Source organism: Zalophus californianus, chromosome 9 (genome assembly GCF_009762305.2).
Source record: "Zalophus californianus isolate mZalCal1 chromosome 9, mZalCal1.pri.v2, whole genome shotgun sequence".
Classification (NCBI taxonomy): domain Eukaryota; kingdom Metazoa; phylum Chordata; class Mammalia; order Carnivora; family Otariidae; genus Zalophus; species Zalophus californianus.
In genome coordinates this window covers 117,328,953-117,473,131 of record NC_045603.1, presented here as the reverse complement: position 1 = coordinate 117,473,131, position 144,179 = coordinate 117,328,953, and the positions used below count along the sequence as shown (strand labels likewise).

The window sequence follows — 144,179 nt, the reverse complement described above, 5'->3', positions numbered from 1 at the left end:
TCTTTTTTCTTACTGTGAAAAAATATATATGCATATATATTTTATACACGTACTTTAAATATGTTTAATATGTACTACATACATATTTTAAACATATGTATATATAGTTTATCATGTATATATATTTAATATATTTACATATGTATATATATTTTATCATTTTAACCATTTTTAAGTGTACAGTTCAGTAGCACCGAGTACACACCATTGTGCAATCATCACCACCATCCATCTCCAGAGCTCTGTTTATCTTGCGAAACTGACGTTCTGTACCCATTAAACACTAACTCCCCATTCTCCCCTCCCTCCAACCCCTGGCAAGCAGCATTCTCCTTTCCATTTCAATGAATTTGACTAGATATCTCATATAAATGGAACCATACGACATTTGTCTTTCTGCTGCTGGCTTATTTCATGTAGCAGAATGCCTGCAAGGTTCCCTCCTCCTGTAGCCTGGGTCAGAATTTCCTAGCTTCTTAAGGCTGAAAAATATTCCACCGTGTGTATATAGCACACTTGGTTTATCCCCTCATGCATCAATAGACACATGCGTTGCTTCTACCTTTTGGCTATTGTGACAAATGTTGCTGTGAACACGGGAACGCATATATCTATTCGAATTCCTGCCTTCAATATTTTTGAGCATTTACCCAAGCGCGGGATCCCTGGAACGTTTGGTTCTTAAAGCCAGGCCTCTCAAACCCAGAGGGAACGATAAGAACAAACAGGGGCACACACCAAGCCCCGGGACCGGGACGGACTGGGGAGAGACAACTTGGCAAACAGGGTCCAAGTCCAGTCAAAGAACCTGGGCAGTAGGACTCTGTCCTACTGAGATATTGCTCATTAGGAAGGATTCCTGCTTTTAGAGGGTGCATCTCTATTGGATCCGTAGCTCTGCATCTGTACCATTCTACCATCTGGCGTCCCTTTCCCGCTGCTACGCTGTTATTTACGCATGTACTTTAAGTTCCCTACTAAACTGTAAACTTCCTGAAGGCGTCTATGCTTTGCTCATCTTAGGAGCCCCACTTGTACCTAGTACGGTCTCTGGAGCATAGCTGTGGTTAATAAATATTTACTAGATAGATGAACCTAATACTCAGCATTACAGAAACAGACCGACTTACTCATTTCCTGGAATTCTTCAAGGAAAGCACCACACTCATGTCAGCTTAGATGTTATTAATAGCAGTTGAGTAACCAGAGGAAGTAATAATACCACTGTGGGAAAATTAGGCCACATCTGAAACACCATGTGCAAGTTCAAGCGTGCCTTAAAGAGTCTCCCAGGTATTGGGGATAATCTAGAAAGAGCTCAGGGGAAGGGTCAGCAGAAGCAAAGACTCTAGAAGCTGTCAGGTGGAAGGGAGTTGAATAATTGACTGTTTAGCTTGGAGACTAGAAGAGATGTAATAAGTATTTGTAAATATTGGAAAGGTATTCTTGCAGAAGAAAAAGCTAAATTTTGCTTCAGGGAAAGATCCAGAACCAACGGATTTGAGAGCAAGATCAGATTCAATATAAGAGAGAACTGTTGGAACTTTTAAATTTGAGCACTCCAACAATGGAATGGACTGATTGATAAGATGGCGAGTTCCCTGTTAACACAGAGATATTCAGAAATGCAGTAGAAAGGGACATACAGACTAGATCCTGTAGATTTTTCTTTTGACCCTCATAGTTTTTATTTCCAAGCCTCAAATAGTTTCCTTTTTTTAAAAAAAAAATTCCTGTTCAGCTTCAGAAATGCAATATCCTCTCTTATCTCTCTGAGAATATTACCCCTGTGTCCTCGGCGGGGGGGGGAAAGCTTCCATTTACTGAGTTTGGTACAACTCTTTGGGATATTAGTTTTTCTCAAACGATCGACCATTTTTAGCTGTGAGCTCATGGTTGTAGGTGGAATCTCTTTGTAGTCTGTCTGCGAATGTTTTCTCTGCTTCCTAGCATTCTCATGCACAAGTGCCAGCAAGGTGAGCCGGTGGTTAGTCTTCTGGGTATACGGATTCCCCTTTATTTCTGAATGTTTCCAAAGCAATTCTTCCAAAATTCATATTCATTGCCTCTGCCTGAAGGCAGAACCTCTATTTGGCAAGAAGGAGTCAGACCTTGTCCCATCTGACTGCTTCTACCAGTCATCCCTAGATTTGCCTCTGGGCTCCCCTCTTGCTTCTCATCACTGCTACTTCCAAGCCTGGGATTGGTGTCTTGGAGAATTCCAGAACGTTTTCTTCCCTCTAAAACAGGCTTTTATTTTTTTGAAAAACATCTTCCTCTATAATCCCAATCCTCTTTGCCTTCTCTTATTTAGGAATTCCTTCTTATTTCTGGTCCACCAAGAATATCTCTTCTTGTTTTCCAGTTATATTGTGGGTTTATTATTTTAAACACGTAACCACTTTCTGTCATTTTTAGGCATCTGTGCTCAGTTAACCATCTTAATTCAATCTCCTGTCCCTTCCAATTCTAAATGTTATAATTTTATAAATTCAAAAGGAAAAGTAAACAGAAAACAGTAATTATAAAAAGAACTCATTTTAAAATTTCTTTTCTAATTATAATAGTAACAGCAGAGATGAAATCCAAGATCACTCACAATACCAAATTCAACTATCATAATACAAATCTCTGCTAATATTTTGAAATATATGTAGAATATACATATATATGACTTACAATAAATATGTATATAATATGCTACTTTTATTACATGGATATATAAAATGAGAATAAACTCTCCAAATTACCCTGTCTCTTGAATTCCCTCATAAACTGTTATGTGATTATTTCCATAATTAAGCCACATATAAATTTCTGGTTACCTTTTCTCTTTAAACTCTTTTTGTTTTTTTCTTTTTTGTGCCTTTCCTCTTATAATTAAGTGTTACTCTTTCACTGGCTAACCACAAGAGCTTTGTTTTTTAGACATTTTTGTTTCCTTCTCTATGAATAGCAACGTCTGCAAGGTTTAGCAAGTACCAAAACATGGCATCTGCCATGCTAGATGTCTGGAATGGTGCATCCACACTGCCTTTTAAGGTTAATTAATTTTAATTTCAATTTTAATTACCATAACTCATGAACATAATTTTAGAAATCTAATCGTAATTCTCATTCTTCCAATTTATATCATAATTTTTAAAGATTTATTTAATTGTTTATTTGCGAGACTGAGGGAGAGAGGAAGAGAGCAGAGGGAGGAGCAGAGGGAGGGGCAGAGGGAGGGAGACAATCCACAAGCATGTTCCCCCACTGAGCCCGGAGACCCACATGGGGCTTGATCCCAGGACCCTGAGATCAGGACCTGAGCCAAAACCAAGAGTCAGTCATTTAACAGACTGAACCACCCAGGCACCTCTATATCATAATTTTTTAGTGAATCGATATTCAGAGTTTGCATTATTATGACTATGTAATTTTTTTTTTTGGTTGAGATAAGGGGAATATCAGGATTACATTCCTTTTCTTATTCAAATTTAAACAATGTTTTTGGAGTTATAGTTATACTGAGTCCTGGCTTGGGAAGCAGGCTGGACCGATGAACAGACAGACAGAGGTGCCCATCCCTGCCCTTCCAACGTGGTCTAGACCCCATACCAAAGTACTGGCTGGTCAGCCTCCTAGCTGCCCCTGCTCTGCCCCCCCTCCGCAGCCCACAGACTCCAGCTGCTTTGATGGTCTCCTGTTGCTGCTTCTGCCCATGCTGGGGCGAAGGGAGGCTCCAGTCCAGACTGTCCCTCCAGGGTCCCCCACCTATCCTAACCCCATTTGAGGCCATGGCTTTTCCAAGGGAGTCGGGTGCCTCTATCCCCCTGGGCCTTTGCAGTTGCCCTGGCTCTCCTCCCTTTTCCCCCTCGGGGTGGGGGTGGGGTGGGATGCACCACGAAAGGCCCCATGGGGGCGGGCCACCCTCCAGCTTTCACCTGGACCGGGTCAGTTCAGTAACTGTGTAACCCTGGTGCCTGTATATGCGGAACGTGTGCTGTGCGGCCGTCGCTGACCTCTCAGCGGCGCGAGTCTGCAGGAGCTTGTGGTCTCCCGGTCCCTGCCCGCTCCGCAACCCTCCGCAACCCTCCGCAATCCCCGGGCGCCCCCCCGGGGTGTGTGGGATGTGCTGCTGCCGCTCGCCTGCCTGCCAAGGCCTGGCCAGCCCCCCCCAACCCCCAACCAGGGCTGTGCGTCTGGCTCCAGAGACTGGGGGAAAACCCAACTGCCAACATGCAAGTGGCCTCCACTCCCATCGGGGCGGCCGGGTGTCCTCACGCCTCTGCGGGCAGTCCCAGCCGGGCCCTCCTCCCGAGCCCAGGGCCCCAGCAGACACCGCCCAAGGCGGAGCCTTACCTGTCCCACCCGGGCCTGCAGGCCTGGAGGCCAGTGCCCGGCCTGCTGGTATTGCTTGCGTCCTCTGGGCCCGCTGGTCTGCCATCTCTGCCCCAGGCTCGTTGTCACCATCCCTGGCAGGCCCTCCCCGGACCCCAGCCAGGGCAGCCGGGAAGAAGCGCATGCCTTGGAGGGGGGTGCCCAGTGTGCGTCCCCACCGGACAGGAGCCGGGAAATAAACTCCCTTGAAGGGGAAAATACGATTATTAAAATTAAAATATTATTGACTATTTTTTTCTTAATTTGTATAATCATTAATTCTAAATATTCCAGGAGCTTGGTAATATGCCTCTTGATTCTATTTTCCTCTCAATCCAGTACATTAGTTTCGTTTTTTTTTTTTTTTTTTTTTTTTTTTTAATCCAGAAGATGCTCTGGAGCCGGCCCTTCTCAAATTCCAACCTGGACTGGTTGGTTTCTAGGCCTCCTGGACAGATGTCATCCTGTGTTAGGTCTTCTGGTTCCTATAATTTCTGTTTCATGGTTTTCTCCCATATTTTTCTGAAGAACATCATTTCAGTATTTTTCTGACAAGGAGCATATGAAAGGTAAAAACATCTGAGGATTTAAATATCTAAAAGGATCTTTTAGTCCATCTTTATATGTGGTTAATAATTTGGCTGGCTATAGAACTCTTATGCCAGAAAAAAAAAACCTTCCGATTTTTTGAAGGTAATGATCCATTGACCTATAGCTTCTGCTATCCTGATGCTTTTTATGTGAACAGCTTTATTTGTCCTCTCTAGACATTTTTAGGATCTCCTCTTTGTTTTTGATGTTCTAAAATTTCCCAGCGATATTTATGGTTTAGGTCCTTTGTGGTAGATGTTCATCAATGCCCTTTTAAATCTAGAGAATCAGATTGAAAATAATTTTTTGTTTCCCACGCATGTGTCCACATGTGTGTGTGCATGCATATGTGTGTGTGCAGGCATGTGTGTGCATGCATGTGTGTATGCATGTGTGTGTGCATGCATGTGTGTGTGCATGCATGTGCGTGGGGGGGGAGGTAGGCAGTTTGGCTGGCTGTAGGAGGAAAGGACAGAAGCTGAACCGTGTCTGCATTCTTTTATCTGCGTTTTCTTTGTAAGTCTCACACAACCTTCCGTGCTACTTGGTGACTCCAAGACCTCAGTCTTTCTAGGTCCCTGGGGGTCAAACTGACTCCCTTCTCTTTGTTGTCCCCCCGGAAGCCATTTTGGGTGGCTGGGTTCTCCTTTCTGCATAAAAATCTCATCTATCAAATTTTTGTCTTCTAAAGAGATATGAAGATATTCGTTTGGTCTCTTGGACCTTTTACTTTTTTGTTCCTGACATTCTGTTATTGACATTTTATTAGATTTATTAGGCTGTGTTAAACCCAGTGTATTTTACTAGAAGTCTAAAGAGCTTTTAGAGTGAGTCTTTGAAGGCAAAAATGGCCATCCTTTTCTTTCTTTCTTTTTTTTTTTTAGATTTTATTTATTTATTTGACAGAGAGAGACACAGCAAGAGAGGGAACACAAGCAGGGGGAGCTGGAGAGGGAGAAGCAGGCTTCCCGCCGGGCTCCGATGCGCGGGGGGGGGGGGGGGGGGGGGGGGGGGGGGGGGCGGCGGCGGAGGGATCATGACCTGAGCCGAAAGCAGACGCTTAACGACTGAGCCACCCAGGCACTCCTTTTCTATCAAAGGAGTTACTAGGGAAATGTTTCCTGGCAAGGCAAGGAACAGGGATATAGTGTTTCTCTTTTCTTTAGTAAACTTAATCTCTTGCGTCCCGGCAGCAAATGGTATAAATGACAGATGTCAATCAATTCTAGCCTTCCCCTCTTGCCTGAAGTCTTACCCACCGCTGACTTCCCCAACTCTTCTCTGGTTGCTAACAACTGAGGGATTTATTGTTTTACACTTGGGCTGACCAGTGAATATGGGCAAGGAGTCATGTAGAGGGCTCTTCTGCAAACCTGACCTAAACTAAGTACAGAAGTTGTTGTAGTTAGTCTTAGGGACCAGATGTTACTGTATCTGAAGGGTACTAGACTCTGAATCCCCCCACACTACTCCCTCTTTTTTTTTTTTTTTTTTTTACAAAAGCAAAGGCAAGAAGAAAGTAAGATGCTGAGTTGTGATGTCCATCACGGCTGTTTTGGTATCTGATATATTTATGATGATGCATTTGATATATTTTCTATAATAAATATCCTTGTAATTCAGCATAGTATCTCTCTCCTAGAGTTGTTACAAGCCCGCACTAGAGCCAAATTGCATAGGTTTGATTTCTGGCACCATCACCGCATAGCCCTTGACCTTGGGCAAGAGACAAGTCTCTCATAGCTCAGTTCCCTCATCTGTGAAATGCAGGTGCAAAAAGAAGAGCCTCATCAGGTCACTGTGAGTGTACAAGTAAAATAAAGTCTCAGGCATTTTAAGGATTATGTGTTTGCTATGATCATTGCTGTTGTTATTTCAAATGACAGGATGTTGAGGTTGTTACTTAAAGAAACCCATTAGAGAAGGAACACAGCTGAATGGTCTGGAGCAGCTGCTGTTGATCAAATACAAGATATGGAACCAATTCCTTAGCAACCAAGCCTCAAATGACATCCCGGAGACTCCTTTTTGAAGACCCATCATATTCCTTTTCTGTATTAGTTGTTTTCCAAGGTGAGAAAGTTCGAGTTTGCCTAATAAAGCAAGTACTCCGGATGTGAATAGAGTGGGTCACGGGGACGCCTCATGTGCTCACGTGACATCCCTGGGTTTCCTCTTTCCTTCTCTTCAGGAAATCCCCTTTCTTATCTGATTCTTTCTCTATAAATAGATGCAATAGGTTTGGAAGGCCATGACTAGCCTGGGATTCAGATAGGAAGGTCTGTGAGGAGGGAGATACTTTGCTCTGGCTTTTCTGCAGCAGGGAGCCCTTGCTCAGTGCTGAGGGAGGCGAGGGTCTGGGGGAGGGAGGGACTGGCACATAGGGGCCAGAAGACCCAAGGAGGGTTCTCTCGCTAAGGAGGACTTGTGGTGCACTGGAAAATGCTCAGGGCCCAGAGTCAATCAGATCCAACTTCCAGTTTTATCCCCAATTCAATTTCTCAAAGCTTTATGAATGACAATGTCCTCATCTGTAAAAGGAATACTTCTCAGTGTTGTAATGTGGAGTAAATGAGTGAGTTTACATCTATAAAATGGCTTGGCACATCATAGAACTCTCTCTGTTCGCATTCTTCTCTCCTTTCCCTATTTCACATGTTTATCACTCTCAAATGCATCTCCCAGATTTCCACGGCAAGACAGGATCTGGCCAGGCAACACCAGGATGCACAGTGCCCTGGTGATTATCCTCTAGGACATTCACTTAAAGGATCTGCAGAGGTCAGATTTTCAAGGCTATCCTAAATTATCTCTGATAATGGCTTGTTTCCCCTCAGCAATTGAATCATGTGTATCCAATCAATTTAACAGTATATTTATTAAGCCCTGTCCTGTGCTCTAGGTACTACGGAGGATATAAAGGAAGAAGAAAGGAGCTTGCAATTTCGTGGACAAAGCCAAACAACTAGATAAGTAATATAGAACTAACCCAAGTAATGGACTGTGGAAAAAGTCTGTGACTCACTGATGTTCAGAGTGGGGCACACTTGGCTTTGACGCCTTATTCACTGCTCCTATACAATAGAGTCAAGTTTTGGGTAGGGACGTCCTCACCTCATCCAAGCTGAGGGGGGTTTAGGGAGTTACAATATGGGTTGGGGTCTGGGGGGGGGCGGTTCTGGGAACATGTGCATCTGCTGATTTGTCTTCAGGTGCCAAAATGTTTTCCCAGGCCAGAGTTGTTTCCATTCAGGATTGTTTTCTCAGCTTCTTGGGGAAAAAAAACCAAAGGGAGAGTGCTGATGGACACAGACAATTCTTTTCAGGACATGTTCTAGCCAGACTTGGCTGCCTACCAATTTTTCATTTTTGGTGATTTGCTAGAAGTAAGGCCTCTGTTTCATAGCATGGAGTCTTTTTCTAGAGGACAACTCTCTTCCTGCCTGTCCCCCTCCATTTTGCTCACAGATGATGGAGAGACTCTTGTCTTCCGCATCAGTAAAACACTTGGCACATCTGTGTTACTTCTCATTCATAGAACCTCAAACTCTCTGAAAACACAACTAAAAGCAGCTACTCGGTGCGCAGGTCATGGTTATTGGTGGTCAGCATTTTCTAGGCAGGCACTAGGATTAATGATCAGCAAGAGCCCCTTTTTTCCCTCATCTTATATAAGAATTGGAAGGTAGGCCTCCCCATGCTAACTTCTGCTTTTCTTCACTGTCTGTACCCTTTGCCCTGGTTTGACCGAAGGTAATACTGTTTCCCCTTAATTTGATTGGGTGGTCTCCCACATCAGAGAATTCCCAGTTTATGCCTTGTAGAGTAAGTAAAGGTAGACCAACTTCAGGTTAAATTCAGACACCATCCCGGCACGTTCAGCCCCGGAGTCTTCTGTCTTCCAGCTATTGTTTCTCCTCCAGTGACAGACTGGCCCTTTGGAAGTTCCAGGGAGATTCTGTTCCGACCTCAACTTTGCCCAGGTCACAGGGGTCTGAGGCGAAAACGGGATTGTGTTGAGTCAAAAGCAATACGTTCTTGCTTCTGGCTTCCCTTTGCTAATGCAGTGCCTCTGGGAATCTTGAAAGTTCACCCCAGTTTTTCTGAGGCGTGACCAGTTGGTATTTCACATGCGTTTGCAAATAAGTCTTTCCCGTGTTGGCCAACTGTTGGCTCTCCCGCTTTGGCTCCTTCAGGGGACATTGCCCTGGAAGTCCCAGCAAAGCCCCTCATCTGAGCAGAAGTGCTGACACCTGGTCAAGGTCGCCCTCAGCTGCTGGTGAAGTCATCACAACCGCTGAAGGCACTGCCGCTCCCGGGATGCTCTGCCGAAGCTGGGCTGGGTCTGCCCCGCCATGATGAGGCAGCTGGTGCTGGCCTGGGGGTACAAATGCTGATTCTGTGGGCTGCTTTCCGGGGTGGCAGGTGCCTTCTATACAGAAGAGGGCTAAAGCTTTCCTCCCACTTTCAGGGCATGCTCTCACACCTCCCACCCAAGTAGTGCTGCTTTGTGCCATTAGAGTCTTATAGAGAGTTTTGCATGATAACCCACTTTCAATTTTTACGTGCTTCCCCCCTCTCATCCATGAAGACCGTGCTGCGTGCGTGTTCACTGGAGATGAAGCCATGGAAACATCCAGGTCCCAGGCACGGGCTATTTGCTCCGCCCACACTGAGCATTATGTTGAATCAGGCTGCGGAGTGCTTTCCAAGGGGTCCTTCAGGCCCTGAGACCATAAATCTGTCTCCAACCCTCCTTCCGCATTCCAGCCAGAAGCTCGGTCTGCAAATCTATCTTCTTGCAGAGAAGCATGAGGGCATGATTAATAAAAGACTCTCAAGGATAAAAATCAGTATCATTAAGCTACAAATAAGTGGAGAAGGGGAAGGGATATAAGTTCAAGGAGGAAAAATAAAGGCTATATCATTCCCAAATATTAAATAAGAATCTTCCCGTATTTGTGAGTGGATGAAAATGAGTCATTAAATTGTCCAGATACTTTGATTCCATCAGGCACATTTAAGAGTCATGTGTGCTTTTAGTCTAAAATATCAATGTTTACAATCTGCTGGAAATTATCTCCTTGGCAATTATTTAAACTTCCATTGAAAAAGTTTGGATGTTATCTTTAAAACAGCACAGAGCACTTCAAAATTATTTTTTGGAGGGGGTGCTGGGAGCAAACATGTTGGAGAGCCTCCTACGTAAAGTGCTTTGCAAACATGCTCCAACCAACTGACTGATTTCTATGAATTTTATGTCACAAATTACTTTTTAATTTGCAATATTTTATATTTGTTTAGATTTGTTTTTCACTGGAAACCTTGAAGACCAATAATGATGTTAGACGGTTACTTAATTTGGCTCACCCTCCATCTTCACATGCTTGTTTCCTGGTCTGCTGCCATCCAGACACTCTACCAAAGCAAGAGACCTCCGATTACTGATCACCAGACGACGAACACACCTTGCAGGGAACCACGTTAACACTCCCATGTTAAAGCCTTATCTGTTCTCATTCTCTACTGTCTCCTTCTGCTTTTTAAGGTTCAAAAAAAAAAAAAGTGGCAAAACTCAAGATGGCTTGGCAAGGAAAATGAGTGGGAAGGGAACATAATTAGTGAGTAATCCTTAGTTTTCCATGTGAAGTTACTTTTATTTCCACTCCAAGCCTCAAATATCAGCAGGGTGGAAAGAGTGGAGAATAAATCAGTAACTTGATTATCAAGAGAACTCTTTCCTGATTGGAAAAAGAATAACTATCCTAGGAAAAATTGGCTCACAGGGAAGGACCTTCCATGAATGTATTTCTACTCTGCTCTGTTGCTTACAAGAGAGACAGCATTCAGGGGCTGGGAGTAGGGAGAAACCTCTGGCAGCTGTGCTTCTTGTGGGCAGAGAGACAGGGATTTCCTTTAGCAAAGGAACTGCAGGGCATCGGGGTCCTTGGGATTGGCAGTCAAAGACGACATTCTTTGGCCAGGACAGTGAGAGTCAGCGGGAGGTCAACTGATGCGAGCAGGGAGAAGTGTAAGGGTTGTCATGCCAAAGCTGTTGCACAGAAGCTGAGCATAAGCCCCAGAAGGTTCCAGACTCAGAGGAGTCTAGAGCAAGTTCAGTTCCTCCTTTGCCCTGGGAATGAACATCAGAGTCACGTTTAGTGGCAGAAACTGGAAATTTAGCCAGTGAAGAACTTCAAGGACATCTATGTATTTGTATGTATTTAAGTCATGTTCTAAATTGCATCCACTTTGAAATTCGTAGGCAAATTTTGCTAAATGGTGTTTGTTAGGGATTTATACTGATAAGTGTATGCACACAGTTTTAATTTATATGTACACAGACATATCCATACACATATATGTCTTATGGGAAATGTTTAACTTATGGCTCCTCTTTCTAGATGTTCAGATCAGCACTGTGATCCTAGGAAAAGCCCAGATGATTGGTTTGCTTTACACAACCAAGCCTTCAAACATCAGGGTTTCTCAACTGAAATTGCAGAAATCATGCCTAAGAGGAAATGAACAGTTTCTAGGGCTGCCCTTGCCAACCCAAGCCTCAAGGTAAGGGCAAATAGGCCATCAAATCCAAACCCGCAGGAGTGACAGAGCCCGGCAGGAAATGTCTGTCTGGGAGCTCCCTGTGTTAGTCTTCCTTGACGCCCATTTCTAGCCCTGGAGCCAATGTTTCATGTTCTGATGATTTATTTGGGGGTGGGGGGGGAGGGGCAGAAGGAGAGGGAGAGGGAATCTTAAGCAGACTCCACACCTGGCGTGGAGCCAGACACGAGGCTCGATCTCACAATCCTGAGGTAATGACCCGAGCCAAAATCAAGAGCTGAGCGCTTAACTGACTGAGCCTCCCAGGGATCCCTCATGTTCTGATGATTTAAATATGTGTTCTCTGGTGGGTGGGCCAGAAGAAACCTGAGACTGTTCACAGAGTCATATCTCAAGTTGTTCTCACGGCTATCGTGGTGTTAATGACCAGGCTGGACATCCCTCCTCTTTGTGGACGGGGGATGCAATGCTTGGTCGTCATTAGACTTTGTTGCCTTTGGGGAAAGCCATGGCCTGCACCTGGGCACCACCTTTCCCTGCTCTGGGTCAGAAAGCTGTGAATGGAGACTCCACGTGAAGATTGGAAATGCTGATCCGAAAAGCTCCCCCTCTGAATAGCAGCGGTACATACATCAAAGCAGGCCTCTCTTTGCTTGATTTCCTTGGCTCGAGTGGGACAGGGAAGCGGAGAGTCCAGGACGTTCCCACAGAGAAGGAAGGCCCTGACTAGGGATGTTGTTCACAATGCCTTTCGGAGTGAATTCGGCTGCTGCTAAACTGGCTTGGGCACAAATGTTCACAGCTGCATGAAGGATGTTGCAGGGGACATAATGGGTGCTGTGTGTGCTGGAGGACAAACAGTCCCACGCAGGCCTGGGCCTGAGAAACAATGGGGCAACAAACAGCCTTCAGGACAATGCATTCATTTCCTGTAATGACACTGGGCACAACGAGGCCCAGTAGGCTGTTCCATCTGACCGAGACACACTGCACTTGATGCCATAATTTTCAAGGCCTGCTGTTCATTAAGAATGAAGAACACATAAAAAGAAGGAGCGATGACAAACCTTTGTGGTTTTTTCCCCTGCAGAGCCAGATATAATTACAACTATTTTTTTTTTTTAATGCCCAGATAAAACAGTGCAGTAAAAATACTGGAGAGGTGTTAGAAGCTATTTCAATTTTAAGTCTTTTTGACATTAAATGAGTGTGACTCACTATCACCGCTAAAAATACTGGTGTGTGGCACCCGGGGCTTCTCTGCTTCCCCGCAAGCCCGCCGGCTCTGCCATGAGCTCACCTCTTGCCTGAGCTTCCATCCTCATGCAGATAAAAGTCCTGTTGGGAGCTGGTTTAAGATAGATCCTTAATAATGGTAATGATAGTCATGATGACTGACACCTACTGAGTACTTGCTTTGTAGCAGGCCCAGTTTTAAATGCTTAAATCCTCATGAGAATGCTGTGAGGTAGGTACCCTTATTAGCCCCATTTTACAGATGAAGACGCTGGGGCATAGAAAGGGTGAAAAACTTGCCCAAGGTCATAGTCTGTCTTTTCAAATATATACCCAGGGCCTCCCGTGGACCCACTTTGCTGGGCGACACTCCACCTTGGCAGGCACTTGGCTCACCCCACGTTTGCGATGAAATAGCGTCCACAAGGCTCACACGAGGTAGGCATGTCTAGAGGGGACAAGGAGAGGGCTTCCGGGGTCAGAAGTGTTTTGAGGAGATACAGGGGAGAGATGGGAAAGAAGCAACCTCCACAAGGCTGCTTCCTTCCTCAACTGATAATTAATCAAACACCAGGAGCTTCTCCATGGATCTGCTCAGAAAGCCATGACTGGCATGCAGAGCGCTCCTGATTTTCAGGCTCGCCAGGCTGTCACTGAGCATCATATGTGCCCCCAGACTGTTTAAGATGTCGAGAGAGTCTCGGAGGGGTCAAATGGTGGTGGTGGGAAAGGATGGGGTGAGCTGGAGGAAACAGCGCCAAGATAGAAATAAATACATAGAACTTTGGAACGGAAGGACGCTATAGAGATCATGCAGTTACTTTCTCATCTTATCATTGAGGAGCCCTGAGGGCAGCAGGTGAAGAGCCCCCACGAATACCACTCATGTGGCTCAAGACAGAGCCAGGAGTACAAGCGAGGTCTGCTTTCTCCACCCGAATAAAAGAGCAAACCCAGTTACAACCACTTGCCAAGTGTGTCCTGAGCACTGAAGGATGTACTACTAATGAAGGGTCTTGGCAGGGATGTGACAGGAAAGAAATGGGAGATAGGATTCCTCCCCTCCTGAGGCGTACAGCCTCTTTGGGGATTCACACGATACCTAAGTGGAAACACCAATGGACGCATCTCGCCATTTCCCAAGGGAATTTGGCTCATATATAAGAACAGAGGACTAAGGACTTCAAGGGATCAACAGAGTGGTAGTAATGCAGGAAGCGTTTCTAGAAATGCACCTTGTCCTATATGGAGGTCGCTAAGAGGGGTGTGAATTGGTAGAGAGAAAGCAGGGAGTGAGAGCCGCAAGCATAGGCAGCCAACAGGTCTCTCTGGCTGGCCCAGAGAGTCTGTATCTACAAGGAATGAGAAATGATGTCACAAAGAGAAACCAACTTTAACAACATTCCTGTCATACTTCGAGGCAGCAAGCTGTCTGACATTTGAGACGCTGAAGAATCTGCCCTGGTTTGATAGCTAAGGAACAAAACTAGTTGTAGGGAAAACAATGAAATGACACGCACTGTTTCCCTAGAGCACCACATTAACAACCAGTCCGTGATCATAATGCCCTTAAGGAGCTCCATCAACAAACCAAGAGCAGTGATGGGGCTCCTCACTGTATTCTAGGTATGATGCTGGGCTCCAGGGATACAAGGAGCAAAATTGGCTCAGTCTTGCTCTGGGTGTTCTTTATAAATGGTTTTTGTTAGAACAGTTCTAGCAGAAAATCAGCTCTTTTTATGTCTTCCAAAACTAAGGAAGCCCAGCAATTCTCAGAGGCACTGAATAATCAATACGTTTCATGGATGTCTAAATGAGTGAATGAAGTCACTGGGTTTTTTCTGCCCGGCCACCTACTCAGGAAGAGAAATCAGGCGTCCACTTACACTCTTCCTGCTCTTCTGGCCACGAGCCAGTACAGAATTACCCCTTCTCTAGGCATGCTCTCTCCCTGGAGAGATGCAAGGCTGTTCTCTGATCACTGGGCTGTTCTCACAGTGGAGGCCGCTGGGTAGCACTTTGTAAGACCACATGGTGAGCGAACTCCCACTGGAACTCACCTGGAGAAGCCCCGGCCAAGGGCTCCTGAAGCAGAAGGACCTACTTATTCTCCTTCATTTGTCCACTCTCCGTCAGGGACCAAGCTCTACACTAGAACCAACAGGAAGGAGCTGAGATAGCTGAAAGAGGGGGCAGGTTGAACAAGGAGAGGATTTGCATTTTCATAAGGAAGCCATCTTGTCTCTGCTGAGAGATGGCACAGACAGGATTCCCTCCTGTTGAGAGACGGGAGGGGAGGAAGGGGTGTGTCTAGATTAAAATAGGCCGGACTGTCAAATCAGTTGATTCCAAGTAAACCAACTCAATTAAATAAACATTTCTAGGGTACTTGGTACGTGTCTGAACCATTTATAGTGAGTCTGGAGCACCTTAATATTCTCCTCTAAAAATGCATTTCTCACCACCAGACACTTGCAGTTTAGATATATTTAGAAACAGGTATCTGTATTTAATTCTTTTTCTTTCTTTATTGTCATCCTTTAGGTTTTCATTAACCCTGTTTTCTCCCAATGTCAGCTGGGCTATACCATGGAAAGCAAAGGGGTTTAGGTGGGGAGGTGGGTGGGCAGGCTCTGTGGCCTGCTGTGGGGCCACCAGCAAGAATACAACTCAGGGAACCTTCAGGATATTGTCAAACTGAGGCTGTTGAAGGCGGTGGAGCAACTGAGCCTTCCCATCTGCCTCTTTCCTCCTCTCTGCTCATTCTGTCATGGTTTGTAGGTTCACAGCTTGGGGTTTGTGTTCATCTGGGAGCTCACAGTTCTGAAAAACCATTGCTTTCTAGGACCTGGGTGGAAAATTCCCTACGGAGAGCTCTTGGTCCTGAAGAGATTATGGCAAGAGTGGAGGGAAAAGAGAAGGTGGCTTCTCCTCCAAGGGAAGAAAGTGTTGTTAGGACAACTCAATTAGCCCCAGCTTAGAGGGAGTTGATGACAGCAAGGAGGAGAGGGGTCACCCGGACTGAGATGTCCTACCCCCAAATCTCTGTACCAAGAATGGGTCAACTGGGCATCAGGCTAGGAGGGATCTAGTGGCTACATTACACAAGGCTTTCTAAACTGATTTCAGACTAGAATCAGAAGGCTCTGGGCCAGTGGGGAAGGAAGCAGGGGGAGTCAGAGCAAAGACGATGTTAGTCAGCGGATGATGAATCAGTTTGGGCTCTGCCACTGATCAGCTGCATGATGTTGGCAAATTATTTAACTTTTCTGAGTCTCAGTTTACTCATCTGGAAAATACAGAGCAGTCTCTGGAGACAGACGAGTTTAAAGTTTTATCACCTTCTAGCTGTTTGGCCCAGAGAAACTCCTTTCAACTTCTGTGAGCCTCAGCTTCCTCTGGTGTAAAATGATGGAGAATAATTATTACCTACATCAAAAGGTTGTAAGAATTAAATATAATGCATGTTAAGTATTTAGGGCAGTGTCTAGTACATAATGTTCAAAAACCGTTAGTGCTGTAGGATGTTAATGTAGGATGGATGTGAATTAGAGAAACACATGCAAAGCACTTAACATATTACTTGACACATAGTCATTAGACACATAAACATTAGGTATCATGCGACTCTGAGCAACCAATAAATATTTGTTGGACAACTTCCTCGAGGAAGAATGTGTCTTTTCATCTTTGAATCTCTATTATCTAGCAGTGGTGTATAGTAGGTATATTAGTTTCCTATTGCTGCCCTAACAAATTGTCACACATTTAGCAATCTAAAACAATATCAATTAATTACCATATAGTTCTGGAAGCCGAAAGTCCAAAATAGCTTTCCCTGGGCTAAAATCAAAGTGCTGGCAGAGTTGTTCCTTTTAGAGGCTCCAGGGAAGAATCCATTTCCTTGCCTTCTCAGTTTCCAGAGACTTCCTGCATTTCTTGGCTCTTGCCCTCTTTCTCCATCTTCAGAGCCAGAAGGGGAGCACCTCAAATCTCTCTGATCCTGCCCTCCCTACTTCTGGTCATTGCATCTCCTGCTCCTCTCTTATAAGGACCCTTGTTACCATGGGGCCCATCGAGACAATCCAGGATCATCTCCCCATCTCAAGATCCTTAATTTAATCAATCCATGAAGTCCCTTTTGTATGGCAACATATTCACATGCTCTGGAGATTGGGGCAGGGATATCTTTGGAGGTGTCGTCATTCTGTTGACCTCAGTAGGAATGAATGAACAGCGTGTTGCACATTAGCAATTTCTTCTAGAACCTCTGCTTACCGTGTAAACTTGCCCAACCTGTCTTATATTGAAACAACTCTGCCCTGGATTTTATATCAATTCAAGGACATTTGATTTCACAGTAAGCCTTTCCAAATCATGACTCGGGTCATGATCCATGGGTCCTGGGATCTAGCCCCACAAAGGGCTCTCTGCTCAGTGGGGAGTATGCTTCTCCCTCTCCCACTGCCCCTCCCTGGGCTTGTGATCTCTCTCAAATAAATAAATAAAATATTTTTTAAAAAATTGGAACTTTCTTAAAAAGTGTTTAACTATACTCAGTTCAAAGATGGTCGCCAAAATAATTTGTACTTAAACAAACAAACAAAAAAGCCAACAGTTCAAGTTAAAACAGCACCACAATTATTTTAATCATAGTTTTGTTAGGGTAAGTTCAAAAACTAAGAGTTTTGTACCTTTGTAACAAAGTCAAGGTTCAGGCAAACACTACTCAGCTGTGGAAATAGTAATTATTTAAAATATGTTGAGATGAAGCTGAAGGGTATGCTCGGAGGTGAAGAACAAGAAAAATATCAGCATTAAATATTTACATAAGACTATATATTTGTTCGTTGTGTATAGTTGGGTTAATACAAAGTGCTTGGAATTTTAGATATATTATCTTATTTAATCCTCATGACAACCCTAGAAGGTATGTATTGTCTCCCTTTAACTGTATCTTGGAAAAGTTAAGGCATTTGTCCATGGCTCACAGTTAGTAAAGGGGAAATCTGGACTCAAACACAGGCCTATCTCCAATGCCTGGGATTTTACCATCATATTCTAGGATTATGCTCAGAGGTGGAGGATGGGGTTAGTTCAGCTCCTGCATTTTAAGTATAAGTTCTAGAAAAGTAAAACGATGTGTTGCTAACAGAGAGGGTAAGAGGTGGGTCAAACTGCAGGGTGATTTCTAGTAAATTTTTGCTACCATTTGTTTCTAAGGATTAGGAAGGACATTTATTTCTCTTTAGCTTTTACACTTTAGGAAGCAAATGCACAATCTAGTGGAACTTTGAGGTTGCTGAGGCTGGGAAGAGAATGCCTTTGTTTGAATAAAACCAGCTCAAATGAGGTAGCTGGGATATCATCTTGGAGCTGAAAGGAGGACCTGCCCCCTATTAGTCACAACTGTCAAGATTGGGCTTGAGCCCCAGTAGATAACGGAGGCAGGGCACAAAGCCAGGGGCAGGCTGGGAACGCCAAGAGGTGGCGGGGCCTGTGGCCGTGGGGTGAGCTCAGGTCCAGAAGTCATGTGAGAAGACTGAGTCTCTGCAGGCCAAGGAATAGTGGACAGAAAGCAGCTGAGCAGACAGGTTTGACATTAGCCCCTGAGGCCCCAGCACCCAGCAGGCTCGGTCTGGAGGCCCTGCACTTAGCTCCTATCTCAGGCCTGAGCATGGATGGGGGCCCTGCACTAGAGCTGGGTCACGGGTGTCTGTGTTCAAGGCCAGTATAGATTCTTGTGAGCAAGACTGTGTCAGCCCCTCCATATGCATTTCAGAAAACATCACACTTGAAACATAACTGGTTTGTTTATTTCTGGAAATGAAGCAAGATTTGGGTAATATGTTTAAACATGCCTCATAGATATCTAGCATTGTGTTGGTGGTCAAGATTGTTGTTTAAACAGAGTCATTCTCAAGATACTCCACTGATTGTTTTTTTTCCCACTGATTTTTAAAGGGCCCGAATCTAGGATGTTAAAGGGCCATATCAAATAGAACATGCATGGTAAAGAACAAATGCTTACTATATAATAAATAATAAATATTTGTTAAATGAATGAATGAGTCTGCATCGACAACAAAAAGAAGGCGTCTCTTTTTTGGAACACCAAGAGGAGGTCTGCATAAACCCAGAGAAACTAGGAACTAATGTCCAGGTGAAATACTTAGTGTATTTGGAAAGTGGAGAAACCATCCTCCTCCCCACAAAAGTGAAGCTTAGACTTGGGAAAGAGATCTTGGATGAGGGTAGATAATGGAGTGAGAGCAGAGAATCTTCCACGAAGGTCCCATTCAGCCTCCCTGCCTCCTACGTTCTTCCAGACTTCAGTGCAGAAAGGGCTTTAGTCAGCTGCCTGGAGTCTATATGTACGAGCAGCAGGTCCCGCAATGATTTGAATGCCACATTATTAAGTGCTGCACGTGGGAGCATCTGAAACCGAGATTTTAGTCACTTGGACTCCTCCTTGCACGCCCACACAACAGAAATGGACCACAGTGCATCGGCTGAGCACAAGAGGTAAGCAGACACACTAGCAGATACTCTGCTATTTGTATCACATGCACATTCCCGGTGCTCCAGGTCCTGTTCACCTTATCTAAAAACCAATCTCACGTGCCCTTTGGTGTGAATAAAGACTTCTCTAGGGAAGGGAAGGTATGAACTGATTGCAAGTTTTGATGCCTCTTAAAATAACACAGGTCCTTTCAAATTTCAGTTCTAAAAAATCCTCCTGCCTGAAATCTGGGAACTTCTCAAGCCCATCAGATTTTGGCGGGATGAATTATTTAACATCTTTAGAGCAAGGGAAGAAGAAAGAAATGCATCTGGTATTTTTAGGAGACTCTGAGATAGATAACAGCAGGTTTCCTTTCTTCTCTCCCCACAATGGGCAATTTTAAAACGAAATAGATAAGGAGAACAGGACCTTTGGGAATTAAAAAGCTTTCTGAAGAAAGAGTAATATCTTATTCATTCATTCATTCATTCATTCATTCATTATTGTGGTAAAAAACACAGGACATAAAATTTATCATCTTAACCTTTTGCATGTGCGGTTCAGTGGTGTTAAGTACATTCATATTGCTGTGCGATCATCATCACCTTCCATTTCCAGAACATTTTTCATGTTTGAAAACTGAAACTCTATACCCATTAAATAATGACTCCCTATTACCCACTCTCCCCAGCTGCTGGCTTGACTACTGTAGGTAACTCCTATAAATGGAATCACACAGTACGGTTGACCCTGAACAACATGGGGGGGAGGTAGGAGGCACCCACCTCCCACACAGCCAAAACTCTACATCTAACTTTGGGTTCCTCCAAAACTTCACTACTACTAGCCTCCTGTGGGACAGGAAGACTTACGGATTACGTAAACTGTGAATTAACACACGTTCTGTATGTTATATGTATCCTATGCTGTATACTTACAATAAAGGAAGCCAGGGAAAAGACAATGGTCTTGAGAAAATCAGAAGGAAGAGAAAATGCATCTACAGTACTGTCTTGTTTTTATAGAAAAATATCCGCATCTAAGTGGACCCGCAGAGTTCAAACCCATGCTGTTCAAGGGTCAACAGTATTTGTCTTTTTGTGATTGGTTTATTTTACTTAGCACAATGTCCTCAAGATTCATCCATGTAGCATGCAACAGGGTTTCCTTCCTTTTGAAGGCTGAATAATATTCCACTCTTAGTACAGACCACATTTTTATCCACTCATCCACCAATGTACAACTGGGCTGCTTCTACCCCTGGGCTATTGTGCATAGTGCTACTATGAACATGAATGTGCAAGGAAATAGTAATTTCTTGACCTGGCTACTCTGGTATGTTGTTCAGAGAAGAATGAGTGGATTTAAGACCTCATTAAGGATGGAGACAGGGGAGGGGACATACTGGTGACCCTTTGAAACATCAGCAACACTCGAAACTGTGCCAAGACCTCAAGGAATTCTGCTGTAAGTATATTCAAATGTGTGTATTAATTTCTCTTCCAAATTATTTAAAACCAAATTGTTTTCTTCTTGGGCTTGATGACAGTATTTAGTCTCTAATGAAAACAGGAACATAGCTTAAAAAAGAAATGAGAAATATCACATTTATTAAAATCATCCAAACTACCAAATATTCAAGTGAACTATCTAATTATTAGGAAGCTAGACTAGTGCCATGCAAAGATTAGCATAAAATAGCTCTTGTTGAACAATACCTTATCTATAATCAATATTAACCTATATTGGGTGTCAACATTTTTTTTCTAAAATTCATTTTGATACTCTTTAAGTATCTGGAGTCAATAATTACCTCTTCGTCTGCTCAATTTGATTACCGTGTATTTTTTAACTCCTGGGGCATGTTTCCCCTGGCAAAATGGAAGCACAAACAGATGGAGGAGAATAAGTGGCTTGAGCTAACATTTTTCTTTTCGTGAAGAAACAGCAGTAGAAAATTGCAAAAGGATCTTGTTTAAGTGAATGTAATTCCTGTTGTAGACAACAAGCGTAGTTCCCCACTCCCATTTCAAAGATTAATAAAAAGACTAGACCAATGCAGGAACATTTTAAAATCCAGGGACATGTTTCAAGAACATTGAATAGCATGAATATCACGCATAGTTTATCTCAGTCTCAAGGACTGTGAGTCAAAAAGGATGTTAAAAACATCTGGATAGAAAAAAATAATGTGTAGCTAGGGATACATTCTGCAATTTCTGATCCTTATCTTCTCTTTTAGTGGTTATCAAAGAGGCTAAAAGGATTTCTTAATATAAAATCCCTGAAAAGAAATACTGTTCGGCGTGGTCTATGTGTCTAAGACTGGTATTTTTGTTTTCTTCTAATTTGTTCCCAATTATTCCTAGTTTTCTCTTTTCAAGGTTGGGCCAACTCAGAACAAATGAATGGAAGGGATTTAAGAAGCGATCATTACAAGAATTTATTGTGCAATATTAGATCAAACTCCTGCATATTTATTTCATAGAAAGAGAGAGAGAAAGCACGAGCTGGGGGAGGGGCAGAAGAAGAGGGACAAGCAGACTCCATGCTGAGCAAGGAGCCTAAGTGGGGGTGGGGGAGTGGCTCTATCCCAGAACCCCGAGATCATGACCTGATGCTTAACGGACTGAACCACTCAGGCGCCCCATGCGTGTTTTAATCTTTAGGAAAAAATTAAGATGCCAGTGTTAGACTACATGGAGAAAGCAACTCAGAGAAAAATGGAAGTCTGCCAATTGCAGAAACACGTTGTCCAGAAAAATCACTGATTGTAAAGAACATCCTCTCTCCTTATATAAGCTACCAGATGTTGTTGAATTGAATTTTAAAAAGAAAAAAGGAAAAAGATGATGAGTCATAGGGTGCAACCACAGCTAAACAAAGTTTAGCAGCTCTTTTAATTAAAGCATGTTGCCGTATGTGTAATAAACAATGGTACAGAATGAGAAAATATAGGTTCTGTACCCAAAGGAGATTTAAATTTAAATACCTTTTACACTTGGCCATTTAGAAAATCTTAATAGCGTCATCTAGTTGCAAGGACTTTGAGAGGTTCTAGCTATCGCTTCTATGACCTTTCACTTCCCCCTCTGCACCCCCAAAAGCACATTTCAGAGAAATCTTTTTTTTTAATGTCAAAGGTATTATAGTATCCGCTAGAGAGAAAATTGAGAAAAATACCCTCCTTATATCAGAATCCACTCAAATGCCACATTGGGCTGTGTCTTTTCTTTGATCCCAGTGGAGATGGGAATCATGTGCATGTGATTTTCATGAGTGGGGGGCTAGCCCTTCACCTCCAGAACACAGCTCCAAACCACCCTAGCCCGAGATTTTTCTCTAAGCTTTTTTATTCTGTCTTTAGAAACATAATGTTACCTTTCTTTTTGCGATGTTTTGCTCTCTCGTTATCTTCTACATTACCCTTATTCCCAGAACTGGTGCTGGCACTCTAGAAAAAGTCAGATTACTCCTCCAGTCAACAGGACAAAGCTCTACCAGCCCCACTTCATGCAATCAACAGGTATTTATCAACTGCTTATTGTGCACCAGCTGTGTCGGCACTGGTGACAAAGATGAGGTGACTCCGTTCTTGCTCTTCTCATCATTTATGTAGATGTCTGCCGACTTGCATGTTCATATCTCCAGATGGACACGCATGATTCATTGGTGGGCAGGAAATACTAAAACTTCTATTTATTTCTCATTTTGAATCTAAAAATAAGAAGCTAAACCCTACTAGCATTTACCATATGGATTGTCATGGGAGCCCTCATGTGAGCCCATATGTCAGATGTCACATTGCAGGTACAGTGTTTAAAATGGCCTGAGCCTATAATACCAAAGGGTCGACAATACAGTGTCCATGTCATACATAATGTATTTCTGATTGGATTGATTTGAGATTATATTACCTGGTATTATTTTCTCTGTCAGCTTTATTAAAATATAACTGATATGCAATAAATTGCCCATATTTAAAGTATACAATTTGTTCATTGTTAACATGTGTATACATGTGTGAAATCATCACTGCAGTCAAGATAATTCAACACTGATTAAAGTTTCCTGCTATACCTCTGTAATCTTCTCTTCTCACGTCCCTAGACAACTACTGATCTACTTTCGGTCATTATACATTGCTTGGCATTTCCTAGAATTTGATGTAAAAGAATCACATAGTGGGGCGCCTGGGTGGCTCAGTCGTTAAGCGTCTGCCTTTGGCTCAGGTCATGGTCCCAGGGTCCTGGGATGGAGCCCTGCACTGGGCTCCCTGCTCCACGGGAAGCCTGCTTCTCCCTCTCACACTCCCTCTGCTTGTGTGCCCTCTCTCGCTGTGTCTTTCTCTGTCGAATAAATAAATAAAATTTAAAAAAAAGAATCACATAGTATTTTCTTTCCTTCCTTTCCTTCCTTCCATCCTTCCTTCCTTCCTTCCTTCCTTCCTTCCTTCCCTCCTTCCTTCCTTCCTTCCTTCCTTTCTTTTTTTTGGTCTGGCATTTTTCACTTAGCATAATTATTGTGAGATTCATCCATACTTTAGTGTCTCTTAGTAGTTCATTCTCTTTTGTTGCTGAGTTGCATCTTAATTGTACGGATATACCACAGTTCTTTTATTCACCTACTGATGGATATTTGAAACTTTTCCTGTTTGGCCTATTATAAATAAAGCTGCTATCAACATTCGTGTGCCTTTTTCTAGACATACACTTTCATTTCTCTTGGGAAATACCTAGGAGTGGAATAGCTGGATCATATGGCAAGTGTATGTTTAACTTTTTAAGAAACAACCAAACTGGTTTCCAAAGTGGTCATATCATTGTAAATTCCCACCTGCAGTGTATGAGAACAATTTCTCCAAATGCACGACAATACTTGGTATGGTAAGTCTTTTTAATTTTAGCTACACTGATAGATCTGTAGTATTATCTCATTGTGGTTTTAATCTGCATTTCCCTAATGACTAATGATGTTGATATCTTTTCATGTGCTTATTTGCCATGTGTATATCTTCTTTGGTGCAGTAATTATTCAAATGCTTGGCCCATTTTGAAAATTGGGTTGTTTGTTTTCCTATTATTCAGTTTTGAGAGTTTTTATGTATTTTAGATACAAGTCTTTATCTGATAAGTGATTTGTAAATATTTTCTGCCTGTTTGTGACAGCCAAAGCCCTGTCTTTTCATTTCCCTAACAAGGTCTTTCAAAGATTAGAGATTCATAATTTTGATAAAGTGCAATTTGTTAATTTGTTCTTTTATATATCTTACTTTTGGTGTTTTATCAAATACATCTTTGCCTACACCAAGGTAACAAAGGTTTTATCTAGATTTTATAGTTTTGGTTTTTTATATATGGGTCTATAATCAATTTTGAGTTAATTATTTATATGATGTGCAGTACAGATCAAAGTTCATATTGTTTTGCATAAGCAATATCCAATTATTTTAGTACCAAATGCTATACTTCTCCCCCTGAACTACGTTGGCATCTCTGCTGAAACTCAGTTGTCCATGTATAGGTAGGTTTATTTCTAAACTCTTTACTGTGTTCTATTGATCTGTCTATATTTATACCAATACTATACTGTTTTAATTACTGTACATTTATAGTAACTTGATTTCAGATAATGTTAATCTACAACATTATTCTTTCTCAAAGTTGTTTTAGCTATTCTAGGTCCTTGAATTTTGATATGAATTTTAGATTCAGTTTTTTAATTGTTGCAAAAAAAAAAAGTCTTGCTGGGATTTCATTTGAAACTGTGTTCAATTTAGAGAGTAATTCGGGGAGAACTAACATATTAGCAATATTGTATCTTCTGAGCATAGAACACAATAATTTAGAACTTCTCTCCATTAATTTAGAACTTCTTAAATTTCTCTCAGCACTTTTCGTAGTTTTTAGTGTACAAGCCTTTCATATCTTTTCTCAGATTTATCATTAAGTATTTCATATTTACTGATATTGTAAAGGATATATTTTAAATTTCAATTTCTGATCGTTGTCACTAGTATTTATATTTGATTTTTGTATATTGATCTTATAACCTATAACCTTATTAAACTTACTAGTTCTACTAGCTTATTTTATTTCTAGGCATAGGAAGTTGTTAATATCTCCTTATTATCCTTTGGATATCTGTAGAATCTGTAGTAATGTCACTTTCCTCGTTCCTGATATTGGTAATTTATGTTTTCTCTCTTTCTTTCTGGTCAGTGTAGCTAGAGTTTATCAATTTTATTTATCTTCTCAAAGAACCAGTTTTTAATCCATTGATTTTTTTCTATTGTATTTCAATTTCTATATTAAGGATTTCTACTTTGACATTTATAATTTCCTTCCTTCTGTGTAGTTTATAATTAATTTGATCTTCCTTTTCCGGTTCCTAAAGGTGAAAGATGAAATTATTGATTTAAAACTGTTTTCCATTTTTAATATGTGTTTAGTGCTATAAAATTTCCCTAAACATTGCTGTAGCTGCATCCCACAAACATGATATATTGTGCTTTCATTTTCATTCTGTTCAAAATACTTTATTATTTTTCTTTGGTCTATTATTTGACCCAGAGTTTATTTAGACTTCTGTTAGTTTCTAAATATTTTGGGATTTTCAAGAGATAGGTCATTCTGTTATTAAAGATTTCTACTTTTATTCCCTTGTCAGAGAACACATTTTATATAACTTGAATCCTCTAAAAATTGTTGTGACTTACTTTATGTCATAAAATATGGTGTATTTTGGTAAATGGTCTACCTGCCCTTGAAAAGAATGTGTATTCTGTTGTTGGATGGCGTGTTCTATAAATAACAATCAGGTCAAATTCCTATGCAACTATCAACAGTGCTATGCAACTCTACTATATCCTTACTGATTTTAGTCCTAATTTTTCTATCAGCTCTTTAAAGAGGGGTGTTAAAACCACTGTCTATAATTGTGGATTTGTCTACTTTTCCTCACAGTTTTCAGTTTTTGACTTATGTATTTTGAAGTTCTGTTATTATGTGCATTAACATTTAGGTTTGTCATGCCCACTTGATAAATTGCTTTATCATCATAAAATATATTTCTTATCTTTTATGTATTTCTTAATATTATCTCTGATAATATTCTTTGTTCTGAAGTCTACTTTGATATTAATAGTCATTCCATCTTTCTTTTGATTAGTATCAGTGTGTTGTGTCTGTTCATCCTTTACCCTGAACCTACCTCTGTCTTTATATTTGAAGTTTGTTTCTGATAGATAGTTAGGCCTTGGATTTTTATCCAGTTTGGCAATCTGTTCCTTTTAATTTGGGTGTTTAGGCCAAGGGGGGCTGAACTAAATCTGGACTAAATGCTAGTTTTGCAAATGAAGTTTTTTTTTGGAACTCAGCCACAATCATTCATTTACATGTTGTTTATGGTTGCTTTTGCATTCAAAGGCAGAGGTGATTTATTACTCCCAAGTCCATATAGCCGGCAAGAATAAAATATTTACTATCTGGCCCTTGACAGAAAAAAAGTTTATCTACCCTTTTTTCTTTAGGCTCTTTCCATTTAATGTGATTATTGTTGTGGTTAGGTTTAAGGCTATTATGTTGTTTTTGTTGTTTTTTAATCTCACTTTTGCCGCGGGTGTTTCTGTGATCCGACGCCTACCCTGGCCCCTATCCTGGGCTTTCTCTCCTGTTTCTTACATCTTACAAGGCAATAAAAATGAAATCTCAGGTGCAGTAAGTTTGGTGAATACTCTTGTGTTAGCTTGGGTCGTCTGAGAAGCAGATGCCACGATGAGATTAAATGTGCAAGAAATTTACAATGGAACATTCCTGTGAAAGAAAGTGGGGAGGGAGCTGGAAAAAGAGAGGATAGAAGCATCTTAGACTGTTGTACAGTTCTAAGGAAATTTCAGCAAGACCATCAGGGAGTCTTGGAGACAGATACCTGACAAAGGACCCCCATGTTCTCTAGGAACAGACCTGGCTTAGTATACCTGCTGTGCTCAGTCAGCGACCAGGAGCAGCAAGCGTGTGGGAAGAGTGACTGCAGGGCAAATGCAGTGGATGGTTTCAGAGTAGAGCTGAAGCCCCCAGTCTCTGAAGCCCAGGCTCCCTGTTGTTGGAGGTCTGAGGCTCATTCTCATGGCCTTCACAGTCTTAAGATGAAAGCTGGCTTTAGCAAACTTACTTGTCTGGGTTTCTGCTTTTACTCAAGTTTCAACTTCTGAGCAATTTGTACTTTTTTTTTTTGACAGTTCATGAATGCACTTAAAATGACCTTAAAAAAATATTTTAGGGGTGCCTGGGTGGCTCAGTCGTTAAGCAGCTGCCTTTGGCTCAGGTCATGATCCCAGAGTCCTGGAATCGAGCCCCACATCGGGCTCCCAGCTCAGCGGGGAGTCTGCTTCTCCCTCTGACCCTCCTCCCTCTCATGCTCTCTGTCTCATTCTCTCTCAAATAAATAAATAAAATAAAATAAAACATTTTATCCAGCAATTTTTATTGTTTTCTGCAAGGAGGTCAGTCAGGGTATCTACATTTTCACAAGTCTAGACACTGAATTTATCTCATTCATTATTTCATAATGTCTGTTTTTGTATATATTTTATAATGAACATAATGTAACTGTAAATTTATAAGTAAAGTCTTGTTAAGGGGATAAAAGGTGATAAACATAAACAAGCATGGACTGCTGAATCCCACCCCTCAGAAAAACCCTAGAGAGGCTATAGAAGTGAGAAGACCGGGATGGGCTCCATCAGTGAACAACAGCAACCCTCAAGGGGAGGAGCAGGAGGCTGCCCTCAACTGCTGCATCTGGAGGTGGGTAACTGAAGCCCAGAAGTGGAGTGGGGCTGGGGAGTGGCTGGAGGTGGCAGAGAGAGTGGAGTTGGAAGATGCTTTTGTTTTTGCCTCCCTCCCTTAACCCCATTGTCCTGAGCCTTCAGCACAGAACAATAGCAAGAGCCAATTCATTGGCCAAGGAGGGTAAAATTAGGTAGCACGGAAAGCCACAGTACTGGGGAATTGATGAAAACCAGTATAGGTTGAGCTGCCAGCCTCATGCATTCACTCTGGGAAGTGAGGGAAATTTTCCCTGTAAACCCCTAGGACTGGTGGGTTGTAACCGAAGGAGCTTACTTTCTCCCAGCGCTGCCTCTAAGGGTTTAAATGGAAAGCTCCTGCGAAAGCAAGGGCATGTCTGCAGGAATGGCGGCAAATAGCAACAGTGGTTTTGTGGTATCTGGGATCATCTTTTCCCCTTACCTTCAACACACTTGGTTGAGCACAGACTAGGCTTTGACCTTCTGCAGTTCACTTTATCAGCCGAGGTAGCTGATCCATCCAGGGAGGCGTGGACTCACAAGTCAAAATAACTAGATATGCAAAGGATACAGTGATTGTACAGGAAAAACTATGCAGAATATTTACCATCTGAAGGAGAATTACTGAGCTAAACACACCTGAATTTTAAAATAAGCATGAAACATTTACTCTAGGAGGTGGGGGAAGATAATCAATAACAAGAAGCCATTAGTAAAGTCCAAGTAAAAATATTAGATAGGAAAAATATAATAGTTAACAATAAAGAACACAATAAATGAGAAGGACAGCCAGATGGTTATGACTGACACATGCATTAGTGAGTTCCAAGATTCTATTGAGCAACTTTCCCGGAATGTGGCAGGAAGGAACGGGGTTAAGATAGAAAAGTCAAGGAGTGGCTAAGATTGAGGGGAAAGTGCTTATGTCTGAATCATAAAACCTCCGGGAGAGAAAAAAAGAAAAGGAGGAAATAGTGGAAGAAATAAAGGCAAGGAATTTCTCAAAACTAAGAGATGGAGGAAACAGTGGAAGAAATAAAGGCAAGGAATTTCTCACAACTAAGAGATGGAGGAAACAGTGGAAGAAATAAAGGCAAGGAATTTCTCACAACTAAAAGAAGAGAAGAAAGTCTTCAGATTATAATGTTCAGTGCCCAACAGGAGAGAAAGCAACAAATTTCTTAAAACGTGCAGAGAGCGAAAGCAGATTCTCTTCAAAGAAACAATGATCAGATGGATGTCCTGCTCCCAAGAGCAATATAGGATGTAAGAAGATCAACAAATAATGTAAACTAGTCTTGAAAGGAAATAATTTGAAACCTAGAATTTTATATCCAGCCAATTTTTCATTCAAATATGAGAACACAATAAAGAAACATTCACATACATATGAAGGCTTAGAAGGTTTATCATAAACACACATTGAAAACTTGCTTGAAAGTAGTATTTAAATAGGAAGAGAGACAAGGTCAGGATGTATAAGAGACAGAGCCAATAAAGGTGGTCAAACACCTTGGCAAAATTTATGTTGTCTTAAGAAGATAAGATGGCTAGGGGCACCTGGGTGGTTCAGTCGGTTAAGCATCTACCTTCAGCTCAGGTCATGATCCCAGGGTCCTGGGATTGAGTGACATGTCGGGCTCCCTGCTCAATGGGGAGTCTGCTTCTCCCTCTCCCTCTGCCCCTGCTCCTGCTGTCTCTCTCTCTCAAGTAAATAAATAAAATCCTTAAAAAAAAAGATGATAAAATAGCTAGAACTAAAGAATAAAAGAAATGACATACACAGTACCTTAGAACTTAACTTCTAATGGCAGATAGTACTTATCATATTGAGGGAAAATAGATATTAAGATTTTAAAAATCATGGACATGAGCATGGGTCTTAGTAACCTAAGGCCAATTACCATGAGAACAAAAATTGAAGATATAACTTTCAAACCAGCATAAGAAATAAATCTTTCTTGAAAATCAAGAAATCTAAGAAAAAGAGAAAAAAGAAATAAAAAGTACTATAAATGAGAAATATGATCTAAAATGGTGGAAATTAAGTCCTAATATACCGGTATTTACAATAAATATACTGAGAGAAATCTGATTTTAAAGATCTTTATCAGAAAGCAAAAAGTTAAAAACCAAAAAACCCACTAATAATTCAGCTCAAATAGTTGTTCTTTTTTTTTTGAACAATAGAATAATCTAAGACCAGAAATAAATGAAGTAGAAAAATAAAAGAATAGGGAAGTATCTTAAGTCAGTTTTCCTAGAATAGAGGTCTGCAAACTTTTCCTGTGAAAGGCTAGCTAGTAAATATTTTTGGTTTGGCAGGTCACATAGGATGTTTATTGTTTTTTTTTTTTCTTTTTCTTCCTTCCCTTTCCTTCCTTCCTTCCTTTCTCCCTCCCTCTCTCTCTCTCTCTCTTTTTTTTTTTTTTACAATCCCATACAAATGAAAAAACACTTAGCTTAAGTGTTAGCTTGCAGGCCATATCAAAACAGGCTGTGGGCTGAATTTAACCCATGGGCTGCACTTTTGCCCTCCCAGAAGCAGAGCTGGAGAAAACTGTTCAGGCACGCACATTCTTCGGTGTTGTCTTGAGGGAATGCTCTGAGGAGGAAGAGACTGAAGAAAGCAAGAAAGCAGGCAGGGACAGAAGAGGCTAAGCAAGGATGTGCAAAACTTCAGCCTGATCCCCCAGGGAGTTCTAGAGCATGAATCGCACCAGAGAGTCCCACTTGGGCTTTAGTGGTGCTCACATGTCTGCAAGTCATTGGCTGTGATTACCTTGGGGAGGGTGTAGACCTCCAAGAAGCAGGGAAGGGGCGACGGGGGACTGTAGCAGCCGACACTCAATAGAATCTGGAAGATGGGTACACCAGCCTGGAAAAGAAATCCACTAGAAGAACATGAACAAAGTTAAAGTGGTTTCTTTGGGGCGGGGGGAAGAAAAGTATTAGAAGCAAGTAAAGTATGGAATAAAAAGAAGAAATGTCTATATACACATTGAGAATTTTAAAGTCCTAACAATGTCAATATATAGAGAACTCCTATCTTATGCAAGCTGTTTGAGAAAATGGAAGAAAAATAAAAGTTGATGTCACTTTTTGAAGCTAAAATAATCCTGATTCCAAAACCACATAAAAAATAATAGAAGAAAATTACTGGACTCTTTTGTATTTGAATCTAGATGCATAAAAATTGTAGCGAATGAGAGCCAGTTGCATAATTACCCAGAGGTCCATGCGTGGGGCTGGAAGTTCCAACCTTCCAGTCACTGGTCTTTCTGGTGACCAGCCCCATCCTGAGGCTATCTAGAGGGGTCCCCCTCTAAGTCACCTCTTCAGCATAAACTCAGGCATGATAAAAGGGGTTTGTTAAGAGTAACAAAAGATCCTATCCCTACTTTGGAAATTCCAAGGGTTTTAGGAGCTCTGTGCCAGGAACCAGGGACAACGACCAAACATATTTCTTATTATACCACACCATTCTTTCTTCTGATTGTCACCTGCAAGTGTATGGACACATTTTCTACACGGTCTGTGAACTCAGCGCTGTGTACTGAGTACTGACGCAGCAGTCTAATAACACGGGTTCAATTTCTTGTTTTGAACACAGTTCTGTGACCCTGGGTAAGTGATTTAATCTCTTTAGTACTCACTTCCTTATCTCTAAAATGGAGATGGCAGTTCCTACCTCTGGGTTTCATGCTAAATACTAAATTGAGTTATCATCAGGTTTTTGTACAGCGCATGATCCACAGTAGTTGCAGGCAGATCTTTTGTGAAATGTCAACACACTCAGTGTCTGGGTTCCAGTCTTTCACAATGTGTTTTGTTACGCTCTTGTTAGATCTCTTTTAAATACAACTGTAAAGATTCGCGCAGTTACCCAGTAGCTAGGTAGTGTAAGTCATTTTCCCAGGCTATTGATGGATATTCTTCACACGGCACAACAAAAAGCGTTGTTCAAATGAAGATAAGACAAATTACAGTACTTCCTTTTTCCAGTCAACCAGCTCTGTCATTCAATATTAGGAGATTAGATAAATCGGACAGAGCAGTTTTCATCGTAAATCCCTGTTGGTTAGTACTCAGTGATTTGTTGTTTTTAATTGATTTGGTGAGTACTATTTCCAGCATACAGTTATATAAATATATATAGGAAGTCCCATTCTGGATTAGTTTCTTGGCCAAATTATATGGCAATTTCTTCCTATAAAAATGGAACTACTCCTAAAGTTTCAGCATGAATTTACATTTACAGAATACTTGGCAAGCAAAAACTATTTTACTATGGTTTTTATATTTCAAATTTAAGCACCTTAATAATAAAGAAATAAAACTGCTCTTTCAAAGTCTTTTTAATCTGGTCCAAACACTACCAGTGGGAAAACATGTATTTCTACCTTTATAATCAAGATGGGCTACTCTGGTGTTCTTTTTATCATTTCTTAATTCCCCATGTGGCTAGGTAGTAGTAGTCTTTTTTTTTTTTTGAGGTGGGGAAGCAGCAGGGGGTGAGGAAGAGAGAGAATCTTAAGCAGGCTCCACGATGGGGGGGCTTGATCTCACAACCCTGAGATCATGACCTGAGCCAAAATCAAGAGTCAGACGCTTAACTGACTGAACAACCCAGGCGCCCCAGTATTCTGTCATTCTTAAAAACCTAGGCAAGCAGGTGTGCTTTCAATTATGCATTATGACCACTGCATAATCGGCTTCTTCACTAATCTCATTAGTGGAAAATGTGCAGGGGAATAACCTGTCTGTGCCAGATTTCATCTCCAGCTTTCTGACAATGGCCAGAGACATATACATCCTACCCCCTGGATCGTCTTACAGTGTTCTTCCATCAAGCGGTGGCCGTCTATGTTCCCTCCCCTTAGTGTCAGACAAGTCTTTGTAACTGCTTCGACTAACAGAATGTGGGGGAAGTGAGCCTGTCATATAAGAGGCAGTATGGCTTTTGCCTACTTCTGTCTCTGTCTCTGTTCGTACTTGCCTTTGGAACCCAGCTGCCATATTGTGAGGAAGTTCGAACCACATGGAGACACCACACAGAAGAATTCCACCTGACAGCTTCAGCTAAGGTTCTAGCGAGCAGCCAATATATCAACCACCAGGCAAACCTTCAGATCAGAGCTACCCATAGAACTTTCTGTGATTGGGGAAATTTTCTCTGTTTGTGCTAATAACTTACTCCTTTATGAGGCTGTTGAGCAGTGGTAATGTGGCAAATGTGAACGAGGAAGTGGATTTTCAATTTTATTTCATTTTAGTTAATTTAAATTTAAACAAGTACATGTGGCTAATGGCTGCCACACTGGACCATTTATCGTCACTTGGTTATAGCCCTTGGCCTTTGAATCTTCCAGCTGAAGCAAAAGACATCACGAAGCAGAAACGAACCATCCCCACAGTGCCTGCTCCCTATTCCTAATTCTCATAAGCCCTGAGAAATAATAATTATTGTTCATTTAAGCTACTCAGTTTGGGGAGTGGTTTGTTACAGAGCAATCGATAATGAATTTGCTGTTTCTACTGTTTTGTTCACTTGTTTTTTGTTTTCCACAGTAAATAAAAATATACAAGTCTTTCCCCCTCTAGCTATGGTTATGTGTCTCTGGTCTTCACAGCCCGGTTTCTTGAGTGAGTCATCTACACTCACCATCCTCATTCGAAGCTTATTCACTAGTCAACATGCATTAGGCTCTGGATACAAAGTCGTAGTAACATTAGTTCTGGCTTATTTCTCCCACTTAGAAAATGCAGGACTTCAGTATCCCACTCTGTCTTCATGGTCTCTCCTACTTATCTCTGAGCAAAGCCCACCCTGGCAGAAAAAGTCAGAAAAGGGGGTCCTTCGGGCTGAGACACGGCAAAAACGTTTTTGTTTTTTGTGGTTTTTTTTTTTTTTTGGAATGGATTATGCATGACCCTCAGTGAAATGTGAAAGGCTTGTCTGTCCTAGTGTGTGGCCCAAAGGCTACCATGAAAACAGCTCTTTCAGTCAGGGTCTTTGTCACCTTCTCTCCACGGGGTTCAGAACCAATCCTGGGGTATGGTTTGGCCAAGAAACAAAGCAGCCTTCTCCACATACACCTTCTGTCCCTCCTCCACATGCCTCCCACCATCAACGCACAAACTTCCCTTCCACAACCCTTTTGCTCCCCTCCTGAAACTAGCCTGTCTACCAGCCTTCAAGTGTCATCTAGGGATCCCAAAGGAACTTTATGATAGCAAAATAATGACAACTCCCAAACACTATTTTTGCCCAGATTAACCAGACATCTGGGTGGGGAGTGTGATTTAGGGTTTTGATTTCCTAGAACATACTACCTCTATTACAAAAGTGAGGAAATATTTCCATGACACCAGTTCTCTAGGAGTGGGATAGGTCACCTTCTCTCTCCACTGGGAAAACACAAGTTCATCCCATGGGAGGCTGAAAAAAAATACCTGCCTTTGCTCTGAAAGGTGTTTTTTTTTTTTTTAATAGTCTCAGAAGGGCTGAAACATGGTAAACCATGTTATATCCAAAGACATCCAAAGGTTAAACAAGGTGCATCAAGATTTGACTATTTGCAGTTCACACTGGGAGTGCATGGTTCAATACTGGATACATTCCAATCTAGTAAGTAAGAACCAATTTATAATGAAGGGTTCTAATTTGTTTGGAATATCCCAAAGTATTACTGATTATGTTACTGTATTACTGTAGTAAAAGTATTACTAATTATTGTAACTGAATCCAAATAAAACATATCACACACTTGTCTCCCCCTTCCCCTACTGATCAGCTTTGGAACACCAAATTAATAAATGCATTGGTTGCTAATCTGGTTATGAGTTTTCACATTTTTGGTCTGGATTGAAAAAACTCAGTGATATTAAATAGATTCGAGTTTCGCAAGAGAAGAGGAAATGCTATTTTTCCCAAGATGACATTCTTGGATATCACTGTCAAAATATTGTGTGATAGGAAAAAAATTGCAGGAATGATTAAACTTCTTGTGTATTTAATGGATTTTTCTTTTTCAGCATTAGCTAGCACAAGTCCTTCTCAAAATCTTGTGAAGTAGATCAACTCCCTTCCTAATTCAAATAAACATACAGTCCTTAAAAATTACGCTGACGTTGTTAAAATTCAACATTCTAAAGAAAATATTTCAATAAAAATTATGGATAATTTTATATTTATAATCAAATGTATCTGGGTTTTTCTAGGTCTCTGATATAAAGGTGGCACAGTGGAAATTGTATTTAGAACACGAATTCAGTGATTCAAGAAACTGGCCAATTAGAATTATCAATCTCACAAACAATGAATCGTGGAACACTACATCAAAAACTACTGATGTAATGTATGGTGATTAACATAACAATAAAAAAATAAAAAAATTATCAATCTCTAACTTGGATACTGATTCTTCTATGGAACAAAGCTAAAAGGAATTCCCTTGGCTGGTTTCATACTTTCTGGGTGTGGTTTATTTTCTTCTCTGCCTGGAACAAAGATATTCAGGAAAATCTTTTACAACTAAAATTCTTTGTCTTACAAGGAGAGAAAAAAAGAAAAGCAGTAGATCAAGTCTGGCTTAATCGTTTGCTTATAGTAGTGCATATATTGGATTTTTTCCAGGTTAACAAAAATAAAGCCCCAGGAAAGATATATGCAGCAGTGTATTTAAGCTACTGGCTCACACACATTTTAATGGCTGAAAGTATATAAAAAATATGAAGGCAGAAGAAAAACAGTAAGCAGTTATGAAACGTAACAAGGTTTTTTATTCTTTATTAGTTTAAAGGAAGCTAGAACCTGATAATAATATGCCACAAATGGTTCAGAACCAAACAAAAGCTGCTTAGTTATTTATTTTGCATTTTCTCCTTTTAGGAAGTGAGAAAAAAACAGTTCTATTGGCACTCGAGCTTATTTTCAATTAAAATCCCCATAAATTAGAAAACATCTCATAAAACAGTGGAAATGGAAAAAATGTTATTCAGAAAACAACTTTCTTAAGTGTGCTGCTTTTCTGTAGTGCCTAGGGATGTCGGATGTCTTCTAAGACCACTCAAAAAAATAATTCAACCTCTGTGTTCGTGTTGATGATAATATATAATAGTGTCTTGTCCTTTGATGTAAATAAGAGGAAAAACTCATACGTGCTTAGTTTTGAATTGAACCTCCCGCTCCGTGAATTCTGCCATTTGCTCCTGTCCCACACGAATAAAAGGATGCAGCTTAGAAACGAGGGCCTTGCTGCCATTGTATTTTTTCTAATTAAAATTCAGAGTATTAAACACAGTTGAGTACATCCATGCGTACATGACATACCGTTATCACATACCGGAAGCTCAGATCAACAGCACTGAGCAGAGGCTCATTTCATAACATCATTAAGATTCATTATATGCTACAGTTCAAAAAGGCTTTGTCAAAGCAAATAGTAATGGCCTGCCAGAAATGCGCAAACAGAAATTTATATTAAATTGTCCTTTCCCTCCTTTTTGGGTATGGGAATCTAGCTGCATTCCCAGGATTTGAGTTTGGAGCTTAACTGAAAAGGCTTCCAGTTTCTCCAGATTGCAAAATATTACCAAAACAGAATATTAAAAAAAAAAAGTTAAGTGAAAAATATTTGAGTAACTACGTGGGGGTATAGTCATCAAGCATAATAACTGTATCGGAATAAAAGAAGGTGAAGTTCTCGAGTGCAAAGGTAGATAGAACGCATGAGTCACAAGGCAGAGTATTTAATTTGGAACAAGTCAAATAAAAACATTGCCTTATTTTCCTTAAGAACCTTTGGTACTCTTTATGTTATAACCTCAGAAAAGAAAGCTCTCTCATTAAAACATTTTTTTTCTTTTATCTCCTGCTGAGTGAAGATGCCTGGGGAGACAAACTTTACATGCTGGCTTTCCGACTGTAGTCGTAAGTATGATGTTATCTGGAGATTCGATGGTGAGAATTTACTCCTTTAGACTTGGTACTTTTCTTTGCCATGTTCATTGATCACACATATGTGCTGAAACAATAAAGGATTTAAGTGAATCCGTTTCTTAGCCAAATAGGAGTGCAGAAAATGTAATGCAGTAATAACAGAATGTCATCTTATAATTGGTTATTGTTCATTCAAATATATGTGTGCGCATTTATGTGTGTGCATGTATATAAAATCTAAAGACACCCAATCGAATGCTTGAAAAAGTTTCTTCATTGTTCTAGTTTAGAGCCCTATTCCAAATCTGGCTCCCTAGGTCTGGAACAACCATAACGGCTGAAGGAGGGTATGGTCAGCCATGGTGGAGATAGAAGTCTCCACCTGGTAACATTATCACCTCTAGGGAGAATGGAGAAATAGCCATGGTAAACACAACATTGACTCTTAATCGATCTTTTTTGGGTAGCAAGAAATGTGTAGAGTATTTTGATTGCAAGGCACAGAAGTGGAGTCAGGTTAATATAGGCTAATATAGCCTACCAAGGCTAATGAGGTGGCTCACAGAATCCAAAGAGCTACACAATGAAGCAACTGGAAGGCTGGAATGGGGTAGCTCCCGACTTTAGCCCATGGTGCTTGTGGATACTCTCTCTGGGGCCCTGCCATTCAGTGGCTTAAGACCAAAATCTCTTGATTTCTGTGACTTTTGGTTTAAGTTTCTAATTCTTAGGAAGGAGAGAGACACACACACACATGATTGGTCCACTTCGGGTAAGATGTCTACCTCTATATCATTCAACATTGGTCAGGGTCCCACAGCTGGGGGGTCTACACTGGGAGTCCATGTATATATGTTGAAAGTTTCTCCAAAAAGGGAATAGTTATGAACTGCATGCAACTGTAACTGGGATTATGAATGCAAAGTGCCCAGAATATTCCTGACACAGAAGATATTCAGTAAGTGGCAGCCATCATGACTACTATTTCAATAATTTGTTAAATTCATATAGCTGTTAAGTTCTTATGAGAGGAGGCTAGGGATTTGCATGCATGACTTACATTCAGATCTCTGAAGTATTCATTGTAATCTAAGGCATAACCCACCACAAATAAGTCTGGAATCTCAAATCCAACATCTGAGTAGAGAGAGAGAAAAAAAAAGGAATAATGTAGATAACATGAGTAGAAAGCCACCATATGCTATTGTTGGCACTTAAACTGTGAGGACCTTTCATTTAAGCAGAAGCAAGTGGGAAAAATGATAAGCAATGCATAGGATGAACCCAGTAGGACCTGGACCACAGTGATTAGGCAGGGAGACGAGGGAGACAAGCAAACATATAAGGAAGAACAGCTGTACTCCTACCATACAGAGCTGAGAAAGGGCTCAGCCAGCCTGGGGGAGAGCAAGAAATATGCATGAGTTAGTCATGTAGCCCTGCAGTTCCAAAGCAAGCAGTATCCAATGTTATAATGCCAAAGGAAATACTTGGGAAGCATAAAGTGCAGTTCAGACAGAAGTATTCCAATCCTGTACTACATGACTAGGTGCACAGGCTGTCATCACTAGGAACCCATTCTCCCACTGCGCTCAGTGTCCTCAGCTGGATAAAGGGTTGGGAAGCCAAACCTGGGAGACCAGATGATGGGAAGTGGGATTGTTCAGTTTGAGGAACAGAACGCTAAGGGTTATTCTAACACTAGTCTTTGAATCCAGTAGACAGATGGCATTAATTAGCTCTCAATCTCTATTGCAGGAGGAATGGGAGTAAAAGGATTTAAATGCAGTGTGAGGTACTTAGGTTAAACGAAGGAAAAGTTTATTGAAAAGAAGATGATTTTTATGGAAAAGAATCTTTAAGGAACAGACAGTAGCACTCCTTCTTCAGAAGTCTTGAAACAGAATAAATGTGCCTATGGTCCAATGGTTTTTCAAACTCTTTCCACTTTTTTTGAATCTGTTTGTTTATTAGAGCATTGCAGAGGAGAGATGTGCTCACTTACTTTTATGAAACTGTTCTTTGGGATAGCCAATGGACTTATAGCATGGAGAGAAAGTTATCCCTCTGGTGACCACCATTTTGATTCCTATGACCAAAGATGCTTCCACATGGAGTAGGCAACTGGTTCCTTCTTGCAGAAAGTGCCAGAGGAGAGGGACTTACTTTCTAGAGGATTGCATTATATGTCACTGATAGAGACCCCCTTTGGTCCCTCCACACTGTCCCTTGCTTTGAGAAAAATAATCAAAGAGGAGAAGCAAGAGCAGAAGAAAAGATGTCAGGGCATATAAAAGATGTCATGGAGAATATGGGAAAGAATCAGTTATGAGAAAGGAACCAAAAGTATCAAGCCTCAGAAGTCCAGGGAGAAGAAACAGAGATTCTGAACCAGCTAAAAGGATATTAGTAAATCCCAGAGAACCCGGGTTGTCACCACAGTAATGACTTCACAGTAACCAGAGCAATGCCTACAGTAGGCATGGCACCGGAGACTTGGCAAAGCCAGTTCAGAAGGTCAAACCTTCAGGACTGTTAGGGAGTGAAAGAAGGACACTGGATTGGTAGATCAGGGGGACAGTTAGGAATCAGAGTGACCTATGTCTAGCTGGAGAATGGGTGCATTTACTTGCTGATGTTACTTACATCAGATGTTAGTGCAAGAGTAAGGCAGTGATCAGAACCAGATTGCCTGGGTTCAATACTGACTCTACACTTACAACAACGTGACCTTTGAAAACCATTGAACCTTGTTGTGTTCAATTTCCTCATCTGTAAAATGGGCATAACAAGAGCAACTACCTTGGATGAAGGTTGTAAGGATGAAATGTGTTAATCTCTGCGTCACTCTTAGAAAGGAGTGTAGGGCCCATCGTAACCTCTTACGAGTGTTACCTGCCATTATTTTATTCATGTTGTTGCTGTAAGTGACACAAATAATCTGTAATTAGTTGGCTATGTCTGAAGTGAATCTTTCAACTTCAGTTAAAATCTTATCTCTGTGGGATCTTCCATGATTTCCTTAGGAGATTTCTGTTTACTAACTTCGCCTAACCTTACTGCATCCAGATTATATTCCCCATGCCAGTAACTGGACGGGGACATGTTGTTGGGTCTATCTGCCCAGCACTGATGTTGTCTAGATTTAATACATGAAACTTGTTTTTAGAATAGTCACTTGCGAAATGTCATTGGCATATTACCCGTCCATAGTGTGCTTCCCTTGCTCTGATGTTTTTTCAGCTTGCTGATGAGAACTGTAGCCAAATGATCCCAGAGGCTTTAGAGCAAATGTAAGTTATAAAAATCAAGCTGAAGTCTGCCTATGTGAGTGAAAAAAAGTCGCCTCTAGTGTTAGAATAATAAATAATCAAGCTGCTTGTTTACTCTTCCTGGCATTGGAACTATTCATATTATGGGGAGGAGAGTAGCAAAGTGCCCTGGATGAGCCAAATCCTCCAGAACATAGGAAGTCAAGCACAAAGATTGGTCTCTGAAGATATCTGCTCGGCCAGTTCTCTGTGTTACTGAACTTTTCTTCGGTCGGCATTGAGCATTGTCTGGTGACGGTTCCTGGAGACAGTATGAGAATCCCTCTAAGCCTTTACAGTGCCTTCCCGGGTCTGACCGACAGGGGCCGCGGCCAAGGCAGGGATCCTGCATGTCAGCCAGTCTGGTGGGGTCAAGTCTCCCTCCACCCCCTGAAACCCATTAGCTGAGATCTTTGGCTTTAAGGTGCTATGGAAAACCTAAACATAAAAATATCCAATGCACACGATAGAGTTTCCATGAACAACGCAAACTGGGAAATGAAAAACCGTCGTTGTAAAGGGTTCTATCCTTGTTGTAAAGGGTTCCATTGGCAAGGCTGGGGAGACCTCTGTGGGACTAGGAAATCTTTACAGCTTCTGCTTCACACGGAATGCCGGCAAATAGGAAACCAGAGATTCTTCAATGTGAAATGACACCACCAGCCAACCAACCAACCAACCAACCAAAACCAAAACCACTTACAGTCGGGTCTAAAGCCATCACTTCTAGGTGTTCTCTTCACCAACAAACTACCATTAAAAAAAAAAAAAGTGTTTAGTGATCCAGATAAAACTGTGAATTGCAAATAGAACTGAACATCATTAAAATATGTATTCCCCCCACCTCCCTGGCATGTGGGGCACCATCCCGGGCCCCTAATTCACACTCCTGCTACCAAGGCACCACATCAGTGATTCTAGATAAAAGGAAGGGAGAGGGCCACTGGCACCAGGCTCCGCCAGCTGGAAACTACAAATGGAGGCACAGTAACGAGAAGCTCAGACACCCGGCAAAGCATGTACTCTTCCTCTTCCTCTGTCTCAGACTAGCAATCAAATGGGCTATTTGTTCAGTGTGGTCAAGCCATAACACCCCGGGGCACAGGGTCACTGGTTTGGAATAGACTGCTCTCTTTGGGGAAAACATCCTGTGTTAGCATCCCTCCCAGGCTTATTTGCACACACAGAAGCAACAACAGTGACGTGAATGTCCTACTCACCTGGCTACCTTAATCATGTTGGGCTTGTATTTCTCTATGCTACTGAGCAGCGCTCGCATGGTCTTCCCGGTTCCAACAACATCCTTTGCAAAGAGGACAGACACATTCAACTGAGCGCATTTGGGCAGCATAATAGACTTTGCATCCAGACAGATGATTGTATGCCTTATTAATAATGCATCATAATTAGAATTGCCATCAGATGGAGTCAAAATAGGAAGCAGGGTTGGTTACATTTTTTAGACAGGTGCTTCTCTCGGAAACTGGGTTTAGGGGAATATATTGGTGAATATTTCCTCTTGGAATCCTTGAGCTGTGTTGAAAGCTAAGTTCGACCTTTGGAGAGCATGTGCGGATGCTCACTGAGTACATTGGGACTCATGCATGCACATTCAAGGACTAAATTTGGCCCTGAGGTTATGCAACACAATACGGAACGCATGAATTTTCATGGACATGGGATGTACATCTGAATGCACTGAATGGATAAACACCTCCCCCTTGCCCTCCCCACTCAATAGGGGATTCTACGGCTGGGAAGTGAGATGTGTCTGGACGGCAGCTGGTGACAGCCTGTGAATTCTGCGGGTGCAAGGTTGCAGTGAGCCTCGGCTCGTCTCTGCTGATGAGCTGCTGTACAATTAGAGGAGAATGGGCAGCAGAAATGTATTGTCCTTGGGACAGAAATCAGCTGTCAGGAGCTGATTATCAAAACAACAGGTCTGAATTTAGCCAGGGTTGGGCAATTCGTTTGGCTAGAGGGTCTACTTCCTGGGTTATGTCTGAGCCGGGAGGACTGCAGATACACATGGCACATACCGGCAACCGTGTAACAAAAGCTTGAAACAGCTCCCTTGATTTCTTGCCAGCTGATAAGATAGGCGTGCTCTCGAAGGAAAAGTGGCCATGTGCCGTATTAAGTCCACTGCTACCACAGGGCCGGTTCGCTCTCAAATTTTTTTAGCAGAAAAATTAAATTAAATTATAGCTTTCTCTTGGATTGCCATTTGAAAACTGATTGTATTTACGATTTGGTTGCTGAAGGTAGAATTGTTTGAAGTCCTTAGGGGTCATTAGCAAGAACACTGAATCAAGGGTGAAAAGAGTTCAAACCTTGCTTTTACTATTACATATATTTGGTTCTGTGGGGCTGGTTTCCTTTTCTGTAAAAAATGCCTGATTTGCAAATAGGTATAAGAACCAATTTAGACATGCGTGAAATTAGACATAAAAACGGATAAAGTACCACGAAACTATGATTGCAAAGCTTTTATTCTAAATTGTTTCAGGCCACTGATTCTAGTTAGCTCTTAGTAAATTCGGAGAGCCATGCGCACAGTGGAAATTCAATAAATCCTTGACCAATTTGATAATAAGTGCTATTTCAAAACTCACCATTAGATTCTTTCAACTTCCAAACATGGATAAAGAAAAGTCAGCTTACCTCAACAATGAGGACATTCTGAAATTAAAAAAAACAACAACAACAAAACACAACAGTTATTTAGAATACGATGCAAATCCGTTTTACAAGATAGACCCACGTTTTTGCTTACAGTTAGAAATTCCACAATTTGTTTAGCTGGTCCTTCCCCATCCATCTAACTCAAATGCTTGGAAGTAATGTAGGTATTCCAGATTCATGCTAACAGTCTCTCTGCAATTACTGGGTGCTACAATATTGGTATCTACATTCAGGTTAGCAGCAGGGTCACATCAGATCCTAGACCTGTCTGAAGAGCTATCCACAAGGTCAACCCAATGTCCCTAATTCTGGCAAGTACCCCATCCAGCTTACTTTGGCACACAAGTTTACTAAGAGTTTACCAGGAAAACGAGCCACACAAACTATGTTGTTAACGGAGACAGCACTCTGCAGAAGGATCATGTATTCAACTGTGACAGTCCTGTATTCCTGCATAGCCACCAGTCACTGGGGATTCTGTATTTACTCTCGGATTTTCAACCTTGAGGAAGGGGTGGGCTAGAGAGAGCTCTGCGAAGTGCCTGGTTGATATTTTTAGAAGCATGGTTGGGTTCCTTGCTATGTGCTCTCGAGGCCTACCTCTCCTTCTCCCCTCAAAACACTGATTCTGTTTCATTTCAATTCCTGTTTGAGAGTTGTCCTCCTACTAGAATGTAAACTCCATGAGGACAGGGATCATGTTTGTCTTGCTTACTACTGTATTCTCAGTCCCTAGGATATATATACCTGCATATAGGTGCTCAGCAATTATTTACTGAGTGGAGGATTAGTAACTGATGACACTGATTCATGAATTAAAACCAACCAATTAAATGGATTAGTTACATGTCAATATCCGTCCCACCACATTAAAATACGACTGTGTTAATATGACATTGAAATGAACTGAAGGGTGTGGCTATAATGTAATGTTGTCTTTCTTTAGATGACCCTTCATTTCTTCCTATGATTCATATGATACTTTAAGAATTCTATCAAGCCTTACACCTTAGAAAGCTTACTTATGTCTAATGCAAAAGAGATTTAAGTAATGAAAGTGTTAGCCAACCAACCAAATCCATATTTACTTTATGCGTCACATGCTTCTTAGGCAGAAATATCTTTCCGGAAGTATTTTTCTCTCTGGTATAGTCATTAAATAGTCATTTAGTCATTAAGTACATTTAATTTTTTTTAAAGATTTTATTCATTCTTTCTTTGAGAGAGAGAGTGCGAGCGTGAGGAGGGGCAGAGGGAGAGGGCCAAGCAGACCCTCTGCTGAGCACAGAGCCCAATGTGGGGTTTGATCCCAGAACCCTGAGATCATGACCTGAGCTAAAGTCAGATGCTTAACCAATTGAGCCACCCAGGCGCCCCCCCCACCCAGCCCCATTAAATACATTTTAAAAATCTTAGTTTTATTATTGAAATGTAAGCTTATCTTGTCCATTTTAAAGTAGGTCATGCCCACAGTATCCCCTACCCTAAGTATCACAGAGACAGAGGGGTGCCCTTGGTATTCTGAACACATTTGCTATGTTCTTAACCATTATCCCACAACAGTCAGTTAGGATACGCATTTTGAGTCTGACTGAGGCTTACCAACCATGCCTGTTAACCAACCCGAATACTTGGTTAATTTAATTCCCTAGCTCATAATCTTTTTTTGTTTCAATCTTATAATGAAAAACTCTTTAAAACTCTGTTAGTCTGCATTCTTGCCTAATTAAATAAAGTACACTGAATATAATTAAATTTGTTTTTTAAAAGCTTAGAATCTTGCAAAACAAGAGTCATCTTTGAAAAGATTAATTTTAACTATAAGATACAATGGTGGTTGGGAAGCAGGGCTTGAATGTGTACTAATCCAGAGATATATTATCAAAATTACTTAAACACATTTTAAAATCAAGGAATGCATATACAGATTCAAAATCAAATAGAAAAGTCTAAAGATTTTCTAAATGTTGCTGTGTATCTAACTGTAAAGTATTTTAAAATGCGTATGTACTTTATATAAAGTTATCATGGCATTCTGTATTATGCATAGCCAAAATATTATCACAACTAACAAAAATGACAATAATCCATTTTATTTTATGTTTTTCATTTTTTCTAGTTTTATTGAGGTATAATTGACATACACTGTATAAGTTTAAGGTGTACTGCCTAACGGCTTGATTTATATATATTATAAAATGATTACCTCAATAAATTTAGTTAACATCCATCATCTCGTACAGCTACAGAAAAAGAAGAAAGCAAAAAAAGACCATTTTTTCCTTATAATGAGAACTCTTAGGATTTACTCTCTAAACAACCTTCGTATATATCACACAACAGTGGCAGCTATGGTCATTGTACATTTCATCCCCAGTACTTATTTATCGTATAACTGAAAGTTTGAAACTTCTGATCACCTTCCTCTGATTTCCCTGTCCCCCATCTCCTGCTTCAGGTAACCACAAATGTGATCTCTTTTTCTATGAGTCTGGTTTTTGTGTTGTTTTGTTTTATATTCTACACGCAAGTAAGATCATACAGTATTTGTCTTTCTGTCTGACTTACTTCACTTAGTATAATGCTCTCAAGGTCCATCCACGTTGTTGCAAATGGCAGGATTTCCTAGTTTCTTATGGTTGAATAATATTCCATCGTGTGTGTGTGTGTGTGTGTGTGTGTGCGTGTATCACAACTTCTTTATCTGGCAATAATTTCTTAATATCATATATAAAACCTAGGACATATTTAGATTGCCCTAGTGGTCTTTAAAATGGCCTCTGTAGCTGGTCTGTCTAATTGAAGCCCATGCATTGGGTCCATAATCCCCTTTTAATTTAAAATAGTCTCTTTTACTCTACATACATTTCTCAATTTAATAATTTTAGACATCACCTATTTACTATGTTATATAATGATAAGAATTTTGTTGTTTTACACTATCTCACTTCTTTTTCCACCCCCCAGGGTAGATACTTGGTTGTATCTATGACTGTATCTTCTTGTACTGGTCACGTTTTTTCCCACTACAGAGTCAAATAATATACTATAATTTTGTTCCCTTTTAGTTTGTTTCTTTCCTTGAAGTTCCTAATCGTTTTCCCTGCCATCTTTCAGTGTCTTAGACTGCAATAACCCTCTTGTTCTTTATGCTCCTTTCTTTCTCTTTTTCTCTTTCTTTTTTTCTCTCTTTATCTTTTTCTCACTCACTCTTTCTTTCTTTCTTGGAAGGATCGTTATGAAGAAAACATTGGTTAATTATGGTTTAACTATATTTCTTAAGGGATTTTGGAGGATTAAGGAGGCTAAGCGGGTTGATAACATCTGTAACAGCACAAAGAAATTTCTGAGTTGTGTATGGTATGTAGTGCATTCATAAATGATGGGCAAGGGAATACTGATATAAAAAACCCATCTGCTACTGAAAGGGAGCTCCGCAGAAATCTAGAGTTCTTCAGTGAGTTAGAGCAGTCCCTACAGATATTTCTTTTCCTTTACAGAACATCACACTATTTTCAAATTTTTTCCTAAATAATATGTGGGTTTACTGTCCAGATTGTTAGCAGCCTACCTCCAAAAAAGCAATGCCTTTAGTACCTTTAGAAATTGCCATACAAAAGACATAGCCCGAGAGTACAGAGAAAGTAACTAACCCAACTTTGGAAGCATTTTCACTACTGTCTAACTAATCTCTTTACATTTTAATATACCAGGATTAGCTTCACAAGCTAAGGGACAAAGACAAATTCATCTTTATATGATCAGCATATAACATGGAGACCGGTATGTAGTAGGTGCTCAAGCAATGCCTTTGGAACAAATCAACAATTTTGACCTCATTTTTTTCTCTAGTTTGTTATACTTCTGACACATCCCCTCCATTTTGTTTTCCTCAACGATGTACAATTCCCCATTCACTGAGCTATAGTTCATGTCTACTGCTTTTAATTTTGCAGCAAGAAATCTTCCAAAATACATCCCCCTCCTTTTTTTATTTTTTTGAGTGGGCAACCTTAGAAATTTTTTCAGGACATGCTGTGCCTCCTAAATGCTTCCAATCTGATAACTCCCATCACTGAATCTGAGATGTCTGCCAGTTACTGTCTTAGTCATCTCATCACACCTAGCTCATTTCCTCCCGGAAAGTAAGTAAAATTTGCAACCTGGGGGCCATAGGCAAAAATTCTATGGGGAGTCTCCGGAGTGTGTCATTTCGTTGCTATAGTACAATCCTGATGGAAGTTAACAACCTCAAGTTTCTTGAAGAAAAAGAAAGGAAAGAAGAAAAAGAAGAAAAGAAAGAAGGAGTTATACAAATCTAAATGATTTTCATAAATAGGTTATTCCCCCTTTCAGTCTTTTAAAATGCAGAATGAGTAGCATGCCACAGTCTAATCAGCAGCAGTATAGTTTTGGGGCTATGGTCACGCCAAGCAGAGGGTTGGCAGTAATGATGATGGGCTCATTGTGGGTGCTGAGCATGGGTAGGAGTGTGAATATGAGCCCCACAGAGAAAGGAATGTAGTTCAGCATTTCACTTTATGTGATAATTCACAAAATTGCCAGAATCATCAGTCGGTGGGCATTTCCATTATTGTTCTCAGCCTAGTCAGATGCAATAAAAAGGGATGATTTAAATAGTTAAGGCAGCCAAGGAGGAAATTTGGCTGGTTCTGACGCTTCATTCTGGCATTTGATTAGAAACTTATTTGGTGGGGGAAGGTGGCACGTCTCCTGAAATCTTGCATTTAACCTGCACATCTGTGTTTTCCCATTGCCAGATTTGGGTCTGTTTCCATGCATTTAGTTTTATTCCATCCCTTTCAGAGATTTCCCTTGAACATGAATAAAATCTTCTTGCTTTAATGGATACACACATTTTATGAAGTGCCAGGATTAAATCAACTTTGAAACAGCTTGAACACACCGAGGAAAATGCTTTTAAATATTGTGAGCCGATGAGGCCATTTAACTTAATCATTGAGGTTTCCCTTTATTCCACAGCCATGACCTATTTAGAACCATGACTCAGCCAGCTTCCCTTATGAGCTTCCTTCTCTTTGCTTTAAAAAAAAAAGAAAGAAAGAAAGAAAGAAGGCAGGAGAGAAAGAGAGAAAGAAGAAAAGAAGGAAAGAAAGGTTAAAAAAAGAAGCCATGAAAGAGACAGGTCCATGGGGGCTATAGTCTCTTTTCTGGATATTTTAACCCACACATCTTTAGAGAGCTTAAGAAGTTATGTACTACAGTTATGGGGCTTATAATTTGTGGACAGTTATATAGGTGAGCTGTCCCCATGTTTTTAGAAGTTCTTTTATAAACAAATTTGATTTAAAAAAATCTTTTCAGGGGGCCTGAGTGGCTCAGTCAGTTAAGCATCCAACTCTTGATTTCAGCTCAGGTCATGACCTCAGGGTCATGAGATCAAGCCCCCCATCGGGCTCTGCACTGGACATGCTCAGCCGGGAGTCTGCTTGAGATTCTCTCCCTCTGCCCCTTTTCTCCCCCACCCTCACCCCACTCACACACTCTTTCTCTCAAATAAAGAAATAAATCCTAAAAAAAAATTTTTTTTTAAATCTTCTCTAACCCTCCCTCCTTCATTTCATCATTTAGCTCCGCTGCCCCCCCTTTGGTCAGTGCGGTGCCTTCCGCAACACTCCTACTTAGCTCCCGTGGTTCCAGTGCCCGTGCGTGCTCCCCCCACGTGGCCTCCTGACCGGTTCCTCTGCCTGGAGTCTCTTTCTCATCCTCGACCCTCCTATCAAGTTCATTTTCCCAAAACACGGCTTCTTGATGTCACTTCTGCTCAAAAACTTTTGCAACTCCTCTTTGCTTTTCTGAGCAAGTTAAACTCTTTATTGAGACTCTCAATACATTCTACAAACCAAACCCAATTTACATTTTCCCTGTTTCAAAGTATTGTTTCTCTATTTTGAGCTGACTTTTTTCAGTCACACGGATCTGCTCTTATCCCCTGGCTCTCCTATTTCCCTCCTTCATCCCTCATTTCATGATGTTCTTCCTCCCTTTCCTGGGTTATTCCCAGGCTTTCTGGTCCCAAGTAAAACCTCAGCCTCCTCTTGTGAAGACAGTCACAGTCCCAAGGAATCATTCCTTCTTTGGGTTTCTTTAAGGGCAAGGGACTTTTCTTGGGATCATTAAAAATAGTTCCCACTAATTGTTGGGTGCCTTTTCAAATTTTGTTTGCTTGTTTGTTTGTTTCCCCAGCTGGTGTACATTCTGCATGATGGAAAGATTCTGGAGGTCCTCTGAAACTTATTTTTAAAGTTCTCTCAAACTCTTAATGCATAGCCTTTCTCTGAAAGGCTGAAGGATGGGTGAACACATCAAGCCACATGAGTGCCTTCATTTGTTTAAGGAAAAGGAAATTCCAAAAGTTAAGTGACATCGTTTTCACTCGTCCACCTTCAGGTGTGCAGCATTCACCAACCCAGTCCCCGCTTTGACTCTCTTGTGACACCAAAGCCCTTCTGCTTCTCAAAGTCAATGTGCCCTCATTTGACACCTTTCTCATTCGACTTAAACCCAACCTGCTGGCTGATGTGTCCTTTGGTCTGGCTAGATGGACTTCTATGTACCTTTCCCTCCGTCATGTCCGCCCTTTCCCACACTTCATTGAAAACACCTTTCTGGTTTCTTTCTAAGAGAAAGAAGAACATGCATTCACTCAGTCACCAAATATTTTTTCCAACCTGTCAGCTAGGCACCGTGCACGATGCAGGAGATAGGATGGTGAATAAGATAGGCAGGGTCCCTGCCCACCTTACACTGACATTCTGGTTGGGGAAATAGACAAATAAAAAAATTAGCCTCAAAGTAAACACTGCAAACTGTGGAAAGGGCTTGACTTGAAACAGGGTACTGATACAGAGATGAATGGGGATGGTGGGGAGCATGCAGGAGAAGAGTGCATGCCCATTTTAGACAGAGAGTCAGGGAAGACCTCCCTAACTCTCCCTCCTCAGGAGGCTGAGACCTGAAGGATAGGAGGAAAATGGATTCCAGGTTGGAGGCCACAGCTTGTCCAGAGCTTAACCAGTGTGGTGATAGCACTGTGAGGGGTGAGTGGTGTATGATGATGGTGGGAGGGAAGCAGGGCCAGATCACATAGGTCTTACAGGCTGTGAGAAGGAGGTTGGATTATAATCTCAGAACAGTGGAAGTAGGGTTCCCAGATAAAATACGGAACACCCAGTTACATTTGAATTTCAGATGAATAACAAATGATTTTTGAGCTTAAGTATGTTCCAATTATTGCATGTGACACGCTTATACTAAAAATGCATTCATTGTTTATTTGAAATTCAAATTCAACTTGGCATCCTGTTCTCCATTTTTTGTTTGTTTGTTTTTTGGTTTTTTTTTTTTGCTAAGTCTGACAACCCTAATTGAGAGGCCGCTGAAAGGTTTTCAGTAGGCAAGTGAGGCAATCCAATTTGTATTTTAAGAAGATCCCTTTGGCTGTTGTTTTTTGGAGAATGGTTTGGAGGATAGCAAGAGTTAAATAAAGGCAGAAGTTCAAGGAGACTAGTTAGGTTACATAGCATCCCAGAGAAGGGATAGTAGTGGTCTGGCCCTAGAAGACCAGTGCTTCTCAAACTTCCACATGCATAGGAACCATCTAGAGATCTTGTTAAAAGGAAGACTTAATTCAGAAGATTTTCTGTGGGATCTGAGATACTGCATTTCTGATTAGTTTGCAGGCGGTGCTGACCTTGCTGGTTCCTCGATCAAAGGTCATCAAACTATGGCCCATCGGCCATTTTTATAAATAAAGTTTTATTGAAACACAGCCATGTCCATTTGTTTCCATTTTATCTATGGCTCTTTGCTGGTTTCGTGCTATGATAGCAGAATTAAGTAGTTGCAACAGAGACTGTATAGCCCTCAAAATCTAAAGACCGGTGCCCAGCCCTTCCCTAAGAAGTTCGCTGACCCCTACCATAGACCACATTTTGCTACTGTAAAGGTCTCGATTCAGGTGATTACCGTGAAGATGGAGAGAAGTGGGCAGATTTAAGACACATTTGAGAGCCCTGAGTGTGGTCTACCCTGGTTCATTAAGCACTCCTCTCTGATGGGAGCCCAGATACCCTGAACTGCATAAAGATGCATAATCTCTAAACCTAAGCTGTTGTGACAGTTGAGAACCTGGCTAATCAATATTGATTCATCTTAGAAATATTTACCCCCTGCGTTCTAAGCTCAAGGGGTTCTACTCAGCACACATTTAAGCATATATAGAAATCCACTGAAGGACACACATAAATACGAGTGTAAAGATACTATGGCATAGCACCTGGAAGAATCATTTGTCTTGTAAGCAAAAAATTGAAGCTGACTCCTGCTTGTACTTACTGCCGGTTGATTTTCTAACTCTCCCACCTGAACTTCCATGATCTCTATTTTCTCATGGCAGGAGGGTGTCTTTGTAGTAAATCTGGGAAGGGATACTGAGGCATAGTACGATCACCCCTCCTATCACACTCCATCCCTTAGTATGAAGCTAGCCTTTCCCCACCCTCCTCTCTATCTCTTAAGGGAAGGGAATATCCGATGCTCACGTAAGAGGGAGATCACTTTAAAATGAAATAGAAGATGATTTTAGAAAGCAGGAGAGAAAAACCAATTTTATGTACAACTTTTTTCTTGGCATTCATTTAGAATTCCTAGAATTCCCGCTTTGACAGACCCCCCCCCCCATAATAGCCCATGGCAAGAGGCTTGTGTAATACCACACAAGGTATGGTATTTCTTTTGTGCCATACACCTGTAAGGCAATGTCTTCCAACAAAGTCCCCAAATGACTTATCGTTTAAAGGCCACTCCAGGGTTGTTAAGAGTTGTGAATTTCTGGAAATGGCTTTGAGTATTTTAGTTTTCTAGGATGTTGCTTTTATTTCCATTATTTTTTTTAAAGTAGGCTCCACGCCCAGTGTGGCGCCCAACGGGGGACTTGAACTCACAACCTCGAGATTAAGACCTGAGCGGAGATCAAAAATCTGACGCTCAATGGAGTGAGCCCCCCAGGCATCCCAAGGATGTTATTTCATGCACTGACGTGGTAACATCAAATGGTGGCCTAATGATGCATTAACATTAGCCAGTTAATTCCAATTTCTGTGGAACATAATTGACGTCTAGATCACAATGTCACATGTAGATGGCTACCAGGCTTTCTAAAGAGTAGAGGGAAGGAAGCTGGTTTGTCTAGTTAGAGCCCGTGTGGCTCTGTCATGTTCCTAATATTATTATACATATTTCTGTTAAATGTGCCTGCTATTCCTTTTCCCCATCCGGACATTGCGTAACAATAACAACCACAAATATGAGAGATTAAACTTGTGGAGGAGGCTGATCCATTTGACTTGGAAGGCTGAAGTTGTTCAAGGATAGCTGAGTCCAAGAGGACCCGGGCTGTTGCTTGCATTCACAGCAAAACTTGAATCTCAGGCCGCATTTCCACAAGGGCCAGGTGCATTAGGCGACAATTCTTCCTTCCAGTGGATGTATTTATGTCAGAATCCAAACAAATTTTCACTTAATTATTAAGCATTGGCAGGTTTGGAACGCCGAGTTGAAAGTGGAGGTGTTCGCCCCATGATCTAATGGATTACATTCTTTTGCATGGGAGAGAAAAAGGCATAAGGCTGAAAAATGTGCTCTCGAGATTTTAATCCCTTCCTTAAATTTTAGATATTTCAACAAACCTGTTTAAATGTCTTACTGCAATGGCTAGGTGCTGAGGCATAGATGAGAGACAAAAAAGAGACAAATAAAGGAAAAAAGCTTCCTTTTCTGGAGGAACTGCAAGAGGAGAAAAGGAAGAAAGCGAGTGCCAAGGGATTTTGTAATACGGGGTTGTCTGAAAGGAGATTGGAAGGAAGGTTGGAGACGAAAGATCTGGTCGGCCTCACGTCCTGGAAGCCTTATGAAAGGAGTGTTTTATAAGGAAGAAATCATTAAAAGGATTCACACATCCATTTGCATGAATTAGCCAGCCCGGGAGAGTGTCTGAAATGCATTTCGAGAGCTGACCTGAAATGAAGGTCACTGATTTCCCCATGACATCAGTGCAGCCCGAGCGGAGTTACATTAACAAACCTTTCCAGCCAGTGTTGAAAGATCATTGCCTCCAATTATCTGCATCTCGCCCATGGACTGGTCGTTCTAAAAAAAGTGAAGATAATATTTCACTGTACAGGAAAACCTTTGCAGCACATTTTCCCCGTCTACCCAGCTCGTGGCTCGATTGCGCCTGACAAATGCGGCACAAATAGCTGGTACAGATTCCTGGTTGCCCCTGGTTACCGGGAGCCACTGGCCTGCTACTGTGCAGGAGACAAAGCATTCTGATGGCTCCAGGAGGGGAGAGACTCTGCAGAGAGGGGATGATAAAAGGAGTGGAGAGAAAACCAACAGACCTAATTTTGGAACACAGAAATGATGGGAGGTGCCTGAGCCTATCTTGAGGCAGATGGAATGAGGGAAGGCAGTCATACTCCCGGACCTCCCTGGGCGGATGGGGCTACGGGAGGGGCCCCCAGAAGTGGGCCATGCATTTGTCTGCTAGGCCACCAAGCCCCAGTCCGCTGCCCCAGTGGGGGGCAATCAGATGGTGGTTCCCAAAGAAATTAGGGACCTCCTCTATTCCTACCAACACAGGTCCAGCCCCTCATCTGATGTTGAGGGCAATTCTAACAGTTCACACAGATCAAGAACTATTACTGCACTTAGACCTTCAGCGGTGAATGAAGAAGCCTCAGGAACTTTCTGCAGGCCCAGGAATATGTTTAAGAGACTTCTCACACCAATTCCATTAGAAGTCATGAGTGTTCACTTCCATGATGGTTATATATCATACATCATCCTGTCCTAATTAAACCACACACACACACACACACACACACACACACACACACTAAACCAAATATGGATTGTTACATAGTGCTTATCACAACAAAGTAACATGGAGGCAGAACAGGAAACAGAGAGCAGGCAACTTCTTTTCTGGCCTCACTGGGGAGACACAGCAAAGGGACTGATGCAGATACCTTACAGAGTGTGGCTTCATGACCAAGCCAGACCTTTCCAGCAATAACCTGAAGGAGAAGGTGATGGTGCAGGCACTTCGTGCAGGATGTGCTGCTGAACCAGGAAACATTTTAGGTCACCACTGTGGCTTTTTTAGCTCAGGGCTTTCCTCTCTTATTCTGGCAAAAAGGCTCTGCCTCTTTCCTGGGAGCGTGGGGCGGGAGCGGGTGTGGTTCATTCCCTAAGGGTCAGGTGGAGCCAGGCCTTACCTAGGTAAACCTAGGTAGCTAGGTGAAATGTAGTTTCAGCTACGCCTGAAACTACATTTGGCCTTCGACCTTCCAGCTACTGAAGCCAATTCATTCCCTTATGAATGTTCTTGGGTTGGGTTGAATTGGATTCTGTCACTTGAAACTGAGTCTCTATCTAGGCATGAAGCTACTTTGTCATAGAACTAGTTATCTGGGAAGTCAAAAAGTAACCAAATAACCAATACAACAGTTTCACCAGTGAAGCAGCTTTTGTCTTTTTACCTTACTGCTCAAGAGGGGGAAGATGATGACCTTAAAATGTTTTCACTTCCACTTGGTAAAGCATTCATTCTTTACAGCAATGGAGTAGAGAGGATGCCCCACCAAGTAGATAAGTCCAGTAATTTTCTTCTTATGGGAACTGATCTCAAAAGGAGAAAGTCAAAGAACATTCAGAATTCACAGATCTCTTGCTGTTTTTGAACGGGCATTTATGACCATATATTCACAAGCAGTCATGCAGTACGTTAGGAACTTGTCAAAAATGTCAAAGAGGAAGATTTTCTTATCACTTGTAGAGGTGCTGAGATATAGGAGTTAACATAGGGGGAATGTCTGCATATTAGACTCAAATGTGTTGTTAATAGCAGCAGGAAAAATAAAATTTCAATACCTCCAAAGGATGGAGGTATGCAGAATTGGATGTAACCACTAAGCCACAAAGTTCAACATAACAAACAAGATTTACCCGCTGCCAATCAGAGTAAACTTCATAATAATTCTACTGTCATCTTCATTCTATTGATTAACAACAAAAAACACAATATATCAGAAAGCCAAATAATGTGCTATAAGTTTCGCCTTCAGCGTGTTGCCAAGCAAGTCTTAGTTCAGAAGACCTTACTTAGAGTCCAAGTTTATAACATGTTTTTTATTATTAGATTTGTCATTAACTCATCTGGAACTTCTATCTTCCAAGTGTCTGTATAGTCCATTGTCCCAATATCATTTACTGAATTGTTTGGGTTTTTTCCCCTACTGGTTGGAAATGTCATTTTTGTCATATCTTTCATTCTCATATGTGAGGGTCAGTTTCTATACTCTTCTGTTTCATTAGCCTAAATGTCCATTTTAGCATCCAAACCATACTGTTAAATTATGATAGCTTTTTAGTGTGTTTTAGTATCTGGTAGTGTAAGTCCCATTTTTGTGTTCTTTTTTTTTTAAAATTGTCTCGGCTATTTTTGTACATTTATTTGCCTATTTGTTGGGTTGTTATGAAGATCAAATGAATTAATATATACTGATCATTTAAAACAGAGCCTGGCACATCGTAAGTACTCAGTAAATGCTGGATATGATTCATTTCCTTCCCTCCCTCTCTCCCTTCCCTACTTCCTTCTTCCTTCCTTCCTTCCTTTCTTCCTTCCTTCCTTTCTTCCTTCCTTCCTTCCTTCCTTCCTTCCTTCCTTCCTTCCTTCCTTCCGCCCTTCCTTCCTTCCTAGGAAATGGTCACTCCTCAGACCTCTTTGGTACACTGCAGTCTGGAGCTCCCCTGGTTTAATGACTCCAGCAAAGAAGACTTTCATGTCTTGCTGGGTTGGATGAGGGAACTTATAGGATCATCTTCTCCATTCATACTCTCCCCATCCCCTTGCTGCTTTTAGCACATTCCTCCATCACTCCATCTTCTAAGAACCTAGTGACTAACTTGTGAGCCTTGCAGGAGTTCTGTGGCACAAATGCTGTACTTCTCATCAGCAATTCCCTCCATAGGCATTTAGAATTTCACTTTCTCTATTCGGCCGAGTCAGTGCCCTCCCTTAAACAGTTTTGCCTCCTAAAAACCACTGCCATCTCTTGCCCACTGAGGTTTTCTCCCCTTCTCTTTGTCCTTGCATATATATACTTCCGTTTCTTTCTTTACTGGCATTTTGATGGGGTTTCAGAAGGGAATAGAGCTAATTGTATGCATTCAATCCACTGTGTTTAACCATGATATTTTTCTAATGGCTCAAAAGCATCTTTATATTCCTAGGATTGATGTATTTTTTAAAACAACATTGTTTTTTCTTTGATAATATTTTATTGGGGATTATTCATCTTACCTTCATAAGTCAGATGGGTTTATAGTTTTAAAGCACAGTTATACTATCCTCATACAATGCATCGAGTGGTTACTTATTTTTTTTTCTATGTTCTAGAAGAGTTTGTGTAGGAATGGATTGATCAGTTTTGCTAAGGTTCAGTAGAGCTCAGTATAGGTATTATTTAACTCCCAACTTACAAACCAGGAACCTGAGCAATGAGCATTCACATAACTTGCCCAAAGAGGAGTTGCTAATAAGTGAAGGGGTCTAGTTCAATCCTAGAATTGCTGGCTCCATGTTATTCTGGTGTAACCTACCCTTGCCCTTTATGACCGGTATTCCTACAAGAGAGAAACACATAATAAGTCTTTGAGAGGAATCTAGAGAAGGAGTGGGTCCTGCTTATACTAATGAAGTGAAATACATAAGCTCAAATGGCCAAGAGAAGTCGACAACTTGGTAGAAATGCTGGCAGCGGTTATGTTGATTGAAAGAGCCAAGGAAATCTCTGGTATTTAGTCCAGGCTTCCTTGGAAGAAATATTTTGGAAATTTACTAGTTTAGGTGACCTGATCTCCAGGTACCAAGGGGCACGCCCAAGCAGCCCCGCAGGTGTGACAATTCCTCCTATGGAGACTTTGGACTGCTTAGATAATGTTTAGAAGAAAACAGTACTGAGCAAGAATAAATACCCTGAGTTCCTGTCCTTTTGAGGAACAGGAAGGGGAAAAGTATGGAAAATAAATAAACAAAAGAACCACTCTCTAAGCCATTCGTTTTCAAAGTCAGAGACACTTGCTTCAAAATCTGTACACACAAAAGCTTTCTCAATATTTGCAGCCACCACAGATCCCTTAACTTTGCTTTTCCTCCCTATTCGTCTTATCTTTCCTCTCAGCTATTCTGTGCTTAGTAAGGTCATTGATCCTCTATTAAATGGAGATGCAAAACAAAAACCAGAAATACTTCATTATAAGGAGGTTTAAGGACCAAACCAGAGAGTTTCTGATTAAAAGGGTGCAAACCACTAATTATTATTATTTTTTTAACTAATAATCTGATGCCAAGTCAGGGAACAAGGACAGGTGAATGGGTTCCAGTATCCCTGGTTTTCCTTTCAACCAGTGGTTGATGTAGTATAGGACTCTTAACTGGATCCCTTAGTCCTTTAAGCTGCCTGAGGTCAGAGTGGAGGGCACAGTGTGGTCGGAGCCTACATGGCTTCTGGGCCCCTTGCTTCAAGCAGAACAATTCCACTTGTCTCTCTTACATCGATTGGATTCAAAGTGAGGGGGTGCAAGCAAAAAAAAGTTTGAAAACCATTGTGTTAGTGTTTTCTCCTTTGAAATTGACTGACTTTTTGGTTTCCTGTTCATTTAAATACCCATCTGCTTCTGAGATCATTTGTTTAGGAACTCATTCTTACAACCTATGGGGTGGCTGGGGGGGGGGCGAAGGGTATGCTGTGGAAAGAAGAATGTGGAGATTAAGTGACCAGGTGGCTGGGCTCTCCAGGTCCCCTCAAGGACCAGACTGCCTGGGTTCCACTCACAGCCCCACCTTCTATGAGTTGTATGACCTTGAGGAAGTTACTTAACCGCTCAGTGCCTCAGTTTCCCTATTTATAAAAAGGGTATATTAATCATTCCTACCTCTTAAGATTATTGGAGGACTAAAGGAATTCATGTGCATTCAGCGCTCAGAAAAGTGCCTGGCATGTAACAATTAGCAGTACGTAAAGTAGGCCCTATATTCTCCTAAGAAACTTGCAAATCTTCCTGGTGTCCTAACATTTGACTTTGTGATGTACTCTTTGTTCAGTTCACTCAGCGTATTACTGCTCCGCGGGCGACATGCGCTCGGTGGTTAGGGTTTCCCGAGGCTAACTGCTACCCATGACGCATGTGGGTAAGGAGGACTCATGTCCTTGCACTGCTACTTTGTATCCTGGTTGGAGCTTTGGTTATAAACGACCTCATATGTGTTTTCTTTTGGGGTTTCTCAATGACCTCCCAGTTACCACGCTGTGGTGTCTGACGCTTTCCAGTGGATCATTTGGTGAGCATAGTTTCTTTCATTCCACTTTGCTGTTTTCATCCTTCTCTTCAACAGGCAGAAGCCACTTGGGAGATGGTGCTCTGACCCACTTTTGTACTTAGCTCTCATTAGATCCTTGTGGGAGACATTTACAGTCCGTAGAGGAAGGAGTTAACTTTGAAACTGCCTTACATGATGGTGGCAGAAAGTCTGTGGTAGAACATGAGAATGGAAGGCTGGGTTTCTGATCTTCTTCCAGGCCCAGCTGCATTTTTACCTTGGGGATCATGGGCTACCCCAATTCCTTTCTATGAATCCACCATTTTAGCTTAAAGTAATCTAAAATTGATTTATGTACTACGTGTAAACAAAAGAACCTCAACTAAGATACCATGCTAATTTACAGGACAAATCAGTATTTGCAAATTTTGATAAATAGTACTAGTGACAAATTACTTGTGACACATCTCATCACTATTGATGAACACCACTGTCCTGCACTGAGACTCCAGGAGTTCCTGGCACAGAATCTACTGCATTATCCTCCATGTCTTAGCTCATGGTTGTTCACACCATATTTCTCCATCTTTCTTCACATGGGTAATTCGTACTCTTTGATCAAGTTCAGGCATCATCTCTTCTAGGAAACTTTCCTAGAGTCCCCTGGACTTTGTATGTGTCCCAGTAACATTCTATACAGATCTGCATGTTAATAGAACATATCCGACTGGAGTTTTTTTGTGAATGTAGCAATCGCCAATAGAATGGAAACTCCTTCAGCATAACAGCCTTAGTGTCATCCTGTACCCTCTGTTGCTGGCACATCATGGCATCCGGTGTTTATGGAGCCATACTAAAGCATCTGAGTACACGTGTTAGCTATATTTTTAATACTTCTTCTCCTACCCACTTAGACAGCAAGTGTTCTTGGGCAGAACTTGGTTTCTATTCTTTTAGGTTCTTTCTCCAGCTGTCCAGAAGCCTGAAGGGCCTTATTACTCAATGGAAGTCAGAGAAAAATGAAAACTATAAACAAACACATGAGAAAATATCTGCAAAGCAGAACTGAGAAGGACTTAAATAAAGCTGACTTGACCAACTTGGAAGATGGGATGACTGGAAAAATGTAGACCTTCCTCTGTTATGTCTGATTCACATCCAAATGATATTTCTTTATTTTCATACTCTTATTATCTCAGTTCCCAGTCTCCTCAATATTTTTAAAAACCTAAATGCCCATATCCATGTGAATTCTGAACACTAGAAATATGAAAATATGATTTATTAAGATATCTTAATAACAGAAACTCATTTCATGATTAGTAAAGGTACATTTTAAAGCCAAACTAGTGTTTTAACAAGGAAAAAAGCCATATAGGTTAGCATGTACAATTTCACTCATTTGAAAGTACACATGTATTTTGCATTTCCTGAATTTGGTGTGTCTAACTTTGCAAACATGATGTGACTTTATTCGAAGACAAAATGGCTTTCTGCTTAATGACGATGATTTATTACACCATTGTGATTGGTGTTCTACTCCACCCAGTCTCCAAGAGGGCTACTGGTTGGCTAAGAGTACTCTCCACCCAACAGAGAAAGGCTCTTTTCTTTATGAGAAATAAAAGGGAGCTGGGCTGGAAGAAGGGGCCACAATGATGTGAAGACTCTATAGGCTGGGAGGAATAAGGAAGGGTCATCAAAAAAAAAACAAAAACCAAAAAAGAGAGAGAGAAAGAAAGAAGAGACGAGAGAAAAGAAAAGAAAGAAAAGAAAAAAAGAGAACAGGGAAAAGAAAATGGACATTTATTTTAATTTAGTTATAAAGGACCCCAGGAAGGAGGAAACACAGTTTGAAAACAGATCCAGTGACTTCGCTTATCCTTCTGTTTTGAATCTTGGTATGGACTCTTGTTTTGGTTTAAGTTATGTTTTTAAATTATGGATCAGAAGGACAAACAAGTGGAGCCTCTGGAACCATCTGAGTGACCCCAAAAGACTTCAGTAAAATCTGTGCTTTAAAATGTGGATGGCCATATCCCAGCTGTTGACTCTTCCTTGGGAGACCATTTTCTCCATACAGTTTTTTTTTTTTCTCCTAAATAACCCAGGGAAGACTTATAATTATAACTTAAAAAAAACTGAAAATAGCTGGTCAACAGTAATGAAATCTTAAACCAGCTCTCATGAACTAGTTTTAGATTGCCAGGGGAAGGAATGGTGAACAGGAAGGACCAAGGAAGGGAGAGAACTGATAGCAGATAGCATGCCAGAGAAACCTCTAGAACACACACCGATTTTGGCATTAAACTTGGATCTACCGTCTTTCCCAGCCAATTGTACTCTGGGTCCAAAAAGTTCTGCTAACTCGCGTCACTTCTCAGCTCAAAACATTTCTGAAGATGCCCATGCCTGCAAAATGGTGTCTGATTTTTTTTTTTTTTTTTTTTTTTGCCACCCTCAGAGCGAGGCAAGAGTCCCCTGCATATCACAAACACCAAAACACAAAGACATTTGCTTTTTTCTTTTTGGTCTTGTAAGGAAATTTCTGGAAAATTCTGTAACCGTTTGAGCTAATGAGAATTATGCAACAGGGACATGTGTGCTGAACTGGGCTTTGACCTCTATCCCCTTATAGGGTCAAGTTTATGGGGGGGTTCAGAGAGGATGGTGGTGGAGAAAAGCACAGCCTTATCTTGGGAAACCAGAAAAAGAGGGGCTGATATTTTTTCAAGTTGGCCATCCTAAATCACCCGAAGCAGGTATCTCAGAGGCCAAACTCCCCAAATAACTGTGTTCCCTCCTACCTCTCTGCTCAGAAGGTATCATCTTGGAGGCACCTGAATCAGGAAAAAAAGGCACAAGGGAGAAGAGCCTAGCCTCCCCCAAGTCCCTGAAGAGCTTAAGTGGGTCAGTCTCATGCAGGTTTTAGGCAGGCTCAGTCACCACCCAGGAGCTGGTCCTGGGCCCAGCTTATGCCCTGCCCTGCCCAGCAGACACACGGCTCTGCTCAGGCTTGCAGGCTGCAGGGATGAGTACAACTCCTTTAGCCTCCAGTTCAGGTGATCTGGGTAGACATATGAGCCTGGCCAGGGACAAAGCTATAAAGCTTCAAAACCTTAAATATTTAGAAATATGGTATGTGACTGCATTTATAATTTTGCCTGGGGCCCCGTAAACTTTAGAGGCAAGGCTGACTTTGAGAACCATTTACTGAACATTTACTAAGTGCCAGGCACTACTCAAAACACATCACGTACATGAATCCTAGCAAAATCCTATGAGGTACCATCCAGCAGCCATATTCCTTGGTATTTACCCAAGGCGTTGAACATTTATGTCCACACAAAAACTTGCACTTGAACGTTTATAGTAGTTTTATTCATAATTACCAAGACTTGGAAGCAACGGAGATGTCCTTCGGTACGTGAGAGGATAAATAAACTGTCGTACATTCAGACAATGAAGTATCATTTGGTGCTAAAAAGAAATGAGCTATCAAGCCATGAAAAGACATGGAAGATGGTTAAATGCATATTACTAAGTGAAGATGCCAATCTTGATGAGGGTATATACTCTATGATTCCAACCCTAAGACATTCTGGGAAAGGCAAAACTATGGAGATAGTAAAAGATAAGTGGTTACCAGAGGTTGGTGAGGGTGGGGGGAATGAAGAGGTGGACCACAGGTGATTTGGAGGATAGTATAAATACTCTAGGATACCATAATGATAGATACATGTCATTACACATTTGTCCAAACACATATGGGTGTCAGTTGTAACTCTCTGGTGTAGGATGTTGATAGCGGGGGGGGGGGGGGGCTGTGGTTGTGTGGGGTCAGGGGGTACATGAGAACTCTCTGTACTTTCCCCTCAATTTTGATGTGAACCTAAAACTGCTCTAAAAGTCCATTTTAAAAAAATCCTATGGGGTAACAGGCACTATTATCACCCCAATTCAAGTAACTTTGCTAAGTAACAGTGCCCAAGGTCGCACAGCTGGAAAGTGATGGAGCTGAACACAGGATAACCCTCTGTCTTGCTCCAAAACCTCCACTTAACCAATACATTCTACAGCTTTTCTCTCGGGTCTGATCAGAATCTACCTTTTCAATGTGACTCCGCTCCCCCAGAGGTGCTTGTAATGCGCACATGAATCCCCTGCGCAGACCATGATCCCGCCTGGAGTGGGACCTGAGAGTTGGCATTTCTAGCGAGCTCCCAGGTGACAGGGAGGGGGCAAGTCCACAGGCCACGCTCTGAGTCTTCGGGGTCTATGTTCCACCTGCTGGCTAAGTCCAGCGCACGCCTTGCATTTTATCATCGTCTGTCTTGTGAATGCGCCCTCTACCCAGAATGTCTTTCTGCCATGTCTCTGCTTGTCAAAATCATAACTTCGCTAGACATACAAATTAAAAATCTACTCTCATTATAAGCCATCGCCTGATCCTCATCCCACCACCACCGTCAGCCAGAATTGATTTCTCCTGCCAAGACGCTTCCTTCGCATTAAGCACCGATTCCTACCGCCCTTGTTATACTCCTCCTCCTTGCTCATTGTCAATGCGTCTGTTCACGTCTGCTATTCTAAAAGCAACTTGAGGATAGAGACTCTAGATCTTCCATCTTTGTATGTTCTTTAGCACTGAGCAGGTGCCTTGCATGCAGAAAGGAACATGATGTGTTCTCCTTTTCTGTAAGGTGGGGACAATAACACCTACTTGTTTGGATTGTTGTGAGATTTAAGTTAAATGTCATATGTAGAGTGCTTTGCCCACAGTAGGCGAATACTTATTTAATGAATTGAATTTTCCTTTTCTGTTATCCATAAAAGGGAAAGGGGAGGGTGTGGGAGTGAATTAATGACAAAGCCAGGCCTACCCCCAGGTAACTTTTATTCGTGTGATTTTTCCACTCTATCAAGCTCTACATGTAACTAAAATTTATCAGTATTTACAGAAGAAACCTGGAGTATTATTTCCTGGTTCACATTTTCTGTGCAAATCATTGACTCAAGTTCTATTAGGGCTTACAGATAAAAGGAATAAATGTGTCCTTAAATCGTAGTAAAGTATAAGGTAACGTACATAATACATTTAGTGTACATGTAATGTACATATGTAACGGAGTTACATAGACATACCACTATTCAAACAACCAAATTTAAAATTAGATAATGGTTTCCACGTAACAGGATCATACAAGAAGAAATGATTATGACCAGACACAATGATTGCCCTAACCAATTACTCACCAGGACACCTTGGCAAACTCACTCGATTTCTCATTTACTTCATCTGAAAAATGGGGATAATACTGCCTGTCTTACCTGCTTCTCAGAATTCATGTCAAGAGCAAGCAGGTTGCCAATACATGCAAACACTATGAGGAAATGGAGCAAACGTTTTATGTGCAAAAACGCATTAACAATATCCTCGGCCTAAGACAAAGCTAGAGGAAAAAGGCAATTTATACGGACTACAAAGAAAGTAGGATACCAAATGTCAAGCATTTCATCTACCATTACTATATTTTAGATTTACGGTTTTGCTCCAACTTCTCCAGGTATTTGATGAGACATGAGTATCGCGTGAGAAGGTCCGAGAGCAGAATGCTTCTAGAGCCACCTTTTATTTTTCAGAATAAGAAAAGATGGTTTATGTGATGTAGGCATGTTGATTGGCAGTGCAGGCTTGCAAATTCCTTCAGTATTAAGTCATGTCTTCAAAACTGGGTGGGGCGCTGAGTTATTAAATTTTTTCTTTGCCTCTGGAGGCCAGGGCTTGGAAGTAGCTGGAAACTACATGTGAACTGAGCTGGGTGGTCTCGGGAAAACTCTGTGTAAACAGCGTTGCTCATCTAAAAGTAGCACAATACACTGCACATCTGTCTGTCCGTATTATACAAAAGGAATCTGGACTCCATTAATGTGCCTGAGGAATAAATTATTCCCTAATAAATGTTTTTATAATCACAGTGGAAAGGAAGGTCCAGGACAGCAAAGGAAATGAGACTCTGCCATACCAATTTGTTGGCGGAAGCCTGACAGGGGAGTGGGAGAAGGAAGTGGACCACAGCTGTGTCTGACTTAGAGTAGGCATGCCTTCTTTAACATGCGAAAGGTGGGGTTCCATACAGACGAAGGTATGGAAGAGTACCTTATTCTGTACTTGCCAATGAGCAATGCCAGATCGCTCTCAGTTCCTGCCAGATAATCAAAGAATAACTTCTTAATGATGCATCCAACTAAGGGTGTAGACCTGACAAGCTCAGTGTCCCCAAAATCAGAATGTCCACATGAGGCGACCTGACCGGGCCAGCAGCTATGGAACAAGGCACTCGGGCCATCTGATTGCTCATGCATAAATACCTACTCTTCTCGCTTTACCCCCATGAAGTATCTGTTGTCATTGGCTGATGACACGAGGGCCTTTGCTTTGTAAGGGCGGCAGGAGAAGTTGTTTGGGTCAGAGGTGGCAGGGAAGAGAGAAGAGGAGGCTGGAGGCTGATACGACCACTGTTCTCCGCCTGGTTCCTTTAACCACATTTGAGCCCGGCTGTTGGAGGACTGAACTGCTTCCATTAGAGACTAAGATTCTGGGAGGGGTCAAAGATCCGCAGTGGGGCTCGTTCACAACTGTTTGGGGCGCCTGCCTCTGTGGGCAAGCTGGCCCTGCCCCGGTACCTGCAGGACTGGCAGTTTCCGGAGCTCCCCCGGCACGGACACGGACACTCACAATAGGCACTGTTAGCAATGGCCTCACTAATGACCTCAGAAGGCGCTTCTCAGGCAGAAACACGAAAAGCAGGACCTGCAGCGGGGGCTGGCAGAGGAGGTGGCAGATGCCCTGGAGTAACGCCAGCTGAGGGACTGACTTAGAGACACACGTGAGGACCCCCTTGGGAACTCTCAGAAATAACTGAGGAGTAAATTCTCGATTGCGCAGGTGGGAAAAGTGTAACCCCAATTCAGCGTACTTTGGCATACTCATACCTGGATCTACTTTTGTAGTTACTGACGGGTAATGCCAAAGGTGAAAGCTGGACAGAAAATGACATTGGCATTTCAGAGACTTCAAGTATTTATTTGGTGTTTATATAATCTTCCCCTGATCACATCAAATTCATTTGCTGTAAAGTTCACAATGTGCTTAACATCTCGGAGTTCATGAGACTATTTCCTATTATGGCACCTCGGTTCTTAATTTAAAAATTTTAAGGGGATGATTTTTCTTGTTGTGGTAGTTTTAAAATTTCATTATATTTTGATAAGTCCCCGTGACTTCTGCTTCTTGCCAAGATGGAATAACAAAGACCAGATTTTAAAAAAAGCAAAACATAAGCAACAACAGTATCAAGATACTGGATGTCAGGCAACAAAGAAGAGCAATCCCTAAGACAGGAACAAACAAAGTTGGCCCTATGACTGGCTGGCTAACTGTCTTGGTAGAGTTTTCAGGCCACAGCATAGGGAAGGAGAACCCTGGTGGAGCCTGGGAGACGGAGTGGAGGAGATGGAGCTGAGCGTCCCGGGGGGAACCCGACAGCTAGTTCTCAGGATAGGATATTGGAGAGAAGGGCTGCAGAAGGAGAACCAGCAGAGCATGCAGCAGATCTGCAGATGCAGATGAAGAAACTGCCTGTGCCAAGGAAAGAACCATCTAAACGGATTAGAGAGAACAGTGCCCAACATAAGCAGAGCCAAAAGAGTGCCTGTCCCCACCAGAAGGGTTAATCCCACGATCGACGGGGAGTTGGGTAGGGTACTCTGGAGGGTCTTGCCTCCGTGGTGAAGAATCACTAGCCCTAGCACGAGGTTTCCTCTGGACCCACCTAACAAATTGAAAAAGCAAGATCTGAAATGATCCAACTGCTTCCAAGTAACAACTGCGTCTCAAAACAAGGCTCAAGAATATATAAGGGCATAAAAAAAAAATCACCCATCCACAAGCAAACAAAAAGATGCTCACCATCACTAATCATAAGAGAAATGCAAATCAAAATTACAATGAGATATCACCTCACACCCATTAGGATGGCTACTATCAAAAAACCAGAAAATAACAAGTGCTGATGAGAATAGAGAGAAACAGGAACCCTTGTACATGGTTAGTGCAAATGTAAAATGGTGCACCCTCCTTAGAAAACAGTGTGGTGGTTCCTCAAAAAAATTAAAAATAGAATCACCATGTGATCCAGCAATTCTACTTCTGGGTATATATCCAAAGGAACTGAAAGCAGAATGTTGAAGAGATATTTGCACACCGAAGTTCACTGCAGCGTTATTCACAACAGCCAAGGGGTAGAAATAACCGAAATGTTTGACAGGTGGATAGATAAACAGAAAGTGGTATATGCATATAATGGAATATTATTCAGTCTTAAAAAGAAGGAAACTTTGTCACATGCTACAACATGGATGAACCTTGAGGACATTATGCTAAGTGAAATACGGTAGTCACAAAAAGACAAATACTGGTATGCTTCCAGTAATTTGAGGTATCTAAAGTAGTTCCAGTCATAGAAACAGAAAGTAGAATGGCAGTTTCCAGGGACTGGGGAGAGCGGGAAATGGGAGAGTTGTTCAGTTTCATAGAGTTTCAGTTTTGCAGGATAAAAAGTCCTAGAGGTCTCTTGCACAACAATGTGGAATACTTAACCCTCCTGAACCGTACACTTAAAAATGATTAAGATGGCAAGTTTCATGTGTTTTTTATTTACTTAAATTATTTTATTTATTAAAAAAATCCATCACACAGTAAGGTACAATTCACAATGTTTGACATCTAATTAAAGAGTCTCAGGCACAGAAAGAGTCAGAAAATTGAAGAAAATAAAAATCAGTCGAAACTGATCAAGAACTGACACACATGTTAGAAGATGACATTAAAACAGTTCTTAGAGTTGTATTCTATATGCTCAACAGTTAAGTAGAGACATGGAAGATATAAAAATTTTTAAAATACACAAATGGAGCTTCTAAAGATGAAAAGTAAAATGTCTGAGATGAAAAAGGTGCAGGTGTGGGGGGCAGAATTCTAAGATGGTCCCAGGACTCCTGTCCTCTGGCATACACATCCTTAAGTGTGCAAGGGACCATGAATACGATGGAATATCACTCCCACTCTTATGTTACCGTATATAGCAAAAGGAATTTTTCAGATGTAATTAAAATCCCAAATCAGTTCATTTTAGCTAACCAAAACGGAGATGACCCAGGTAGGCCTAAGAACTCAGGGGAGTCCATCAAAGAAACAGGAAGCTTGCTGGCTTTGGGAAGCAGACACACGTATTGTGAACTGCTATGCTGTGGAGAGAGCCAAGTGGCAGGGAATGGGGGGCAGCCTCCAGGAGGTAAGAACTGCCCTCAGCTGATAGCCAGAAAGAAAGTGGGGACCTCTGCCCACAACCTGGAGGAAATGAATTCTGCCAACAACCTGGAGGAGCTTGCAAAGGTATATTTCCTGAGCTGGCTTTATAAGGATGCATCCAGTTGACAACCTTGGGAGACCCTGAGCAGAGGGTGCTCTGGTGCCAGCATCCTGGCACCAGACTTCTGACCCAAGACAATGTGAGATCACAAATGTATGTTGTTTTAGTCTGCTAAATTTGTGGTGATTTGTCATGAAGCAATAGAGAAGTCATACAAGTGACCAAGAAAAATGGCAGATGAGATACTGTAGGAGAAATGATTAGTAGCTCAATGACAGCAATAGAGAGTGCCTAAAATGGAACACAGAGACAAAAGACAATTTTTAAGTAAAAAGATCAGCAGTGAGCTGTGGAGCAACTTTAAAATATGGCCTAATAGACATGTTGGTAGAGTTCCTGAAAATGGAGAGTGGGGAAGAAAATTATTAGAAGAAATAATGTCTGAAAATTTCCAGGTTTGATGAAATGTATACATCCACAGATCCAAGAAGCTTAATGAAAGCCAAGTACAAGTAACATGAAGAAAAGGACACCAAACTATGAAAATAATAACAACAATGTAGCTCTGGTTAGAAACAATTCAAGTGAGAAGATAATGGCGCAACACATTTAAAGTACTGAAAAAGGACTGCCAACTTAGACTTCTGTACCCAGCAAAATTATCATTCAAAAACCAGGGATGAGGGGTGCCTGGGTAGCTCAGTCAGTTAAGCATCTGACTCTTGATTTCAGCTCAGGCCATGACCTCAGGGTCATGAGATTGAGTCCCGCAAAGGGCTCTGCACTGGAAATGGAGCCTGCTTAAGATTCTCTCTCCCTCTCCCTCTGCCCCTCCCCACCATGTGTTCTCTCTCTCTTTTCCAAAAAAGAGGGTGACATACAGACGGTGTCAGACATACAAAAGCTGAAATAATTCATCAGCAGCAGAACTACACTACAGAAAAAGAGGAAAAACTGCAGGAAAGAGAAAGATGATCTGAAAAGGAAATAGGGATTTGGACAAAGGAATGAATGTGACCAGATATGGTAACTACATAAATAAACAGAAAAGATTTTTTACATCTGGAATTGAAATATTGATATTGAAATCTTTTTAAAAAGTAAAGTGTCAATTTTGGAATAACTGCAGATTTACAGAAAAGTTGCAAAGTTAGTAGAAAGATTTCCTGCATACCCTCTACCGAGTTTCTTCTATTGTTAACGTATTTGATGGCAGTGGTCGACCTGTCACAACTAAGGAACCAGTATTACTACATTACATTAACTAAACTCTGAAGTTTATTTGGATATTAGTTATGTCCTTTATCTATCCCAGGATCCCATCCAGGATAGCACATTATATATAGTCATCATGTCTCTAGCCTACTCTGGTCTGTAACTATTTCTCAGACTCCTTTCTTGATGACCTTGACAGTTGTGAGGAGTGCCAGTTAGGTGTTTTGTAGAATGTTCCTCAAATGAGGTTTGTGTGATATTTTTCTCATAGTTAGACTGGGCTATGGGTTCTTGACAAGATGATCACAGAGGTGAAGTGAGTTAGTTAAGGTTAATATCATGACTTGGCACTCATGATATTAACCTTGACCACCTGGTCAGGGTACTGTTTGCCAGGTTTCTCCACTGTACAGTGACTCATTTTTCCTCTGCTTTCCATATTCTGCTAAGTCACAAAGCCCAGCCTACACTCAAGGGATGGGGAATTAATCTCCTTCTCCTTGGGAAAAGAGTACCTACAAAAATTACTTAGAATCCTTGGAATCCATCTTATTTGTTCAAATATGGTCGTGCATAGGAATGAACTGCATCAGAAAAAGTAACTATAATTACATGAGTGTACATAGAGACTTAGTTTCTTATTATTTACATCCCTTTAAAAGATAATTATCTTTAAACAAAAATAACAAAAAATAGTAATATATTGTGGCATTTATACCGTATGTATTAGTAAAATGCATGACAACAATAGTATCAAGTCCAGAAGGGTAAAAATGGAAATGTACTATTATGAGGTTCTTATACTATAGGTGAAATGGTATATTACATCAAGGTAGACTGTGGTAAGTTAAAAATGTTTCTATAAATGCTGGAACAACCACTAAATTAAACAAACAAACAAACCAGAGTTTTGGTTAGTTAACAGAGGAGATATATTGGAATCACACACACATAAATAATGAATTGAAAAGAAGGCAGAAAATAGGAAATGATGGGAGAGAACACATGCACAAATAGAAAACAAATCACAGGATGACAGAATTGAACCATACTGATAATCACATTGAATATCTATGGTCTCCACATGACAGGTAAAAGGCAAACAGGATCACATTGGCTATATGCTGCCTTCAAGACACCAGCTCTGCATATTAAGAAACAAATAGGTTAAAAGTAAAAAAAAAAAAAAAAAAAAAAGAGAGAAACATATAGCATCAGTATTCATTAAGGAAATACAAATTAAAACACCATGAGCCACCTTGATTCCTTTGAGTGGCAAAAATTAAAAACCATACCAAGTATTGGTGAAGACATAGGGAAACTGGAACTCTCTTACTTTCCTGCAGGAGGTATAAAATGGTACAGCCGCTTTGGAAAAGAGTTGAGTAGCTTTTTTAGAAGATTAAACATGTGCCTACTATAAAGTCTAGCCATTCACCACTAGGTATTTATTTACCCGAGAGAAAAGAAAGCCTATGTCCATACAAAGACCTGTTACAAATATTCGTAGCAGCTGTGTCTGTAATAGCCACAAACTGAAAACTACCCATTTGTCCATCAACAGGTGCCAAGTAGGTGGGCTCAGGGGAGGGTGCTGAGGTTGGAACACTGGCAACAGAATGAATGAACACCCAGGAAAGAACCCTGGGCTAAGCATGCTGTGCCCACATGTGCCTATAACGACGCTTACTATTGGCCGTTTTCAAAGATTGACTTTCACATCAGGTTTAACTATTCGAAAATGTTAAAAAAAAAAAAGCTCAGTTTAAAAAAAAGTCAATACACATATTTAATGAATGTTAAAATATTTATACTCTACTGTAGCCAAAAGTTCTAGGAATTTGCTCCAAGTCTTCTCAATCCCATCATAGAGACCAAGTCAAACTTCCTTCAAATGTGCCTTTTAAATCTGCTTCAAGTCACTGGTGTTCTGATTAAGTCACTTCTTATGTAAAACTTCTAACCTCCTTCTCTTTACTCACCACCATCTGTCTCCTCTTCATATTCACCCCTGACTCTCATCTGCTCAGATTGGCCATGCACTATTATTTTTACCCCTGCAGTCAAAATAAATCCTCTTCTCTTCCCATTTATCTGCTGCTGGGGCCAATTAGTGATGGAGCCTTGGTTCTATGCTCATATGCCCTTCGAGCACCCCTAATTCAACAACTGAAATTGAATGACATATTGTGGGTACTATAAATACACCAGTCCACAAGTGGAAAAAGGCTGAGGTATTTCAGGAGGCAAGTGGCATTGAAAGCAAATTCTTCACTAGAATACTGACATTTCAGGTTTTATTAAAGCATTAGTTATTTCTGGAGCACTAAAGACCTAAAAGCAAATTTTGCTACCACTGGAAGACATGGCTACATATTAAGCACGCATTAATAATTCTCTAACCTGCCACACAGAAGTTTGACTTCTATAACTCCAGTTTTCATTTGGCTGAGAGGAATGGGAAAAGGAGTTTCCAAATTCTCTTAAAACCCTGGGATTTATTGGTACCTGGGTGGCTCAGTTGGTTAAGCATCTGCCTTCGGCTCAGGTCATGATCCCAGGGTCCTGGGATGGAGACCCCGCATCAGGCTCTCTGCTAAGCAGAGGGTCTGCTTCTCCCTCTGCCCCTACCCCTCTCTTGCTCTCTCTCAAATATATAAATAAAATCTTAAAAAAAAAAACAACCCTGGAATTTAGCTATCAATAGATAATAAAATCCACCTAAACTCTGATCATTACAGCATCTGTCTTTGTAATGGCACATCTGACTCCCAGGAACGTGGAAGTAGCACATCCCGTGTGGCATAATATCGTATATTTGAGAAAGAAATCTCACGTAAAATTCAACCACAACTTTCAAATATAAAATATGGTATTATTATTAACTATAGTCACCGTGTTACACATTACATCAGATTAAGAGAGTAGATCTTAAAAGTTCTTATCCCTAGTACAAAAAATTTGTAACCATGTGTGCTGATGATGTTAACTAGACTTATTGTGGCAATCATAAAAACAAAAAAATTTAGATGCGATTCAGAAGGAGAGTATCCAAACCAAAAATGAAAAAAAAAACAACAAAAGTTTTTAAAGATGTATTTATTTATTTGAGGGAGGGGAGGGGCAGAGGGAGAGAATCTTCAAGCAGACTCTCACACGGGGCTCTATCATCTCATGACCCATTAGATCATGACCTGAGCCAAAACCAACAGTCAGATGCTTAAGTGACTGAGTCACCCAGGAGCCCCTAAAAAAAATGGTTTTTAATGAGAAGAGTCCATCGTTTAATTAGATTACCATATATATTAATAAAGTTTTTGGAAATACTGATTCTTCTCGTTTTTTTATAACTAGAAGAATATGTTTCATTAACTTACAATATTAATATTAGTAGCTAACCTTTATTGTGATAGATATTGTGCTGGGTTTTGCTTACTTTATCTCATTTTCTAGATGAGAAAATGGAATCTTAATTAAATAGCTGGTCCAAACCCACTCAGTAGTTGGCAGGGTAGAATGGAAACCCAGTCCTGCTCATAGCAAAGTCCTCACTCTTGACCATTATTTTGAACTTCAGGAAAATGATGGCAATGCTAATGGCAGCGGTGCTCAAAAATGAGAGCCCGAAGTTTCCTACTATCATGTCTATTAAAAATATGATGGTGTCTTGACTCCAGTGCAGAAACTGCTTGTCTCCTGACGTTTTTGTGGCCCCCAAAGGAAATATTAAAATAGGACTGCTCTGCTGGCTCTTTGGCTCTTGGAATCGCTGCTTACACTGTGAGTCATGATCTTGGGCCTCTGCCTCTGTGGACACTGCTCGATCTTCACCCAGAAACTCCGGAGAGGAGACAAGGTGGGTGTTGCCCTATCACGGCCATGAGTAGTCACAGGAGTGTCGTGGTTTCTTTCCCATGTCATGCAGTTCAGAGTTCTGTGAAAGCACAGTGGGGCCAACCTAGGCTTGTAGATGAGGCAAAGGGGCCAACACCCACATTCCCACTCTACTTAACCCAGAGCAGCTCCACTTTTGAGGTTTTATGGAAGCTATCACTTGAAAATCACCGACCTACTGGGAGACAACATAACATGGTGGTAAAAGATCATGGCTTTGGAGCTTGACAATGTGGGTTCAGGTCCAGGTTCTACCATTCCTGGACCGTGTGCTCACAGAGCAACTTAATCCACCCTTCTGAACCTCAGATGCATTCTGGCTCAAAATAGGCATCAGGAAATGGTAGTTATTAACACTACCATCTGGTCCCATTAGAGGGTGATGAGCTAGAGGGGAATCAGGTTAAAATCCAGAAAGAGAAGGGGAAATTCCTAGTGCTTTATAAAAGAGAAACTTGGGACCTGGCTCCCCAGACAGGTCTGCCTGTGTTATAGCTTCTAATTGTAAAACTGAATATCACTGTAGAGAATACTCGATCCCTTTCCTGTTATAAATGTGAAAACTGAGATCCACAGAAGTTGTGACTTTTACCAAGGTTAAATTTAAAAACCTATAGCCTATAAGCCATTCTGTTTCTATCTCCATACAGGTTTTTTCTTTCTTCTGGAAATCTCTAAATTTTCTTATTCAAATAAATAAAGTCTTTTTCTATACATGCAGGGTGGTGGTGCTGATGTGAGCTTAGGGAAAAGGTACAGCACTAGACAAGGGAAGGAAAAAACCTTAAAATTTAGGAGGGATAGAGTTGGGGCTGCACATCTACCATATAGATATTTAAATATCATTATTATTGATGTAATAGGTTAAAATAAGATTGCATCAAGGCATATTGATTTTCACTTTTAAATCAGTCTGTGCTTTTCCTAGAGATGTATAAAAATATATACATATATGCATATGTTTTTTCATGTATACAAAAATATAGACTAATTAAAATGCAAATCAATATACCTTAATGAAATTTTTGATATATTAGGACAGACCTAACTATATTAAAAATGTTTTTCATATGATAATTTTCCAACCACTGAAAGCTAGGTCAACACATACTTAGTCAAAAACTAAAATGAAAATAGCTCCCTCCTTTCCTTCTTATACTGCGCAGACATGGTGAAAATCTCAAGCATCGGCTAACTCTTTGGCCACATCACACTCATGCCACATATGCACAAAAGGGGCTTTTGGTCCTGGACAACAGCAGCACAGAAGTCAACAGTGCGTGCTCTAAAGGATGCTTCCCAAAGTTTTTAACTGTGAAACATGCCCTGTCTTCCCTTGGAAACTCTTCTCGAGAATCCCAGAGTTCACCAAGTTCAACTTCTGACAATGTAATGCTAGTTTTAGCCTGCTGCTAATGGAAGGGAGTGCAAATGCACCCTATTTGGAATCACTGCAAAGGAAAGAGAAAGTGTGTCATTCAGTCCATTGTGAAAGCACTGGGCGGTCAAACATTGCAAATGCTTTGGAAAAGGATGACGTGGAAGAGTTCTGAAAAGTGCCTCTGTGAAATCCAAGGTCATTCCAGCTCCATATCAAAAGAACAAACTATTGTGAGTGCACTAAAAAAAAATTGAGAGCAATATGAGTCAAAAGAAAGTCTCCTCCTTAGGGTCAGTTTCTTTGCCAGTAAAAGGGCTTTCCCATCCCCCTCAATCACTAAGTCTAAATGGAACAAAACCCAACAAAATAAAGCAAAAGTGCTCCTGCCACCTGCTATCATCTCTTAGGATGTTTACTCGATGACTTCTCTTCTCCTCCTTTCAGCATGAAGAGGGTTGTTGGTATTTTGGATCAAAATTAGGCAACGTGATATTTTGACAAAACCCTCCGATGGCAGGAAACTCTGTTAGCATTTTGATAGAGTGAGTCAGGCAGCAACTGAGGCTCAGTGCAGTGATAAGAGCGCCACCAGCATGATGCTCTAAAATGTGATGGAAACCCAGGGCTTCTTTACAAGAATGACCTGCTTTTCCCAAGAAGTGCAAAGTGAAAAAACAATGAGTTAGCACTTTTTGCTTAGAAAATTGAGAAACATATTAAAGAAACAGAACGATCACATCCCAAGGTGGTGACAGCGTGAAAAAAACAGACACTTGCATGGACTGCTGTTGGAAATGCATATTAAATACAAATGTTTGTCAGGGAAATCTGGTGCTAATGTATCAAAAGCTTCCAGAGAAATGTATAGAGAACAAACTGGTGGTTGCCAGAGGGGAGGTGGCTTGGGGGGGTGGGGGATGGGCGAGATAGTTGAAAGGGATTAAGAGTACTTTTATGGTGATGAGCATCGAGTAATATATAGAATTGTTGAATCACTATATTGTACATCTGAAACTAATATAACACTGTATGCTAACTATACTTGAACTTAAAAAAAAAAAGCTTTTAGGAAGATCTGGTGACAACATATCAAAAGCTTTCAAATTATACCCAGTTTTAGGAACAAGCCTGACGCAACAATCAGAGATATGTTCAACATTTTATGAATAAGGAGGTTTATCACAGCATTATGATGCAGGAAGACTTTAAGTATCTAAATGTCCAATAATAGAGGATTATTTGAAAAATCTGTGAATATATGCAGATGGTGGAATCCTTCCCTACCATGAAAAGTGATATTACAAAATACTCTTTTTGATATGTGTCTTACTCAGGATTTTCTCAAGTGCAAGTGACAGGTACCCCATCTGAACTAATTTAAACAGAAAGGTGATTAATTGAAAGGACGAGCTGGACCACCAAGTTCATGAAGGCAGGACACAGGGTGGTTTGAGGAATGGTGAGACTCTAGAACCAGGGACTCAGGACTCTCCTTTTCTCTTGTCTCTTCTTCTACTCCATCTCTAGCCTCACATCCTAACAACATCATCAGCCAAGAGAAAAGGATTTTTCCTAAACTTGAGTGTGAAAAATTCCATAGAAGACTTAACTCGTCTGGCTCAGATCACATGTCTGCCCCTTGGACCAATCATTATGGCCAAGGATACCTGAGCTGCAGTGACTAGCCTGGTTTGTGTCAGATATCTACCCTTAGGTCAATGGCTGTTATCAAGGGGGCAATTTGGACCCTCCATGAGAGTAGCGGGGTGAATGGAATAGCACAGTCAGGGCCATTGGAGCAATTGCTGGGAGCTGGGGAAACCACCCTAATTTGTCTCCCACAACTTCAGTTGATAATATGATTTGTCAGTGCTTTCCACAGTAGTTAGTCCTAGTCTTTTTGTGACATTAAAGAGTACCTTTGTCTTACTTTATTTCAAGAAAAGGGATTCCTTTGTGACCATGTGGTTGGGAAGTGCTCTGGGATAAAGGGCATTGGGTAGGGGTTGCACTGTTGGAGCTGTGCAGAACTATCCCCAGCCACATTGTCTGAATGGGATCGGACAGATGAGCTGCCATCACTGACAAAAGACTTCATATCCTCCACAAAACTCAGCAGGTAAGAAATGGTCATGGGAAACAGCCATTTATTATATAGAAATCCAGTAGAGCATTCCTAAAACACACTGATTTCTAACTAACCAGAAATGAACCCTATTATGCTATCAGAGAGATACCATATTTGAACCATATACTTGAAAGAGAAAGAGAAATACGCATGAGCCTTTAAAAATCTAATATCTCAAGAAAATAGAGACAGATGACTATGACACATGATGGTTATTTTAAACATGTTCCCACAGCAGTGAAATTCTCTAATTCTGTTTGAAAAGAGCCAACAATATTGTAGGAAGTATTCTGAATGAAACAGCAATGCTGCTTTTCTAGATTTTTTTTCTTTGGTATACAGTTGTAGATATCTGTGGACTCTCATCTACCAGAACTGGGGGATTTAAGAAGTGAGCAAAAGATGGATTGGAAATGAACTCACAGATTTTTTTTTTTTTTAAATGGAGAGAGTAGTAAATGTGTAGAGACTGCTAGCTGGTGAAGGTTTGAAAATCGATCGAAAGAAATTTAGTTGTTGCTTTTTGTCCATCACTAGGCAGAATTCCACAGCGCACCTAATTGACCAATGCAACCTAGTTCTCCCTTATGAAAACCACACCATTTATTTTATATCGTTTCTCATATTGTTAAACTGAGAGAACTTCAATATTTGCCTCTTTAGAGTTTCTTTCCAAATATAAATTCCTCTGAACACCTAGGCCAGTACTGAGGAGATGTGAGAAACAACACGGCAGGGGTATTTGTCCAAAGACCCTTCAAACGCTGGTTGTTCACACACCATTTCAAGCCAAGCCTCAAAGAGGAGTAGAAGCCAAAAAGCCAGAAACTCTGAGGCCTTGGTTCTATAGCTGACTTTTTACATAACCTTATGTAACTTGGTATTTTTGCAACCGAATTTTTCCCATCAACTTCTGCAGCTCTAGAGAAGTTGCCCTGTTATTCTGGCCAATTAACAGAAAGACAATACCTCAGACCCTTCCAGAATCTTGAGTGGAGGTAGAGAAGAAAGTGCTAACCAATTGGTGAAAGAGAAATTGGGTGAAAAAAAATATGCTCTTTGGTATACACAGCTCCTTAGTCTTTTAAATATTCTCATCAAATCCATTCATTGGATTAAAAAAAAATCAATTGTTTCTCCCAATCAATGTATCTAGATAACGGTACTTGCAAACCCAGTGAGTTTGGATTCTAGTTGCTAAGTTTTGTGCATGTTTATTTTCAGAATTAAAAAACAAATAACTTGGGTAAATACTGTTTACAAAGACTCCAGATAAACATTTTATATAAATAAAATCTAGCAGGAAGACTGTATTTAAAAAGGGAAAACCCTCCTTCCTGTGTCTGGCCTTAAGAAAGGAGACTCTTTCAGGGTCACCTGTCACTGATCAGTGTTTGAAATTAGGATTTGAAATCTTTGGTCTGAAAGTCGAACCTCAAACTATCAGATTACAAAGTAGTTATAACCTGGAAATCATATTTTAGCAACAGACATGTGTCTAGGCTTGGAAGCTGTTTCCGAATCATATGCCTCAGACACCATAACATAATTTAGTAGACAACTGTATCTCGGTTCCTTTATTTATGTGTAGTTGATCCCAAGGCCACAATTAAAATCCCTCAGTTATCAGGCTCTCGTTTCCTGAATGGCCGAGCAGGGTAACATCAGTCAGTAAGAGAAAAGGAATCTGTGACTGCGTGAGAAAGAAACTGAGTGCTTCTTTGCCCACATCACCTCAACAATTAAAAGGGTAAGGGAAACCAGCAGGGGTGCACGCATGCACAAGAGAACTGACTACCATGGCCTAACCTCACTAATACATGCTAACATGTGTTTTTAAAAAGGCTGAAACAGAACATTTCCAATTTTCCCATGTTCTTGATGTCTTACTGCTTGTACTGAATCACTCGGCATCGACAGTGAATTTCTCTTCCTGGACATCTAGAAATACCCACCGACGGCAGCGGAGATGGTGTAAAGGTGTGGTGACTTGTCACAGGTATCCGTCTACAAGGGTCAAAGCCGCTGAGTCTTCCCCATGACTGTCCGTGCAATCCTTGTACCATCTGTCCACAGAAGAGTGTTAGGTAGGTGAGATCTGCACAGTCGGGGTTGCTTTGATGGCGAAAACTCTTGCTTCAGCAAAGTGGGCAAAAGAACAAAGCTGATGGCTTGCAGTAGTGGTCGCATTGCTGATGGCAGAGGGATGGACTGCCCGGGATTCTTTTTCCCCTTTAATCTTTAAATTGCCCTTTTGCAAGGCAACAATTCACATTCTAGTTAGGCATTCATCTCTGCCTGGTTAGTGTGATCAGCCAACTCATACAGCCATGGACCTTTGCTAATGGCTCACTACTGTGGGGTCCAGGTTCATTTTCATCTGCTCTGTGGGCGCCAGCCAGTCATTGTAAAGAAGTGGGTGTCCTTGGAATCTTAGAGCTGGAATGAAGTTTAGCAATTGTCCAGGTCTGCCTTTTTACAGATGAGGCCTGGTCCACGTCCAAGACCTTGTGATTTAGTAGGTCCCATCAGAACCGGGACTAGAGTCTCGCCTTCATAAATTCTGATCCAGTGCAAACTGCCTCTCTTGGGAAAGGAGACTCTTCTAGAAGCCCCAGAGGAAGTTGACGTTCACATTTTCCTTCACACTTTGGACCAAAGAGAGTGGCAGTAGAACTTAAAGGCCTTTCTTCTCTCACCACAAAGTGACACGGTGACAGGAAATAGGAAAGCAAGCAAGATGTAGTCTAACAAGATTACGGTTAGATTTCTTTCTTCTTCGTTATCTAGGTGCTTTGCCGTAATTGTTTGCTTCAATACTCATTCATTTATTCTTTCAACAAATATCTGCTATTCTCCTAAGACCCTAAAAGACTGAATAGATTATTCAGCACAAATTCCCCACTATAAATAGAATAACAAGGTATAGAGACTGTTGTGAGAAAAGATGATTGGGTCACCTTCATAGACTAACTTGTTACTCGCTGAGCATTCCCTGTAAGCAGAAAACTAATAAAGCAAACAGTTGGTAACATTGTATTTGTTGTTAGCTGGTAATGATTACATGAGGGCATTCATATTCATTGGGTGAAAAATTCATTAAGCTGACCTTACGATTTGAACACTTTTCCATATGTAATTATACTTCAATTAAACATTTCTTTAAAAAGATTTATTTATTTATTTTAGAGAGAGACAGAGAGAGCACAAGCGGGAGGAGCAGAGGGAGAGGAAGAGAGAATCTCAAGCAGACTCCTTGCTGAGCGCAGAGCCTGACGCCGGGATCAATCTCACAACCCTGAGAACACGACCTGAGCCAAAACCAAGAGTTCGCCACCAAAACCACCCAGGTGCCCCACAATAAAACATTTTTAAAAGATGCCTACCTTAGGAAGCAATTAAAAGACACAATCCTAGTTCTCAAGGAGCTCATATTTTAATAGTCACCCTATAATACAGTAGTCCCCCCATATCTGTAGTTTTGTTTTCTGCAGTTTCAGTTACCTGCAGTCAACCACGGTCTGGAAGCAGATGATCCTGCATCTGATCTATCTGAAGCCTAGTGTTAGGCTACATCACCCTATGTCACTCACCTCACCTCATGTCCTCATGCAGGCATTTTATCATCTCACATCATCAAAAGAAGAAGGGTGAATATAGCACAATGAGATTTTTTGAACGAGACCATTTTCCCATAACTTTCATTACAGCATATGTTATAATTGTTTTATTTTATTATTGTTGTTAGTCTCTTAGTCTGCCAAATTTATATTAGACTTTACCGTAGGTATATCTGTATAGGAAAAAAATAGGGTATATATAGGGTTCAGTACCCTCTGTGGTTTTAGACATCCCGTGGGGGGCTTAGAATGTAATCCTCCATGGTAACTGGGGACTACTGTTTTTATGGGGGAAAAAAAAGAAGAAGTTCTCCTCTTTCATTTTACAAAGGAACCTACTAAAGCCTAAGAAAGGTCACAGGGCTGGTTTTGGTAGAGCCAGGGGTAGGACCTGGTTTTCCTGGTTGATAATCTCTCCACATTCTCTCTTCAACAGTCTGGCCTTCTGTTTTAAGGGCCATCTTTGAAGAGAGTCACTCAGAAAAATGTATGACTTCATTTCTTCTTGGCCTGTTCTAGCCTTTCTAAACTGTAAGCTAAAAGTTTTCATCTTTATTCTGATACATTACACTGTAAATGCCTGAAATTTGATAGAGTTACCTCCTTTCGATGAAGTTCATTTGATAGAAACAAAGGAGGTTGCCTCTGTACCCCAGTACACACTTAAACCACTCAGATTCTCTTTCATCTGAAAGGTTTATTTTTTTCCATTTGCAAGTCTGTGATTCTTTTTATCATTCCTGAAGTTGACAAAAATGAGTATGTGACAATTCTCCACTTTTGAGGAACCAGTCACACTATTATATATCTTCGCTGAGATATCTCTTCCCCAAAAATTTGCACAACCAACTGTTCTTCCACATGAATAGTGAGTGGTACTGAAGGGCTCCTGCAAGGCTGTGAGGTAGGCATGCCAGTGATTGTGAGAGCATGTCAGGGGGCATGCCAGTCAGCTGTAGGGAGGGCTTGGAACACGTCAGGCGCATGGCGCTGGTCATCTTCTATGCCATCTCTGGGATCCCCTCTCCCAGAGCCATATCTTCTGGAAACCCTAAGAATACATCGGGCCCTCTAGGGACCTCTAATTATCCCAGAAGTAGCCACAGAAGACCAAACAATGGTTTATAGAGCCCACTCTTACTTGGTCCTTTCCCTACACTACTGACCCTTCCTAGCGTGGGCTCCTTTTCCTCACCCCACCTCTTATTACATAGATATTATCCAAAATCTTATCCCCCACTTTCAACCCATATTCACATTCTGTAGGCAATCTCTTCCATAGTCTCAACTTCCATCCATATACTAAGGACTCCCTGTTTTATTTTTGCCTCTTGCTAAGGTATCTTTGTAGTACCAAAGTCCATATTCCGAACAGTCTACTGGAAATCTCCACAGGGGTGTTCCATGGGCCCTTCTGTCTGCATAAAAGTGCTTGTTGTCCTTCCTGCTGAATGGTTTCTTCCTCCTGTGTCTCGGTGAGGATATATTATCCATCAGATATTCAAGCCAGAAGCCAAGAGTCATAGACTTCTCTTCTCTTCCTTTTATCAGCCATATTGTTACCTATTAATTTAATCACCTAGAGGAATTGGTCACTATTGATTACCTATTTCATACTTGTTTCATTCTGTTTTTGTTTTTTTTTGGGGGGGGGGCAAGGGGAGAGGGAGAAAGAGAATCCCAAGCAGGCTCCGCACATAGTGGGGAGCCTGATGCAGCGCTTGATTTCATGACCCTGAGATCACAACCTGAGCCCAAACCAAGAGCCTGATGCCTAACTGACTGAACTACCCAGGTGTCCCTCATTTATTTTTTTGAGAATTAAATGAGAAAGTCCATGTAAATCACTTACATAGTGTCTGAGTAGTAAATATTCATCGAGTTATGGTTATTAGTCCTAGTAGCATTATCACCACTACTATAGCTGCTTTGATCAGAGAGATGGGCGGGTGGATGAATAGAAAGATAGATGAATAGATACAAAAAGTGACAGGATTCAGGTATCTGACACTTTACATTCATTCAAAATATTTGTAGTCTGCTGATACCAATCCCAAGGCATGGGTTGTTTCCCCACACCCAGCAATTCTCTGACACCTGCTGGGGGTCCTACAGTTCAACTTAATTCTGACGTTGTCTACCTGGACATAGCATCAGATTCCATAGGTTGAGGGCTCAGTCCTATAAGACTACCCTGCATTTCAGATGCCAATTTCAAGTTCAGGTTGTGCTTGTGCTCTAATCATCTGTTTGTAGATCGGAGAGGCTCCTACAACCCCCAACTTGGGTTCAATTAATTTTCTAGAGTGGCTCATAGCACTAAGGAAACCAGTTTACTCACTTGATTACTGGTTTATTACAAAGGATATGAATCAACAGCCAGATGAAGAGATACATAGGGCGAGTCCCTGAACACAGGAACTTATGTCCCTGTGGAGTCTGGGGTTTAGCACAGCAACACATGGATGTGTTCTGGTGCACCAACTCGAAGTTCTCAGAAGCTTAGCCTTTTGGATGTTTTGGGAGGCTTCATTACATAGGCCCGATTGATTAAACCATTGGTCGTCGGTGATTGAACTCAATCTCTTGTCCCTCTCCCCTCCTAGAAAGTCAGGGTATGGGGGTTAGAGGTTGGGTGGGACTGAAAGTTCCAACCTTTTCATCACATGGTGGGCTCCACTGGCAACCAACCCCCATGTTTAGGTGCTTTCCAAAAGTCACTCATTAACAATAAAAGATACCTTTATCACTATCATCACAGGAAATTCCAAGGGTTTTAGGAGCTCTGTGTCAGGAAGTGGATGAAAACCAAATGTGTATTTCTTGTTATAAGTCACAATATCACAACCACTATTTGCCAGAAACTCTTCTAGGTTCCGGGGACACTAGTGAACAAATAAGTATCTACTCTTATGGGCCTTACATTTTAGTGAACAAAGACAGGGATTATGTACATACATAAATACATAAATATATCTGCAGTGATAAGTTTTTTCAAAAAATAAAGCAGGATAAGGGGAATGAAGGGTGTGGTGGACACTATTTTAGATAGGGCAGTCAGAATAATATCTCTGATGAGGTGACATTTAAGAAGCCTTCAAGCCAGGGGAGCAGTGGGTGGGGTGCCTCTGAGTGTGAGTATACAAGGTATATTTCAGGAAACAGCAGGAGGCCAGTATGACTGGCATGGGAAGCAGAAAGAGGAAGGGCTCATTGGTGGTGAGGTGGTGATCTCATCTCACCTGATATAATTTTTCAAAGTAAGTGTTACTATATTGAACTCACAGGTTAGAAACTGAGGCTTGTAAAGAATCAATTATTTGTCCAACTGCCTTCAAAATACTTCCATAAAGTCTCAAAATAAGCCTGTTCTTTCTGCTGCTTCCCCTCTGTCTTTGCTCTAGTTCAGAGCCTCTTTCTGTCTTGACTGGACTATGGCAGTAGACTCTTAACTAGCTTCCCTATTCCTGGTCTCTTCACCTCTAATGCTCCATACCATGCTCAGAATGACATCACACCTGAGTGTATCACTTCCCTGTTTAAAATCCTCCCATGGTTTCCCCTCCTCCAGATCAGAGGGTCAAGGTCAACTCCGGAGGTAGACCAGGCTCATCTCTGCTGCTCATCTTCCTATCATGGCCCATGCACATGGTCCTCCACCCATGCCAGATCAGGCCTCCTCTTATCCCTGTGCAGATGCAGATGCTGCTTTCTCAGCTTCCAACTTCCCCTCTCCTCTTGTCTGTAGGGAGAGCCCTAGTCCACATTCATGATACAGCTGAGGGAGCCTCCCTTCCCCTCCCTCTGCTCCCATGCTTTGTATATACTCCTCGTTACACTTCTGATTACATTGTGACTGCCCGGCCCTCTCTCAAGTCAAGAGAGGCCTGGGCCACCCATCTTATGAGATCTAAAGATACTGAATATGAAGATTCAGAATTACAAAAATGTGCAAATTTGAATACTTACATAACACACATATGCACATGCATGCATGCACGTGTGCACACACACACACATCCATTGCTAGATGAAGATGGACTATGCTGAAACTTGGAACAAATGACCCATATGAATGAATGAATGAGTGTGTCTTACCATGTGGAACAAGGAAAATAGTATCTTCCTTGGTAAATGGTCAGAATATAGACCACACAGAAGGCACACAAAAGTCTTTAATTTTTTTTTTTTTTTTATATCCTTGGCATTTCTGCTAAGAGGCCAATGAACTGGAACATTTTTATTTATCAGGGAAATAAAAGTAGGATTGCTACAAGGCCTCATTTCATGGGAGCAACTGTGACCACAAGGCTCACATGTAAGAGGTTCTCCTCAGCTCTCTTGAAAGCTGGCTTGAGGGCTGCTAGCTGCTTGCTCCCATTTGAGCACCACAGGCTCTGGTTTCTGAAAGGCATGGGGTCAAAGGAATAGAGAAATGCACAAGTCAGGAGATGTTGGTACTCTTCCTGGGCTTGCTGCTGGCTTATCTTTCCTCAAATGGAATTCTATGGAGTATAGGCATATGGATATGCTAGAATTATATCCATTGAGGATATAAAGCAGCTTATGTCTTACTTTCCTAAATATAAAAGTCACATGAAAACACTTCAGAAAAATGGGATAGTGTAGGGCGCCTGGGGGGGTTCAGTCAGTAACAGCGTCTGACTCTTGATTTCGGCTCAGGTCATGATCTCAGGGTTCTGAGATGGAGCCCCGTATCGGGCTCTGCACTACATGTGGAACCTGCTTAAGATTCTCTCTCTCTCTCTCTCCCCCTCTGCCCTCCACCTCCAAAAAGAAAAAAAAAGAAAGAAAGAAAAATGGGATAGTGTAGGTCAGTATAAAAGTGGAAAATTACCCAGGAAAGGGAGACTGATAGTGAGTTGTATGAGTTAGAATTTCCACAGGATAGGGGCGCCTGGGTGGCTCAGTCAGTTAAGCAGCTGTCTTTGGCTCAGGTCATGATCTCAGGGTCCTGGGTTCAAGCCCCGCATCAGGCTCCCTGCTCCATGGGGAGCCTGCTTCTCCCTCTGCCTGCCGCTCCCCCTGCTTGTGCTCTCTGTCAAATAAATAAATAAAATCTTTTTTTTTTTTTTTTAAAGAATTTCCACAGGATAAAGGTATCTGACTTCAATCCCTTCCAGGCTAATTCTTTGGGGGAAAAAAATAATGTCTTTGAAAATAGCAACATAATCATTTTTGGAGTTACTACAAGTCACTTGGGTTCTGAAAATCCCACGAAGCTATACCAACACCATGGAGGAAGTTATGTTTTTTCAAATATAATGTCTAACAATCAAAAAATATTTGGAGCCATTGTCTACTTTCTTTTTCTTGCCATCCGCTTTCATTGTAAAACTACAGGCAAATGCATTTCAAAATGAAGTATTCTAACCCAATATAAATAGAGGACACGGAATAAAAGACTATTTCATTCTGGAGTCTGGCAACAAAATGTCATAACCTTTGCCCTAAGAGTTTGATTTTCAGTAAAATTTCTTTACAGAGTTTTCTAGCAACCAAGTGTTTTGAACGTTAAATGTGGGAAAATTTTACTTGAGGGCAGCACTGCTTTCTAGGATTTGGTCCAAGACCTTTAAAGTGAACGTTGAATAGGGCCTTTTAGAATAGTTTCACTGACTACTGCTTGATCTGCAGCAAAGGCCCCTGAGGCCCAGGGATACATCACACGCTTCGATCACCACCACTGAGGGACAGAAGACCCTCAGTACGTTTTTGTTGAACTGCATTTAACTGAACATGCCTTCTAGCTTTCATCAAATAAAGAACTGGAAGACCACCACATGGTATTTCAAGGCAGTGTTTCTAATGCCCGAACAATGTTTCTTTACACATTTTGATGTTTTTTCACAATCTCAGGCAGGAAGAAATATACCACCAAGTGACAAAGTGTCCTCCCCCTGCCCCCCCCCCCCCCAGACGACTGCTGACAAACTAGGGCTTGAAGGGGCTAGAAAGAGCTCGAATGCTGGAGCTGTCCATGTGTTACTGGGTACCTCATTGGATCTAGACCTAGTTCCACTCTGGCCTTGGTAACTCAGGTGGGGTGTGGAGGCAAGGGATGAACATTTGGAGTTAATCCCTCTTCTAAACAGTCCCGTGGATTCCAGATCCTTCAAGAAATACAGAACATCTCTGGCTGGGGTGAGTATGCGGGAAAAGAGGCAGGCATTTTAAACATAAACTCCCCAGCTGGGATGATCAGCCTGAAACAGGGCATCTAACCTTCCCCATATGTTAAGATTAGAGAAAGAGATTGTAGGACTTTCAGTAAGTAGCTAGGGTGCAGGTTCCCTTTTTATTATATAAAAGTATCCATTACCCATTATCTCACTGTCCAGCACTCATTTGTGGGAACATCTGTTTCCCTTACTAAGCTGTGGGTCCGTTTAAGGACAGGGATTGTGTGATTGCGTAATGTTTTCCCAAATTTGCAGGATCTAGCAGAATCATTGATGCACAGGCTTTCAGCAAATCACTCAAGTGGATGAATTTTTAAATACTGCATGTATTTCTTTGTAATTTGTCAGCTTTGTATGGGGGGGAAATGTCCCTTTCTTCTAATAGTGGAAGACTAATATGCTGCACCTGGGATTAATTTTAGATTTCAAAATGTTCTCACTCCATATTTTACCCTCTATATTGAAAAATGCCACTTTGTTTCATCTCGCCTCCTATTGAAAGTCTATGAAGCACTTAGCACCTCAGTGAAATTATGTGAAGAGCTACATTAGCAGCATGGGGTGTCTTTCTCAGGGCCCATGGCCAGACCTTACTGACATGGCTGGGTTCCTATGCAGATATAGTCTAATAAGATGCATACATTTGTCCAATATGCTGAATAAAGGTGGAGGCTGGGGATTCAATAAGTTAAGGCCAATTATTATCCTGACAACTTACATGTATCTTAAGGACTAGAGCAAGAAGGCAGCTTTGGTTGAGAGAAAAGCATAAAACCAGAAAACTTAAGCTTTAACTCCCGTTTTACCAATTACTAGCTGGGTGACCGCGAGCAAGTCATCTAACAACTCACAGATTTTTATCTCATTGGGGCATATTGGGGATAATGACACCTATTTCAAAGGGCTGTGGAAGATTAGGTAATGTATCTGAAGATGCAGTGTATGATCGCAGTGAATACAGTAATTAATGTTAGTTGAGTGTGAACCACCTACGAACCTAGAATTTCTGCTTGTCCATATGAGAGCAAGCATTCGCCTCCGCCTCAGGATTATATAATTATAGATCCATCCAGTTTTACTCAAATCTAGTCTTCAAAAATACCAGTCTACAAAATAATTCACACCCACTTACTTTACCACAAAAGGATACTTTACAAAATGAATCACCACTGGATTCTAATAAATAAAAATGGAACTTGAGGCAATTAAAATTCAACACAATTTACAAAAACAGTTCTTATACCTGACTTTTCAGATTTAAAAAGTCACTTCATCAGGAACTATGGTCGCCAATTTACAGCTGAGGTGACAGATGGCTAGAGAGGGAAGTCAATTTTTCAAGAGTGCTTAGACAATGTACACCTGTGCGTTTATTTCTCGAATCCCAAACAATTAAATGTGCTAACCATATTTAGCACTACTTAAAAAAAAATCAGCTCTTTTGAGGTTTAATTTACATATACCAATTTTGAGCATATAATTTAATGAGTTTTGACAAATGTCCACAGTCATGTCTCCATCACTATGATCATGATACAGAATATGTCTGTCACCCGAAAAACCTCCCCTGTGGCCCTTTGTATCCCTCACCTCTGTCCACAGGCTCTGGCAAACATTGTTCTGCTTTGTGTTCTGATAGTTTTGTTTTTTTCTAGAATTTCATTTTACACGGAATCATTCAGTATGTAGCTTTTTGAGTCTGGATCTCTTACTTAGCATAATGTCTTCAAAAGGCACCCATGTTGTTGCATGTATCATTCTTTGAATGGTGTTCAACCCTTTTCATTGCTGAGTAGTATGTTCTATTCGTGAATGTACCTCAGTTTGATGATGCCTTCTCCTGTTCAAAAGTTATATGTGAGTTTTTGACTTTGAGGGAGGTCAGTGTCCCTAACCCCTGCGTTGTTCAATGGTCAACCATATTTAACTTTATAAGAAACTGCTAGAGTTTTTCAAAGTGGTGATATCATTTTACCTCCCCCCGCCCCCCACCAGCAGTGTAAGGGGATTCCAATTCTCAACATCTTCTCTAACACTTGTTACTGTCTGGAGTTTTGATGATAGGCGTCCGAGTGGATGTGAAGTAGGAACTCACTGTAGTTTTCATTTGCATTTCCCTGATGACCCATGATGCTAGGAATCCTCCTATGCTCTCATTTGCCATTCAAGTATCTCTTTGGTGCACTGTCTATTGAAATCTTTTGCCTACTTGTAAAAATTGTCCTCTTATTTAAATGGGATAAAGGAAAAAAAATTGTCCTCTTATTAATGAGTTAGAATAATTCTCCATATGGCCAGATGCAAGACCTTTATCAGATATGTTTTGCATATATTTTCTTCTAATTGGTGCCTAAGTCCCACATCTTAACAGTCTTGATGTACCTTGTTCCCATTCGCTTCACAGTCCAATCCTCCTGGCTCTACATTAAAATGTATCCAGAATCCGATCCTTCTCAGTACCTCTGATGTTACCACGTGGCTCTGTAACCTCCCACCAGGGCTACTGTGGTGACCTCTTAACAGGTCTCTCTTGCCCCTTCACTCTATTCTAAACAGAATCCTGAGTGATCCTTTTAAACCCTACATCACAACACGTCCCTTTCTGTTCAAAATCTACCAAAGGTTTCTTTTTACTAAGTTAAAAACTACAGGTGATTATTAACAGAGAAAATGCCATTTTCACTTTTTGAAATCAGCTACGACAATACAGTATAATAAAATCTTTTCAGTAAATCAAATATAAAGAATTTCAAGTACAGCATCTAGAGGTCCTAATACCACTTGCCATTGAAATTTCAGCCACTTTAGGGAGAAAACACTAACTTTTCTAGCGCTGCCCAGTTTCCAAGGCAGAGTCATGTAATAGAGTAACTTTATGTTGAGAGATAACCCTGTAATTGGCTTCCTCCTCTTGATTCAAAATTAGGTTAGCTAAGAGAGGGGTGTAATGTCAAGCAATCTTTTTGTTCCTTTTACTTGACACTTTAACTAACTTCATGTGTATATGTTAGGTTTATGAGATGACTAATTATGTAGTTTTTAATTATAATAAAGTTCTCTGTTGGATGTTAACATTCACATGCTTGTTCTCTGACTCAAGGTATCTTAATCTATGGCAGGCCCAAACTGACAATTCTTTATGCCCAGAAACTTGTTAAGTAAAATTCTACTGTAATCTTCACAATAAAGAGAGATCAGAATCAAATTAGGCTTACTGTACCTAATCTGGGCATTCAGGAATTGGCATTTCTGCCAGAAATGTCCCTTTCAAGTTAGCCTAAATGGTTTTCAATGCCCCTATTAGAATGTGTTTTCATTCAGTTAGAGTCAGAGGTTAAGAAGGGTAAGGGCAACTCAGGCAATGGTTTTTAGATTTTTAGAATCTATTTACCTCTAATATAGGGACTAGAACTCATGTAAGTGAAAGTCATGAAACACACAAAGCAGCTGTACATTCAAGATACACAAACAAATCTTTCTTTGAGTCACATGTGAAGAAATAGGATTTCCACGGTTATTTTTAAATAGGGTTAGGATTTTTTAATTTAGAAACTAATGAAATTTTCTTTTCCCTCTGGGGAGGGAGTCAGTCCCTCACGTGCTGATGAACCCATTGAAAAATTGAAAATATTGTTAAGTCAAAAATGCGTTGAATACACCTACTCTACCGAACACCATAGCTTAGCCTGGCCTACCTTAAATGTGCTCAGATCAATTACATTAGCCGATGTTTGGGCAAAATTATCTAACACAGAGACTTTTATAAGAAAGTGTTGAACATCTCATGTAATTTATGGAATACTCTGTTGAAAGTGAAAACCAGAGTGGTTGTATGAGTGCAGGATGGTTGTAAATGTATTGGTTGTTTACCCTTGTGATCGTGGGGTTGACCATGGGCTGTGTCTCATTTGCAACCAGCCTCATGAGAGAGGATTGGACTGTATGTCACTAGCCCTGGTAAAAGATCCAAATTTAAAGTTCAAAGTACAGCTTCTACTGAATACATATTGCTTTCACATCATCTGCAAAGTCAAAAAATCCTAAGTTGGGCACTATTTGTACTTGACTTCTGGGAATGTCCATTTTGTTGATTTTTTTTTTTTAATGTTGAATGCCCATGAACTGTAATACAAAACCGAAATCCAAAACTAACACCACCCTATGAATCTCTTGGCTAAAGTGCTTCAATGCCTTAAAGTTTCATAGTCAAGTCAGCTAGAAAAAATAAATCATCGAATCGGGACTCAAAATTACATATTTAAATAAGAAAATGAAGTTAATAATAGCTACAAGTAAACATTGTTTTAGGACATAGAACCCATTTGCTAAATTTCCAAATATTTTATTCAAGTGTGAGGAATGTGACTATTTCTACTAGAAATATTCCAGTTTGGTTTGGATTACTACAAAAATAAAAAGAAAGTCATCATGTACTTTCACAAAAATATTTCTTAGGCATTTGCTATCTGCTTTCTATTTTGTGAACCAGGGAGAATAAAACCAACACCCATGTGTACATAGTGTTCTGAAGTAAAAATACATGAGTGAGAAGAAAAACATAGGATGAAGGTGAGCTTAGGGCCACTTAGAGCCTCACAAAGATGTACTTCTTGGCCTGGCAACATTCTTAGACAGCAAGGTGTTCTCTTTTCTGCCCTCAACATCCCAGGGGTGTGGTATTATCTTAACCTTATGCATGCTATGATCTAGTTTAAAGAGTAGAGTTTAAGAGAAGTCAGTGAAATTTATTTTGGAATACATCAAGAAAATAGGGCCTTGTGCCCTGCTCTGCTTCCTACAAGGTCTAGGCCATGGTAAATGCCTTTCAAAGAATTTTGTTAAAACTGCAGGCATAGCCAAACCCTTTTCCAATTACTTTCATATCAACAAATGCTTCATCTTTCCCACATCAAAGCAAGCGGCCTCCTGTCTGAGGTCTAACTAGGATGTAATACAAATCATCATCATCCTCCTCATCAAGATCAACAGCGTAGTTGTTATTTATTGATTATCTGTTTGCATGATTCTGTACTGAATCTTCCACATGTTATCTGATTTAGCACTCATAAAATCTTCTCGCGAGATAGACATGATTAGCTTCATTTTACAGACAAGAACACTAAGATTCAGAAAGGTCCAGTAACTCGGTATCAAAAATTAGTATATGATACTGGGATTTGTACCAGATACATCCTTATTTGAAAGTTTGTGCTTATAACTTCCATATTCCTTTTTATGATGCTTGCCTTTTCAAAGACTCCTAACATTTAGACAGGGAAATGGGTCATCTAGCTTCCCTTACAATGGTTCCAAATAAATAAGAGTTGCAAAGAGCATAACTTAGGTGGTAAAATCAGAGCCTCTTGTTTTCCTTTTAAAGATCCTTTCCCACGTTGGGCTATCATACCCCATAGGCAATGTCAGAATTCCACACACCTCCTAGACAAGGACTCATTTTCAGGGTCCCACTCCACTTCCTATGGGTTGTCCAGGTTAGCTGCTATTGCTGACAGATCATTTGCCAAACCTGTCCTCTCTTTGTTCCTAAAGACACCTTGTCGAGCCACTAAGGAGCTCCATCTTGCTAAATTTGGTGGTCAGTTTTCAATCTTCTTATGTGATCTATCAACTGCCTTTGGTGATTGATCGGCTTCCCTTCACTTGGATTCTAGAAGGACATGATTCCCTGACAGCTGTTCCTCAGATTCCTTGGCTAGTTTCTTCTTGTCCTCCTCATTTCTAAATATCGGGATGCCCCAGGGTTCAGTCCTTGGATCTCTTCCCCATCTATCCTGACTCCCTGGGTGACCTCATCCTTTATAATTGCTTTAAATCCCTTCTACACATTGACCACCTTCAAGTTAATATCTTTATCCACAACCTCTTCCCTAAACTCCAAACTGGTACATCCCATGGCCTGCTCATCTTGGATGTTCAAAGGGAAAAAAAAAAGTTCAAAGCCGAAGTCTTGGTTTCCCCTTCCAAATCTCCTCTTTTCACATTCTTCCTCATTTGAGTCAATGGCAACTCAGTTCATACTGTTGCTCAGGCCCCAAACCTTGGAGTCATTCTTGAAAAACAATGTCAAATCTCTCACCAAATCTGGTTGACGGTTTTGGCTTAACTCTAAAATATGTACAGAATCTAAATACTCACCACCTCCTCTGTAACCATTCTGGGTCAAGCTATTCTTATTATTTCTCACTGTGATTCCTGCAGGGCCTTCCAAACATCTCTCTGCTTCAACCTTTACCCCCTTCATTCTATCCTCAACACAACAGACTTCTTTAAAACATAAGCAAGATCATGTCACTCTACTCAAAACCCAACAAAGTCTTCCCATTTATTAAGAGTCAAAGGAGAAGTCCCTACAATAGCCTGCCAGATGTTACATGATTTTACTTCTCATTACTTCTGAATTCATCTCTTATTAATCTCCTTTTACTTATTCTTCTTATTCTCCTTTGCTTTTCTCCAAATGTGCCAAAGCATAATCTCACTTAAGGGCTGTTGTACTTGCTGCTTCCTCTGCTGGAATTCATTTCCTCTATCCATACGATTTATTCCCTTTTTTCCTCCAAGTCTCTGCTTCAAATGGCCCCCTTATTACAGACCATCTTCTCTGACCACTCTTCCCACAACCCCTTTCGATGTACCCTCTCCGTCCCACCCAGCTTTATTTTTCTCTATAGTATTTTTCACCATTTGACACATTTCATATTTTCTTATTTTTTTCTCATTTTTTATTTCCTGCCTGTTTTACCTAGAATGTAAACTCCAGGATGACAAGGAATTTGTTTTGTTCACTCTTGGATCCCTAGCACCTAGAACAGGGCCTGACCCATAGAACATAACTATTTGTTGAATTACCACGCTATGGCAATTTTGTGCTCATAGAACCCCCAATAATGTCATCTCCTATTTCCTGACAAGACTGTCTCCTCCACCTAAATTTAGACTTTCCCTTATGGCCCACTTGCCATATATTCATGTCTTCTTATTGCCCTATAGCTCAGAGTTAGTTCCTGGACTCCACAGGGCCATTGTAGACCCAGGCTCTGTCTCTCCTTCCTCTCTGCCATCCTCAGTAATTAGCTGAGTCCTAATACTTGTCTTCTGGTGGGCCCCAAGGAGACTGCCACAATCTTTATGACAAAATAAGTCTTAATAAAAAAAGAGAGAGATTTCCTCTTTAGGGAAATAAAACATTCCCTCTGGGAAGACTTGCATCAGGCTTCCCTTTACTGTGTCAAATGCCCATTTCTTAAGTGAAAGAGAGGCTGAGAAAGTGAGTTGCCATGAGCAGCCTCTGTCATGGAAGACAGAAAAGTTGCAGCTGGGAAGAAGGACATCTTTTGGATAAGCAAGCAAGAGTGTCTGCTGCACTGCAAATATTTTTAACTTCTAAGAAATTTTTCCTCTCTTTTTCATCTTCTCTTATTCTGTTACAGGGTCTTGTTCTTGCTTTAGAGATACTATATCTTATTTTGTCTCCAAGGGAATGTTAAACATAATATTTTGAAGTTTTCTTCTGTTCCCTGCTTTATCTCTATTTTCTTGATGTTCCCTTTTATTTTGTTGTATTTTTGTGTGGTCTTTCTCATTCAAGTTAGAGACAGTTCCTCTTGTTTGTCTTTTCCTATTTAAAAGAGAGACACCAAACAAACTGATTGGAAAGAGTTATGTGTCCATCAAGGGGCAGAGAATAATGACAGATGGATTTACTAGAGGATTCGTTTGGGGAGAGATGTCCTTTTCCATGGGGGACTCCCAAATGCAATATGTGGAGTGCTCGCTTCGGCAGCACATACAGCAGATGCAACATGTGGAGGTCTTTTCTTTAGGGCCACTCAATTTCTTCAAAGAAGAGCATTCACTCTCAAACCTCAGTGCTTCATTGGTGGGGTGAGGAGTGGTAATGTGCCTGGCTGCTAAGGAAGGGGGCTGATGTTCCCACAATCTCATATAGAAATCTTAGCTTAATCCCCCCAGGCCTCTGTTTTACTTGTCCACAATTTTGACACCTCTTTGGTTCAATTTTTCTTGCAAAATTAAACTTTACTTTCCTGAAATAGTGGAAAAGGGAGCTAAGGGTGGGTTGGGAGGGGAAGGAGAGCAGTCACCTGGTTTCAAACAAGGAAGGTGAGGTTAGCGGACCAGGAAGTGCAAATGGTCTGGGCAGACATCAGCTCACTAACTGCTGTACATGACTCAGTCTCTCAAGGCCCTGCTTGACTTGCTCTTTGTTGCTCCTTGGTGTCCTCCTGCATGCACGTGGGTCTTATGCACCTCCATGACATTATGTCCATTATCTCTGGCACTGTTATATGCCTCTCCTATTCAATTTGTCAATTGAGGTTTCATATATATACATATATGTATGTATATATATATATCATATCATATATACTTAATATCACATATAATTAATATATTAATGTCATTTTAGTGGAAAATGCAAATCAAATGTGTGGGGTCAGTCATTTTTATACAGATATTCAAAGATTTTAAAGATGATATCAATTCAGATATGCCGGGACCCTACCAATCTTGAAAGCTGACCTTCTCATTTCACAAAAGAAGAAAGGAAAGCCCTGAGAAATAAATTCTTTGCCAAAGTGAACTACAGTCATGAGGTTCTTCTGGAAGGCAGCATGAAGACGTTGTCAGGCTTTCACGCTGCTGAGTCAGGCTGCCTAGTTTTACATTTCAGCCCCATTTTCAATCAGCTCTGTGATCTTGAGACAGTTTCTTAAACTCTCTGTCACTCACTTTCCTTATATGTAAAATGTGGATAATATCAGTTACCTAACTGCTAAGTCATGGTTGGCATTAATGCATTAACATTTGTGAAGAACTTAAAATAGCACTTTCACATAGCGGTCAAAGCAGTCCATTAATCAACATTACTATTACTAGTTTGGATAAATCTAACTCAACTTCTTAAAAAAACCCATGCATAATACTATTATAGTAGAAAGAAATCTTAATCTAAGAATTTGTACAGATAGTATTTGGGATAATTTATTCTAGTATATATGTTCTATATGTAGATCTAAGCCTAACAAGGCTGCTGACAGAAAAACCACCCTTGGAAAAGTCTGCATGAACGCATCCATTTGAAATATGTTTAAATTTATCCAATCAAAGAAATGAACTAGATTACATGATGGTTTTCAAGTTAAAGTATACTCATTAATCATCTAAAATTACTAACAATTCTAATTCTTACAAGAACACTACCTGAAAACATGGAAAGTTACCTTTTTTGCTGGTCCCAACTCATCTGCATTAAAAGGGAGTGGATTTTCTTTTAAATAATGAAATAAAGCCAGGACATGTTTCTTTCAGAGTTAAGGATTTCCCTGTCTGTAAGTCAACAACAGTGAAAAGTGATTTAAAGATTGAGTATGGATATAATTAGTATCTTCCTGTGACCTGGGCTCAGAAATCAGTGGAATAAGGGAAAACCCTATTTTCACCTTAAGACATTTTCTTAACAGGGGGAGGAAGGATAACGGTGTACATTTTCACTTCTTAGATCTCTCAAACATAGGCCAAGAGGAACTTCAACCAGAATTACTAGAATTACTAGAATTCTAGTTGGGGCAGCTTCTGAGCGTCCTTTCCATCTGCCTTTGCTGATTAGGAGAGGCTCTACTACAAAACAGACAAGAGGTTACTAGGGCACTAAAGCCCCTGCCAGTATTTCAGCAAGAGCTCGTGAGAGAGGAAGGAGTAATTCCAGGATTTTACACATCACATGACTACCAATGCTTCCCACTACTGTATTCGATTAGCAGTTTTAGTAAAGGCGGTGCTGACTCATCACCAACCACTGGTCTACCATGAGCGCTGAGTCTCTTCCTGAGGCATTTCTGCCTAGTCATTTCTATCCATGGCGTGAGCTTCGGGGCCCCTGACGTATTGTTATGCCCTTTTAGTCACTGAGAGTCATCCTGTTTTTGTGCATTATTCTCTAATTTGTCAATGTCTGTTTGGATTCCATTTCTGTTCTCGAGGAGAAAAAAAAGGTTAGGCACACACAAAAGAAATATTTTCAAAACTATCCTCCAAATGAATGCCAAATTAATAAAAAAAAAAGTTAAATAATTGTGTCCTTGAAAGCTGTAAGCCTCAAGCACTTTCGTATATGTTGAGATTACCTAAATTGTTAACAATAATATTGCTTTTAGTAAGGGCAAATTCATGCCATGAAGTAACACATACTGTAATCTAAAATGAGAATAAAAGCATTAAATTTGAACTGTATTTTAGCACAATGACTATCATAAAAGATATTTAAAGAGATTATTTTCTCATAAATATTTCCCCAGGTCATTTCTTACATCTATTTTTCCCCCTCCAAATTCAAATTATTTCTTGGTATCTTACCTAGCATATAAAGTCCATGTGTTTTATAAGATACATATAGCATACGTAATTTCATAAACACTTTTATAGTCTTGATGCTAGGTTTTATATTCTACATCAGTTACAAAATGTTGATAAATTAATCCAACTTAATAAAATCAGGGCAAGGATTTTTGCTCCCTGCAATTATTTTTTGTGCTGAAAATTAGACATTCTCTGGACATAAATTTTTTTAAAGATTGTATTTACTTACTTTTCAGAGAGAGAGACAGAGAACAAACAGGGAGAGCGGCAGGCAGACGGAGAAGCAGGCTCCCCGCCGAGCAGGGAGCCCGATGTGGAACTCGATCTCAGGACCCTGGGATCACGACCTGGGCAGACGCCTAATCAACTGAGCCACCCAGGCGTCCCTCTCTGGACATAATTAATAAAATACCACATTGCATCTTTTTTGGAAAAGGGCAGATACAAATAAATTAAAATGATTACCAGCACGCTTGTATAGCGTGCTTAAGGTCCACGGGTCCAGAATGTATGGGAAAGATAAATGGGACAACAGCAGGGCATACGGTACAATGGGAGTCCTGAGACATCCGAGGTCGTTGGTACTCCTAGACCACACACCTGCTGAGCCCGGCCTCGCCTAGTTCCCAAGTTCTGTGGCCTTCACTCCTAACAGCTAAGTCCCTTGACCCCCACGCCCACTTTACCTACTTACTCAACCTCAGTGAATCTCTAGAAACAAACCCAACCTTAGATGGGATTGGAACTCTGGAACTGCTGGGCAGGCAGCTGGAGCCTAGTGCCTCATGACTCAGTCCTCTCCTGCTGGCTTTGGCCTTCTGCCTTGTTCTCAAGACCCAGTACCCGCTATGTGTTCTGGATTTATGCATTGTCCTGTTTTCTGTGCCTAAGCCCCTTCCTGGAAACTCATGCAGTACTCCTACAGAACTAGGGCGCTCCCTTCTGCCTACCTGCCTCCTAGGCATTGGGGTCCTTTTCCTCACCCACAGATCCAAGAGGCAGCCATGCTGTTGTGGTTAATAGTCCTAATTTAGGAGCTGGACAGAACTTGGGCGGTCCAACTAAGCTCTCTGGCCTCCATGTCCTGACCTGTGTAAAGGGGATGTTAGTTAGTAGAGCCAACTTAATAGGGGTCTTGTAGGGGTTTAACAGTTAAAACATATACAGTACTTGGAACAATAGCTGGTCATAGTATATAGTATATAAGTACTCAGTGAATATTAGGTTTTATTAATTGTGGAAGCAATAGTAGAATACAAACCAGCTGACACTATCGGCCTCGTGCATGGAGCTCTAAAGGTTGTGGTCTTTACATCCCATTTTTCTATCACCTGTTATGCTTGCTGCACTTGACTTCGACTCACACTGGCAGCAGAGTCCATTCCTCAGTGCACCCCACTGCGCACTGGGTCCTGTTTCTTACCACGGATTCAACCCCAGCCTGTAGCAGTCACCGAGTTGAGCACAGCTCTGTCCCAGAGTCACCTGAAAACTTGGTTGCCTCTATAATTTAATAGTTACTTCTGCATTATTCCCTTACTTGCCCTCTCAGGGTTTGCTTTTCATAAGGGAAGACAAATCCTAATAAGCATCTCTGCAGAAAATGAAATTTGAACACAAAGAATGTACACCAATCAAATGCAGAGTTATTTACAAAATAAAGACCGTAAGGGAATGACAACTAAAAATATTGCTGGAAACCTACCATTAACCTTATTATACAATGGGCTTTGGTTTCATTTTTTAAATATCTTTTACTTGACAGAATTGGAAATCTCAAAGTAAACTTGCCTAGAGCAATGCTAAATTATCTCTTTTAAGGTCAGATTAGATATTTGCTTCATGCTGAGTTTCTTCATGCATGCATGTTGAAAGCCAGTAGTAAATACATCTTAAGAGTCGAAGGTCAAAGACAAAACAGGTAATGTCAACACTCTGTTTCAGTAAACATATGAACATGACAGATGTTCCAGTATCTCTATCCAGAGGTCACATAGAAATTATGCTCTGGTTTTCATAAATGCTTTTGATTAATTTTAAGGATTTCGGTGGATGGATTCAAACCACCCAGGCCTCTTCCTGGTTTATTGTTTAGTAAATTATTCGCCCTTTGAAGTCTGCAGAAATAATCTGAGGATATTAAAAATATTTCAAATACTAAGGTGGAAAAAATCTGTAGCTTCAGAGAAGTATCTCGCCATTTGCAAAATGGTATTGGGATAATATCACAGGACCCAAGATATAGAATAACCAAAGGGTAAAGACAATGTTTTCTGCTACATTTCAGTTATTCAAACACTTGCAAATGGTATTGCAAAAAAAGGGAAGACCACCAACTCATCAATTCCAAGTGGTACGCTTTTTTCAGATTTTACTATATCCCAAATCAGGATGCATCACACAATACATGTCATGTCATGGCTTAATTTATAGCATTTTTCCTTTCTTAGTGGTACATGAACTAGTGGTGTCCTTTACAGTCTATGATGTCTTAGGTTTAATGAAAAATGGTAAATATTGGAATTTCTTTTGTCTCTCACCTCTCCTTCTCTGGAGTTTCCCTCCTTTCCTCGCTTAAAAAGATATATAGATATACATATACATATACACAAATTATGTATATTTATATACACTCTACACACACATATATACACCAGGCTTGGACCCATCCAGCACCCCCAGAGAACTGGGTACCCGTCTTCTCCACCTGTTCATTGCCAAAGAACTGAACTGGAATCCTTTTCCTCAAACCAAACCCAAGATGGGACTCTGCTAAAGCTGGAGTTCCTGTTTCAAAAAGAAAAGGGGTATTCAACTCAAAGCCTCCTTACCATGTATGGAAAGTTCAGTGAAAAGCCGGCTCTAGGGAAAAGTGAAAACTTCTCATTAACGCTAAGGATGCTGAATCTGGTTTATCTATCCCATCCCCATTCCTCACCAGCATGGCTAATAAAGGACTGACCTAAACCCTTTGTTCTGAACTCTGGGAATGAGAGAGAAGAGCCATATTTTAGTTTTTCTCTTCTCTCATGGGAATAAGTTTGTGGCCAACCCTTAGCTCTAACGAGCTTCTTTAATAAAGATGCCAGCTTCCCCAGGGGCCCACATGCCCTGCATGGCAAATCTCGAGATTGTATTTTATCTCCAAAAAGCTTTCTGTTGGTGCTGCCAACACACAGGAATTATTAATTAATACAGAGCAGTGTGCGCTGAAACAGCATGGGGGAAGGATCTTGGGAAACTCCAGAGTGCCTAATAAAAAGTTCTTGTCAGTTTTTAAACCTCAAAGTTTGATGAAGACTTTGCTCACAGGTTAGCTACCCAAATTAATGGAAAACAAAGAAGTCAGAGAATTACATTTCAGCCTCAGTTTGGGTTGTATGTAAATTAACGAACCTTTAAATCAGGGCAATATTTTGGAGGGAAAAAATGCTTGGCAAATAATACATCCACATACAAAAAAGCTGGCTGAAAAGTCATTTGCTGGCACCCACCAATACTGCCCACCAACTTTTCTTAAATCTTCCTATGTTTCTCTACTTCTAAGCCCCTTACAATAGATATTCCAAAAGTTCTCCCACCCCAAACCCAAGGGAGCTTTCCCCACACACTAAACTGGGTAGCTCAGGAGGCAGCTGAAGTATTCCTGTTTCTCCTTGATTCAAGTCTTTACAACCTCAGGAGTTGGTAGGGAGCTTGGTGCTCAAGGCTCTTTTGCAATTCTGCTGGATTTGGCTTCCCAAAAGCATCAGCTTTAAGTGAATCCAGAGAGCAAGCAGGTGTAGTGAATGTGCCAATCTTTTGGAAAGTCTCCGCGGTGTAAAGGGGAAAGATGAAAAGAAAAGCATAGTTTCCCATAATTTACAGGAAAACCAAGAGTCAACATTTATTATTCATTTTCTTGGAGGGTACTTCTTCATAGTTTATTAATTTCATGTATAAAACTTTTCCAAAAACTATGCAGTTAATTGTCTATTTATAGACATTGCCATTTTTCCCAGCAATTACAGGAGCTGGCTTAACCTAGTTAGGTAGCTGTTGAAATAAACGTAAAAAAAAAAAAAAAAAAGTTGATCTCTTTTTTAAAAAATATTTTATTTATTCATTTTAGAGAAAGAGAGAGAGAGAGCACGAGCCAGGGGGAGGAGCAGAAGGAGAGGGAGAAGTGGACTCCCCACTGAGCCCAGAGCCCGACTCGGGGCTCAATCCCGGGACCCTGCGATCATGACCTGAGCTGAAATCAAGAGTCGGACGCTTAACAGACTGAGCCACCCAGGTTCCCCTAAAGTTGATTCCTTTGGGGGAAATTTTTAGCCTACTATGTCTCAACACATCAACACATCTCTAGAGAGACAGTATGTCTCAGTGGTCACAATCTTGGGCTTTGGAGTTAAACTTGAGTTTGCAGAGCAGACCCTCCATTTACAAGCTGTTTGACCTTGGACCTGTTATTTAACATCTCAGGTCTCAGTTTCCTCATCTGAGAAACAGGTATCATGTTACCTAATTGTTTCTCATTTTCTATCTACTAGCACATCAATCAAATTTTGAGTTTTCTTTATTCCTTCTTATCGTCTCCACTTCCTGGGAAGTTATCCATGGTATATACAATATTCCTACTCTTTCAGTGGTTCTCCCTAAATTTTAAATAGGCATAGCTAACTTAAAAAAGTTGGTAAGTCATCAACATCTCTAGGCTTCCCCTAAACAATGTACAACATTAGGATGCTTTCACTCTGGTCATTTACAACTGACCATGGACTGACATTTTAGTTCCATCCTGTTTGTTTTACCACCAAAAGGTGTCATCATCAATATTTTTATTTCATCAATTACGTTAACCAGTCAAAACTTTTTTTTTTAGAACCAATGTTCTTTTTTTTTAAGATTATTTATCATATGAGAGAGAGAGAGCGTGAGAGAGAGAGAAAGAGACCACAGGCAGAAGGGAGGGGGAGAGGGAGAAGCAGACTCCCTCCTAAGCGGGGAACCCTATGTGGGACTCGATCCCAGGACCTGGGATCATGACCTGAGCTGAAGGCGGTGCTTCACCAACTAAGCACTCCAATCAAAACTCTTTTGATTTACCTACATGATTGTCAGTTTCTTCACATCACATTTGTTTGTTTGGGTTCAATTTCCTTCTAACCAAAACACACCCTTTAAGAAGTGCTTTCAGCGTTTGTTACTGGGAAACTTTCAGCATGTGATTGCTCATGTCTCCAGCCGGCACTGACGCTTGAGTTAAAGATTAACAGGGAATGAAAATTTTGGTGGACAATTATCTTCTCTCAGAATGTGGATGATAGGACTCCATGTCTTCTGATTTCTGTTGTGGCTTTTGAGAAGTCTGTTGATCCTATAGTGGTGATTCCTTTAGAGACAGTTTCTCTTTGTTCCTCAGCTGCTTTCACAATCTATTCTTTGACCCTGGTGTTTTGTTTTTCAGTTTCACGATGACATGCTAGGTGTGGTCTCACTGTGCTTCCTACGTCTGAATAGTCATGCTCCTTCATCAGCTCTAGAATATGATTAGGCATCACCTTATCAAAAATTCCCTCTACTCAGGTCTCTCTAAGGAATAGTCTTTCCTTCTGGAATTCCTGGGTGACATATTTTGGGCCTTTTCCTTCACTCTTCGATGTCCCCTAACTTCTCCCTCTTACATTCCATCTCTATCCAAGCTACCTTCTGGCTACTTTTTTCAGATGTATCTTCCCGCTTAGAATTCACATCCATATCAACATTATCTATCAACTGACTTACTATCTTATCCATTCAGTTACATTATTTTTCGCTGCTAGACATTCTATTACCTCACTTCTAAAAGTTTTCATGTATTGTTTTTTCTTCTCATGCTGTTTTACCTTTTCTTTAAATCCTTTCATTTATGTTTTCAGTCATATTAAGTATAATTATTTTATATTCTCTTTCAGATCATTTGTGTCCCTATTTCTGCTATTATTTTTGCCAGCTGATCTTGCCCATGGTGGATTGTTTCTGTGCATCCTTCATGCTTAGGGTTTGTGCACTCAGCTTAAGTATAGCTTATCTGAAAGAATCTGGCCTACGTGGAGGTACTCCCTTCAGAGAGGTTTTCAGCTGCCTTCTACCCAGCACCTTGGGGTTATTGTGGTCTGAGCCCAATTTTAATATTAAATTTGCTGGTTGGACTTTCCCAGACAATGCAGGTAAATAAATTAAAACTTTTAACTCACATGTGGTACAGACTTGAATTTAAAAATTCCCACAGGATATTTTACTTTCCCTTTCCAGCCCCGGCCAAAAAAGAAGCTAGTTTCTTAGGGTCTCCCATTACTGAAGGGTGGATTTTTGTCACCAAGGGCATGCATCTTTGAGGGCACTGGCTTTGCTGGAGGATCTCATTCAACTTCCCATTTTATATCGGTCCAAGGCTTTATCATCTGTCTCTGCATGGGGATGACAATCCAATGCTGAGACAACATCCCCTCTTCCACAAACCCCTCCACAACCCCAGGCCCCAGTTCATCTCTGGTCCGATTCTCAGACTTTTCATTTCTGTTTCGTGGGTACCCTGTACCTTCTCGTGAGCTCCAGGAAGCATTGAAAAGGGTTTTAAACAATTATTATTATGCTTTACCTAGCATTTTTAGGTGGATTTTCAAGTTGTCTGTTCCATAAAACTGCCACAACGAAACTCTCTGGTCTGTTAACCTACTTGAATGTATTACTTTGAGAAAAAGAGAATGTTTTTAAAATGTGTCACTTATTGGTATAATACAAATAGATGAGATGTAGTGTTTCCTTGGATTAGATATGCTGAAAAATTAAGCCTCACAGGTGCATAAATTCTTATGAGAAATAATTGATTTGATTTGATTCTTTGTTAAACTGAAAACTTTCACAAATTTTATTGATCTTATAAGAGAAGTCACAAACTATAGCCACTTCTGTGCATATGGGATGTCATATACATAATAAAAATAAGTTCTCTCTCTGATGCAACTTCCAGATTTTCTCAAGCCACTATTTCTTTCTTTCTTTCTTTCTTTCTTTCTTTCTTTCTTTTTCTTTCTTTCTTTCTTTCTTTCTCTTTCTTTTCTTTCTTTCTTTATTCTTTCTTTCTTTCTTTCTTTCTTTCTTTCTTTCTTTCTTTCTTTCTCTCTCTCTTTCTTTCTTTCTTTCTTTCTTTCTTTCTTTCTTTCTTTCTTTCTTCTTTCTTTCTTTCTTTCTTTCTTTCTTTCTTTCTTTCTTTCTTTCTTTCTTTCTTTCTTTCTTTCTTTCTTTCTTTCTTTCTTTCTTTCTTTCTTTCTTTCTTTCTTTTTCTTTTTCTTTTTTAGAGAGACTGAGCATGAGAACAGTGGGATGGAGGGGCAGAGAGAGAGGGAGAGAGAATCTTAAGCAGACTCCATGCTCAGTGCTGAGCCCAACATGACCTAAGATCATGACCTGAGCTGAAATCAACAGTTGGACGCTTAACCAACTACTAAGCCACCCAGGCGCCCAGGCACCCAGGGTCACCATTTCTTAAAGGCACATTATTGCATGATGATAATAATTGTATATATGTATGTATGTATATATACATACAATAATTGTATATAAGTATGTATATATATACATACTTAGTATGTATCTGACATATATTTTAGGAGAAAAATATAACTAATGTTGGCAAATTCATATCTCATGAAACAATTAAGTTTTGTGGAAAACTGTAGAAAAACTTGTGGGAAATATGGATATGTTGCAAAGAGCACAGACTTGAGAGACAGATGGGCCTGGGCTCTGATGCCATCTCTTCTATTTATTGGCTGTGTGACATTAGGTGAGTTAATGAACCTCTTTGAGCCTCCTTTTCTTCATCATTAAAAGAAGAAATGAGAGACAGCCGGCAGGGTTGTAGTCAGAATTAAATGAGACAATGAATTCATATAGCAAGTACTGAATGAACATTGGTGCAAAGACAAGGAAGGACTTAGAAAGAAAAAAGGAAGGGAAGAAGGAAGGAAAACTGGAAATCCAAAGGAAATAAGGTTGCCAGTGTTCCTCTTTTCATTAAAGAACAGGAGTATGTTGGCCCTGCTTTCCAAGGAATTAGCCTAATGCTAATTTCTAAATAATCTTTGGCTAGACTGCTATCATTCATGCAAATTCATTTCATGTCTTATGGGAGGTTTCATGTAACAACAAAGACAAGCAAATTGCCTGGAACCTGGGATGTTTGGAGCCATCCACCCCTCAGGAAAGTCCCTTAGTAAAGAGTGGAGGGCATCCAGCAATGACAGCCCTCTTGGGAAAAGAGCCCCTCAAGTGACTTATGAATGTGGATGGCTGTGACAGGGAGAAACATGGCCTCTGAGCAAACTGGACTTTCAACTTTTCTACCCCAAATAAAAATCTTAAAGAATCACAGAGCAAGAGTCTAGGAGGAAGTAAAACTACACAATGCTTTTGACCAGCACCCACAACTGTATAGGGTCCTGCTCTGCCTCCCAGAAATTTATAAAGGAATAAAAAGAATATTTTCATGGTCACCGTTTCTGCCAAGATGTTTTTGAGATGTCTGCTCCCTATGAGCAGGTTTAGAGGTATGTGGGAACACCAAACACCCTCAGAGGAAAATGATGTTCCAGGTCCTGTTCCCCTTATCTGGTGGGGTTTATTAGTTTTTGTTTTTGTTTTTTTAAATATACGTCTCTGCCCTCAGGAATGTTGAAAGAACTCAAGTATGTAAAGGGATGGTCAGCTCAGGCCTAACCTGACACAGCAATTAGTTCATCTCTGGATGAAGACAGCTTGTGTGCTACGAGCAGAAGGCTGTTCACATCACATCTCAGTCTGTGAATATGGTTTTTCCATTCATTTCCGAGGATATTTAGTTAGGGGGAAAGCTTGCTCTGACTGAGGAGGTTGGCTTTTACATTGTATGTGAGGTAGTTTCTCAGGAGATGATCTGTGTCACCTTGTTGGTAGACATTAGGAAGAACAGTTAGTAAGAAGAGAAGAGACCCGGCAATCGTCCTCGGGCCCTACAGGACTTAGGTGTGGGATGAAGGCGAAAATACTCAGTGTGTGAGAATGGATGAAGGTGGTGAAGATGTAAAGTCTACCATTGCCTTCATTCTTCATCAGAACCCTAGAAAGGAACCCCCACATCCCTATCCCTGGGAAAAATATGTTGATTTGAAAATAACTGTGTAGATGCAGCAATATGGCCACGATGTTACTGTAGTTTTAGAAATGCAAATGTTTGCTTTGAATTAGTATCACATAAATATAAATTAACATAATGTAAGTGTTAGAATGTGTGTCTCTAGGCTAAAACATTGATCAAATAAAGAGAAGATGTCCAGAGAAATGGACAAGAGATAGATAGCAGTATTGCTTAATCTGACCTGGATTACAATGCTAGTAGTTTCAGCAAGACTGACCATATTCTGGGTCATAAAATCAGCCTCAACAAATTTAAAAGAATTGAAATCATACAAAATATAGTTACTGCAAAAGAATTAAACTAGAAATCCTCCAGAACTATCTCTGGAAAATCCCCAAATATTTGGAAATTAAACAAGACATAATCCATGAGTGAAATAGGAAGTCACAAAGGAAATTAGAACATAGTTTGAATTGAACGAAAATGAAAACAAAGTATCAAAAATTGGGGGATGCAATAGTCAATAGCATACCAATTGAGAACACGGCAAGGATGTTTTCCTTCACCATTCCTCTTCAGAATTGTACAGGTAGTCTTAGCCAGTGCATTAAGGCAATAAAAAGAAATAAAAAGTCTACAAATTAGAAAGGAAGAAGTAAAACCATCTCTATTCACAGAAGAAATTACAAGAAATTCTACAAGAAAGCTGTTAGAACTAGTCAGAGAGTTTTGAAAAGTCATAATATTCAATATACAAAATCAGTTGTATTTCTATATACTAGCAGTAAACAAATGGAAATTGAATTTCAAAGAAAAACTTACCAAATACAATAGGACCAAAAACATTTTAAATATTTAGGTGTAAATCTAACCAAAGATGTCTAAGATCTGACTCTTGAAAATTAGACACACACGGATATTAAATAAGATCTAAAAAATTGGGAAATATATCCTGTTCATGGATTGGAAGACTAAAGAGTGTTAAGATGTTAATTCTCCCCAAATGGATCTATAGATTCAAAACAATCCCAATAAAATTTCTAACAGGTTGTTTTGTACAAATCAACAACATGAGTTTAAAATTTACATGGAAAGGGGCGCCTAGGTGGCTCAGTTGGTTAAGTGTCTGCCTTCGGCTCAGGTCATGATCTCAAGGTCCTGGGATTGAACCCCGCATCAGGCTCCTTGCTCAGCAGTCTGCGTCCTCTCCCTCTGACCCTCCTCCCTGCTTGGGCTCTCTCTCTCTCTTTCTCTGTTCCAAATAAATAAATAAAATCTTTTTTTAAAAAATTACATGGAAAGGCAGAGAACTAGAATAGCTAAAACACGTATGGAAAAGAACAAAGTTAGAAGATAGGCTCCCTGATTTCCAGACTGATTATAAAGCCACAGTAATCAGAACAGTGTGGTATTGACAAAAGGATAAGCATATAGACGAACAGAACTAGACAGTGTCCAGAAACAGACCCATACTTATACAGTCAAGTGATTTTCAGTGAAATAGCAAAGACAATACAATGGGAAAGGATAGTCTTTTCATCAGATGATCCTGGAAGAAACGGACATTCACTTGCAAAGAAAAAAGGTACCATATTAACAAATTAACATGACATAGATCATAGACCTAGATTTAAATTAAAACTGTCCTGCATCAGCCTCCCTTCTCCCTCTCCTGCCCCCCCCCCCCCCCGGCTTGTGCTCTATCTGTCAAATAAATAAATAAAATATTTAAAAAAATAAATTAAAACTATGAAACTTTTTTCGGATTTTTTTTTATTATCATTTTTTCATTTGAGAGAGAGAGAGACAGAGAGTACAAGCAGGGGGAGAGGCAGAGGGAGAGGGAGAAGCAGACTCCCTGCAGAGCTGGGAGGGTGATGCGGGGCTCGATCCCAGGGCCTGGAGATCATGACCTGAGCCAAAGACAGACCCTTAACCATCTGAGCCACCCAGGTGCCCCAAAACTATGAAACTTCTTAAAGAAAACAGAAAAGAAAATCTTTGTGACCTTGAATGAGGCAAAGATTACTTAGATACACAAAAAGCATGATCCATAAAAGAAAAAATTGATAAATTAGGAGTTCATAAAAATGTTTAAATTATGCTCTTTAAAAAAAAAGAATACTATCATGAAAATGAAAGAACAACCCACTAGCTTGAAAATATACTTAAAACACATATCTAACAAAGGATTTGTGGCTAAAATATATAAAGAACTCTCAAAACTCAATAATAAGAAAACATTATTGAAATGTGCGAGATATTGAACAAACATTTCAACAAAGAACCTGTATGAATAGCAAATAAGCAAATGAAAGTACGCTTGATATCATTATTCCTTAGGGAAATGCAAATTAAAACCACAATGAGATATTATCACTTATTTGAATGGGTAAAATAAAGGAAAAAAGGCAGAAAAAGGAAATTAGCAGTACCAAGTGTTGTGGAAAATATGGAGGAACTGGAATTCTCATCTACTGCTGGTGGAGATGCAAAATTATTCAATCCTTCTAAAAAACAGTTTGGTAATTTCTTATATACACTCCCCATATGACTTAGCAATCTCAAGAGAAATTTACTCAAGATAAATGCAGATACAAGTACACACAAAAACTTGTATGTGAATATTTATAGCAGCTTTGTTCATAATCATCTCCAAGAAGGAGACGAACCAAATATTCTTCAGCTGATAAATTATTTTATTTAAAAAAAATTGTTTTAAAGATTTATTTATTCATTTTAGAGAGAGACAGTGCACAGGGGGAGGGGTAGAGGGAGCATGGGAGAGAGAGAGAATCATAAGCAGACTCCATGCTGAGTGTAGGGCTCTATCTCATGACCCTGAGGTCACTACCTGAGCTGAAACCAAGAGCTGGACACTTAACTGACTGCGCCACCCAAGTGCCTCTGATAAATGATTTTAAAACTGTGATATAGCCATATAATGAAATTGTATTTGACAATAAGAGGAAATAAACTTCTGGTATACATAACAACATGGATGAAACTCAAATGAATTATGCTAAGATTTACAGATGTACTAAGGCTACGTGGTATATGATTACATTATATGACATTTCTGGAAAGAGCAAAACTCTAGGGACAGAAAGTGTATCAGTGGTTTCCAGGAGCTGAGGAAAGAATTGACTACAAAGTACAAAGGGACACAAGGGCATTTTTTATGGTGAGGAATGTTCTATATCTTGATTGTGATGATTTACATGACTGTATGCAATTGTCAAAACTTACAAAACTGTAAACTAAGACAGATAATTTCTCCTGCATATAAATTATACTTCAACACATCTGACTTTGATTTTTAAAAAGAGTTTAAAAAGCTGTTTTCCAGGGGAAAATCCAGTAAGGATCAGAGCCAAGTAAATGAGAAAAAAAAAAAAGATCTTATACGGAAGCATAGTGACTTAATCCAGGATGAAAAGAACCTAAAGAACAGGTTTCCAAGAGAAGATGAAACCAACAGTTTAAGGTTAAGATGTCTGGAAAAAACAGCTTAGAAGTCATCCGGAAAATACAGACTGTCTTAAGAAATAATAAATAATTTGCCAACTGCTCAAGAGCTGAAGTAACTGAATCACAGAGAGTGGTAGGCAGAACCCTAAGGCACATGCCCATCTGTTCCTGGTGTACACACCCTATTTAATCTCCTCCACGTGAGTGTGGGTGAGACTAGTAAACCCGTGAATGCACTCCCACGGGAAAGAGAGAGAATCACAAGCAGATTCTGCACTGATTGCAGAGCCCGTGACGGGGCTGGATCTCATGACCCTGAGATCATGACCTGAGCTGAAATCAAGAGTTGGACGCTCAACCGACTGAGCCACCCGGCGCCCCCAGGTCAGCTTTTAAAAGAGGGGTCAGGCCCTCAGTAGATGGAAAGGTTCTGCTGTGCTGGGAACTGCCCAGGGTGGGGGGGGACCGTGGGGCAAAGACCCGAGGGCAGCCTGTAGGAGCTGAAAGCATCTCCAGCAGGGAAGCGGAGACTGAATTCTGCCAACAACGAGTGGTCTTTTGCCAACAAATTATCTTGGAAAGGTCAGTCATCTGCAAACCTCAGATGAGATCCCACCCGTGGCTAATGTCTTAATTTCAGCCTGGGAAGACTCTTGAGCAGAGAACCCAAGCCTGGACGGCTGATCTAGAGAAACTGAGATGACAAATGTGTGTTGGCTTAAGCCACTAAGTCTGTGGTGATTTTGTCACACGGTAATAGAAAAGTGAAGAGTGAATTAAATGTGTCAAGCTAGTTTAATCAGAAAATACTTTGGTGATTTTGACTCCAACAGTTCCTCACCCAACCAATAGTAGGCTAGTTTTAATGATATACTATACATTGAATCAAAAAGCATCACAGAAGGTAACATCATAGAAGAGGGAAGACCAAGGGGATGACGTCTTTGGAGGATACTCTCCCTCGGTTCTGTCCAGGGTGGGCCAAGAAAGTCCCAGTACAGACCGGTGGAGGGGCCTTCCACTGGAGGTTCTCTGATTTGGGCTCATTGCACTTGGTAACTCATTGTCCCACAGACTTCCCTTCTCCACTTCCAGGCCAAGACTTCTGCCACTCCAGTACTAATAACTGTTCTCTCTGGGCTGGACACCCTCCCACAGGTCTCTAGGGCCAATGGTGACATCCAGACCAGAAACACGTCAGCGCTCACTGGACTTTCTTAACACTCATTGTTAACACACTCATTTGTGAGGCTAGTCACCAGGAAATAACCACTCAGGTTTATAACCATAAAAGAAAGTATGAATCATTCCTGAAGCATCTTTCCATATATGTGGTAACAGAAAGGTTTCCCCCCAAACAGTATTATTTCAATTATAGGTTGCAGTATCTTGCAAATTTAAAAAATAACATTCTTCCTTTTCATCAGATTATCAATTGTTTTATTCCAGAAAATTCTTTATTCTAAACATTATATAATGAAAACGGAATTAATAACTTACCTTGTAACTTTTTAGTCTGATGAAATCAACCTTCATAGAGACAAATCTATCTGCATTTCGACTGATGTTCTTAAGGTGTTCCAGAAGATCCACACAGAACTTGTAACCTCCTTTAAGCACACACAGGATCATAATGTCACAGTATCCTATGTCTTTCATAATATCCTTAGCCAGCCGTTCAGTTCTGAAAGAGGGATTAAAAGACATATTAAAGCATAAGTACTTCTGAGTATTTTTTTCCTTTCAAAAAAATGCATGATGCATTACCCATATTAGATTACACAAGGGATTGTGGAGGAGAGCTCGGGAGACAGAAGCCTACAGATAAAGAAGCTTTGTTAAGACTGGACAAAGAGAGAGTGTTCAAAACATATTTCTGATAACCACATCATCCCTAGTACATTTTTGCTCCTTGGTGTCACAAACATGAGTAAGGTGTAAAATATATGTCAAAGATCATGAATGCTATTATTTTATCACTACAGAGCCTGGTTGTTAACAATGCTATGAAGATATCTGGTGATGTTATGCTCACTTTATAGCAAAGAGAGAGGACATGGAGAATGATTCACTCACCTTACAAACATTAGAAGAGACTGGAAGGAAAGTCAAGCACACAGAAACTATCAAAAGAATAACCTCTCTCTTCTATTTGACAAAGATGGCACATTACCTATGTGAAAGGTGTCCAGGGTACAATTCCAGGAGGCACCATTTCCATGGAGCACCATGTGAATGATGCCTTCCTGGAGCTAGGTAATGATGCAGCCTCGGGTTGGCACCCAAAGCCTGATTTGGAACTGTCACTGTATTTTTTCTAATTGTTTCATGTCTAGAAGTCCATTGCCCATGCATCCATACAACATTAAAGCCTCGAATGGAGGCAGGAGCTCAGGTGCATATTTAAAAAAAAATTCCTACTGGCACTTCAGATAGAATTAGATTTAGAATGTGTTGAATGAATGATTGGAATATATACATATGACTATATATGTGTATGTGTATATATGTATATGTATGTATATCTCTCTATAAAGCATTATATTACATATGTCCTATATATCTAATATATTGCATAATATGTTTTATATAAGTTATATATGTGTGTGTATATGCATACATATGTATAAACATATACATATTAAATGGCAACCGTGGTTTCAGACGATGTTCCTCAAAATATGATCATCAAGAAAATGTACATCAGCATGCCAGATAGTCTGCAAAAAGGGACATTTGTTTTCAGCATAATGGAGTGAAGTGGTCAACACATTCTCTCCACAAAAAAGTAACTATAAAGCTAGATAAAACTGTTGAAAACAACCATTTCAGCACTCTGGAAGTTAACCAGAGACATATAACAAACTGAGAATCATTTATTCATGAAAACATTGAACAATGGGTAGAAAGAGCACAAGTCTGTGGCATCCTTGCCAGAGAGTGCTCCCATCTCCCTGTGCCCCACATCGGCTTTGTTGTTCAACCAGGTAGTTCACCCAGGGTGGGGCACTGCCAGAGGGAGCTCCCCTCACGGGGAGCAGTGTCAGTTGGTATGGCTATCTTGGTAGCCTGTGAGCAGGGAGAGCCAATGGCCCCATTATTGTGAAATTGCACTCATGTTTGAGCAACTAACTGGCAGACTAGTCTAGTCGGGGATTTCTGGGAGGTTAGTGTCACAGGAGAGGGATAGACAATATACTCTTCACATATCTCAGGTTGACCAGAAGCTATGCATATGCCCAGCAGAGACCAGCATGGGACCAGGTTACCTATACATTCCTGAATGATGGAGTCCGTAAGCATGTGCAGCAGAGACACAAGAAAGCACAATGAAACAATAAAAGCTGGGGAAGACTTGAAAAAGGCTGGAAATTTGAATGTGCTTGACAGTCCCCACACACATTCATCAGGGCTTAAGGTGTTTGAGTATAATCTCTAGTCAATCTTAGACTGAAGGCTAAACTATTCAGACACAGGGGTGAGTCCTAGTAAGTGAGGCTTACAAAGTAAAAACAAGTAGACTGCCTATTATCAGAGGCCATGCACTGTGGGGGATACAGATTCCACAGAGTGGAAAACAAAACAAACAAACAAAAAAACCCCAAAAAACAAAACCAAAGAACAAGGGCAGTGAACAGAAAATAATTACAAATATGGTAGATATGAAACCCAACTATATCAATAATCACTTTAAATGTGAATGATCTAAATATACCAAGTAAAAGACAGAAACTGTCAGAGTGGATTAAAAAAAAAAAAAAAAGACCCTAACATATGTTATCTATAAAGACACTGATAGATTAAAAGGATGGAAAAGGACATATTGTACTAACACTAACCAAAAGAAAGCAGGAGTAGCTTACTGATTTCAGACAAAGCAGATTTCAGAGCAAGGAAATTATCAGGAATAAAGAGAGCATTATATACTAATAAAGAGGTCAATTTTCCAAGAAGACATAACAATCCTTAATGTGCGTGCATCTAACAACAAAGAGTGTCAAAAAACTGACAGAACCTGGGCGCCTGGGTGGCTCAGATGGTTAAGCGTCTGCCTTCAGCTCAGGTCATGATCCCAGGGTCCTGGGATCGAGTCCCGCATCGGGCTCCCTGCTCAGCGGGGAGCCTGCTTCTCCCTCTGCTTCTCTCTCTCTCTCTCTCTCTCTCTGTCTCTCTGTCTCTCATGAATAAATAAATAAAATCTTTAAAAACAAACAAACAAACAGAACTAGAATCCACTACTGCATTTGGAGATCTCAATACTTCTCTCTCAGTAACTGACAGATCCAGTAGTCAGAAAACCACTAAGGATATACTTGAACCACACAGTATCATAAATCAACTGGACCTAACTAGCATTTATAGAATATGTCATCTAGCATTTTTCTCAAAGATATAAATAAGAAAATGAAAAGACAAGCCACAGATGGGGGGTGGGGTATTCAAAAATCATATATCTGGTAAAGGACTTATATCCAGAATATATAAAGAACCCTTACAACTCAGTAAGAAGACAAACAACCCACCCAATGTAAAAATGGCAGAAGACTTAAATAGTCATCTCTTCAAAGAAAACATAAATAGCTAACAAGCACACTAAACAATAGGAAAATGCAAATTAAAACCACAATGAGATACTTTTATGTATCCACTAGAATGGCTATGGTCAAAAGGACAGATGATACTAAATGTTGGCAACCATGTGGAGAAACTGGATTCCTCATCCTCGCTGGTAGAAATGTAAAATGGTACAGCCACCTTGGAAATAATTGGCAGTTTCTTAAACTTAACCATAAAACCCAGAATACCACTGCAAGGAATCCAAGAGAAATGAACAGGTATATCCACACAAAGACCTACATGCGAATGTTCATAGATACATTGTTCATAGTAGCCCAAAACTAGACATCCAAATAACCACTGATTGGTAAATCAATAATTAGATATTGTATGATTTAATTTATATGAAATGTTCAGAAAAGACAAATTTATAGAGAAAGGAATCAGATTAGTGACTGCTTGATGCTGAAAGTAGGAATAGGGACCGACAGCAAACATTTGGGGATGACAGAAATACTGTAAAATGATGGTTGTGCTTGCCCAACCATAAACATTTACTAGACATCATTGACTCATTGACTTACAATGGGTGAATTTTGTAGTATGTAAATTACACTTAATAAATTCATTCCTGGGCCCCACCCCAGGATTTCCAGACATAAAGCATAAGAATACACATTTTATGGGGTGCCTGGGTGGCTCAGTGGATTGAGCGTCTGACTCTTGGTTTTGGCTCAGGTCATGATCTCAGGGTCATGGGATGGAGCCCCGCATGGGGCTCTGCACTCAGCACAGAATCGCTTGTCCTTCTCCCTCTGCTTTCTCTCTCTCTCTCATGAATAAATAAAAGCTTAAAAAAAAAAAAGAATACACATTTTAACAAGTTCACTGGTTAAGTCTCCTGTACTGGGAACTGGCTTTCGGTAGCCTTAGCAGCCCAATCATGTACTAGATCAGGATGCAATTAACTAAAGTCATAAAATTCAGGTGAGAAAAGCAAGAATTTGTTTAAACCAGGGGGTTCCCAAACCTTTGTTAAGGGGAAAATGCCTCTGAGTTATTAAGAGGTGAGCTGAATACAAGGACTCCACTGCACAACAAAAGTTGGTTTAATTGTTAGAGTCAAGCAGGTTTCTTTCCTTTTTTTTCTTTTTTGCAGGAATTTCCGTATCTTCAATTTGAATTGCTAACAGGGAGATTTGGCCATTTGAGAGTTGCAAAATTTCCCAAGTTTCTTTGATCACAGAACATTTTGTTCCCTCTGAGGACTGGGACTTGTATTCCATGAAAAGCCATCTTAGGCCATGAGAAACTCCAAACTAGACCTTATTTTAATAATATACTATAGTTTGAGAGGACGTGGACTATGCAAGTCTTACCCAATGGAAAATTCTTAGAGTGAAAGAATGACATTTCCTTTTGGTATAGACAGGAATTGATGGAAAGATAATATCCTGGGAATAGTGACTGTCTAGTGTTTTCCAAACTTTAGTTTGGCTAAGGACTTGTTTCATAAAGTTAAATATTAACTCAGAAGAATATAATAGATTAAAAAAAATAAAGGCAGAAGTACTATGGTTTAAGAAAAAAGGTAGCATGGGAAGTCCAAAGTTTCAATTTGTTCCTACTCCCCAGTGCCTCTCCCACCCCCCATTTCTGGGTGTCTGAAGAATCTCTATGTTCCTGGGAGTGCACTGTGAAGCTTGCTTTCCATGTAAATGTGAAGGTTTGAGTATTTGATCTTTGTACAAGAAAACAGAGAGGTACACGGAATGATTATAGTCTGCGCATTAGGCAGTTTTGTGAAAAGGGTATGACCTTTAAATCCTGATGCTTAGGGTAGGATCAAGTGGAGGACGCTCTCTGAAAACTAAGAAACAAATGGTGACTTATGGGCTTAGAACAGGTGAGAAAATGTTGGCTTTTAGAAAGCCAATTGGCTAGGAAGGAGCTAAAGGATCTCTATATAGACGGGTCAGAAAGAACTGGAAATAGCATTCTAGAAATAGTTCTGTGCAGATATTTTTAAGTTGAAAATATGCCTATTCCCAAAACATTACCACTGCCTGGAAACCATAACCTGGCACAGACTGGCTGATTTGTGATACATTGCTTGATCTGAGATATATGCCAAGTTGCAGGAAAAGCCAGGGCTGCAGGGGTGTGTCCCATGAAGGTAAAGTTCACCTGTTAATTATCCCTGGTTAACTCAAGCGTCTGTGAAAAATCTAAGACAGAGGTCCTCAGGTAAACAGCAGTGCTTTCCCAAACCCTGTTTTTATCAGTTTGTGCAGGACATTGTTATTTTGAGGCTGTTACATATATATATATATATATATATATATATATATATATATGCACAGAACATAAAAATATCTGCATGGAACTATTTCTAGAATATATATATATATATTCTTATCATTTCCCCTGAACAAGTGTCCAGGTAACCAGCTCAATTAAAGCAGAGATTCGTTTTATTACAAATTCTCTGTCCTATAAAATTTCTGTCTACTCCTATATAGGAGACACTCAGGAATAGGGTCGTAAAGTGTATTATATGATTTGCACAAGGTGGGGGGGGGGCAGCCAGTGCAGAACCAAGACTGACACAAGAAACAACACTTACCTGTCCACAATGATGCCATGAGGTATGAGGACATACTCCAAATCTCCATAATAGTGCTGTGGGTATGTGAATAAATTCAAGTCATATCCTGGCCAATCGTCCATAATCTGTAAATCAAATTATTTTGGTTACAATATTTTTCATGGGGAATTTATTTGTAAAACGTAAATAAGCAAAAATGGGTATCATTTGAAAAAAAGAATAATATGGAAAACAGAAAAGAGGTCTGATGATCAATATGACGTTAGATTACATTCTATCAACCTATGAAAAGCTCTGTGGGGGAAAGTAATCTGTTTCACGAAACCTGATGAAAGATCTAGTGCTGAAATGAACAGAGAATTCTGCTCCTAACTTTTGGCATCATACAAAGAAATATCCATTTGATGTCTTATAGTTAACCTGATAGTATTGTTTGAAATGTTTGTTATATCTAAATTATATAGTATCATGAACATAAGTAACACTATGTTCATAAGTATATTGGACTTATACTTATGGACTTAGAAATATGGACAGTATCATCATACATTATTATAAATGTTATTACGTATACTATTATGTTTCTGTGCATTGTAAAAGCCTCCTCTGCCTAGGAAAGATTACCTATTAAAGTACATGTGTCTTGGGATTAGTGTAGACACAAACTTCTGAGTGGTCTAGTCATTACAGTAAACACTTCAGAACGATATACTATGGTGGGAACTTCCGTCAGTCCTATTGGGAAAAATTCTTCCAGAAAATTGGCCTATTCATGTAGTGAATAGAGTACTAGCCAGTCTTTCCCTTGCTTAGCACTGGATATGCAAATTTTATGGTTAGAACAGTAAAGATGTGGGAGGGAAAATGAAGGTGAAGAACGAGTTACTTTTACTTTCAGATCACCGAGAAAGGATACACCAGGGAAGTGTTAGCACCCAACTCATTCCACAGCTGTCCTGCTGGTTCCTGTTCTTTGATGACTCCTGCACACTTCCATCACATCCGCTATTCAGCTTGAAGCTTTCATCATGCAGAGCTATCCCAATTTTCCAGCCCAGTTCCCTACATCATTGCCTCCCCATCCTCAGGCTGGGCTTCAGTCCAGTCGTAACCTTTCCCAGTTCTGTGTTCTGTTCGTTTGTCTTTCTTGCACCTGCGCCCTCTCCTTCTCCTTCCCTCTCTCCCTCTGTATCCCAAGCTCAACCCCTCTGCAGAAGCTCAGGTCAGGCCTCACTTATTTCTGGAGGCCTTGCTCAGCCCTCTTACTCTCTGATCTTCTCTCCCAAATTCTTCATAGATGGGGCCCTCAGAGCTGTCTTTTCAAAGGCTCCCAGACAGGCTCCTTGAAAAGACTTTTGCCACTGCCAGCCTCTGGCTCACTCGGTCTTACCTGTTATAGAACCCATTTGTACATCATTTAATTCTGGCACGTCCCCCAGCTGTCTACCCTTCTCCTCATCCAGGACTCAAAACATTAGCTCAGGTTTTGGAAGGGCAACTTATGGTCCAGCTCCCACCCAGGCCCACCTCAGTTCTGGGTTCTGAAACACCAGCCAAACCAAACTCATTTTCTTCCAAATTTAGCCCTTTCCTATCTCAGCAAAAGACAACATATTTTTCTATTTGCTCAGATCAAAATGTTGGAGTTGTTGTTGCCTTCTTTCTTTCATTCCCTCATGTCACCCATTGGCAAATTCTATCATCAATTCCCTCAAAATTTAACCAGGACCACCGTCAGCATCCCAACTGCTACCTCCCAGTCCATGCCACCATCATTTCTCCGGGGACCATGCCATAGCTGTCAGACTTGCCTCCCTGCTTCCACCCTGGCACCCCCACCCCATTCCAACATGGCAGCCGGAGTACTGCTGTCTTCTCGTCTTCTTTCAGGGGCTCCCCATTTTTCTCTGAGTACAATCCTGAGTCCTCACCATGGCCCATGGGGGCTTCCTCTCTGACTTGTCTGCAGGCATTCTCTACCTCCTTTACTCTGCTTCAGCCACGTTCTTCTTGCTGATCCTTGAACATGCCAGGGATGCTCCTGCCTCAACAGCTTTGCACCTGCTCTTCCTCTTGCTTACAATACTCTTCCCCCAGATTTCTACATGGCTTACACTTCACTTCCTTCAAGTCCCCACTTAAATGTCACCTCCACAGAGAGGACTTACCTGATTACCTATAGAAAATAGCACCCCCTTCCTTCCTTCTCATCTCTATATTCCTTTTCCCCAGCTTTACTTTCCTTCCCAGCATGTGCTCCCACTGGATGTGACACATGTATGTCTGTGTGCTTTGTCTTGTCTCCTCCCACTAGAATGTCAGTGCCTTCTGACAGAGACTATGTCCGAGTCACTGTGGAAACCCCAGTGCTCAGAACACTGATCTGGAATACAGTAAGTGCTCAAAAATGTTCAATGAGTTAATGAATGACACATTCTCCATCCACAGACTATCCAAGACTACCTGAGCTCCAGCCCAAACTGATTTGTCTCGATTTGCCTCCTTGCATAAAGAGCACTGCTGCTCAAGGCTCTGGAAATTCACATCTACCAGGGGCAGATTGTTAGCCAAATGGTGTGTGTCATCTGCCTCTTTGAAAAGTATCACTTTTGCTCTGCCTCTATCCGCAAATTGGCTGGGTGCAACTATTGAATTTGTACAGAGCAACTCTGTTTTCCAGCCCTGAGAACTCCTTGCGCCTGCTGTAACCATCAACACCACAGTTCCCTGTCAGAGCCTGAACAGCAGCTGTACGTGAGGAGCCTCCAGAAGATCCTCTGGCAGGCCACGGTAAAGGCCAGACAAGAACCCCAACCCACATGAGGCCCCAGGGAGATCATTCAAGTGCACGGCATTTTCTGGCTCCCCTTCCAGACCACACACACACTCCGCACTCCACTTCCTGGAGCCCTTCCAGGTGGTGGCATCATTAACTAGTGATCTTCTGAGCCCATTCTTCCTACCATGCAAATCCCTTACTGTCCCCCCTTCCCCCCCTCTCCCCCCGCCCCCCCTGGTTCTGGCTGCATCTCAGAGCCTACATTCCTCTCTGTGTTCTAGAGCTTAGCTCTGATCCTTACTGGCTGTGATGCTAGGGAAAGCACTCATCCTGCCTGAGACTCAGTTTCCCCCTCCTTTAAACAAGACACAATAAAACCTATGGTCAGGGTTGGTGTGAGGATTAACAGAGAACAGAGGGTCTCCAAAGCAGTCAGGAATAACCCCATTTGAGGATCTGCTGCAAGGAAGCAGCCTCTACAGTGCTATGGACTGAATTGTGCCCCCCCTAAAATTCATATGTTGAAGCCCTATCCCCCCCCATTGTGATGACATGAGGAGGTGGGGCCTTTGGGAAGTAATTAGGTCATGAGGGTGGAGCCCTCATGATGGAATTAGTGCTCTTCTAAGAAAAAACCAGCGAGCTCTCTAGCACACTCTCTCTTTTTTCTCTCTCCCCCATCTTTCCCCCCCTTCTTCTCTCTCTCTCTCTCTCTCTCTCGCTCTGCCATGTGAGGACACAATGGGAAGAATAAGGCAATTATCTACAAGCCAGCAAGAGAGTCCTGACCAAATGAAATCAGCCAGCACACTGATCTTGGACTTGCAGCTTCCAGAACTATGAGAAATACACGTCTATTGTTTAAAACAAACAAACAAAATGAGTGGGAGAGAGAGAGATTTACTTAAGAGTTCCTAGGACATTTCCTGGTGTATAATAAGTGCCTAATAACTGATGTCAAAAAGAAGAAAAGAATGATAAGCAAATGGCAAAACCAACCTATTGATAAGAGCCATCATGGTAACCTGTAGTCAAAGGCGGCATGAAGTAGTGGTCAAGCACTCAGACTTAGAAGCCCAGCACCTGTGGGGGGGGGAGGTGGTTATAGCTGTGGGACTTAAGTTGGGACTTTAACTCTCTGTGCCTCAGTGTGTTCATCTATAAAATGGAGTCAGTGACTGCCTCGCATGGCTATTGTGAGGATTCAGTAAGATATATAACAGAAATAAATCTCTTACAAAATCATCATCTAGTCTATAGTACTTCCGGGATAAGTGTTAACCATCTAGGTGTGTTGAAACAACATGGGTTAACTTGCAAATTAAAGGCCTTAATTAATTTACAGAAAGGCCTCAAACCTATTTGTCAACATCTTGTTACCCTAGTTAAAGTTACACATTTAAAAATAGAAGAAATGTATTTCTCTAAAACTATTCTATAATTCATACTGGCCTTTTCCAATGAGTCTGAAATAGTGAGTTTTCCTTGTTGAGATGAAAAAAAAAAAGACAATTAGAGATAAAGGAACTACTGGTTTACAAACAACAGGTGTTGGCGAGGATGTGGAGAAAAAAGAACCCTCGTGCACTGTTGGTGGGAATGCAAACTGGGGCAGCCACTGTGGAAAACAGGATGGAGGTTCCTCAAAATATTAAAAATAGAACTACCCTTGGGGTACCTGGGTGGCTCAGTTGGTTAAACATCTGCCTTTGGCTGAGGTCATGATCATGGAGTCCCGGGATCAAATCCCGTGTCGGGCTCCAATCCTGCGTCAGGCTCCCTGCTCAGTGGGGAGTCTGCTTCTCCCTGTGCCCCTCACCCTGCTCGTGCTCTCTCTCCTCTCTCTCCTCTCTCTCTCTCAAGTAAATAAAATATTAAAAAAAAAAAGAACTACCCTATGATCCAGGAGTCACACTATTGGGTATTTACCCCCAAAATACAAAAACACTAATTCAAAGGGATACATGCACCCTGATGTTTATTGCAGTATTTTCTACAATAGCCAAACTAGGGAAGCAGCCCAAGTATCTATCAATAGATTAACAAATAAAGAGGATGTGGTATGTATACGAAGGAATATTATTCAGCCATAAAAAAAGAATGAAATCTCGCCATTTGCAACAACATGGATGGAACTAGAGAGTATTATGCTAGGTGAAATAAGTCAGAGGAAGACCAATACCCATATGATCTCACTCATATGGGGAATTTAAGAAATAAAACAAACATGCAAAGGAAAAATAAAGAGAGAGAGAGAGAGAGAAATCAAGAAACAGACTTTAATTATAGAGAACAAACTGCTGGTTACCAGATGGGAGGTAGGTGTTGGGGGGAATGGGTGAAATAGGTGATGGGGATTAAAGCATACACTTATCATGGAGAAAAAAAAAGTACTATGCTTTTTTTTTAAATAAAGGAAACTACTGGTTTACTCCTTGTAATTCTTAATGGTGCATGCAAATTGCATTGCAAATAAGTCCTAAAACTGAAGGAATGCAGGCTGCTATGAACTGTAGAATAAGATAATTATCTTATTCATCTGCTTTTTAAAAAATCCAAACAAGAAATCTTTAAATAGTTTCAGTATCACAGATAATATGCTCTAAGTTTAGTCAGAACAAAGCTTTCTCTGTCCAAAGACACAAAAAAACATGGCTAGGCTGGGGAAGTGACAAACACATTAACTGAGCCATTTTCTACAAAATTCAAACCCTAGAACTCATTCAGCGTCTCTTTTTTCCCATTGGAAGATGTATTGAAAACCTTCTTTCTAAGCCATTAAAAATCATTTTTTTTTTTTGCTTAGCATATTTCTTGCACCATTTTTCAGGTTTTTCCCCCAGGGAGAAAAGTAGTTTGGAAACACATACAAAAAGCAAATCCCTGCTCTTCTCTGTGCCTGAGCCCCACACGCTGGGCCCCCACTCTCTCCTTCAGGCAGTGACCAAGGTTGCCACCACTTTTCAGGCTCACATCTACCCCTCAACTGTCAGGGAGGAAAGGAGTCTCATCCCTCAGCTCTGCTTCCAAGAAGTCCCACACAGGAACATCCAACATCCAACACCTAGCCCAGGCAAGGAGGTGACTCAAACCACACTTTGTCTTTTTTTTTTTTTTAAAGATTTTATTTATTCATTTGCGAGAGAGACAAAGAGAGAACAAGCAGGGGGAGAGGCAGAGGGAGAGGGAGAAGCAGACTCCCTGCTGAGCAAGGAGCCCGATGCGGGACTCAATCCCAGGACCCTGGGATCATGCCCTGAGCCGAAGGCAGATGCTTAACCATCTGAGCCACCCAGGCGCCCTCAAACCACACTTTGAGTCAATGCGTAGAAAGAGTTCCCTAAAAAAAGGCTCCAGATTCTGATCCCAGAGGAATAAAGGGGACGTACCAGACCACATGACACCTTGTATCACACAGGCCTTCCTCTTCTGTGGCAGGTTGGGCACCCAACCTGGTAAAGTTGTGTTTTAGTTGGATTATCTGATTACTTATCTCCAATACTGCCCCAATTCTTGGGGGGGGGGGACCCATAACAGAAGCACAACAATTATTTTAGATTTTTTTCTTCTTATTCCTTCCAAACCCACTGTGTAGGTACTAGCCATGATTCTCTTGATAATGCTTTGTTAGAAACAAAACATATCTAAGAAGCTGATCCCCAAAAGCCAGATGAGTAGAGAGCTTTCTCTCTCCCTGAGAAGGAACAAAGATGTACCAATCATGGGCTGGTGACCTTCCGGCTCTAGATCAAGGGACCAGTCAATCCTGAGCAAAGTTTCTGAACGTGGGGTCTACAACTCTTACTTGGCAATTAACATTTGCTACTGCTTACTGTTAATAATCTACTAATGTCTTACCTCCCCTATTCAACGGAAAGCCGTTTGTAGGCAAGCGCCATCTTAAATCTCGTTATATTCCCTTCTCTTGCACAAACCAGGCTTCTTGTTTTATGTTTACGTCATCCAGCTCTATGCCCCCCTGCCATCTTCATCGCAAAGTTTCTACCAACTCGGAATTTTCTTCTGCACCTCATTTCTGGACAGCCCCCAAACCTGCCTCCATCATCCTATTAGCCACTTCATCCTGTGGCTCCTTCATCTGCCTTAACCCAAACTACTTAATCTTTATGCCACATCCAATCTTCCAGAGCAATCCCACCTCGGAAGGACTTCCCTGCAATCATAGCTTTCTATGTAGCATCATGAGTAAAACCTGACTTCAATCCTGTTTCTGTCCTTTGCTAGTATGTGACCTTGGGGATTTTCTTAATCTCTCAGGGCCTCCGTCTCCTCCTCTGTAAAATGTCAATTATATTCCTCCCTCACGGATTTGCAAGGAGTTAATGAATAATTCAGGGAAACCACATAGTAAGTGCTCAATAAACGCTCACTATCAACACCTGCCCCCCTTTTCCACTGGTACTAAAACTTCCGTTTGGTTTTTTGCAACCATCCTTAAGGTTCTCTATTTTCCCTGTATAGGTACCTTCCTGAGCTTTGCCTTTCCTCTCTACCCTAAATGCCATGGACTTCCCCAGCACGTTGAACTCGCTCTGAATTTGCCTTCCCTCCCTGTATCCAACTTGAGTTTGTCTAATTATGCCAAGCTCTACTGGAGAAAATAGCATAAATGCAGGGGCCATCCCCATGACACATTGTTTCCAACCTCTCATGAGGTCCTCTCTCTGCCTCACACCGTCTTTCTCAAAAAATTACCTTGCTTCCCAGAGAGCTTCTTTTGATACTAATAGATTGGGCTATTTATACTGTTCCATCATTTGCTTTTTAGACTTTAACAATCTGCCTATCTTATTAGTCATATCAATTTACCTAATTCCTTTCTAAGAGCATGTATTATTAAAGAGTAGTGCTATATTGTAGCCATTCTAATGATGGGATGGTTGTTTAAATGATTCTCACGGCTAATGGCTTTGCAATTGTGAAATACAATGGCCTCTTTTCCATCTTTGTCCTGCTTGCTCTTCCTGCAGCATCTGACGCTCTTAATGGCCCCTCTCGCCCCTCCACAAAACTCTGTTCCCTAGACACCTACCACCCTGTCTGTCCTCTCCGGCTTTGCTAGTCATTCTTGGTCTCTTTATCAGACTTCTGCTGGACACTCCGCCTCTTACATGTGGGGATTTCCAGGTTTCTACCCATAACAGCAGTTTATAATTTTTTTCCCATTTTCACGGGGCCTTCCTATCCAAGCCAAGCATCAGATATTTTTCTATTTTCTGAAGATTTCCAAGTCTATCCAATCACTCTCCTCAATTGCAAGTACAAATTTCAAATTGCCTGCAGTGCATCTTGACCTGGAGGCCTTACAGACTCAATTTGTCCAGAATTGAACTTATTTCCCTTTTTATATGTTCATTCCTCCCCCACCCCCAGGCCTAAATGTTCTCTCCATGGCAACGGGAGTGATTTTTTTTTTTTTTTTAAGCATAAATTGGGTGTGAGGATTTCTTCTCAGGATACAATGATTTCCTTGCAATCGGTATGCCCAGTACCTCTTCTCCCGAGTGTTCACGTGGCTACCTCCTACTCACCCTTCAGGTCATGGTTCAAATATCGCTGCCAAGAGACCACCCTGACCACCTGAGCAAAAGCAGTACTGCTCTGCTCCCCAGCCCTCCTCCAATCACTCCGTATCTCAATCCTCTCTTTTCTTTTCACTGCACACATCACTATGTGAAATTTTCTTCTTTATTTGCTTGCCTATGCCTCTTCTCTAGAATGTAAGCCCAATGAAGACAGGGCTTTGTCTGGTTCCCTGCTCTATCTGCAGAGCCTAGAACACCACCTGGAAACCCAGCAGGACAGTCAAATAAATAAATTTAAATTCCTCGTTCTTGAAGATGGAAAGGTCCTGCTGATAAATTAAGAACTGAGCAACACAGTTCAACCTGATTAGTTCTGTGTGAGTGTGTGGTGTTTCCTTCCCCAAACCCCATACTCCAGCAATCCATACATAATCACACAGGTTATCTGCGAATACCACAGAGCTCTGAAAAAAGAAATGTTAATGCAGCAAGTTAGCCCCGCTCTCCACCCTCACCTCTGTTAAACCTGACACAGTAATAACCACCACCTTCTATAGAAACCATTCTGGACAGGAGCTAGGAGCAGAGTCCAGTGGCCACAGGGCAAGAGCAGATTTGATTCCAGGACGCTGACAGATGGGTACCCTCTGACTGACTCTTTGAGGGATTCCCAGGGATAAAGGGGCTCTGGTCTGGGGAACCCATCATCCCACATCCTCCCCTCCCGACACACTACTAGACAGATATTTTACAATCTCTCCAGTTCGCTCAACGGGTCAAGCACTCAGTGTCTCCCTTTTGCTGACAAGGAGACTCACGCTCCGGAGGCACTAGCCTGTGTCCATCTTGAGTAAAGACCCCAGGGTCCCAGCCCACGTTTCAAAGCTCAAACTCCGTCCATTTGAGCTACTTTATTTCCTAGCTGCCCTGGAGAATCTTCAGTATCTTTTTGGAAACCAAACTGGAAGCCTGCGCTGGAGGGGTCAGGGGGAAGCGCAAAGGGAGGGAGGCCCCCAAGAGTAGCCCGCGAGGGTCTTCACAGACCCGCCCTGCTCCCAAAGATGACTCGTCATGGCTGGCAGGAGTGGGGACCCGGCACCACACAGGGTCAGCGCTGGAGTATCCGATTCCTGGCCCGGGAGGGGAGGGAGGGGCGCGGAGGGGACACTGACAACACGGGGTGCAGGGCTGTTAAGTGTTGGGTCGGGTCGCGCGCGGGGAGGGGCGGCTGGGAGGGGAGAATGGAAGCCATCAGCTCCGGGACGGGAGAACAAAGCAGTGGCCCGCCCGCATTTCACGCGAATGCATTTCAGGCATTTAATCGAAAAGGAGGGTGCCAAGAAGGGAGGGGAGGGGAGAGAGCGGGGAGCGCACGACTCAGCCCAGAAATCGGGAGTTTGCATTTACCACGACGCCTCGCCCGTAGTCTGGCGCCTCCTCGCTGCTCCCGGCCATGTTTCTCCCGGGGAAAGCGGGAAGGGAAGAAGGGCGCGGGAAGGATCTGGGAGGGCGAAGGGCTGGGAGGGGGATGGGACTGGGGACGGGGACGGAGACGGGGCCGCCCCGCCCCGGGCCAGCCAGCGGGGAAGGACCGCGCGCCGCGGACCCCGCGCCTGGCGCGGCTCCAGCGGCTCGGCCGCCGCGTCCCCCTGCCCGGGCCCCCTCCCCCGGCGGGTCCCGGGGCGCGGGCGGCGATGCGGGCCGGGAGCGCAGGGCGGGCGGCGCGGGGCGCAGCTGCGGAGCCGTGCGCGCTCCACCTGAGCGCAGGCCCGGGGCGCGTCCCTCGCGTCCGCCGCCCGCCAGTCTGCGAGCCCCGGAGCCCCGGAGCCCCGGAGCCCCCGCCGCCTGCTCCCCGCTGGGACTCGGGAGGACGCGGCTGCCCGCGGCTGGAATTTTACAGCAAGAGAAAGTATTCCCATGGCCCCCGCCTCCCTAAGGCTGTGGTCACCGGCTTTCAGGCGAACAATGTCTTTGAATCCTGCCTGCTAATTTTTATGCGCTCTCTATCCCAAGTAAAATCCGTGACAGAGTCTGCGCTATGGGATGTTCTCGAAGTACGGCTGTGGACGAAACTCTCCCAAATGGGTTTTTTTTAAATCGTCGAACTGCCCAGCCCGCAGTTTGAAAGAGCCCTGTGATTGCTTTTATCCCGGCCCAAGCCCGCAGTTTAGGATCTGGAATCTGAAATAGGGCCCTTCCTTCACCGCATTAAGGAGGAAAAGGGAGAGACATTTTTACAAATTATCTACTTTACCACTTTTGTGAGACCCTGTGGCCAGACTTTCATGGTTTCGGGTTGCAGTTTAAAGCAATCGCTCTCAGATTCGAAAGCTTCTTTTATGAATCTTTTGTTAATTGAACCCCTAATGCAGCCTTCCCCCCACCGAATGTGCCGGTTCTTCGTCCATTCCTCAAGGGCCCCGCTTTCCTTGAGTATATATTCATTCCCCTGCTCGCTCTTGTCCCGTTGCATTCTTTGCAGCCCCGTCCTGGGTCTGCAGCCCCGAGCTGAACACAGTTCTCGGACTCAGGCCTCTCTCTCCAAAAGACTTGTTTTGTTCGGGTTTGGGTTCTGGCACACGGCAGGGAGAGGAATGCTGATTTTGCTTGGTTTGAGGGGAAAATAACCACCAAGCAGTTAATGTCGCTCTAAGTTGGAAAGTTACTCGTCATTCAGACGTGGCCGTGCTCAGCACTGTTGATCGGCTTCCCCGGATAACAGCGCAGGGGAAGGAAGACAGCTCCGTGGATCGCGGAGATCCTCGCGGAGACCCGGCACGGTGCTGGACACTGGGTGATCTTGTTTCCTGGTGTGCAGGTAAACATTTTCGCCCGTCCTTGTCAGAGGTCCTTGCTCAGGGCCATTTTTATAGTCTGCCTCTCACCTCTTTTCCCAAAGGTGAAAGTCCATCTTCCACTGACGTTATCAAAAACCAAGCCCAGGAAGTATCTTCACAACCACCGTCACTAAAACTTCCAGGAACTGAAAAGTACCATCACGGGGGTGTGATCAAACCATAGGGTTCACGACACTCGCTTGCGGAGCTGGTGAAAGCAGCGTCATCTACTTTAACCCTACCCCGCAGGTTATGTGGAGAAGCGCTGGGGTCGGACATGGAAATCCATGCTACCAAGACCTCAGATGAGCGAAAGGCAGGTGGTTCTCGAACCTCTCTGTAAAGTATCCCATGTTATCTTCTTACTGCTGCAAAATCAAGCTTACCCCTAAGAGGCTCAGTGTGGGTCATGGGTCAGTCAGATCGGGGGCAGGGGCCTCAAAATAAATGACAGGTGTAGCTGCTAAACAGAAAAAAAGCAACCCACTCTGGGCCCAGCCCAGGCACTGTGGAACATGGAAGAGAAACTCTGGGTAAATTTTTCCTTAGAAAGGCCATTAATTTAAATGCAAAACCAAATGGGATCACGATGAAAAAATATAACTTGCTTGAATGACAACAGGAATCTTATGAATGTATGCTCAAGAACATCCTGTCTAGACCTGTATAGGACATCCTAAGAAGACCACAGAATGATGAACAAAATTTTTTTTAATTTTAATAATCATTTTATTTAAACCAATATAGGAAAAATATCACTTCAACATTTATTGAGATGTTTATTCATTTTTTTCATAATAGATCTTTGAAATCTACTGTGTTTTATGCCTACAGCACATCTCAGTTTAAAGTAGCCACATTTAAAGTTTTCAGTGGCCACCTGTGGTGAGTGGTACCCATACTTGGGTGTTGCAAATCTAGAGTACTCTAGAATTTATTGCATTGACTTAAAGATCTTGGGAGTGAAAGAAACTAGAGAAGAAAAGGATGAGATTTCAAGTATAATTGATCAATGAATTTTCCAAGAACTTGATAGAAATTATACTAACAATACAAAAATTGACACCAGCTAGTTGGATTTTTGTTCTAGTTTTTAAATATACCTGTTTTTTTTTAAACAAATCATTTTTAAAAGTAAATTTATTATCTTGTCGTATTTGGATGACATTTTGTGTGATCTAATTATACTTTGATACTTTGGGCAGCATTAAAGTAATGCGATGTAACACTTGATATCATGAATAGTAATTGCAAGGACCAGTATCCAAGAATAACAACTCATCTGGCCAGGCTTAATTCTTAATCTTGCGTTATGAGAACTTAGAGGCAAAAATTCTTTTAAAATCTCAAATTTCAGTTATGTGTCTAGTGGAATAGGTTTGCACTAGAATTCTGATTTTTTTTTTTTTAGTAACAATCCTTATGGTCTTAGCCAATGAGGCTAAGCCAATTACATCAATTTAATATGCCACAATTTTCTCATCTATAAGAGGGGGCAATACATTACTGTTCTATTGCATATAATGAACGAGATTAACATAAGATAACAGGCAAGAGAATTTTCAGAAAAATCCCATGAAACTGTAAGGTGTTACTAATCTGAGATACTGCGAAAATGTATGAGCAAATGACTGTAAAGTTAGTTGATCTGAAAATGACAGGGTAATTGCCTTTTTAAGATGGGTGTGATAGACCAGTCGGGAACAGTTATAGTCTAGGGACAAGTTGGGGCTGGTATGAGAATTGATAAGGAAAATGAGAAAATTATTAAAATAATGGAATTTTCTACACGAAAAAGGGATATTTGAGCTCAGAATGTCCATTTTCTGATATTTCTTTGAAGGGGCTGTAAGAATAAAGAGGTATCTCTTTGCTAAGTTAATAACCAATAAATATACTTGAGTTTTTCTGTCATTCTCTGTATCACATTTTAGTGGTAGATTCCCTGCATTTTATTTCACTTTTTTTGGGGGGGGGGATTTATTTGAGAGAGAGAGAGAGTGCACACAAGCAGGGGGAGGGGCAGAGGGAGAGCGAGAATCCTCAAGCTGATTCCCCTCTGAGTGAGGACCCCAATGCAAGGCTTAATCCCAGGACACCAAGATCATGACCTGAGCTGAAATCAAGAGTCAACTTAACTGACTGAGCCACCCAGTAGCCCCGAGATTCCCTGCATTTTAAATTCTGAGATTATCGTGTGTCATTACCATGGTAAAATCACAAATATTTATATTTACCTGAATTCTCCACCAGGCCAAAAGACTTTTGTCCTAAGAATACATACTGATTTTTTGACACCTCAGTAGTTTTTAAACTTTTGACCATACTAATCTGTTACTGAAGGAGCAATTCAATCTATGTGCTGAGTTGCTTAGTCTGTCACTCAGTAACACTGGATTCAAAAATACAGAAAGGCATTTATTTTTTCCTCAGCCCTGAAACATGAAAATAAATAAATAAATAAATAAAACTCTTGGCCTGGGAATTGTGTTGAAATACATAAACATATGAAACTTAGTGACTCAGATTGTTAGTCACAGAGTCACTGGTTAGAATCTGGATGAAAGCCATGGTGGACAAAGGCCAGTAATAATGATGATGATATTTTGCTTTTCCTTAGTGAGGAACAAAACCCTTTACAAATGTTACAAGTACAGGAGAAAAAGTGGCAAGATACTTTCTTCTAAATATTCAGGGGAAGTGAGAATCTTGCTACATTTGAGTATTTTGTCCCCTGTAGGTATGTACAGAAGAAATATAGTTGCAAATAATTGTAACACAAAACAACTTAAGCAAAAGCCTCATTAGTATTCAATTAGCATAGTAAGCCCTCTTTCATGGCCTCTTGTTTGAAACAGACTGGATCCAATGTGTAGTCTTAGAATAAAGGAAATAATGGCCCCATAGTAGTTCTTACAAATAAAGCCAGGAGCTACATTCAGAATTATGTTTTGTATTATTACACTTTCATTAGTAATTAACCTTCCACCGAAGAACACACTATGGGTAGACTTCAGCCTGCTTTTTTGCAATAATGTCAGGCATGAGTAATATCATCAACACTAAGTGCTGGGCTGTTTCAGAGATATTCTCCCACTATCTCCCCATCTGACCGGAACAGGAATTGGATAGCTTCAGAGTAAAAGAATAATGTGTCCATGTGTTCCTCCAGATCTCAGAGTCCTGGCAGCCGACCTCAACTCTCTTGGCCACCATAAAGCAGTCATTGAAAGGACACAGCTGCAGGAACTAGAGGCTAAGCACTAAATAAATCCACAGGGCTAGAGGCACAAGTCATGTACATGACCCTAACACAATACCTTGTGATTATGAATGAACGGATTAGCATCTAATGGTGCTATGGCAGCTTATGCAAAATTAATTGGTACCTCAGCCAGTGCCGAGTTTCTAGTGGAAAGATGTCCAGTTCGAAAAACAAAAACAAAAACAAAAAAAACCAAGGAGATCTCCTTAAACTTTGGCTGGGTTGAGGAGATGAAAGACTAACTAGAGGGGGTTGAGCTGCTTCTTCTCTTAGTTGTACATAGATTCTGTTCAGATCAGCATAGATGTACTGTCCTCACTGGCAACATCCCAGGAACTAGTCGGTATCGCCAGTGTCTGGGTTGTATTCTAGATAGGAAGTAGGGGGAGCTTGGGAAAGGGGTGGGGGAGACGTGGCTTGAGGTCTGGAGTTGTCTCATATGAGGGAAGAGACTAAGAAAGAAAAGGAGATTGGACACTGGGGAACCTAGAGCAACATTTCCCAAGGTGTGTTTTGTGTCACTTTTCTTTATATTTAAAAAAAATGGGGTTGTGATTCATTAGGTTAGACAAACAATGAGATAAGCAAAGTTAAACACATTTCTATCTTGTGGGACTTCTAGGAGCTTGTAATATGCCAACACACACTGTCAATATTCAAGAAGATGGTAGCAAAATGCAATGTTTCCCTAACTTTGTTGACCATGAACACCTTCGCAGGGGATGTTTTATAAAAATTTTTAAAAATTACACTATCGTGGAATCTTTTAATTTATATTTTTAATATTATCTCCCAGAAAGAGGTTTTATAGTGTCTTAAAAATACACTGAAAGAATTCAATCTTTAAATATAACATTATTTTCATACTATGTATTGCTATGTTCTTCTTTTTAAAAAGGGAGTGCCTGGGTGGCTCAGTCTTTAAGCATCTGCCTTTGGCTCAGGTCATGATCCCAGGGTCCTGGGATCGAGCCCCACATCGGGCTCTCTGCTGGGCGGGAAGCCTGCTTCTCCCTCTCCCACTCCCCCTGCTTGTGTTCCCTCTCTCACTGTGTCTCTCTCTGTCAAATAAATAAAATCTTAAAAAAAAAAAAGTGCACTAATGGGGCAGCTGGGTGGCTCAGTTGGTCAGGGATCTGCCTTTGGCTCAAGTCATTACCTCAGGGTCCTGGGATGGAGCCCCACACAGGGCTCTCTGTTCAGCGGGGAACCTGCTTCTCCCTCTCCCTCTGCCCTTCCCCCTGCTCGTGCTCTCTCTCTCAAATAAATAAGTAAAATCTTTAAAAAAATATATGCACTAAGAACTTAACTGGACATGACTGAGGACTTTCTCCATCTCTGTATGGTCCTTCAAATTGACATGAAACTTTGCATGTCCTAGAAGACAAGGAATTTATTCCCACCCCCATTCATTCTTTCCCCTTTTCCCCCAGCTTGTGAACAAAAGCAACCTTCTGAGTAGCAAGAGATGAAAGCCATCTCATTGTATGGATTCCCTTTGGTCTCTCTCAATGACAGTGTGGTGGCTTTCAAAGGCAACTGTTTGTAGACATGTCAGCATAGAGTGTATCCAGGTGAACCAATAAGCATACTGGGTGTGGGCATGCTGGGCTCCTGGTATTTCCAAGGAGGTCTCTATCATATCCAGGACAATGGCCATCTACTGGAGCACCCACATTAATAGTCCTGTGGTTCGTACTTAAAGGAACTGAGTTCTTTGTCTTTTCTAACTAGGAATCTCTTTACCATACTCACTACTTCAGCTGTACCCGTAGGATTCGTGGCAAGTCGAACCTGATTCCCAGAGAGGGTGGGTGTGATTCCTCCCCTAGGACCAATGCCAAATGGGGCTGTAGCAAGTCCACAGGCACACAGGGCTACTTCCGGGTCTGGAGCCAGAACATTGTTGTTGAGTCTACCACATGGCGATGGGCCTGCTTTCTCCAAAGTGCTCTCCAAATGGGCTCCACCAGGGTTTCACATCCCCCAGCCTGGATCTAGATCTTCCACAAAGGCATTTTTATCCCAGGATATCTGCCAAATTATTGTTGTTGTGGGGGGACAGGAGCAAAGGACCTCCTAGTCTGCCATCTTGCTGACCTATGACTTTTTTAAAAAGAAAATTCAAATGTATTTTTCCATTTTAAATGTAGTATGTGCCAATAATTTTAAATCAGAACATTTGGAAAAATAGAAGTAAAATAGAAAAGCATTTTAAACATGTTCTGGGGTCTTCCAATTTTGCAACTCTGGAAAGTATCTTACACAGTCGTGACTAAAGGCTTGCTCTGTATTTCCATACTTCTCTGTCTCGCACTCTAAGCAAAATAAACATATCACACAAGTATTTTTCCATGGTCTAATAAACTCTGTACAAACATCACTTGAAATGGCAATCCCATCATTTATTTAGCCATTCTCCATGTATTTTCATTACTTCCAAATTTTGATTTCATAAATACATATAAATAAATATGTTTTTAATAAAATGTTTATATGCATTTTAACCATTTCTGGAGGATAAATTCTTCAGAAATTGAGTTTCTAAATTAGAGAGTATAAATGTTGTAAGGTTCTTGGCATATATTGCTAAATTTAGCTTATAGTATTAATGGCTCTCTTCGATGGAAAATTATAGTAAATTTTATACAATTTTTAACTGAAGTTGAATAAAATTTTATTGCAAAAACACTTTAAGGTTTGAGAAAAAGGGTATTAGTTAACATATGTTAAAAGCTTAGTAATTGGAACTAAAAGAAAAGTCAGTTTGAATTTGTGATTAATTCTTAACTAAAGATTACTTTAAAACAATGTGCTTTTATTGTCGTAGTCCATAAAGTAATACCTAGACTAATGAAAAGTTTATGGTGCTCTGTTTCAGAGTTTTGGCTCCAAGTCAAGGAAACTCAGCTTTAAAATCAGACTTCACCACCTACTGCATGACCTTGGGCAAGTTTCTTAACTTCTTTGCCTTAATGTCTGCATCTGTCCAATGAAGATAATGTTAGTTCCTGCTTCTTAAGGTTGTTGTGAGGCATAGATAAAATAATGTACTCAGAGGACTGAGTACCTCAGGAGTGCCCAGCACATTTCATCTATTATCGAAATAGAACAATTTTATTGTTTATAAAAGATTTTATTTATTTATTTTAGAGAGAGAGAGAGAGAAGACCAGCACCTGGGACAGGGGAGTGGGAGGGAGAGGGGCAGAGCAGACTTGGACATGGGGCTCAAACTCATGACCCTGAGATCATGACCTGCGTGGAAATCAAGGGTCAGACGCCTAACCGACTGAGCCACCTAGGTGCCGCTAAAATAGAATAATTTTAAATGGAATTTCTGGTCAGTTGGAATTTCTGCATGAATAAATGGATCTGAGTTTTGAATTAGTAAACCTACAATCTATAAAAGTTTCTTGATGTAAGTGAGCTAACATTTTCCTTGAAATTATATTGGGTTACCAATTTGTTTTATATATATGTATATAAAATGTTTTATATATATATAAATGATATATACATGTGTGTGTATGTATATAGTGTGTGTGTATGTATGTGTGTGTGTAAAGCAAAAATGACCTACAGGAAAAGGGTCTGTTTAATTAGTACAAATAATGACGGATTCTGAGTTAAGAAGTCTATTTTTTATAATTTTAAATTTTACATTAGAAAGAAAAAAAGTAACTTGATTTAATGCTTTTAATGTTTGAAATATGAAGGACAACAATAAAAGTTAACTTCCAAATGTATTAAATACACTTCAGATAAGCTTATATCAATCATAAATACATCAGTAATCTCAATATGTATAGTTTATATCTAAAGAATAAGTATAAATGGACCAAATTTAAAAATCATTTAGGGACACCTGGTGGCTCAGTTGGTAGAGCATGGGACTCTTGATCTCAGGGTCATGAGTTCAAGCTCCATGTTAGGTATGGAGCCTACTTAATGAAAGAAAATAACAATTTAACATTTTTCTCAGGGTCTCTGTAAGGAACAACTGTGAAACTTTTATAGCAAAAAGTTGTCCCTTGATACAGAAATGGTACTTTGGCAAAGCAGCCTGCTGCCATTTTAGATGCTAATCGGTTACTGTGGTCAGTGGCTTTCCTGCTTTAGCACTCACTTTACCTCAAATTCTCCACTATTTCTTAGCTCCGCAAAATGATCACGAACCTCCTGAACTCAAAGCTCACGCCAACATTGATGTTATTTGACTCTGTTCTTAGCTTGAGAAATAACCTTCAGATTCTCTTTGGTTCATACCAGACACACAAATGACAGCCTGGAAAAGTCACAAAAGTGAAAATTTTTAACACATCTTTAAATTAAGACCATTCAGAGGAATTGGAGACCGGAAAAATCTAGTTTGTATAGTAAAGGCCAAATACTTACCTGAGAAATAATTTCTTTTTCATCCTACAATTGACGTCAGTGGCCTTTTATGCTCAGATTTCTCACCGTGTTCTACACATTCAGCCACAGAGCATACACCCAGGTCACCTTTTACAGAGAATAAAGGAATGAGAGATGGGTGACTCAGACATCTCTGTGGGTCTAGGGATTTTGCCAAAGCTTAAGTGATATAGACAGTCTTCAAAAATTATGAATGTCATACTTGGACTTTGTACTCATTACCTTTTCACCTTGATAGTCAAGTCATATTACCTTTTATGTTATGACTTTTTTGTTACCTGGGACCTTTTTGCCTTCTTTCTCAACATTTTTTTCTAGGTCTTAAAACTGATTTGTGTTTCTAAGTTCTTGCTTTGGGCGCATTTCTTGGATTCAGTTGTCTAATCAACTAGATGTATTTTTTAAAGTAGCAGACTTTTAAAAATGATAAATATTGAGAATGGTTACTAAGATTGTCACTTGGGCAGTTAATCAGAAACCTTTTTGTGTTAGAAAAGTTTTTCTGAATCTTCTTCCACATTTTCTGCTCCTTCTTAAAAAAAAAAGGAGGAAACTCTGGCTTTAAAATCAAGCTATGAAAAATGATGTACAATAGACCAGTGACAGTTCTCAAAAGCCAGTTTACTTTTGTGTAATGAGAAAAACAGAGAAAGGAGATGGTAGAAGTAATTACCTAAGCTCATTCCATAAACTTTGAAAATTAATGGAGAATATGGGAAAGATGTTCCCTCGCCACCTGTCAGAACACTCTAGGCAACTCCACCAGGCTGAGGTTCTTTAGGTTTGAAAGCCTAAAAGGTGGCACCCAGTGGGTAAACTCCCATGCATTTCATCTGGTCTTAGACCAGAGGTTCTCAACATGAGCAATATTGACATTTGGGGCTGAATCAGTCTTTGTTGTGGGGGCTGTTTTGTGCATCACAGGATGTTTAGCAACATACCTGACTTTTACCCACTAGAAACCAGTAGCAGTCCTAGTTGTGGTCATTCAAAACATCTCCAGGGGCACCTGGGGGGCTCAGTTGGTTAAGCATCTGACTCTTGATTTCAGCTCAGGTCGTGATGTCAAGGTTGTGAGATGGAACCCTGTGTGGGGCTCCCCTCTGGGTGTGGCTGCATGGTATTCTCTCTCTCTCTCTCTCTCCCTCTGCCCTTCTTCCCTTCCCCTTGTGCATGCATGCACTCTCTGTCTCTCAAAAAAACAAAAAACAAAAACAAAAAAACTTCAGAAAGTAACAAATATCCCTCCCAGCGGGTGGGAGCAAAATTGTTCCCAGTTAAGAATCACTGTCTTAGAGTGACAGCTCTTATACTGGCCTCAACTGCTTCCTACTCTATTTCGAAGATGTGAAGGAAACTGTTTAGCCCATAGCCAATAGTAATGGCCACAGTAATAACCCTCTTGGCTATGGAATAATGCTAGAAGAGTTTGAGAGAGGGTTTTCTTTCTTTCAAGCGTCCTGGAATAGAGAAACATAATCAAACATAAAGAAAACATTGACTATGTTTTAAACATAGAGAAACAAATCAAAGTTCGTGTCAAAAAGCAAAACCCAAACTTGATTTCTACACTTTTTCTTTTTTTTTTTAAAGATTTTATTTATTTATTTGAGAGAGAGAGAGAATGAGAGATACAGAGCACGAGAAGGAAGAGGGTCAGAGGGAGAAGCGGACTCCCCGCCGAGCGGGGAGCCCGATGCGGGACTCGATCCCGGGACTCCAGGATCATGACCTGAGCCGAAGGCAGTCGCTTAACCAACTGAGCCACCCAAGCGCCCGATTTCTACACTTTTTCTTAATGATGCAATCATTTTTCATTTTCTCCTAGTCCTTCAAAATAGGGATTTGAGTTTACACTATTTAAGAGACCTCTAAGGTTCATTCATATTCTTTCCATTTATTATAAAGAAAGGTGAGTCTCAGGGAAGGCTGAGGAGCAATATACTTAAGACTGCCCGAAGTACTGATATTTTAGATTCCTGAGGCTTACCGCAGAAGTTGGAAGTGACCTTCCCTTCTTAGACCTGTCTTTAATATAGAGCTGTGCATGCTGAGCTGAGCAAGTCACTGCACAGGTGAGCCCACCTGATCTCACGGGCAAACCCCAAATCAGGAGTGAAGCTCTGAAGTCTGTGTCCTGCTTCTTCCTATTAATGTGACCCTGGGACTCATGAGCCTGAGATTCAGTTTCTCCTTTGCAAATTGAGAACTTCCGTGATGAATTGATGTGATTGCTGTGATGAGTACATTGGCATCATGATCATTGTCACTCGTGTTACTCGAATTTTCCTCCCTCCCTTTCTTTTCTCTCTACTATGTCTATTCCTTGCACATGCCCAGGCCTCAGGAGTCACAGCCCTTGCGTGCTTGCTCATCCCCAATTCTGAGTCCCAGCATCGCAGAAAGCTCACCACCACCTCTCTGGCTTTTATTTTTTTTTATTTTTTTTTTAAAGATTTTATTTATTTATTTGAGAGAGAGAATGAGATAGAGAGAGCATGAGAGGGGGAAGGGTCCGAGGGAGAAGCAGACTCACTGCTGAGCAGGGAGCCCGATGTGGGACTCGATCCCGGGACTCCAGGATCATGACCTGAGCCGAAAGCAGTCGCTTAACCAACTGAGCCACCCAGGCACCCTGCCTCTCTGGCTTTTAGAAAACCAAGTTCACATGCTTCAAAAAAATTAACAGAGCTGTCTTTCAATTTCTTACCATTTGAAATGGTTTCATTAAATGTCCAATGCTTAGATGTCCATGCATGTAAAAAATTAAGTTCTCTGTTAAATGAATCAACAAAGTCCTAGAGCTGGGGCAGGAGGAATATTGGAAGTCATCTAGTCTAGCAAGGATTCCTTGTATAGTGCTCCTGGCGTGTGGTCAGGATACTTTCACTGAGAGGTAAACTCGGAGCCATCTCAGTAAGTTCTAATTCTACTACTGCCCTACTTTGTACGCTTTGTGTTTTCTTCTGGAACGGTACTGGTTGCATCTTCTTCCTCATTCACTAATGAGCTACATGTCCATCGGCAAGTCATGGACTTCTAAGTTTGCTGCATTTAATGGCTTTATATGTGAATACATCAAACACAAAACAATGAAACTAATTCTGCAGCCACACAACCACCTGAAACCTTGTCTCATTTCTTGCATTTAGTGGGAATTGTATAACTTGGAAGATGACTGATCTCCCAGTGATCTGAACCTTCAGACAAAAGGTTTACAGAATACATTCAGATTCATAGTCTTCCTCCAGAAGAATAAGTTTCAAACACACTCCAAAGGGAGTATGAATTAAAACCTCCAGGTATGTCTAGAAAATAGAAAAAGAAACTTGAACATGACTTTTATGCCATTTCTGTATGGCATTTATGTCACACTTGTAATTGGAGAAGAAAAATGAAGTATGGGGGCGCCTGGGTGGCTCAGTCGGTTAAATCCTCTGCCTTCAGCTCGGGTCATGATCTCAGGGTCCTGGGATCGAACCCCGCATCAGGCTCCCTGCTTGGCGGGGAGTCTGCTTCTCCCTCCCCCTCTGCCTGCAGCTCCCCCTGCTTGTGTTCTCTCTCTCTCAAATAAATAAATAAAAATCTTTAATAAAAGAAAGAAATATGAGGTATGTACAGACACAGGGAATATAGTCAGTGGTGCTATAATAGACCATAGTTACATGCTTGTGGTTCATCACGTATAGAGTTGTTGGATCACTATGCCTACAGCTGAAACTAACGTAACATTGTGTGCCAACTGTATTCAAATTAAAAAAAAAATTAAATGAAGTGTATGAAAAGGCTTTAATACTAACACGGCTAATAAGGGGGAGACCCCATTACATGAGGTATGTGCAACTTTCTCACTAAATTTGAAAGCAGTGCCGACACTCTCCGGGACCATAACACCCACCGGTTTCCTTTCATCCTTCCTGCCAGTGCTGTAAGGGCTTTTTCTGGACACCAGAAACACCTTCCTCTGAGTCACTTTCCAGCGTCAGTTGAACAGCCCGTGTTGCCAGCCGGGCTCCCAGACGCCTTTTCCATTATGCAATCTCCTTCTGTTAGAATGCGCCACTCCACATACGTAGGCATTGAAGGGAATGGAATATGGTGCACGAAGGATGCTAGAGATTAAGTGAAATCCTTGTAAGATGTATTCCAGGTGTCCGAATATATACCTTTATTTATGGACATCCACACTCTCCTATCAACACTTCCAGTACCAACCATTAATGGTGGGATCTTGAACAATTACCCAACCTATCTGTGCCTCAGTTTCCCGATTGGTAAAAGAAAGTGGTAATCATACTTACATCATAAGGTTATTATGAGGACTAAGTGAGTTTAAGTTAAGCACGTAGAACAATACAGACCCTACAACTACTGTATATATTTGAAGTTCTTATTGTTACAGAGAAGAAAATGTGGCAATGCCTCTGTTTCTCATTTAATTGGCTATTCATGGCTTTGGAAAGTCATAAAATAGTTGAGTTATTTTTTGCTTAATTTAATGAGCAGATTTTGTCTCCACAATGAGCAAGACCCACTGCTTTGCTCATCCTAACAGAAGGTTCTAGATTCCATGGGTACCAGGTTCAATTTCTGCCTCCACAAATTCAGAGCTTCTGAAGTCTTCTTTTTCTGGAGTATGTGTATGTGTGAGTATGTGTGTATGCCCACACACACCAAGAAAGTGGCAGAGATGCATCCAGCTGGTCTGGACTACCCATTCTTCTGTCATTCCTCTTCATAATGAAACCATGTGATTTCTTTCAGCAAGTGCACTTGGCACCACCTGGCCTGCCTTTAATGGATGCCATCCCCAGAAATGATGAAAGGCTTTGGCTCTTACAAATGAGAGTATCTCTCTAATCGAGCTGAATACTCACCATGGATGTAGGGCAGGAAATATCACGAATTGTTTTTTTTTTTCCCTCATCCAGTGAAGCCCTAGTATTTCTCACTGCATTACTCTTCGCTTAATTCAATATTTAGATCCTTGAATAAAAATTCTACAAGGGACTTTCTAGCAGTCTTATTGTGATCCTGACCTTTCTTTATGTCCTTACTTGGATAGTAGTAACACCTATATGTATATAGGTGTGCAAAACATATAGATATTTAATATATTTATATATGTACATATATATATATAATTTTGACCAAATAATTTTGGCTCAACACACCCAAGACTGAAAGATATTAGTCATCCTAAAGATAAAAGGAAGTAGTAAAGCAATACATAATGTTTTAAAAAAGATGTTAACAGATTTCCATAGGCAAGGCTTCTGGTATTTCTGGTTATCAGCAAAATCATCATTGGGACACCAAAAGAGTAGAAAATATTGGTGGAAAATGTCATCACCTGGTAGATTTTTTTTTTTAAGCCTATCGTCAAGTAAGATCTTGCACTATACCATTCCTTCCTTCTGATTCCAATATAGGGAGTGGGGTTTTCCCACGCTGAAGAGGAAAAAGAATTCTGTTTCCTTTCTCTCTGACAATAATCCTCTTGCACGGCAGATGAACAAGGCAAAGTGTAAGCCTAGCCTTGTTGAAATGTTCCTTCCCATGAGGTATGAGACCTCACAAATTTGGTGTCTTGCAAGGCAAACTTAGCAAGCAGGAAAGCCTTGTAGGTCTTTCAGCAATCTCCTCTTAGGGATGCCGACACTCCTTCACTCATCAAGCAGCTAATGTCCTTCACAATATCCTTTGTTGTCCAGGCTCCCCACAAGGTCCTGCGCCCTAGACCTGCCTTGAATAGTATGCTCCATGCCCATGGCTTCTTTTCAGCCCCCTAGGCTGCCCCTACTCCCTTATGTGCCTTCTGACTCCTTCAGTTGGGGCCCTTCTACCTATTTGGATAATCTAATTCTGGAGGACCCAATGAGACTTGATGGTGGAATTTCAGACACTGCAGCATGTTGATAAGGGCAGGAAGGATGTTTGGAATCCCATAGAATCACCTAGGAATGCTGTATCTTACTCTGGGTTGACTACCACACAGGCACTGCTACCTTTGGAGGTCCAAAAGTTGAGTCATGAATAATCGCTCAGTCTCTTCTCTCCCAACCCTTGTATTTTGGCTTCTTTTTTCTTTTCTTTTCTTTTTTTTTTTAAGATTTTATTTATTTGACACAGAGAGAGAGAGTACAAACAGGGGGAGGCAGCAGAGGGAGAGGGAGAAGCAGACTCCCTGAGGAGCAGAGAGCGCAATATGGGGCTCCATTCCCTGGGATCACAACCTGAGCTGAAGGCAGATACTTAACTGACTGAGCCACCCAGGAGCCCCTATTTTGGCTTCTTTATAAGTAGCAAGATGGATGCTGCCAATCCTTAAGTAAACCCATGCTGCCCCTTTAGTTATGAGGACTCACCGTTTTAGAGTCTATATGGGTCATGTATGCTGAGGATGAGAGTTATGTGTTTAAGATCCTATGAACATGTTTTTAACTCCTCTCCTAAAATTCTATCATAGAACTATAGAATCCATAGATCTCTATTTCTTGGAGTGAGCTCTGAAGAAAAATTCACACACATACCCACAAAAGAAAGATAAAATGAAAAGGAGACCATGATGCTAATTTTCTAACAAATGCTAAAGTTGTAGTTTTGGTGTTTTCTTTTCCTTTCCTTTTCTTTCTTTCTTTCTTTCTTTCTTTCTTTCTTTCTTTCTTTCTTTCTTTCTTTCTTTCTTCTTCTTCCTTTCTTTCTTTCTTCCTTCCTTCCTTCCTTCCTTCCTTCCTTCCTTCCTTCCTTTCTTTCTTTCTTTCTTTCTTTCTTTCTTTTCTTTCTTTCTTTCTTTTCTATAATAAGATTGTAGTATATAATTTTTAAAGGGAAAAATTCATAGAGGCCAATGAATTTGAAGAAAAAGATCAGGAGGGCCTTTTGTTTGCAAAATACAAAGAAGAACCCTTTTCAAAACTGTGGCTTAAGTGATGTCAATAGTTGCAAAGTCCCTGGAACTAATGAATTTTATCCCGTGGAATGACATTTTAGGCCATTATTGACATTCATCCTTTCTTATCATGAGCATTCTTAGATCATTCCCCAAGGAGTTCTAAAATTTTTCTAAGGAACTTCTGCATCATTCTAGAGTAGCATTTGCTAAACTTAATTGCCTTAGGAAAAAAACACACTCTTTTATATCATTTTGCATAGCAACATCCCAAACACAGCAAACATGATGATGCATGGAAAGTAGAAAGTCTTGGAGAAATACAGCTATGGAGGGACTGGTCATGTGTTCCCAGAAATCACTTGAGGACTGTTTCTGCTCTCTCATGACGACTGCCAGGGGCCAGGCCCATCCATGGTTCTTTTTTTTTCCCTGAAGCTCTGCCTTAGCAATTCTTACAAACAAAGCTTTATTTTATTCAGAAATCAGGTGAAAAGGAAAAAAAATCAATGCTTATTGAAGGAATAAAAAAATCTTTCAAGATGATGTGTACTCCCATAAGGATGGGCTGCATATTTTAGAAGTATAGTAAGTATGCACTGGTCTGAAACAGTTACCATAGGAACAAAACTTTTTCCCCATTAGATGGAAGGGTAGTCACTGTAGTAAATTTCCACACAAATATCTAAGCTACACCAATTGAGCATCAGTTGGGAATCAAATCCAACAGACTGTGGATTTAATAGGCTGATGTTAGAGGGGGGGATAAGGACTTTAATATAAGGAAAATTTTTGCACATCCAATGATCACACCAGGTTTGCTAAACAAACCATCAAAATAAGCACTTTGGTGCCCATTGCATTTTTTTATTCTGCTCTAATTTCCCAGAAGGGCATCACCCCAACTCTCAGCTAAAAGCTGTGCCAAGCAATATCAAAGAGGAGTCTTACAGCATGGTTCATAAGAATTTATTCTGAAAAAGAGAGAAAATGTGGCAGAGCACTACATAAGAGGATACATAAGGGTTCTGGGAGCAATGGGAAGTGTCGAGTGGGGTTAGAGTTATGGATGCTTCCACAATGAGCTGGATTTGAGTCTAGCTCTGAATGTAAAGACATTTTAAGACTACCTTAACCTTAATCTCTTTATTTCACATAAGAATACATGAAGAAATCTGCATATTAAGTTGAAAAGGGCTCTTTTCCTATAAGATAAAAATTCTAAGTGATAAGAAAGCATTGTGACTGTTAAGATTTTTTTTTTCTTAATGGTACCAAAAATGATACATCTACGATGACATCTTAGATTTAATGAGATAATGAGCATAGGAAAAGGACGAATAAGGAAAATATGATCTTGAGGATATGTAAGAGGAAAGCAGAAGTTCAATATGTGAGGTGGAGTGTGGGTAAAAGGTCATACCACATAAGACCCCCAGAAAAATATTGGTTAGCAAATATAATAATTTCAGATTTAGTTTTCTCTTAAACATTTGAATAAACCATCTGGCACATGTGAATTCTGATATGACTTTTAAAAGAAACAATTTAAAATAGTTTTAAAATCTAACTATTTTAAGAAAATTAGTCCCAATGTGTGTATTAAAAGGATTGTAATAATAAAATATCAATCTCGGGGCACCTGGGTGGCTCAGTCAGTTGAGCATCGGACTCTTGATTCTGGTTCAGGTCATGATCAGAGTCGTGAGATGGAGCCTCGCATCAGGCTCCGCACTCAGCTGGGAGTCTGCTTGAGATTCTCTCTCTCCCTCTCCTTCTGCCCCTACCCCCTGCTGACATGCTTTCTCTCACTCTCTCTCATTCAAATTAATAAATAAATCTTTAAAAACATGTATCAATCTAAACACTCATTATAATTGAATTGAATTGAATTTACGTGAAAAATACCTCAGGCTAAAAAAATCCCCAAATACCAGATGCCGAATCAATGCCA

The 144,179-nt window shown here is 40.9% G+C and overlaps 1 protein-coding gene across 2 annotated transcripts; it reads right to left on the bottom strand.

Annotated features, from left to right (window-relative positions):
- Positions 1–35,842: 35,842 nt before the first annotated feature.
- PRTFDC1 (phosphoribosyl transferase domain containing 1) lies at positions 35,843–127,489 on the bottom strand. 2 transcript variants are annotated; one of them, XM_027595384.1, is made up of 9 exons: positions 127,068–127,489; positions 116,507–116,613; positions 110,824–111,007; positions 53,133–53,198; positions 42,987–43,004; positions 41,543–41,625; positions 41,026–41,072; positions 38,072–38,148; positions 35,843–37,096 (listed from the first exon to the last, which is right to left on the bottom strand). In XM_027595384.1, exons 1-9 carry the CDS (start codon positions 127,284–127,286, stop codon positions 37,049–37,051), a joined length of 849 nt encoding a protein of 282 aa, XP_027451185.1. In that variant the 5' UTR covers positions 127,287–127,489; the 3' UTR covers positions 35,843–37,048. The 2 variants fall into 2 exon arrangements, with proteins under 2 accessions (XP_027451185.1, XP_027451186.1); XM_027595385.1 differs by lacking the exon at positions 127,068–127,489 and adding an exon at positions 126,221–126,327 and having other exon boundaries at positions 36,806–37,096.
- Positions 127,490–144,179: the final 16,690 nt, after the last annotated feature.

Bases quoted from the DNA above. Each gene is read 5' to 3' on its own strand.
- PRTFDC1 (XM_027595384.1), bottom strand. From the start codon at position 127,286: ATGCAACGGGACAAGAGCGAGCAGGGGAATGAATATATACTCAAGGAA. The intron at 111,008-116,506 runs GTAAGTGTTGTT...TCCCTCTTTCAG, and splicing joins CATGGCATCATTGTGGACAG to AACTGAACGGCTGGCTAAGG. The intron at 41,073-41,542 runs GTGAGTAGGACA...TTTTAATGGTAG, and splicing joins AACATGATTAAGGTAGCCAG to TTTGTTGGTGAAGAGAACAC.